The sequence below is a fragment of the Lolium rigidum genome, chromosome 1, assembly GCF_022539505.1.
Source record: "Lolium rigidum isolate FL_2022 chromosome 1, APGP_CSIRO_Lrig_0.1, whole genome shotgun sequence".
NCBI classification, from domain to species: domain Eukaryota; kingdom Viridiplantae; phylum Streptophyta; class Magnoliopsida; order Poales; family Poaceae; genus Lolium; species Lolium rigidum.
This window is the reverse complement of record NC_061508.1, coordinates 46,343,781-46,487,959: the sequence shown is the minus strand read 5'-3', so window position 1 is coordinate 46,487,959 and position 144,179 is coordinate 46,343,781. Positions and strand designations below refer to the sequence as shown.

General features: G+C 41.5%; 1 protein-coding gene across 1 annotated transcript; it reads right to left on the bottom strand.

The window, feature by feature from the left end:
• Positions 1-96,004: 96,004 nt before the first annotated feature.
• LOC124707516 (benzyl alcohol O-benzoyltransferase-like) lies at positions 96,005-97,676 on the bottom strand. Its single transcript, XM_047239177.1, has 2 exons — positions 97,050-97,676; positions 96,005-96,889 (listed from the first exon to the last, which is right to left on the bottom strand). Exons 1-2 carry the CDS (start codon positions 97,674-97,676, stop codon positions 96,005-96,007), a joined length of 1,512 nt encoding a protein of 503 aa, XP_047095133.1.
• Positions 97,677-144,179: the final 46,503 nt, after the last annotated feature.

Here is a 144,179-nt window from a genome sequence, read left to right as displayed (position 1 = left end):
TGGCTATGAGGTTAGCCATGCTTTCTGCAACGACTTGCAAAGTTATAGGCCGGAACCATCATATGATCACATATATAGATATTAATTAAGGATAGTGCAGAAAATTGAAATTGGAGTTACATATATAGTTATTAATTAAGGATCGATAATGTAGTGCTGAAAGCAGATAGTGCAGTTACATGCATACATAGATCTTATTTAACCCTAATACATCGATCACTACTAGAACCTCTCAACGGCGCCGATCGGGTGCTGAATCGCGCCGGCTGAACACCCAAAGCCACGGAACAGTAACAGGGTCATAGCTAATGTGAGATCCCTGCATAACTGACCATCCGGTCTTATACATGGTGTCTAACGCATACATGTAACGGCAAACGTGCTCGTCCTCCTCTATAATGCGCTGAGCTACCACCTCCTGCGGGGCTGGCTCCCTCTGAAACGACCGTGGCCCATGCGACCTCCACCAGAGAATATCCGGGTCGACGACGGGACTCGCATTCTGCACCAAGGTGCGCGCCCCGGAAGATAACACCTCCCAGTGCCACGCCGGCGGAGCCCAGTCCCGGACCTCCCCCATCGACAGCATCTGCTCGAGAATGGACCCTCCATGATGCAGCGGCTGGCGCGGCATCGTTGCTACAAAACTAAATCGTATATCTACTAACATAAATAAACAAACATGATATTGTGCTAAATAAAATAACTATATATACATACTAATCCTAACATTATTTTTACTTAACCACTATTTCTAAAATTATTTCTAACTAACAAATTTCACTAACAATTCTAACTAACAATTTTCACTAACATTACTACAAATATATTATTTCTAACTAACAAATTATTTATAACTATTTCTAACTAATAAAATTTATCTAACAAATATTACTTTTTTCTAACATACAAAAATTTCTAACATACATTTTTCACTAACACTAACTATTTTTCTAACTATTTTGCACTACTACTAAATTCACTACACTAATCTAACAAAAAAATTCTAAATATTTTTCTACGAATTTACCAATACTACTAATTCACTACACTAATTAATCTAACAAAAAAATAAAAAAATTAAGGATGAACTTGGCCGGCCGGTCGGCCGGCCGGAGGAGGAGAGGGAGGGGCGCGCCTTACCGACGGAGGAGGCGTGGGGGCCGGGGCGTAGGCGGTGACGCACGCGGCGGCGGAGGCGACGTGCGCGTAGGCGGGCGGCGGCAGGACACGCACGGCGCGCGTGGCCGGGAGATGTGGCGGACGGAGAGGGGGTGGCGGTGGCGCACGGCGACGGCGAGCGGCGGGCGCGGCGCAGTTGGGCAGCATGGCGGCGTCATTTGATTCGTCTCCGCGGGATTGATCTTCGCGGAGACGAATCAGTAGCAGTTATAGGCCCCCCCTTTGGTCCCGGTTCGTGGCATGAATCGGGACAAAGGCCCCCCTTTGGTCCTGGTTTGTGCCACGAACCGGGACCAAAGGCCTATTTTGCTGTGTTTTTCGCTGCGCGCGCAAAATAGGACTTTAGTCCCAGTTCGTGGCACAAACCGGGTCCAAAGGCCAATTTTTTTAAAAAAAATTCGTTTCCAACTTATTTCAAATCAAAAAGGGCTATGATATATCAAAATGTTCAGAACAAAATCTCTATCTAATTAAAGTATAATTTCCGTATGAATTTGAATATAAATTGACATAACTTATGAATTTGAATATAAATTGACATAACTTATGAATTTGAATATAAATTGACATAACTTATGAATTTGAATTTGAAGCCATGTACTATCCACCGCTACCGCTGCCGCCATGCCACACGTGTCCCTTCCCCGTGCCACGTGTCGCCGCCGCTTCCACGTGCCTCGACCCGCCGCCGCCAGCGTGCGACGTGTAGACGCTGCTTCCACGTGCCATGCCTCGCCGCTTCCCCGCGCCACGGGTTGCCAAACTTGCTGTGTCGCTTCGCGTGCTATAAAGCGTCACGTGCGCGCGCAACCACACGTCGCCGTCGCCTCCGCTCATTCGTATCCGAGATGCCGCCGCGCCGTCGCGGCTCGTCCGGTTTCCGTGGCATCCGAGCGCGTTCGAACAGTAGGTTCTACGCCAAGATGTGCGCCGGTGGCTTCCGCCTCACCCCCGGCACGTACAACACGCCGGAGCTGGCGGCACGCGGTTATGACGCGGCCGCGTGGCGATTTCGGCGGCCACGGCGTGACATGAACTTCCCAGATGTCGAATCGCTAGAGGAGGCGGAGTTCCTGGCACCAACGCCGTGTCTCGTCGATGATGAGGACCGTCGCCGCCACCGCCAGGTGCAGCGCCGGATCGCCATCGCCGAGCACGACGAGGAGTTGATGCGCCAGTGGCGGGCGCAGTTCCTCAACAACGTCGACAACACCGACGCGTTCCTCGCTAACCTCAGGGCACAGCGCAAGTCCGACATGCGCCACCGTCGGGCCGTCGCCGAGTTCGAGCTCGACAACCCGAAAACAACTTGGGCCGACAACGACCCTCGGTGGGACGACATTTGGACCGAGACAACCTTCGACGACGAGTAGATCGACTGGACTAGTTGTTTATCTATTTTAATTGTATTTTCAATAAAGTCGTTGTCGATTGTTTTAGTTTAAATTTAGTTTATATACCCCTTTTATCCCAGAGCGGGTGGCTTCATCGTGGCTGACCCTGATGATGAGAAAGTTCCACGCCACGACGGCGCACGGGAGGAAAAGGGCAGGAAACAATGGGCGGGAATAAAAAAAATTATTATGATTGAACTGGAATTAAAGTATAGAGCTCAACTGAAAATTAAGATACATGGCCAGATTCGACTGTTGGAGTCATCCAGTCATACTCGTGCCTAGACCTATAGTAGTCGTCACTGTAGTCGTCGTAGTCGTCGACATTGTCGTCGCTGGCATCGGGGTCGCGGTAGTCGAACCTCGGCGGGTGAGCACGCGTGCGCTAGGACTAAGGGTAGCGCAGGTGGGGGCCACGGTAGGCCATGACACTCTGGAGAGTCCGTCCACGCCACGACAGCCGACGGCCGGCCTCGTTGAAGTTCGAACGAGGCGGGCCATCCTCCTCGTGCCTGGCAAGCGCACTCTCACGCCGATTGATGAAGAAGATTTCCCAAGTCGGGTTGTAGTCAGGATGCCACTGGGGATTCGTCCGCTGCTCTGGCGTGAGCTCGAAGTAGTAGTGGTTTGTGATGGCCATCTCGCGCGCCACACCTAGAGGGACAGGAGGGACCGGTACGCCTCCGGCGGTCAGCAACCAGCCGGTCGGGACGCGGTAGCCCAGCGGGCAGGGGTAGTTCGAGGTGCAAAGCGCCTCCGCCTCCCTGGGGTTAGAGATACGATGGAAGCCATGGGACAGAGTGATGAGGTTTGCAGCTATGTGTCTAGATGTGATATATAAATGGAGGCCAAGCCTACATATATATAGTGAAAAAATTGCGGGAAGACGGAGGCGTGAAGCGGTGGAAAGCGCGGGAAGAAAATAGGCGGGAATGCAGTGCCGCCGGAACTTTCATCCCGGGTGGGGGCTCAAACCGGGACAATAGATGGGAGGCTTAATATGGGGGAGGATTATTTGGTTTTTGCATTATCTGGGGGGGGGGGCTTACTTGGGGAGGATTAGTCGTAGAAAACATTAGTCCCGTCTGGTGGGTACAACCGGGACAAAAGATGTTTTTTTTGTCATCTAACAAAACCGACGGTGGGATAAGGACGTGTGGGTAACATTTAGTCCCAGCTGGCGGGTGCAACCGGGACTAAAGATGTCGGCAGGATAAGAACGCCTGGGTGTACGCACTGGTCGATGAGATAAAGCATGTAGCGCATGACGCCCTATCAAAGGAACAAGACAAAGTAGAAGCGGTGACGTGCCTATAAAAGGAGCATCGATACGCCTTGCCAAGCAAATCAACAAGCCAACCTAGCAGGTAGGGAGATTTTTATTCCCATGGATGAAGGAAAGGGTTGGGAAATCTCCCGTGGCGTAGCTTCTCGAAGATGTCGTTGGTGCACACGCCCTACGACATCTTCGGAAGTTGAGCCTCGGAATTTTTTTCCTGCAAGCCCGTGAACGACTACATCTCCTCTAACAGTGTTGGGGAAAGGGTTGGGAAATCTCCCGTGGCGCTACTTCTCGAAGATGTCATTGGTGCACACGCCCTACAGCATCTTCGGAAGTTGCACCTCGGAAATTTTTTCCTGCAAGCCCGTGAACGACTACATCTCCTCTAACAGTGTTGGGGAAAGGGTTGGTGAAAGTGCATGGAGCCCCCATGTGTGGTTTTGGTAATTAATGACAATCCCTATGGACTAATGTTTGCATTGAGTTATATTTGTAGGTGTTGTCCATAGGCAATGTTTGAACCATATGTTGGCTTCAAGGTTGCAATAAGAAGAAATTGATGAAGGATATCAAGTGTCAAGTATGTCTTGAAGATGAAGATGAAGTGAGCCCTCAAGTTACTTCAAGACATCTACATGATGAAGAAATGAAGTGCAAGTTTAAGATGAGCCAACTCGAAGAGATCATATGCTTGAAGCTTGTCATGAAGAAATGAAGTGCAAGTTCAAGATGAGCCAACTCGAAGAGATCATATGCTTGAAGCTTACCATGAAGAAATGAAGTGCAAGTTCAAGGTGAGCCATCTCAAAGAGATCATTTGCTTGAAGCATGCTCTCCATATGGTGTTCATGGATATGTGAAGATGCGCCGAAGAAGAAGCTCTCCCATGATGGATTATGGGGAACAATCCACAAGACTTCGTCAAGCAAACACAATCAAGAAAGGCGTTCCATCTTGTTGCGGTCAAGATCGTTATCATCGAGCTCAAGTGGAATGCGCAAGTATAAGGTTTGCTCTTGATAGGGTTTCTTTCTTACCGGTCTCATAGTGTAGTTGGAGACCGGTTTATAGTTTAGTTGCCGTACTATCAAGAGGGCTCTCGAGTGAGTAACTCGATCGTATCGTTCGGAGAGAGCTCAAACCTTTGCATCCTTGCATGATATTTCTTGGTTTTATTTGGATCTTATCCATGTTATGTTTTAGAGCTTTTGCTTATTCTCATGACAAGCTCTAGTTCATCGAAAATGGTTTTTGCATGGGCAACTTGTTGCATTTTCAAGGTTGGAGGTTTTCATCGGTATGTCTTTTTTAGGTAGGTAAAACCTTTCATCATTTGTTTCTATCCTACATTGTTGGATTATGATGGTTCCCTGCATGCTCTTGTAGAGCTTGTCCCTAGCTTTAAAACAAGCCCAAGATCATCAAAATTGGAGTCCGGATGCTAAAGTTATGCCCGTTTCAGTTTGATGTTTCTGCCAGTTTTCAGGGGGGCGGATATTCCGGCCCAAGTTTGGGGCGGATAATCCCCCCCCCCCCCCCGAAAAATCCGGCCAAATATCCGGTCAAATATCCGGCCCCCATCCAGGGGCATGTTTTTTCTGGTCCTTTGCCGTTTTTCGAGGGCCGGATATTTTGCAAATATCCGGCCCGGAAAATTCGGCCTGAGCATTCCCAAACGGTCATATTTTGATGGGAGGGGTATTTAAGCCCCCCTTCTTCCTCCTTGGGCTGTTGCTTCTCTCACTCTCTCTCCTCCATTGTTGAACTAGAGAAGCTTGCTCTATCTCTCAATCCCTCCATGATTCTTGCCCCCATTTGAGGGAAAAGAGAGAGGAGATCTAGATCTACATTTCTACCAATCAAATCCATCTCTTTGTGAGTGGAATCCTCTAGATCTTGATCTTGGTGTTCTTTGTCAATTCCTTTGTTCTTCCTCTCGTATTCCCCAATAGATTTTGTAGCTTTGTTGGAATTTGAGAGAGAAGGACTTGAGCATCTTTGTGGTGTTCTTGCCATTGCATTTGGTGCATCGGTTTGAGTTCTCCACGGTGATTTGTGGTGGTGAAAGCAAGAAGGTTATTACTCTTTGGTTCTTGGAACCCTAGACGGATTCTAGACCTTTGTGGTGATTTGTTGGGAGCCTCCAATTAAGTTGTGGATGTGTGCCCCAACCTTTGTGTAAGGCCCGGTTTCCGCCTCGAAGGAAATCCCTTAGTGGAACCGTGACCTAGGCCTTTGTGGCGAGGGTCACCGGAGATTTAGGTGAGGCGCCTTCGTGGCGCTCGGTGTGTGGTGTGAGTACCGCATCTTGGGGTGAGGCCTTTGTGGCGTTGGTGTGCATCGAGCAACCACACCTCAAGGTGAGCCTCTTGTGGCATTCAGGAGCACTAAGCCACCGCACCTCTCCACCGGAGATTAGCACTCGCAAGAGTGTGAACTTCGGGATAAATCATCGTCTCCCGCGTGCCTCGGTTATCTCTATACCCGAGCTCTTTACTTATGCACTTTACCTTGTGATAGCCATTGTGCTTGAAGTTATATATATCTTGCTATCACATACTTGCTTGTATTGCTTAGCATAAGTTGTTGGTGCACATAGGTGAACCATTGCTTAGAATAAGTTGTTGGTGCACACAGGTGAACCATAGTATATAGGCTTTGGGCTTGACAAAGTAAACGCTAGTTTTATTCCGCATTTGTTAAGCCCATCTCGTTAAACCGCCTATTCACCCCCCCCCTTCTAGGCGACATCCGTGTCCTTTCAATTGGTATCAGAGCAAGGTCTCTCATTCTTAGGCTTCACCGCCTTGAGAGTAAAGATGTCGGTTAGGGGATTAGCGCACAATAACTTGTTTATATTTGATGGCACAAATTATGATCTATGGAAAATTTATGTGCTTAATATTTTGCGGGGTATGTCCCCGGACATGGAGCGATTTCTTGACATGGGTTTTTCTTCTCCTAAGGATCCTCAAAATTTATCTCTTGAGGAGGAGAAAAACTCTTGCCTCGATGCTCTTGCTTCTCATGTGTTTTCCATTGTTGTGAGCAATTTAGTTACTTCTTCAATCATGCCTTTTGGGAGCGCTCATGAATTATGGACAAAGCTTCAAGATAAATATGATGTGTCCAAGATTATTAAGGATGATTGTATTGCTTCCACTTCCGGCCGTGATGAGTCCTCATCTTCATCCACTTCACCAATGTGTGGCAATACACAAGGTAATGATATGGTGAGTGGTGATGAAAATTGCAATGTTGATATTGACCTTACTATTGATGATTCTTCATCTCTATCTCATTGCAATGCTTCATCTATGGACATAAACACATATAGCACTATAAATCATCTACATGCTTGTGTTGATAGTCCTTGCATATCATGTGTAAGTTTGTTGAATAAATCTCAAGATGATATGCTTTCTTTGTCTTGTGGCCATGATAAAAATGCTTCTATTTCCTCTAGTTGTTATGTGACTAACAATGAAGAGGAAACCAAAAATTCTATTGTTCAAGAGAAGATCTTGAAAGGAGCCTCAAGTAACTCCTCATCTTTATCTCACGATCCTCATATATGCCTTATGGCCAAGGGTTCCACGGTACCTCCTACCATGGAACCTAATATTTCTCGTGGTGATAAGGATGAGGATGAATATGAAGAAGATGATTGGGTTGTCTCTCTACGCGATAACGGTAAGAGTGTTTTCAAGGTTCTTTACAAAGATAAAATTGCTAGCTCTCACTTCTTTGAAATCTTGACTACCGCTATTGAGAGCCAAAAACTTATTTGGATGCATGAGAACACCATTGATAAAAAGGGTGCTCTTGAACGAGAGTATGCCAATGATGTAGCATCATTAAAGAATGAACTTGAAGAAGAACAAACCACCAAGGAAACTCTTGAGGAGACCTTTGATCTAGAATTTTCTAGAGAAAAGGAAAACCATGATAGAGCTCTTGAAATGGCAAATGAACTAAAGCTAAAAAATGATAAGCTTGTGTTTGTTAATGCTAAACTCCTTGAGGATTTTGAGCAACTCAAAAAGGGCTCAAGGGTCATTGAGAGTGCGCTCACCAAACTCACCGAGTTGCATGAGCAACTCCAAGCTTCTTATTTAAAAGAGCATGCTATGTTACCCACTCTTCTTGATATGTCTTGTGATGATGCTTGTGCTACTAACTCTACTTCTTGTGAAGCATCTATCTTGAAGGAGAATGTTGAGCTAAGGGCTCAACTTGAATTGCTAACTTGCAATTATGGGAAATTGGAAGAAAATCATGGAAAGCTTTCTAGCTCCCATGATGATCTTCTAGCCTCTCATGATAGGCTAAAGTTAGCTCATGAGGCTATCATATCAAAGGCAACACCTTGTGAGCCTCATGTGAATACTAGCACTACTACCCAAAATTCTATATTGCCATGTGCTAGTCCTAGTAATTCATCCACTCATAGTATTGCTAAATCTTGTGATGAATTATCTTCCTTGCCTTGTTGCTCTAACAATAATGGTTCTACTTCCTCTAATACTTGTGTTGTTACTAACCATGTAGAGGAAATCAAAGAGCTCAAGGCCCAAGTCACTTCTTTGAAGAACGATTTGGTAAAGGGTCATGAAGGGAAATGCAAACTTGACACGATGTTGAGTATGCAACAATCCCCCAATGACAAGCATGGACTTGGATTCAAATCCAACAACAAGAACAAGTCCAAGAACAACAACAAGAAGAAGGGCCAAGTACAAGTCAAAGACCCGGCCAAGATTGTTTGCTTCAAGTGCAATATTGAAGGGCACCATGTTAGATCTTGCCCTTTGAAGAAGAAGCAAAAAGGGAAGAGGCCTCAAACTCGAACTCATATTCAACCTCAAGTTGAAGAAATGCCACTTCCCAAGAAGAAACAAGCCAATGCTCCCATTGTGGAGAAATGTAGTGAGAATAAGGAGAAGAAAAGAACTTGCTACATATGCCGTGAGAAGGGCCACATCTCCTCCTTGTGCACTATTGGTACCTCATCCAACTCTATCACCATTGATGATGTTTATTCTCTTCGTAAGGATGAGGGTGGCAATGTGTTTGCCAAATATGTTGGTGCTCAAAGTGGTGTCAAGAAAATAACCATTTGGGTTTCCAAGCCTATTGTGACTAACCTCTTAGGACCCAACTTAGTTGGGGACCAACAATCCAAAATTAGATCAATAGGTGCTTGTTGGAGGGCATTGGAGACTTGGCTACATCATGAAGAATTAAGGGATCTTCATCATTTATATTATCTTAAGCCAAGTCTTTTGGTTATCTTGCTTCTATCATGTATTCAATGTTCCTCCTTGCGGTAACATGTTCTCAACTCACTTATATTGAAAGTTACTCGCCCCTTTGCGTGTGTTAGTTTTGTTCCTAGCATGTGTTTGTATATGTTGTGCTTCCTACTTGCTTTTCTTGAGAAATCAAGTCTATGTATGTTGGTTTGCACACCGTGTACTTGTGTTTGTGTTGGAGCCTCTTTGCATCTTGTTGTATCTTATATGGCTCTTATGAGAGATTAATGGACTATCCCGTTTTGGGGGAGTGATATTCCTTTGGGAATTTCATGATCCTAACAATGTGTGTACATGAGGAATATCACTTAGAATTGATATTGCAAGATTATCTAGTCTCTATGTGGTATGTCATCTTCATGAGAAATTCAAATTCCAATGTCCATTAATATCTCTAGTTGGATCTTATTTGCCTCTTGTGAAAATAAATTCTTTATCACATTATGGGGGAGTAATAAGCTTTGTGCATATTACAAGCCTAGGAAATGTGAACATTTGAGGTTGTGTCACATAGAATTGATATTGTAAATTATCTCTCATATGTGGCATGTTTTCTCAAACAAGTTCCAATTTGCTTAAATGGCTTCATTGCTAATATCTTTGTGGATCTTATTTGTGAAAGTTTTTCTTGGCATGGTTTTTCACAATGTGTCCCTCAATACATTTTTGGAAAACCATATGCTTCAAATCATACTATTAATTTCTTTGCATGTTGGTATGAATACTATTAATTGTTTTGCATGTTGGTATGAATACTATTAATTGCTTTGCATGTTGGTATGGATACTATTAATTGCTTTGCATGTTGGTATGACTAATTGAAGCTATCAAGAAACTCTCTTTGCATGATGGTTAACTCTTATCTTTTACCATATGCTTTATTTGGTGTAAATATGATCTTACATATACTTACAAACTACCACCGGGAAATATTTCCTAATACCTCTTGTCCTAGGACAATTGGCAATCTATTATGAGGTAGAAATTTATTGATCATATTTACATTGGCTCTTGTGTTTAAATTGTCTTATTTATTGCCATGAATGTGTTGTGCTTTGACTCCGATGTGTCTTCCTTGCATCTTATGGATCTAATTTGTCTATTCAAACTTTCTTAGCATTTTAGTAGATATAGGTAGCGTGATGATCCTAGTTTTGTGCATTTTGTATTCATATGCAAAATCCTAGATAATGCACTAATCTTGGGGGAGCTCTCCTATATTTGTTAGAATGCTTAACATCTCTTGATCATTATAAAAAATTTGGTTTTGGGAGACATAATTTTTTTTGGTACTTTATGCCATCATAAAAAGTTTCGAGGGTTTGGTTTATTTGTTGGAACCTTGCTCTCTTAGAAGTTGGTTATCTCATTCATTTGTATTTAGGTTTAATTAGCTTCTTATAATGAGATAAGTCTTTGGGGTCAATCTTGTGTTGATTTGATTCTTTGATATAATTTGGACAACCATTGTCTCTTGATTTATTTGGTGTTTTTGATGACCCACAAGTATAGGGGATCGCAACAGTCTTCGAGGGAAGTAAAACCCAAATTTATTGATTCGACACAAGGGGAAGAAAAGAATACTTATAAGCCTTAACAACTGAGTTGTCAATTCAGCTGCACCTGGAAAAGCACTAGTAACAGGGGTGATGTGAAAGCAGCAGTAATATGGGAGCAATAGTAACAGTAACAAAGTAGCAGTAGCAGTAACACAGAGGAGATGGCACCAGAAAATAGTTGATACTACTTCCAATGACATATAGAACCGATTGAGTATTTGATGATGAAAGATGGACCGGGGTTCCCAGCTATCTACACTAGTGGTAACTCTCCAATAACAAGTGTTGGGTGAACAAATTACAATTGGGCAATTGATAGGATTGAAATAGCATTAAGACAGAACATCAAGATTATTAATCATGTAGGCATGTTTTCCATATATAGTCATACGTGCTCGCAATGAGAAACTTGTATAACATCTTTTGTCCTACCAGCCGGTGGCAGCCGGGCCTCTAGGGAATCTACCGGAAATTAAGGTACTCCTTTTAATAGAGCACCGGAGCAAAGCATTAACACTCCGTGAAAACATGTGATCCTCATACCTAAGCCTTCCCCTCCAGTTATCCCAGTTGCTGTCACTCTGGGGCCTCGCGTTCCGGACATAGACATGTGCAAACAACTTGTAGATACAATCTAAGTAATAAGTATAGAGCTTAAATCTAAGATCATGCCACTCGGGCCCTAGTGACAAGCATTAAACACAACAAGATTGCAGCAACAATAACTTCACAAACTTATATAGATAGACTAATCATAATGTAACAATCCATCGGATCCCAACAAACACAACACCGATTTTTTAAGAGGTACTTCCTTTGCTCAAATCAGAAAACTTAAAACTAATGAAAGTTTCGTACATATCTAAGGAACATGCATAAAAATTGGCAGATTTTTCTGAGTTTCCTGCAGATTTTTCTGAGGAACATGCATAAAAATTGGCAGATTTTTCTGAACATGCATAAAAATTGAAGCAACACAAAGGATGATTAAGTTTCAGCAATTGCTTTCAACTTTCAACATGCATATCTCATGGATAATTGTCGACACAAAGTAATATAATAAGTGCAATAAGTTAGCATGTAAGAATCAATGCACAGTTGACACAAGTGTTTGCTTCTAAGATAGAAAGAAGTAGGTAAACTGACTCAACATAAAGTAAAAGATAGGCCCTTCGCAGAGGGAAGCAGGGATTAAATCATGTGCTAGAGCTTTTCAAGTTTTGAAATCATATAGAGAGCATAAAAGTAAAGTTTTGAGAGGTGTTTGTTGTTGTCAACGAATGGTAGTGGGTACTCTAACTACCTTATCAACTAGACTTTCAAGAGCGGCTCCGATGAAGGACGTTATCTCTACCAGCAAGGTAGATCACCCCTCTTCTCTTTTGTTTACACATGTATTTTAGTTTCATTATTGATGACACTCCTCCCAACCTTTTGCTTACACAAGCCATGGCTAACCGAATCCTCGGGTGCCTTCCAACATTCACATACCATGGAGGAGTGTCTATTTGCAAACTTAAGTTGCTTACTGATAGATCAGGGCAAAACATGTGAAGAGAATTATTAATGAAAGTTAATTAATTGGGGCTGGGAACCCCGTTGCCAGATCTTTTTGCACAATTAATGGATAAGCGGATGAGCCACTAGTCCATTGGTGAGAGTCTGTCAGAAGTAAATGACAAGATCGAAAGATAAAACACCACATACTTCCTCATGAGCTATAAAACATTGACACAAATAAGAGATAATAGCTTTTGAATTGTTTAAAGGTAGCACATGAAGTATTTACTTGGAATGGCAGGAAATACCACATAGTAGGTAGATATGGTGGACACAAATGGCATAGGTTTTGGCTCAAGGTTTTGGATGCACGAGAAGCATTCCCTCTCAGTACAAGGCTTTGGCTGGCAAGGTTGTTTGAAGCAAACACGAGTATAAACCGGTACAGCAAAACTTACATAAGAACGTATTGAAAGCATTATAAGACTCTACACTGTCTTCCTTTGTTGCTCAAATACTTTTACCAGAAAATATCTAGACCTTAGAGAGACCAATCATGCAAACCAAATTTCAACAAGCTCTGCGGTAGTTCTCCACTAATAGGTTTAAACTACATGGTGCATGAGCTTAAACATGATCTACTTGAAAGCTCAAAACAATTGCCAAGTATCAATTTATTCTAGACAATATGAAGCATTTTCTGTTTCCAACCAAATATCAATAAGTGCAATGGTTTTCAACTCCGCCATGAACATTAAAATAAAGTTAAGAACACCAGTGTTCATATGAAAAAGCGGAGCGTGTCTCTCACCCACACAAGGATTTCTAGGATCCGAATTTATTCAAACACAAACAAAAATAAAAGCACACAGACGCTCCAAGCAAAGCACATATGATGTGACTGAATAAAAATATAGTTTCACTAGAAGTGACATGATAAGTTGTTGATGAAGAAGGGGATGCCTTGGGCATCCCCAAGCTTAGACGCTTGAGTCTTCTTGAAATATGCAGGGATGAACCACGGGGGCATCCCCAAGCTTAGACTTTTCACTCTTCTTGATCGTATATCATCCTCCTCTCTTGACCCTTGAAAACTTTTGCCACACCAAACTTCTCATAAACTTCATTAGAGGGGTTAGTACTCAAAAAACTTTAATCCACTTTGGTCCTGTAGTGACACATTGCAAGAACTCAATAAAACATTAGCTACAGCTCTCCACGTCTAGAAAGCCTTACTTAAAGTCCACAAGAGACAATGCAAAAAACAGAGATAGAATCTGCCAAAACAGAACAGCCAGTAAAGACGAATTTTTAAGAGGTACTTCCTTTGCTCAAATCAGAAAACTTAACACTAATGAAAGTTTCGTACATATCTGAGGAACATGCATAAAAATTGGCAGATTTTTCTGAGTTTCCTGCAGAGAGACCTACTCAAATTCGTGACAGATAGAAATCTGTTTCTGCGCAGAAATCCAAATCTAGCATCAACCTTCTATTAGAGACTTTACTTGGCACAACAATGCAATAAAATAAAGATAAGGAGAGGTTGCTACAGTAGTAACAACTTCCAAGACAAAACAAAACTCAACAAAGTGACAAGCATAGGAAGATAAAATAAAAGTAACTTCAAAAGTTTCAGCATATAGAGAGGTGTTTTAGTACCATGCAAATTTCCACAACCATATTTTCCTCTCTCATAATAATTTTCAGTAGAATCATGAATAAACTCAACAATATAACTATCACATACAGCATGCTTTTCATGATCTACAAACACATAATTTTTATCAAGCTCAAAAATAATGGGATAAAAACTTTCAAACCCACTTTTATCAATAACATAACAAGATGATTGATCAATCTCAAGAGATATGGACTCATAGATAAAGTCAGGACCTCTCCAATACCATTTTCATTAATAGTACAATTAATATTATCAAGTAACATAGGACCATCATCTAGTGCTTGATCATAAACATTTGCTAAGCAAAACTCTTTAGTACCATGCATTTTGACATCAGGCACAAACAAAGCATTATCATAAGATTTATCAAAATAGCATGGATTATCATGAATAACAGTAGCATAATTATTCTTACAAGTTTTACTCATAGGAAATATTTCAAGAGAATCCACAGGAACATAACATTCATCCTCCTTTGGTAAGCATGGAGTACAATCAAATAGTGTAAGAGATAAAGAGTTACTCTCATTAGAAGGTTCGCATGGGTAGCTAATCCATTCTTCCTCCTTTTGTTCATCACTCTCCTCCTCTTTTTCATCCAATGAGCTTTCAGGTTCATCAATTTCCTCCTCTTTTTCATCCAATGAGCTTTCAGGTTCATCAATTTCTTCTTTTACAGGTTCCTGCAATATGTGAGTGCATTCTTGTGCATTAATGAGTCTCTCTTTATAATCAATGATATAAGGATTATCACTGTAACTTTCTATGCAAAAATTAAGGATAGAAGAGACATAATCTTTAAGGTCCTTACAAGCAACACAAGTTTCATAATTTTTAGACATGAAGGATTCTATTTCAGAAGCTCCCATAAATAAGACAAACTGTTCTACTTCTTCGAACCCAAGATGAATATAGTTATTCCAGTTATAGTTCATAATTAAAACTTCCTCACTAAAGCCACATTGAAATTTAAGATGTTTAGTATCCTGTTTAGAGCAACAGTTTATATCATGGCGTTTAAGCAAGATTGTAGCAATTATATTCAATTTTTCTATCACAACACTCATAACTTTACCCGTTCTTGATTCTCTATAATTCATATATATTTCAATAAGTTCCAAATAGGTTGTGGGTTCTTCCATAGCAACAGTTTTTAATTTTTCGATTTTCCAAATTTTTATGGATTTTCGGGTATATAAGAAAAATAAAACAAGACGAAAATAAACTAGACAAAAGTAAACTAAGCAAAATAATACTAGACAGAAATAAACTAAGCACAAATAAACTAGACAAAAGTAAACTAAGCAAAACAAAATAAAATAAAAACAGAGAGAGAGAGAGGTAGAGTGTACTCCCCAGGTGAACTTATGAGTAGAGCTATGCCTCCCCGGCAACGGCGCCAGAAAATATTCTTGATGACCCACAAGTATAGGGGATCGCAACAGTCTTCGAGGGAAGTAAAACCCAAATTTATTGATTCGACACAAGGGGAAGCAAAGAATATTTATAAGCCTTAACAACTGAGTTGTTAATTCAGCTGCACCTGGAAAAGCACTAGTAACAGGGGTGATGTGAAAGCAGCAGTAATATGGGAGCAATAGTAACAGTAACAAAGTAGCAGTAGCAGTAACACAGAGGAGATGGCACCAGAAAATAGTTGATACTACTTCCAATGACATATAGAACCGAGTGAGTATTTGATGATGAAAGATGGACCAGGGTTACCAACTATCTACACAAGTGGTAACTCTCCAATAACAAGTGTTGGGTGAACAAATTACTGTTGGGCAATTGATAGGATTGAAATAGCATTAAGACAGAACATCAAGATTATTAATCATGTAGGCATGTTTTCCATATATAGTCATACATGCTCGCAATGAGAAACTTGTATAACATCTTTTGTCCTACCAGCCGGTGGAAGCCGGGCCTCTAGGGAATCTACTGGAAATTAAGGTACTCCTTTTAATATAGCACCGGAGCAAAGCATTAACACTCCGTAAAAACATGTGATCCTCATACCTAAGCCTTCCCCTCCAGTTATCCCGATTCTTTGTCACTCCGGGGCCTCGGGTTCCGGACATAGACATGTGCAAACAACTTGTAGATACAATCTAAGCAATAAGTATAGAGCTTAAATCTAAGATCATGCCACTCGGGCCCTAGTGACAAGCATTAAACACAACAAGATTGCAGCAACAATAACTTCACAAACTTATATAGATAGACTAATCATAATGTAACAATCCATCGGATCCCAACAAACACAACACCGATTACATCAGATGGATCTCAATCATGTAAGGCAGCTCATGAGATCATTGTATTGAAGTACATGGGGGAGAGAATACCAACTAGCTACAACTAGAACCCGTAGTCCATGGGGGGACTACTCACGGAGCATGATGGAGGCGGTGGCGTCGATGGAGATGGCTTCTAGGGGCCCCGCCCCATAGGGCGGCGCGCCCTCCTCCTAGGCCGCGCCGCCAGGTGGTGTGGGGGCCTGGGCCTCCTCTCCGGCTCCCCTTCGGTGTTCTGGTCCGTCTCGGTGAAATAAGATGTTTGGCTTTTGTTTCGTCGAATTCCGAGAATATTGCCCGAACAGCCTTTCTGGAACCAAAAACAGCAGAAAACAGGAACTGGCACTTCGGCATCTTGTTAATAGGTTAGTCCGGGAAAATGCATAAAATCATTATAAAGTGTGAGCAAAACATGTAGGTATTGTCATAAAACTAGCATGGAACATCAGAAATTATAGATACGTTGGAGACGTATCAGTTTTGTCCAAATTGTATCTTCCTTTGGTTCTTGAAAGTATTGTGCATGCATATTTAATATATGTATATCTTATGGCATGTGTTACTTTATTTAATCCAATATATAGGGTAAACTCCATCAAATCCTAATTTGGCTAAGATGTGCATGAAATTCAATTTCATATCTATATGCACATAGTATTGTGGAGTTTGTCCTATATGTTGTAGTGTGTCTAACTATTTTGGACCCAATTAGTTTGGGGACCTTTTTGTGCTTACCTTTGTGTTAGGTACAATGGATATGCATTGGATGCTTGTCTCACTCTTGGGGAGAAGTGGTGACTCAGTGGTAACTTGAGGCAAGCTAGGATGGTCAATGAACACATATCTACTACATCCTCACCAATGCTATCTCGGTAACAAGTATCTTCTCATGCATATTTTTCTAGCATCCAACCACGTGGTTGCATCTTGGCATGAATCTCTTGATTTGCAAATGTTGTGCTTCTTGCTAAAGTCTTAACGATACCTCTTTATTGCGAATGTGAGTAATTTGAGATGAGTATATATGTTGGGAAGTATATAAAATCATGCTCATGATTCACCCATCCCATCTATGCCTATCTAGCAATTTTATTGCATATCAATTCCTCAAGCCTCTCACATGTGCAATATCGATGAAAGTGCAAATTGAGTTATTTCTTTTAGTATCCTCGTTTGTGATACTTGTTGCCTTTCTCAATGCATCCCAACTATCTTCTATCCCTTGTTGATATTTGTGATGTATTTTAGATGTTTGTGGTTGAAGTTCATGAATGTACAATAAGATAAAATTGAGCCTTTGGCCATGCTATTAAGCAAAAATTCTTATTGGTATATTGCATGACTTCCTCTTGGATATCATGCTTTATTTCTTATGTATCTATTTTGTGTGTGCATGTTTCTTTGTGGATAAATATCTTTGTGATATTGCTCACTTAGAGAAACTTATACACATAAGAGATGATACATCTCCTTTTGATATCTTATTTATTTTTTGCGTGTTGATTGGTCATGCTAAGCAATATAATTCATTGAAGACTATGATGATGATTTTTGCTCATCCTTTTGATAGTCTTATAATATGCTTTATCATGCCTTTCACATATCCTCTTGGTTGAGCCTTTTATTATGGTGCCTGCTACTTGTTGCTCAACCATTTGTTTGTTGCAAGTGTTAAGCTTAATTTTCTATCTTTGATCTATTGCAAATGTTTGTGTTTTAAATGGTAATGAGGGAGTAAGGATTCCATGTTATGCATATTGTATTCAAATGCAACATTTTAATTTATGCATGTACCTTGGGGAGCTTCCTCATTCTAGTTAAGGCACTATTTTGTAGTGATCATTAGAGTTTGATTCACTTGGTATCTTTTGTTTTGAATGATATTATGGGAGTGATGATTCCATGTTTGTGCACTTTATTCTCCAATGCAATTTGTCTAGTTTTGTGCACAAACCTTGGGGAGCTTCCTCATATTATTTAGAGCAATCTTATTGATCTTATCATAATATCTATCTTTCTTTTGGTATCTTGTTTGTGGTTCATTTGGTTGCTTGCTTCATTTGTTGAAGCTTCTTGACTTTGTTATCTTTTTGCAATCTTTGATCCTATCTATGGTGTGATTCCTTCCGAATATTCGTTATTGGATATGTGCATTTGATTCCACTCAAATTATGAGAAATGCACACGCTATGGAGGAACTATAACCATATTGGCCTTCTAAATTTTTCACCCATTTCGGCAATTGGTGCCAATGGGGGAGAAGTTTGGAGGGTTTAAGGGAATTTGGTTATGTCTTTGCTTTGTGCTTAAGCATGTGCATTTATTGCATTGCATCTTGTTGCTTTGCATAGTTGAATATTTAGAGGAAACTCCACTAGGCTTTGAATGCCAATATATGCAATGAAAGTCAACATCATTCACACATTGATACGTCTCCAACGTATCTATAATTTCTGATGTTCCATGCTTGTTTTATGACAACACCTACATGTTTTGTTCACACTTTATATCGTTTTGATGCATTTTCCGGAACTAACCTATTGACGAGATGCCGAAGTGTCAGTTCCTGTTTTCTGCTGTTTTTGGTTTCAGAAATCCTAGTAAGAAAATATTCTCGGAATTGGACGAAATCAACGCCCAGCATCTTAGAATCACACGAAGCTTCCAGAACACCCGAGAGCCACCAGAGGAGGGCCCTGTGGGCCCTAGATGATAGGCCGGCGCGGCCCAGGGGGGGCCCTATTGTCTGGTCGCCTCGTCAGCCCTCCGACTCCGCCTCTTCGCATATTTAAGGGTCCCTGACCTAAACCTCGATACGAATAAGCCACGGTACGAGAAAAGTTCCAGAGCCGCCGCCATCGTGAAGCTAAGATGCGGGGACGAGAGTCTCGTTCCGGCACGCCGCCGGGACGGGGAAGTGCCCCGGAAGGCTTCTCCATCGACACCACCGCCATCTTCATCACCGCTGTTGTCTCCCATGAGGAGGGAGTAGTTCTCCATCGAGGCTAAGGGCTGTACCGGTAGCTATGTGGTTAATCTCTCTCCTATGTACTTCAATACAATGATCTCATGAGCTGCTTTACATGATTGAGATCCATATGATGAGATTTGTATTGCTACTAGTCTATGTGCTACTCATGTGATGTTATTAAAGTAGTCTATTCCTCCTGCATGGTGTAATGGTGACAGTGTGTGCATCGTGTGGTTCTTGTCGTAGATTATGATCATAATCTCTTGTAGGTTATGGAGTTGATTATCACTATGATAGTATTGATGTGATCTATTCCCCCTTTCATAGTGTAATGGTGACAGTGTGTATGCTATGTTAGTACTCGGTTTATTTTGCAAAGATCTATTATGCTCTAAGGTTATTTAAATGTGAACATCGAATGTTGTGGAGCTTGTTAACTCCGGCATTGAGGTGCTCTTGTAGCCCTACATAATGAATGGTGTTTGTCATCCAACAAAAGAGTGTATGTAGCACAAATGAGAAGAAGTTATTTATTATGCGATCAATGTTGAGAGTGTCCACTAGTGAAAGTATGATCCCTAGACCTTGTTTCCAATACTGCAAACACCGCTTATTTACTGTTCTGTTGCATGTTTACTCGCTGCCATATTTTATTCAGATTGCTATTACCACTCATATACATCCATATTACTTGTATTTCACTATCTCTTCGCCGAACTAGTGCACCTATACATCTGACAAGTGTATTAGGTGTGTTGGGGACACAAGAGACTTCTTGTATCGTGATTGCAGGGTTGCTTGGAGGCCCAACACTGTCTACAGGAAAAGAAGCGTGAGTAGACATCAAGCTATTTTCTGGCGCCGTTGCCGGGCAGGAAAGGTAAAAGGCACTCATACTCCGGTCCCAGGTAACTAAGTTATTTTTTGTTGCCGTTGTAAGTGCTCGAAGCTATTTCCTTTAGATCCTGCAATTGCATCTTTTGGTTTCTTGTTTACACTAGTTAGGCATAATGGAAAGCAACAGTGAGCTTTTTATTATATTTCCTGAGTTAAGACATGGATTGTTTGCTACGAAAATTTAAAAACCTATGGAATCTTATTTGCATTCTAGTAGTAATGATATTAGTATGAACGCTTTGAACACCATTGTTACTAATGATATGGAAAATTCTAAGCTTGGGGAAGCTGGTTTTGATGAGCATGACATTTTTAGTCCCCCAAGCATTGAGGAGAAAATTTTCTTTGATGATACTTTGCCTCCTATTTATGATGATTATAATGATAGTGGTCTTTTGGTGCCGCCTACTATGGAGAGTAAATTTTGTTATGATTATACTATGCCTCCTACACTTGATGAAAATAATAATGATAGCTACTTTGTTGAATTTGCTCCCACTACAACTAATAAAATTGATTATGCTTATGTGGAGAGTAATAATTTTATGCATGTGGCTCATGACAAGAATGTTTTATGTGATAGTTATATTGTTGAGTTTGTTCATGATGCTACTGAAAGTTATTATGAGAGAGGGAAACATGGTTATATGCATCTTAATAATATTAAGTTTCCCCTCTTTATGTTGAGAATCTTGAAAATGCGCTTGTGTTGCCTTCCTATGCTTGCCACTTTGTTCTTCATGAATTTATTTGTGTACAAGATTCCTTTTCATAGGAAGTGGGTTAGGCTTAAATGTGCTTTGAATTTGCTTCTTGATGTTCTCTTTTGCTTCAAATCTTATTTCTTGCGAGAGTACCATTAAAATTGCTGAGCCCATCTTAATGGCTATAAAGAAAGAACTTCTTGGGAGATAACCCATGTGTTTATTTTGCTACTGTTTTGTTGAGTCTTGGAAGTTGTTTACTACTGTAGCAACCTCTCCTTATCATGTTTTTGTGCCAAGTAAAATCTCTATGGTAAAGTTGATACTAGATTTGGATTACTGCGCAGAAACAGATTTGCTGTCTGTCACGAATTTGCGCAGAAGTCTCTGTAGGTAACTCAGAAAAATCTGCAAATTTACGTGTGTGATCCTCAGATATATACGCAACTTTCATTAGTTTTGAGTTTTTCCATTTGAGCAAGTTAAATGCCCCTGCCAAATTCGTCTTTACGGACTGTTCTGTTTTTGACAGATTCTGCCTTTTATTTCGCATTGCCGCTTTTGCTATGTTGAATGAGTTTCTTTGTTCCATTAACTTTCAGAAGCTTTGTGCAATGTTCAGAAGTGTTAAGAATGATTGTGTCGCCTCTGAACATGTGAATTTTTATTATGCACTAACCCTCTAATGAGTTTGCTTGAAGTTTGGTGTGGAGGAAGTTTTCAAGGGTCAATAGGAGAGGATGATATACTATGATCAAGAAGAGTGAAAAGTCTAAGCTTGGGGATGCCCCGGTGGTTCATCCCTGCATATTTTAAGAAGACTCAAGCATCTAAGCTTGGGGATGCCCAAGGCATCCCCTTCTTCATCGACAACTTATCAGGTCACTTCTAGTGAAACTATATTTTTATTCCGTCACATCTTATGTACTTTACTTGGAGCGTCTGTGTGCTTTTATTTTCGTTTTGTTATTTTCATTCTCTGAATAAATACATGCTCATGTGGGAGAGAGACACACTCCGCTTTTTCATATGGAACACTTGTGTTCTTAGTTGTGCTTTTAATGTTCAAGGGCGAAAGTTGATCGCTTCACTTGTTGCTATTTGGTTGGAATTAGAAAATGCTTCATATGGTCTTGAATAATTTGATACTTGGCAATTGTTTTGAGCTCTCATAGATCATGTTTAAGCTCTTGCATCATGTAGTTTAAATCTAGTAGTGAAGAACTACTATAGAGCTTGTTGAAATTTGGTTTGCATGATTGGTTTCTCTAAGGTCTAGATATTTTCTAGTAAAGTGTTTGAGCAACAAGCAAGACAGTGTAGAGTTTTATAATGCTTGCAATATGTTCTTATGTAAGTTTTGCTGTACCGGCTCATACTTGTGTTTGCTTCAAACAACCTTGCTAGCCAAAGCCTTGTACTGAGAGGAAATGCTTCTCGTGCATCCAAACACCTTGAGCCAAAACCCATGCCATTTGTGTCCACCATATCTACCTACTATGTGGTATTTCCTGCCATTCCAAGTAAATACTTCATGTGCTACCTTTAAACAATTCAAAAGCTATTATCTCTTATTTGTGTCAATGTTTTATAGCTCATGAGGAAGTATGTGGCGTTTTATCTTTCGATCTTGTCATTTACTTTTGACAGACTTTCACAATGGACTAGTGGCTCATCCGCTTATCCAATAATTTTGCAAAAAGAGTTGGCAATGGGGTTCCCAACCCCAATTAATTAACTTGCATTAATAATTCTCTTCACATGTTTTGCTCTTATCTATCAGTAAGCAACTTAAATTTGCAAATAGACACTCCTCCATGGTATGTGAATGTTGGAAGGCACCCGAGGATTCGGTTAGCCATGGCTTGTGCAAGCAAAGGTTGGGGGGAGTGTCATCTAATAAATAAAACTAAAGTACATGTGTAAACAAAAGAGAAGAGGGATGATCTACCTTGCTGGTAGAGATAACGTCCTTCATGGGAGCCGCTCTTGAAAGTCTGGTTGATAAGGTAGTTAGAGTACCCATTACCATTCGTTGACAACAACAAACACCTCTCAAAATTTTACTTTTATGCTCTCTATATGATTTCAAAACTTGAAAAGCTCTAGCACATTATTTAATCCCTGCCTCCCTCTGCGAAGGGCCTATCTTTTACTTTATGTTGAGTCAGTTTACCTACTTCCTTCCATCTTAGAAGCAAACACTTGTGTCAACTGTGCATTGATTCTTACATACTTGCTTATTTGCATTCATCATATTACTATGTGTTGACAATTATCCATGAGATATGCATGTTGAAAGTTGAAAGCAACTGCTGAAACTTATATCTTCCTTTGTGTTGCTTCGATGCCTTTACTTTGAATTTATTGCTTTATGAGTTAACTCTTATGCAAGACTTTTTGATGCGTGTCTTGAAAGTACTATCCATGAAAAGTTTTGCTATATGATATCTATTTGTTAGCAAACTATAGATCGTTGCTTTGAATCACTTCATTCATGTCATATGCTTTACAATAATGTTGATCAAGATTATGATGGTAGCATGTCACTTCAGAAATTATTTGTGTTATCGTTTACCTACTCGAGGGCAAGTAGGAACTAAGCTTGGGGATGCTGATACGTCTCCAACGTATCTATAATTTCCGATGTTCCATGCTTGTTTTATGACAATACCTACATGTTTTGTTCACACTTTATATCGTTTTGATGCATTTTCCGAAACTAACCTATTGACGAGATGCCGAAGTGCCAGTTCCTGTTTTCTGCTGTTTTTGGTTTCAGAAATCCTAGTAAGGAAATATTCTCGGAATTGGACGAAATCAATGCCCAACATCTTAGAATCACACGAAGCTTCCAGAACACACGAGAGCCACCAAAGGAGGGCCCTGTGGGCCCCAGATGATAGGCCGGCGCGGCCCAGGGGGGGGGCGCGCCCCCTGTTGTCTGGTCGCCTCGTCAGCCCTCCGACTCCGCCTCTTCGCCTATTTAAGGGTCCCTGACCTAAACCTCGATACGAATAAGCCACGGTACGAGAAAAGTTCCAGAGCCGCCGCCATCGCGAAGCCAAGATCCGGGGACAGGAGTCTCCGTTCCGGCACGCCGCCGGGACGGGAAGTGCCCCGGAAGGCTTCTCCATCGACACCACCGCCATCTTCATCACCGCTGTTGTCTCCCATGAGGAGGGAGTAGTTCTCCATCGAGGCTAAGGGCTGTACCGGTAGCTATGTGGTTAATCTCTCTCCTATGTACTTCAATACAATGATCTCATGAGCTGCTTTCCATGATTGAGATCCATATGATGAGCTTTGTATCGCTACTAGTCTATGTGCTACTCATGTGATGTTATTAAAGTAGTCTATTCCTCCTGCATGGTGTAATGGTGACAGTGTGTGCATCGTGTGGTTCTTATCGTAGATTATGATCATAATCTCTTGTAGGTTATGGAGTTGATTATCACTATGATAGTATTGATGTGATCTATTCCCCCTTTCATAGTGTAATGGTGACAGTGTGTATGCTATGTTAGTACTCGGTTTATTTTGCAAAGATCTATTATGCTCTAAGGTTATTTAAATATGAACATCGAATGTTGTGGAGCTTGTTCACTCCGGCATTGAGGTGATCTTGTAGTCCTACACAATGAATGGTTTTTGTCATCCAACAAAAGAGTGTATGTAGCACAAATGAGAAGAAGTTATTTATTATGCGATCAATGTTGAGAGTGTCCACTAGTGAAAGTATGATCCCTAGGCCTTGTTTCCAATACTGCAAACACCGCTTATTTATCGTTACGTTACATGTTTACTCGCTGCCATATTTTATTCAGATTGCTATTACCACTCATATACATCCATATTACTTGTATTTCACTATCTCTTCGCCGAACTAGTGCACCTATACATCCGACAAGTGTATTAGGTGTGTTGGGGACACAAGAGACTTCTTGTATCGTGATTGCGGGGTTGCTTGAGAGGGATATCTTTGACCTCTTCCTCCCCGAGTTCGATAAACCTTGGGTGATCCACTTAAGGGAAAACTTGCTGCTGTTCTACAAACCTCTGCTCTTGGAGGCCCAACACTGTCTACAGGAAAAGAAGCGTGAGTAGACATCACACATGCATATATTATGGGGGAGTTTTCTCTATATATTCAACTTGTTTGTTACTTAAATTCCTTACATAAACCCTCTCAAAGAGATTGTCATCAGTTACCAAAATGGGGGAGATTGAAAGTGCATGGAGCCCCCATGTGTGGTTTTGGTAATTAATGACAATCCCTATGGACTAATGTTTGCATTGAGTTATATTTGTAGGTGTTGTCCATAGGCAATGTTTGAACCATATGTTGGCTTCAAGGTTGCAATAAGAAGAAATTGATGAAGGATATCAAGTGTCAAGTATGTCTTGAAGATGAAGATGAAGTGAGCCCTCAAGTTACTTCAAGACATCTACATGATGAAGAAATGAAGTGCAAGTTCACGATGAGCCAACTCGGAGAGATCATATGCTTGAAGCTTGCCATGACGAAATGAAGTGCAAGTTCAAGATGAGCCAACTCGAAGAGATCATATGCTTGAAGCTTGCCATGAAGAAATGAAGTGCAAGTTCAAGGTGAGCCATCTCAAAGAGATCATTTGCTTGAAGCATGCTCTCCATATGGTGTTCATGGATATGTGAAGATGCGCCGAAGAAGAAGCTCTCCCATGATGGATTATGGGGGAGCAATCCACAAGACTTCGTCAAGCTAGCACAATAAAGAAAGGCGTTCCATCTTGTTGCGGTCAAGATCGTTATCATCGAGCTCAAGTGGAATGCGCAAGTATAAGGTTTGCTCTTGATAGGGTTTCTTTCTTACCGGTCTCATAGTGTAGTTGGAGACCGGTTTATAGTTTAGTTTCCGTACTATCAAGAGGGCTCTCGAGTGAGTAACTCAATCGTATCGTTCGGAGAGAGCTCAAACCTTTGCATCCTTGCATGATCTTTCTTGGTTTTATTTGGATCTTATCCATGTTATGTTTTAGAGCTTTTGCTTATTCTCATGACAAGCTCTAGTTCATCGAAAATGGTTTTTGCATGGGCAACTTGTTGCATTTTCAAGGTTGGAGGTTTTCACCGGTATGTCTTTTTTAGGTAGGTCAAACCTTTCATCATTTGTTTCTATCCTACATTGTTGGATTATGATGGTTCCCTGCATGCTCTTTTAGAGCTTGTTCCTAGCTTTAAAACAAGCCCAAGATCATCAAAATCGGAGTCCGGATGCTAAAGTTATGCCCGTTTCAGTTTGATGTTTCTGCCGGTTTTCAGGGGGGCGGATATTCCGGCCCAAGTTTGGGGCGGATAATCCGCACCCCCCCCCCCCCCCCGAAAAATCCGGTCAAATATCCGGCCCCCATCCAGGGGCATGTTTTTTCTGGTCCTTTGCCGTTTTTCGGGGCCCAAATATTTTGCAAATATCCGGCCCGGAAAATCCGGCCTGAGCATTCCCAAACGGTCATATTTCGATGGGAGGGGGTATTTAAGCCCCCCTTCTTCCTCCTTGGGCTGTTGCTTCTCTCACTCTCTCTCTCCTCCATTGTTGAACTAGAGAAGCTTGCTCTATCTCTCAATCCCTCCATGATTCTTGCCCCCATTTGAGGGAAAAGAGAGAGGAGATCTAGATCTACATTTCTACCAATCAAATCCATCTCTTTGTGAGTGGAATCCTCTAGATCTTGATCTTGGTGGTTGATACGTCTCCAACGTATCGATAATTTCTTATGTTCCATGCCACTTTATTGATGATACCTACATGTTTTATGCACATTATATGTCATATTTATGCATTTTCTGGAACTAACCTATTAACAAGATGCCGAAGAGCCGATTCTTTGTTTCTAGCTGTTTTTGGTTTCAGAAATCCTAGTGAGGAAGCCACGATACGGAAAACCTTCCAGAGCCGCCACCATCGCGAAGCCAAGATCTGGAGGACAGGAGTCTCTGTTCCGGCACCCTGCCGGACGGGGAAGTGCCCCCGGAAGGCTTCTCCATCGACACCGCTGCCATCTCCACCGCCATCTTCATCACCGCTGCTTGCTCCCATGAGGAGGGAGTAGTTCTCCATCGAGGCTCGGGGCTGTACCGGTAGCTATGTGGTTCATCTCTCTCCTATGTACTTCAATACAATAATCTCATGAGCTGCCTTACATGATTGAGATTCATATGATGATGCTTGTAATCTAGATGTCATTATGCTAGTCAAGTGAGTTTTACTTATGTGATCTCCGGAGACTCCTTGTCCCACGTGTGTAAAGGTGACAGTGTGTGCACCGTGTGGGTCTCTTAGGCTATATTTCACAGAATACTTATTCACTGTTATGAATGGCATAGTGAGGTGCTTATTTATATCTCTTTATGATTGCAATGTATTTTGTATCACAATTTATCTATGTGCTACTCTAGCAATGTTATTAAAGTAGTTTTATTCCTCCCGCACGATGTAATGGTGACGAGTGTGTGCATCCGTGTTAGTACTTGGTTTATGCTATGATCATGATCTCTTGTAGATTCCGAAGTTAACTATTGCTATGATAGTATTGATATGTATTATTCCTCCTACATAAGCGTGAAGGTGACAGTGTGCATGCTATGTTAGTACTTGGTTTAGTCGTGTCGATCTTTCATGCACTCTAAGGTTATTTAAATATGAACATTTAATTGTGGAGCTTGTTAACTCCGGCATTGAGGGTTCGTGTAATCCTACGCAATGTGTTCATCATCCAACAAGAGAGTGTAGAGTATGCATTTATCTATTCCGTTATGTGATCAATGTTGAGAGTGTCCACTAGTGAAAGTCTAATCCCTAGGCCTTGTTCCTAAATATCGCTATCGCTGCTTATTCTTGTTTCTATCGTGTTACTACTGCTGCGTTACTACGCATGTTTACTTCCCGCAATATTACTACCATCAGCGCACGCCGACAAGCACTTTTACGGCGCCGTACTACTGCTCATATTCATTCATACCACTTGTATTTCACTATCTCTTCGCCGAACTAGTGCACCTATTAGGTGTGTTGGGGACACAAGAGACTTCTTGCTTTGTGGTTGCGGGGTTGCATGAGAGGGATATCTTTGACCTCTTCCTCCCCGAGTTCGATAAACCTTGGGTAATCCACTTAAGGGAAACTTGTCTGCTGTTCTACAAACCTCTGCTCTTGGAGGCCCAACACTGTCTACAAGAATAGAAGCACCCGTAGACATCAAGCACTTTTACGGCGCCGTTGTCGGGGAGGAAAGGTAAAAGGCACTCATACTCCGGTTCCGGTAACGTGATACTTTTCCGGCACCATTGTGTGTATGCTCGAAGCTATTTCCTTTAGACTACGCAATTGCGACATTTGGTTTCTTGTTTACACTAGTTAGGCATAATGGACAACAATGACCTTTTTATTCTATTTCCCGATTTAAGACATGGATGCTTTGATGCGAAAATTAAAAAAACCATGGAACATATTAATATGAATGCTTTGAACACCATTGTTGTTAATGATATGGAAAATTCTAAGCTTGGGGAAGCTGGTTTTGATGAGCATGATATTTTTAGTCCCCCAAGCATTGAGGAGAAAATTTACTTTGATGATACTTTGCCTCCCATTTATGATGATTATAATGATAGTAGTCTTTTGTTACCACCTGTTATGGAGGATAAATTTGATTATGATTACAATATACCTCCTATATTTGATAGCTACTTTGTTGAATTTGCTCCCACTACAATTAATAAGAATGACTATGCTTATGTTGGGAGAAGTAATTATTTTATGCATGAGACTCATGATAAGAATGCTTTAAGTGATAGTTATATTGTTGAGTTTGCTCATGATGCTACTGAAAGTTATTATGAGAGAGGAAAATATGGTTGTAGAAATTTTCATGTTACTAAAACACCTCTCTATGTGCTGAAATTTTTGAAGCTACACTTGTTTTATCTTACTATGCTTGTTACTTTGCTCTTCATGAACTTGTTTATTTACAAGATTTCTATGCATAGGAAGCATGTTAGACTTAAATGTGTTTTGAATTTGCCTCTTGATGCTCTCTTTTGCTTCAACTTCTATTTCTTGCGAGTGCATCATTAAAACTGCTGAGCCCATCTTAATGGCTATAAAGAAAGAACTTCTTGGGAGATAACCCATGTGTGTTTTTTACTACAGTACTTTGTTTTATATTTGTGTTTTGGAAGTTGTTTACTACTGTAGCAACCTCTCCTTATCATGTTTTTGTTCCAAGTAAAGTTTCTATGTCAAAGTTGATGTTATATTTGGGATCGCTGCGCAGAAACAGCATTGCTGTCTGTCACGAATCTGGGCATAGGCCTCTGTAGAAAATTCGAAAAAATCTGCCAATTTACGAGCGTGATCCTCAGATATGTACGCAACTTTCATTAGTTTTGAGTTTTTCCATTTGAGCAAGTCTGGTGCCAGCTTTAAATTCGTCTTTACGGACTGTTCTGTTTTTGACAGATTCTGCCTTTTATTTCGCATTGCCTCTTTTGCTATGTTGGATGAATTTCTTTGATCCATTAATGTCCAGTAGCTTTATGCAATGTCCAGAAGTGTAAAGAATGATTGTGTCACCTCTGAATATGTGAATTATTAATTGTGCACTAACCCTCTAATGAGTTTGCTTGAAGTTTGGTGTGAAGGAAGTTTTCAAGGGTCAAGAGAGGAGTATGATATACTATGATCAAGAGGAGTGAAAGGTCTAAGCTTGGGGATGCCCCCGTGGTTCATCCCTGCATATGTTAAGAAGACTCAAGCGTCTAAGCTTGGGGATGCCCAAGGCATCCCCTTCTTCATCGACAAAGTATCAGGTTCCTTCTCTCGAAACTATATTTTTATTCAATCACATCTTCTGTTCTTTACTTGGAGCGTCGGTTTGTTTTTGTTTTTGTTTTTGTTTGAATAAAATGGATCCTAGCATTCACTTTGTGGGAGAGAGACACGCTCCGCTGTTGCATATGGACAAATATGTCCTTAGGCTTTACTCATAATGTTCAAGGCGAAGTTTCTTCTTCGTTAAACTGTTACATGGTTGGAATTGGAAAATGCTACATGTAGTAATTCTAAAATGTCTTGGATAATGGGATACTTGGCAATTGTTGTGCTCATGTTTAAGCTCTTGCATCATATGCTTTGCACCCATTAATGAAGAAATACATAGAGCTTGCTAAAATTTGATTTGCATATTTGGTCTCTCTAAGGTCTAGATAATATCTAGTATTGAGTTTTGAACAACAAGGAAGACGGTGTAGAGTCTTATAATGTTTACAATATGTCTTTTATGTGAGTTTTGCTGCACCGGTTCATCCTTGAGTTTGCTTCAAATAAACCTTGCTAGCCTAAACCTTGTATCGAGAGGGAATACTTCTCATGCATCCAAAATCCTTGAGCCAACCACTATGCCATTTGTGTCCACCATACCTACCTACTACATGGTATTTCTCCGCCATTCCAAAGTAAATTGCTTGAGTGCTACCTTTAAACAATTCAAAAGTTATTACCTCTTATTTGTGTCAATGTTTTATAGCTCATGAGGAAGTATGTGGTGTTTTATCTTTCGATGTGGTCATTTACTTTTGACAGACTTTCACAATGGACTAGTGGCTTCATCCGCTTATCCAATAATTTTGCAAAAAGAGCTGGCAATGAGGTTCCAAGCCTCAATTAATTAACTTGCATTAATAATTCTCTTCACATGTTTTGCTCTGATCTATCAGTAAGCAACTTAAATTTGCAAATAGACACTCCTCCATGGTATGTGAATGTTGGAAGGCACCCGAGGATTCGGTTAGCCATGGCTTGTGAAAGAAAAGGTTGGGGGAGTGTCATCTAATAAATAAAACTAAAGTACATGTGTAAACAAAAGAGAAGAGGGATGATCTACCTTGTCTGGTAGAGATAACGTCCTTCATGGGAGCCGCTCTTGAAAGTCTGGTTGATGAGGTAGTTAGAGTGCCCACTACCATTCGTTGACAACAACAAACACCTCTCAAAACTTTACTTTTATGCTCTCTTTATGTTTTTAAAATAAAAGCTCTAGCACAAATACATCAATCGATGCTTTCCTCTTTGAAGGACCTTTCTTTTACTTTTATTGTTGAGTCAGTTTACCTATTTCCCTCCACCTTAAGAAGCAAACACTTGTGTGAACTGTGCATTGATTCCTACATACTTGCATATTGCACTTGTTATATTACTTTATGTTGACAATATCCATGAGATATACATGTTATAAGTTGAAAGCAACCGCTGAAACTTAATCTTCCTATGTGTTGCTTCAACACCTTTACTTTGATTTATTGCTTTATGAGTTAACTCTTATGCAAGACTTATTGATGCTTGTCTTGAAGTACTATTCATCAAAAGTCTTTGCTATATGATTCACTTGTTTACTCATGTCATTACCTTTGTTTTGATCGCTGCATTCATTACATATGTTTACAAATAGTATGATCAAGATTATGATGGCATGTCACTTCGAAATTATCTTTGTTATCGTTTTACCTGCTCGGGACGAGCGAGAACTAAGCTTGGGGATGCTGATACGTCTCCAACGTATCGATAATTTCTTATGTTCCATGCCACTTTATTGATGATACCTACATGTTTTATGCACATTATATGTCATATTTATGCATTTTTTGGAACTAACCTATTAACAAGATGCCGAAGAGCCAGTTGCTGTTTTCTGCTGTTTTTGGTTTCAGAAATCCTAGTGAGGAAGCCACGATACGGAAAACCTTCCAGAGCCGCCGCCATCGCGAAGCCAAGATCTGGGGGACAGGAGTCTCTGTTCCGGCACCCTGCCGGACGGGGAAGTGCCCCCGGAAGGCTTCTCCATCGACACCGCTGCCATCTCCACCGCCATCTTCATCACCGCTGCTGCTCCCATGAGGAGGGAGTAGTTCTCCATCGAGGCTCGGGGCTGTACCGGTAGCTATGTGGTTCATCTCTCTCCTATGTACTTCAATACAATAATCTCATGAGCTGCCTTACATGATTGAGATTCATATGATGATGCTTGTAATCTAGATGTCATTATGCTAGTCAAGTGAGTTTTACTTATGTGATCTCCGGAGACTCCTTGTCCCACGTGTGTAAAGGTGACAGTGTGTGCACCGTGTGGGTCTCTTAGGCTATATTTCACAGAATACTTATTCACTGTTATGAATGGCATAGTGAGGTGCTTATTTATATCTCTTTATGATTGCAATGTATTTTGTATCACAATTTATCTATGTGCTACTCTAGCAATGTTATTAAAGTAGTTTTATTCCTCCTGCACGATGTAATGGTGACAGTGTGTGCATCCGTGTTAGTACTTGGTTTATGCTATGATCATGATCTCTTGTAGATTCCGAAGTTAACTATTGCTATGATAGTATTGATATGTATTATTCCTCCTACATAAGCGTGAAGGTGACAGTGTGCATGCTATGTTAGTACTTGGTTTAGTCGTGTCAACCTTTCATGCACTCTAAGGTTATTTAAATATGAACATTTAATTGTGGAGCTTGTTAACTCCGGCATTGAGGGTTCGTGTAATCCTACGCAATGTGTTCATCATCCAACAAGAGAGTGTAGAGTATGCATTTATCTATTCCGTTATGTGATCAATGTTGAGAGTGTCCACTAGTGAAAGTCTAATCCCTAGGCCTTGTTCCTAAATACTGCTATCGCTGCTTGTTACTTGTTTTACTGCGTTACTACTCGCTGCGTTACTACTCGCATGTTTACTTCCCGCAATATTACTACCATCAAGCTGCACGCCGACAAGCACTTTTCCGGCGCCGTACTACTGCTCATATTCATTCATACCACTTGTATTTCACTATCTCTTCGCCGAACTAGTGCACCTATTAGGTGTGTTGGGGACACAAGAGACTTCTTGCTTTGTGGTTGCAGGGTTGCATGAGAGGGATATCTTTGACCTCTTCCTCCCTGAGTTCGATAAACCTTGGTAATCCACTTAAGGGAAACTTGCTGCTGTTCTACAAACCTCTGCTCTTGGAGGCCCAACACTGTCTACAAGAATAGAAGGACCCGTAGACATCAGTGTTCTTTGTGAATTCCTTTGTTCTTCCTCTCTTATTCCCCAATAGCTTTTGTAGCTTTGTTGGAATTTGAGAGAGAAGGACTTGAGCATATTTGTGGTGTTCTTGCCATTGCATTTGGTGCATCGGTTTGAGTTCTCCACGGTGATTCGTGGTGGTGAAAGCAAGAAGGTTATTACTCTTGGGTTCTTGGAACCCTAGACGGATTCTAGACCTTTGTGGTGATTTGTTGGGAGCCTCCAATTAAGTTGTGGATGTGTGCCCCAACCTTTGTGTAAGGCCCGGTTTCCGCCTCGAAGGAAATCCCTTAGTGGAACCGTGACCTAGGCCTTTGTGGCGACACCGGAGATTTAGGTGAGGCGCCTTCGTGGAGCTCGGTGTGTGGTGTGAGTACAACATCTTGGGGTGAGGCCTTTGTGGCGTTGGTGTGCATCGAGCAACCACACCTCAAGGTGAGCCTCTTGTGGCGTTCGGGAGCACTAAGCCACCGCACCTCTCCACCAGAGATTAGCACTCGCAAGAGTGTGAACTTCGGGATAAATCATCGTCTCCCGCGTGCCTCGGTTATCTCTATACCCGAGCTCTTTACTTATGCACTTTACCTTGTGATAGCCATGCATCGTGCTTGAAGTTATATATATCTTGCTATCACATACTTGCTTGTATTGCTTAGCATAAGTTGTTGGTGCACATAGGTGAACCATTGCTTAGAATAAGTTGTTGGTGCACATAGGTGAACCATAGTATATATGCTTTGGGCTTGACAAAGTAAATGCTAGTTTTATTCCGCATTTGTTAAGCCCATCTCGTAAAAGTTTTAAACCGCCTATTCACCCCCCCTCTAGGCGACATCCGTGTCCTTTCAGTTGGGAAATTTCCCGTGGCACAACTTCTCGAAGATGTCGTTGGTGCACACGCCCTACGGCATCTTCTGAAGTTGCGCCTCGGAAATTTTTCCTGCAAGCCCGTTAACGACTACATATCCTCTATATATATGGTACAAAAAGCCAACCATCTCCACTTTTAATATCTTACATACAGTTATGATTACAGAAAAAATGGGAAATTGATTGCCATGTTGAGATACTCATTTGTGCTATGAACATTCTTCAATTAACTTGATGATGGAGCATCTTCATCATTTAATCTTCTTCGGCCGTAACCATGGAGCATCTTCATCATTTAACTTGATGCTTGGGTCAATGTTCACTGTGAAGGGTGGAATTTCATTAAACTTATTATAATCTTCTGACATGTCTGTATTGTCCTCCACTCCCACGATGTTTCTTTTTCCAGAAAGAACTATGTGGCGCTTTGGCTGATCGTATGATGTATTCGTTTCCTTATGTTTCTTTTTTCTTAGTTTGGTAGACATATCCTTCACATAGAAAACCTGGGCCACATCCTTGGCTAGGACGAATGGTTCGTCTCTATACCCAAGATTATTGAGATCCACTGTTGTCATTCCATACAACTTGTCTACCTGAACCCCGCCTCCTGTTTTCTTGACCCATTTGCACCTAAACAAATGGACCTTAAAAGAAGGTCCATAGTCAAGTTCCCATATATCCTCTATGTAACCATAATATGTGTCATTTGGGCCATTTTTGTTTATTGCATCAAAGAGGACACCACTGTTTTGGTTGGTGCTCTTTTTATCTTGGGCGGTCGTGTAAAATGTATTCCCCTTCATCTCGTACCCTTGGAAAGTCAATACAGTCGAAGATGGTGTCTAGGCCAACAAGTACAGCTGATCTTCAATAGTGTTGTTATTCATGAGATGTTATTGCAACCAACCGCCGAATGTCGACATGTGTTCACGTCTAATCCAATCGTCCGACTGCCTCGGGTTCTGGGAGCGTACAAAATTCTTGTGTACATTGATATACGGAGCTACCAAGGTGGAACTTTGTAGAACTGTGTAGTGTGCTTGAGTGAAATAAATCCCGTCCCTACATATCATTGATATCCTTCCTAGCGTGCCTTTTCCACTCAGTCTCCCCTCATGCCGCGATTCAGGAACACCAATCTTCTTAAGGTTAGGAATAAAGTCAACACAGAACTCAATGACCTCCTCTATTCCATAACCCTTGGAGATGCTTCCTTCTGGCCTAGCACGGTTATGAACATATTTCTTTAAGACTCCCATGAACCTCTCGAAGGAGAACATATTGTGTACAAACACAGGACCGAGAATGGAAATCTCATCGACCAGGTGAACGAGGAGATGCGTCATAATATTGAAGAAGGATGGTGGGAACACCAGCTCAAAACTAACAAGACATTAGACCACATCATTCTGCAACCTCGGTAGTTTTTCTGGATTTATTACCTTATGAGAAATTGCATTGAGGAATACACATAGCTTCACAATGGGCAGTCGAACATTTTCCGGCAGAAGCCCCCTTAATGCAATCGGAAGCAACTGCGTCATTATCACGAGGCAGTCATGAGACTTCAGGTTCTGGAATTTTTCCTCTGCCATATTTATTATTCCCTTTATGTTGGAGGAGAAGCCAGACGGGACCTTGATGCTGCTCAGACATTCAAAAAGGATTTCCTTCTCTGCTTTTGTAAGAGCGTAGCTGGAGTAATGACGTCCTTTATCTGTCTCATGCAGTTTGTCGGGGTCTTTCATACGTTGCTGGTCCTCCTGTGCTTCTGGTGTATCTTTTGTCTTCCCGTACACGTCCAGGAAGCCTAGCAGGTTCAGGCAAATATTCTTCGTCACGTGCATCACATCGATTGAAGAGCGGACCTCTAAGACTTTCCAATAGGGTAGATCCAAAAATATTGATTTCTTCTTCCACATGGCCACGTGTCCGGCAGCGTCATTCAGAACAGACCGTCCGCCAGGACCCTTTCCAAATATTACTTCTAGATCCTTGACCATACCAAATATATCAGCACCATTATGGTCGGCAGGTGATACGTCCATTTTGCATCACTATTTTATATCATAAATTGCTGTTATTCATTGATATATTTCATATTTAGAGATGATACTTATGTTATTTCACCTATTTTGCATGTTTCATGATTATTGGAGAATTATTCACCGGAGTCAGGATTCTGCTGGAAAAAGCGCCGCCAGGACACCATATTTCTGAAGATCAACAATTGACGGAAATTATACAGAACATCTTATTTTTCCAGAAGACGAAGCCAACCAAAAGGAGGGACCGAGGAGGGCCGCCATGGGCCCCCCATAGGCCGGCGCGGGCCCAGGCCTGGCCGCGCCGCCTTGTGGGGAGGGGGCCCATAGCCCCATTTGGCCGCCTCTCCTTCGCGTACTTCTTTGTCCCGAAAACCTAAGGCACTGGGGGATAAGCCAGAGTAGACACAGCCGCCTCTGCGGGGCGGAGAGACACCAGAGAGAAAAGAGCTCTCCGGCGGGCAGGAATCTGCCGGGGAAATTCCCTCCCGGAGGGGGAAATCGTCGCCATCGCCACCGTCATCGAGCTGGACATCATTGGGATCATCATCATCATCTCCATCATCTACACCGCCATCTCCACCGCTGCATCTCGTCACCGCTGTAACATCTAGGGTTGAACACTAGTAGGAAAAGCCTCATTAGTGGCGCACCAAAAATGGATTTTGTGGCGCATGGGGGGTGCGCCACAGAAATTTCGCCACAAAAATAAGGTTTCTGTGGCGCACCGACCCATGCGCCACAGAATTAAGGTTTTTGTGGCGCACGGGTGCTTGGGTGCGCCACAGAAAAGGGTGCGCCACAGAATTGATTTTCAGTGCGCCACAGAACTTGCTTGTATTATACACGATTTTGTGCTGCCTGCTATACACATGCAGTTTATAGACAGCAATATACAGGTTATATACAACAACATATAGAAATATGCAGATATAAAATAAATAGCATGTACATTGCACATATATAATGTAGACATCATCATCACAGTACTTAGAGCCCGATCGAGATACATATATAGTGGCAAGTGTCAAATGTTTTGCATACAACTCTTAATTCATACAAAATTCACAATTTCGAGATACAAAGTAGTCTTCATCTGGTTCCTCCTTTGCTCCCTCCTCTCTACCCACCAGGCTCGCTTGCATCGGGGTCTTCATCTGGTTCCTACTATGATTAAAATGGAAGAAAGTGAGACCAACAAGTCTGATGCACAAGAGAAATGGAATAAATGCCTCATACATTGTTGGTCAACACAAATATTAACATTTAGGGATGGCGTAAGTGAGACCAAGTCCGATGCACAAGAGATTGATATTTGTGCTATCTTACCAGAGCTCACTTACGCCACCCCAGAGTGTGTATCGGTGACCAAACATTTTAATCATCGGCATTTTGAAAATACCAAAGCAAATGGAATGACAAAATGGAATAAGTGCCTCATACATTGTTGGTCAACACAAATATTAGCATTTCGGGATGGCGTAAGTGAGACCAAGTCCGATGCACAAGAGATTGATATTTGTGCTATCTTACCAGGCTCACTTACGCCACCCCAGAGTGTACGGTGACCAAACATTTTAATCATCGACATTTTGAAAATACCAAAGCAAATGGAATGACAAAATGGAATAAGTTCCTCATACATTGTTGGTCAACACAAATACTATGGTCAGAAACCATAGTTGCAGTATACGCCGCAATATACTTTGCAGAAGGGCCCCCTTTCCCCGGCCGCCGTTCCGTGAACGGGTCCTTGACGAGACAACAACGCCGATTTGCCTCTCCGGCGCAGAAGCACGGCAGTCCCAGCCGCCTCTCTTGTGGCCGTGTGTCCCGCGTCCTGCACTGTTCGCCTTCTTGCCCGGTGAACCAATAGACTGATCGTTGGAATAAGGAAACCGATGACGGCCGGTCGCAAGATTAGATTGCGATCGGCCGTTATCGGCTTCCTTATTCCAACGATCGATCTATTGTTGACCGGGCAAGAAGGCGAAGAGTGCAGGGCGCAGAGACGCGGCCACAAGAGAGGCGGCCGGGACTCGCGTGGTTCTACGCCGGAGAGGCAGGTCGGCGTTGTTGTCTCGTCAAAGACTCGTTCACGGAACGGCGGCCGGGGAAAGGGGGCCCGTCTACAAAGTATATTGCGGCGTATAGGTGACCAAACATTCTAATCATCGGCACTAAAATGGAAGAAAGAGCCAAGTGGTATCTCAACTAGATATCATATGCCTCATACTTTGTTGGTCGAAAGAAATATTAACATTCAGGGGTGGGGTCAGCGAGGCCAGGTAGGATGCACAAGAGATTGATATTTGTGCCATCGCACCAGGCTCAGTGGCCCCACCCCAGAGTGTACAAGTGACCAAACAATTTAATCATCGGCACTAAAATGGAAGAAAGGCCAATGCAATTAAGAAATAGCTAGTATGAACTAAATGGAATGCCTCATACTTTGTTGGTCGGAACAAATATTAACATCCAGGGATGGAGTAAGTGAGGCCAGGTAGGATGCACAAGATATTGATATTTGTGCCATCACACCAGGCTCACTTGCTCCACCCCCGAGTGTACGAGTGATCGACCAACCATCTAATCATCGGCAAGTACAAAAACACCACCAAACCGGCAACCATGGTGACATAAGTCAAGATGCTCAAACACACATAGCATGCATGGAGCAGATGCTCCAAAGGGATTATTCATCACTTGGTATATAGACCAAGTGATGCTGGCAAAAGAGAGGCCAATCAAGAACCAGTAAATCCAAAAGTGATAGATATGCCTAAACAAGCAACAACACATAGCATATCCCAGCTAACAAGATGAGACAAGTCTTGGTAGCCAACTTAATCACCTAGCACCACCTAGCCTTTTCAAACCATCAGAAACAGTCCTTTTTCTTCAAAGGATACCACAGTAGCATTCATTTACATGATCCCCTACTGTGGATATCTCTATTTTCATCAAAGCCAACAAGAAATAGAAATTTATCATTACTCAGTTGAGTTCAAAACACCACCAAACCAGCAACCATGGTGACATAAGTCAAGATGCTCAAACACACATAGCATGCATGGAGGAGAGGCTCCAAAGGGATTATTCATCACTTGGTATATAGACCAAGTGATGCTGGCAAAAGAGAGGCCAATCAAGAACCAGTAAATCCAGTAAGTGATAGATATGCCTAAACAAGCAACAACACATAGCATATCCCAGCTAACCAGATGAGACAAGTCTTGGTAGCCAACTTAATCACCTAGCACCACCTAGCCTTTTAAAACCAACAGAAACAGTCATTTTTCTTCAAAGGATACCACAGTGGCATTCATTTACATGATCCCTTACTGTGGATATCTCTATTTTCATCAAAGCCAACAAGAAATAGTAATTTATCATTACTCAGTTGAGTTCAAAACACATTTTAGTATCTGTTCTTATCCAAGTTTTTGCCTCAGCCTTTGCATCATTGGCTGAGCCAAGACAACAAGCATCTGGCCAGGGAGCATTCATTCTTTTTAGGGAACTATATGAACTATATGCACATGATCTAGTAAGCATCCCCACTAATCAGAGCATTATAAGCATAGTAGCATAACATAAGCTCACAAGAATCCGTCAAGTAAATCTTCACAAGGATACCACAGTAGCATAGTAGCATACCATAAGCTCACAAGAATCCATCATTTTCTTCACAAGGATACCACAGTAGCATACCATAGTAGCATTTCATGCATTTAAATGAACCAGTAGCATCACAACCAACCAAATGTCCAACTAGCAAGCTATACCAAGTGAGCAAGTCTTCATTACCTTGTACAGGTTCAGACATGGATATATTTCCAACAAAGGATGGAAATCAAATTAACATCATTGAATTAAATTGAATCATTACCATCACATGGTTCATCAATAACAAGTGGCGAGTAAACCTCCACAAAGGAATCATTATTGCATAAGCGAGTTCATCCAATTATCTCGGCAACAACAATCATACCGAGGATGCTATGGAAGCATCAAGGCACATCACTAAAACCCTCCAGCATGCTACAGAGACATAGCAATAGCATAGGACATTAAGTAAAAGGAATGAGCAATGAGCCAGTAAGTAAATCACTAGCACATGAGATCATTTGACCATTTAGAGCATGCACACACAAGTAATAGCAACAATAGTTCACCAGGGGTGGAGGAGCCAGCAACAATAGTTCACCAGCACATGAGATCATTTGACCATTTAGAGCCAGCAACAATAGCACATCAACAACAACAGCAGCCAGTGGCACAGCAACAACAACAGCAGCACAACTAGAGCAGCACAACTAGAGAAGCACACGAGCATTTCCTCGAGCACCTTGTGCTCGCGCGGGAGAGGAATTAAGAGGGAGGGGAGGGGAGGGTAGAGAGATCACTGACGACAGGGGTGGAGGAGGAGGTTGAAGATGACGGCAGGGGTGGAGGAGGAGGAGGAGGACGCGGCGGCTCCTCCACCTTGACGACGCGACGGCCGCGGCGGCCACTCCTTGCGGCGGCCCCTCCTCGCCGTAGCGGCAGCTTGTGCTTCAGGTGGCAGGGATGGGAGGAGCGTGGTGGCATGCGGCCTTCGCGGAGGAAGGCAACGGCGACGACCATGGCGGCGCGCGGTGAGGAGAGGGGAGAGGGGAGAGGCGGTACGGATCAGAGGTAAACAGGCGTGGGCGGGGGAGGGCACGGGATGATATAAGTTCCCTTAGTTCTGTGGCGCACCAGAACAAGTGCACCACAGAATCAACTACTTCTGTGGCGCACCGAAGCCATGTGCGCCACAGAAATACCTACACTAATAATTGGTGGTGACAGGGTGTGGGCCCCACTAAATTTTTGTGGCGCACGGTTCCCTGATGCGCCACAAAATTAAGCTATTTCTGTGGCGCAGCTTGCCTGGTGCGCCACAAAATAACTTTCTGTGGCGCATTTTTAATGGTGCGCCACAGAACTAAGCTCCACCTATAAGGGTTTTCCTACTAGTGGAATCTTGATTGTTTGATAGGGGAAACTTTCCCGGTGTCGATTAATACTTGTTATTGATGCTATTGAGTGAAACCATTGAACCAAGGTTTATGTTCAGATTGTTATTCATCATCATATCACCTCTGGTTATGTTCCATATGATGTCTCGTGAGTAGTTCGTTTAGTTCTTGAGGACATGGGTGAAGTCTAAATGTTAGTAGTGAACTATGTTGAGTAATATTTAATGGTTTGTTATTTAAGTTGTGGTGTTATTATTCTAGTGGTGTCATGTGAACGTCGACTACATGACACTTCACCTTTATGGGCCTAGGGGAGTGCATCTTGTATTCGTTTGCTAATTGTGGGGTTGCCGGAGTGACAGCAACCTGAACCCCCGTTAGTATATCGATGCAGGAGGGATAGCAGGATCTTAGAGTTTAAGGCTATGGTTAGATTTATCTTAATTACTTTCTTGTATTTGCGGATGCTTGCAAGGGGTATAATCACAAGTATGTATTAGTCCTAGGAAGGGCGGTGCATTAGCATAAGTTAACCCACACAACACTTATCAAAACAATGAAGATTAATCAACTATATGAAGCGAAAGCACTAGACTAAAATCCCCGTGTGTCCTCAAGAACATTTGGTCATTATAAGTAAACAAACCGGCTTGTCCTTTGTGCTAAAAAGGATTGGGCCACTCGCTGCAATTATTACTCTCGCATTTTATTTACTTGTACTTTATTTATCTGCTATATCAAAACCCCCGAAAACTTGTACTGTGAGCATTTACGGTGAATCCTTCATCGAAACTGCTTGTCAACACCTTCTTGCTCCTCGTTCGGTTCGACACTCTTATTTATCGAAAGTACTACGATACACCCCCTATACTTGTGGGTCATCAAGACTATTTTCTGGCGCCGTTGCCGGGGAGTGAAGCGCTATTGGTAAGTGGAATTGGTAAAGAAAATTTTACTGTACGTGCTGATTTTGTTTCTGCCTGCTGCTATAAGTCATTATGGAGAGATCCTCCCTTGAATTTCTATTTGGGAAATCTACTACTACTGCAACGGTAGTGGATGAGGCGCCAGGTGAGGAAGTAATACCATATAAAATACCTATGAAAATTATTGAACGTGTTGTGGATAACCGCTATGAAGGGGATGGAACTGTTCATCCTGGAGATCATTTACTGTTTTTACATGAATTATGCGGGTTATTCAAGTGTGCAGGTATTTCAATGGATGAAGTTAGGAAGAAATTATTTGTTATGTTGTTGTCTGGTAAAGCGGTGCATTGGTATAAACTGCTGAAGGATGGGCGTTCTCTTGATTGGAAGGATATTGTGCCTCTATTTTATTCTAAATTCTATCCTCCAAGTGAAATTCACAAAGACCGAAACCGTATTTATAATTTCTGGCCTCATGATGGAGAGAGTATTTCCCAAGCGTGGGGGAGATTGAAGTCTTTAATGCTCAAATTCCCCATTCATGAGCTTCCTAGTAATATTATCATTGATAATTTCTATGCGAGACTTTCTTTTCAAGATAAAACCTTGCTGGATACTGCTTGTTCTGGATCATTCACACGCAATAAAGAAGAGTTTAAATGGGACCTTCTTGATCGAATCCAAGAAAATACTGAAGGATGGGAGAATGACAAAGGTAGAGTGTCAGGTATAAATTATGATTATGAATGCATTGAAACTTTTATGGATACTGATGAATATCGTAATATAAGTGCTACATATGGTCTTGACTCTCAAGTTGTTGCAAATATTTATAAAGCCTTTGCCTCTCATTTTGAATTGCCTAGGAAGAATTTTGATAAGTATCATGAACCTTATAAAGATAAAGCTGATTCACCTAAAGGTAAATGTATTGAAATTAAAACTGTTGATCATGTTCTTCCTGAAGCTTATATTGAAAAAACTCCTTTCCCTGCTAAAATGAAAGAGTATTCTGTTATAACTAGTGTAGTTAATAAAAGTGCAAAGAAACCCATAGAACCTGAAGAACAAATAAAGGTTGAACCTGCTGTTGCAATAGTTAAAGATCTTGTGACTGAAAATGTGGAAGATGGTCATATTATTTTCTGTGAAGATGCTTCTAATATTGTTTCGCATCCTAATAAGCCTAGGAAAGCCAGTGTTCATGTGCTCTCTGTTCGAATTGGTGATCATTGCTATTATGGTTTATGCGATATTGGTGCAAGTATTAGTGCCATTCCTTATGAGCTCTACACGGAAATCATGCATGAAATTGGTTCTTGTGAACTTGAAGATATTGATGTGGTTATTTGGCTAGCTAATAGAGAAACTATCTCTCCCATTGGTATTGTTCGAGATGTTGAAGTTCTATGTGGTAAGATTAAATATCCTGCTGACTTTTTGGTACTTGGTTCTGCTGCTAGTAAGTCTTGTCCTATTATTTTTGGTAGACCTTTTCTGAATACTTGTGGAGCTATTATAGATTGCAAGAAAGAGAAAATTGTTACTAAATTTGTTGGTGAATCTTATGAGTTTAACTTCTCTAAATTTGCCAAAACTCCTTATAAAGCTGATTTGCCTAATGATGATTTTAGAGTTGAACAGTGTGCATCTATTGCTCTTGCTCCTAATAATCCTTTGTAGCAACATTTGGAAGATAGTGAGAGTGAAGTCTTTAGGGAAGAAAGGGATGAGCTTGACGAAATTTTCCTTCGTCAACCTATTCTTAAACATGACTTACCTGTTGAAGATCTAGGTGTAACACCACCACCAAAGGAAGATCTTGTATTTGATTTGAAACCATTACCTGATAATCTTAAGTATGCTTATATTGATGATAAGAAAACATATCATGTTATTATTAGTGCTAAGCTTTCAGATATTGAGGAAGAAAGGTTATTGGAAATATTGAAGAAACACCGAGGATCTATTGGCTACACTCTTGATGACTTGAAGGGGATTTCTCCCGCTATTTGCCAACATGCCATCAATATAGAAGATGATGCAAAACCTGTTGTTGAACATCAGCGTCGTCTAATTCCCAAGATGAAGGATGTGGTAAGAAATGAGGTATTAGAACTTCTTGAAGTAGGTATTATATATCCTATTGCTGATAGTAGATGGGTTAGTCCTGTGCATAGTGTTCCTAAGAAAGGAGGAATCAATGTTGTACCTAATGATAATGATGAGCACATTCCTCAAAGAGTAGTTGTAGGGTATAGGATGTGCATTGATTTTCGAAAAGTTAATAAAATTACTAAGAAAGATCATTACCCTTTACCTTTTATTGATCAAATGTTAGAAAGGTTGTCTAAAAATACTCATTTCTGCTTTCTTGATGGATATTCTGGGTTTTCACAAATTGCTGTTAGAGCTAAAGATCAAGAGAAAACCACTTTCACTTGTCCCTATGGAACTTATGCTTATAGGCATATGCCTTTTGGTTTATGTAATGCTCCGGCTACTTTCCAAAGATGCATGTCTGCTATTTTTCATGGCTTTTGTGAAAAGATTGTTGAGGTATTCATGGATGATTTTTCTGTCTATGAGAATTCTTTTGATAATTGCTTGCGAAACCTTGATAAAGTTTTGCAGAGATGTGAAGAAACTAACCTTGTTCTTAATTGGGATAAATGCCACTTTATGGTTAATGAAGGAATTGTATTGGGACATAAAATTTCTGAGAGGGGTATTGAAGTTGATAGAGCTAAAGTTGAAGCAATTGAGAAGATTCCCTATCCTAGGGATGTTAAAGGTATTCGTAGTATTCTTGGTCATGCTGGTTTTTATAGGAGATTTATTAAAGATTTCTCTAAAATTTCAAAGCCTCTTACTAATCTTCTTCAAAAAGATGTACCTTTTGTTTTTGATGATGATTGTAAGGAAGCCTTTGAAACTCTAAAGAAAGCCTTAACAAGCTGCTCCTGTAGTTGAACCTCCGATTGGAATTTGCCTTTTGAAATTATGTGTGATGCTAGTGATTTTGCTGTAGGTGCTGTTCTTGGACAGCGAGTAGATAAAAAATTGAATGTTATTCATTATGCTAGTAAAGCTCTAGATGCTGCTCAAAGAAACTATGCTACAACTGAGAAAGAGTTATTAGCCGTAGTTTTTGCATGTGACAAGTTTAGATCCTATATTGTTGATTCAAAAGTCACAGTTCATACTGATCATGTTGCAATTAGGTACCTTATGGAAAAGAAAGATGCTAAGCCAAGGCTTATTAGATGGGTGCTTCTTTTGCAAGAATTTGATTTACATATTGTAGATAGGAAAGGTGTTGATAATCCTGTTGCTGATAATTTGTCTAGATTGGAAAATATTGCTTATGATCTTGTTCCTGTTAATGATAGCTTTCCAAATGAACAATTGGTTGTAATAAAGGTGAGCTCGCGAGATAGTCCTTGGTATGCTGATTATGCTAACTTTATTGTTTCGAAGTACTTGCCTCCGACCTTTTCAGCTCAGCAAAGGAGGAAATTCTTTTATGACTTGAGACATTATTTTTGGGATGACCCAAACTTATATAAAGAAGGAGTGGATGGTATTATGCGAAGATGTGTCCCAGAATATGAACAACAAGAGATATTGAGTAAGTGTCATGGTAGTGTTTATGGAGGACATCACGCCGGAGATAGAACCGCACAAAAGGTTCTACAATCAGGTTTTTATTGGCCAACACTTTTTAAAGATGCAAGGAAGTTTATCTTATCTTGTGATGAATGTCAAAGAGTTGGTAATATCTCTAGACGCAATGAAATGCCTATGAATTATACTCTTGTTATTGAACCATTTGATTCTTGGGGATTTGACTTCATGGGTCCTTTCCCTTCTTCAGAAGGTAACACTCATATACTTGTCACTGTTGATTATGTTACTAAATGGGTAGAAGCCATACCAACAAAAAGTGCTGATGGTGAGACCTCTTTAAAAATGCTTTTAGATGTTATTTTTCCTAGATTTGGAGTACCTAGATATATTATGACTGATGGAGGTTCTCATTTTATTCATGGTGGTTTTAGAAAAACTCTTGCCAAATATGGTATTAATCATAGAATTGCTTCAGACTTATCATCCTCAAACTAGTGGGCAAGTAGAATTATCAAATAGAGAAATTAAATCTATCTTGGGAAAGAACTGTTAATAAATCTAGAAAGAATTGGGCTAGTAAGTTAAAGGAAGCATTGTGGGCTTATAGAACTGCTTATAAAAATCCTATGGGAATGTCTCCTTATAAAATGGTTTATGGAAAAGCTTGTCATTTACCTTTAGAATTAGAGCACAAAGCTTATTGGGCTGTAAGAGAACTTAATAAAGATTTTAAACTTGCCGGTAAGAAGAGGTTGCTACAATTGAGTTCTTTAGATGAATGGAGAAGTGAATCTTATGAAAATGCTAAACTTTTTAAGGAGAAAGTTAAGAAGTGGCATGATAGAAGAATTATTAAAAGAGAATTTAATGTTGGAGATAAAGTCCTATTGTATCGGTCTCGTCTCAGATTTTTTGCAGGGAAATTACTCTCAAAATGGGAAGGACCATATGTTATTGAGGAGGTGTATCGTTTAGGGGCAATTAAAATTAGTTCTCTGCAAGGTAATGCCACACAAGTAGTGAATGGACAAAGACTCAAGCATTATTTTTCTGGAGATTCTTATAATGAAGATATTGATGTTATTCAAGTGATGACTCCGGAAGCTTTCATCAAAGACCAAATTGACTGTTCTGCAGAGTTCGACTTTGAATTGGTAACAGTTTTAATAATAAAAAGTCCGCGTTTAACTTTCCGAACAATATTTCTACTGTTTATGGAAAATATGAAAAATTACGAGATCGAAACGGAGTGGAGGCGACGCACGAGGGCGTGCCCCCATAGGCCGGCGCGGGCCCCACCCTGGTCGTGCCGCCCTATGGGGACAGCCCCTCGGCGTCCCGTTTCCACTCGTTTTCGGCCTAGAACCTTCCTTTTGTCATAAAAATATTTGCTATATAATCCCCCGGATCCCCAGAGGTCCGTATATCGTTTTCTCGTCGCGTTTTGTTTCGAGCTGTTTTACGCAGGATCTGTTTTTGATCTAGAAGCACCATGGTCTCCAACAACAAAGACAAGGGGCCTTGGGAGGAAGAGATGGATGAAGGTGTCAATAAGGAAGTGAAGAAGATAGCATCGGCACAAAAGAGAGCGGGAAGCTGTGGAGAGTAAGCCAATCTTGGTGGGATCGGTTAACACTGGACGTTCTTTTTCTCATAACTTGCAGGGACTTCTTCCGCCTGCTCTTAGCCTCAACTCTTTCCCTTGTGTGGAGGAAGCAATACGGGTTACCGATGAGTTTTGTGATCAGTACCGTGCTCTAAGAAGGGAAGTGGAGATACTTCGAGAGGAGAACAAGCGACTTCGCAGAATCGTTGGAATATTACTCGATTCCCATCACAAGGCCGCCACCGCCACATTTTGATAACAACGAATCTCTTCGAGTTTTAGTGCAGAACTGCCAAACTGAGAAGCTGAAGCTGAAGGAGATCTTTAAGAAGCGCGGGAACGGGCCATCACCACCGAAGGAGTAATTCATCATCGGTATTGGCATCCCCTTGGTTTGTTCCAAGCTTGGGGGAGTGCCGCGGTATCACATCATCACTATCTTTATCTTTTTACTATCAAGTAGTGTCATATCATGAGTAGGGAAGTTATCATATAAGATGGTTTGCAGTGTGGAAGTATCTCTCTCTTAGTTAGTTATCTATGCATCTGTTGGTGTGAGTTATCGCTATGGAATATTAATGAGAAGTCTTATCATTTACTTTTTGCACACCTTATTTTAGTTTGCAATTTCTGTTATATTATTACTCTTGACATTAGTATTGATATCACTTTGGTAGCATCAAGTAAATCTATTTGGTTTTGGCAAACTTAGCATTGGTCAATAGCAACAACACCTTGATGTTTAAACAGAAAAGGGAAATACATGTAGATATATTACTTTATTATCTTTCTGCTAATGAGTTTAGTATTCTGAAGTTAAAATTGCTTGTGCTTACGAGAAGGATGCATGATTGTTTCTATCACATGTATATTTGTTTGTTTCCCTCAACTCTTATGCTTGCTACCCAACCTTGCTAGCCAAAGACATGGATTGAGAGGGAATGCCTCTCATACATCCATAACCTTAGACCAAACCCATGCCATTTGTGTCCACCATAACTACCTACTATGTGGTATTTTGCGCCACTCCAAGTAAATACTTCATGTGCTACCTTTAAATAATTCAAACTATATTACTCCTTATTTGTGTCAATGTTTTATAGCTCATGAGGAATATGTGATGTTTTATCTTTCAATCTTGCTGGGCGGACTTTCACCGATGGACTAGCGGCACATCCGCTTATCCAATAATTTTGCAAAAAGAGCTGGCAACGGGGTTCCCATCCCCAATTAATAACTTTTATTAATAATTCTCTTCACATGTTTTGCCCTGATTTATCAGTAAGCAACTTAATTTTGCAATAGACACTCCTCCATGGTATGAGAAATGTTGGAAGGCACCCGAGGATTCAGTTAGCCATGGCTTGAGAAAGCAAAGGTTGGGGGAGTGTCATCCATAATAAAACTAAAATATATGTGTAAACAAAAGAGAAGGGGGATGATCTACCTTGCTGGTAGAGATGACGTCCTTCATGGGAGCCACTCTTGGAAGGTCTGTTTGGCAAGGGGGTTAGAGTGCCCACTACCATTCGTTGACAACAACAAACACCACTCAAAATCTTACTTTTATGCTCTTTATATGATTTCAAAACTTGAAAAGCTCTAACACATGATTTAATCCCTGCTTCCCTCTGCGAAGGGCCTATCTTTTACTTTTATGTTGAGTCAGTAAACCTATTTCCCTCTATCTCAAGCAAACAATTGAGTTGTTGTGATCCAACCATTTATGCTATGATCTAGTTAACCATGTCTTTTATGCTTTCTTGTTTAGTACAAATTTTATCTGAATGAATATGACTTTGGAAGCTATCAATGATTATGAGGAGATTGTTATGATTAAGGATGAAAGCCCTGTCATATGAATTCTAATATAAAGGCTTTGCTTAGAAGATAAGTACAATCTGTTAATAGTTCTCTGACCAAGAACAAAGTTTGCCATAACCGTTTATGATTTCCTATGCACCTCTACTTGTGATTTCTCTTTACTTATTTCAAGTTGAGTTATATGAGGAGAATGTTTACTAGAATGTCTTGTGTGAATCAATATGATGCTTCTTGTCCGTATTTTATTTATCGACTCTTCACTCCACAAACATGTGGTCTTGTTTATTGAGCTCAGTTTCGCTTGGGGACAAGCGAAGTCTAAGCTTGGGGGGAGTTGATACGTCTATTTTGCATCACTATTTTATATCATAAATTGCTGTTATTCATTGATATATTTCATATTTAGAGATGATACTTATGTTATTTCACCTATTTTGCATGTTTCATGATTATTGGAGAATTATTCACCGGAGTCAGGATTCTGCTGGAAAAAGCGCCGTCAGGACACCATATTTCTGAAGATCAACAATTGACGGAAATTATACAGAACATCTTATTTTTCCAGAAGACGAAGCCAGCCAAAAGGAGGGACCGAGGAGGGCCGCCATGGGCCCCCCATAGGCCGGCGCGGGCCCAGGCCTGGCCGCGCCGCCTTGTGGGGAGGGGGCCCACAGCCCCCTTTGGCCGCCTCTCCTTCGCGTACTTCTTCGTCCCGAAAACCTAAGGCACTGGGGGATAAGCCAGAGTAGACACAGCCGCCTCTGCGGGGCGGAGAGACACCAGAGAGAAAAGAGCTCTCCGGCGGGCAGGAATCCGCCGGGGAAATTCCCTCCCGGAGGGGGAAATCGTCGCCATCGCCACCGTCATCGAGCTGGACATCATTGGGATCATCATCATCTCCACAATCTACACCGCCATCTCCACCGCTGCATCTCGTCACCGCTGTAACATCTAGGGTTGAATCTTGATTGTTTGATAGGGGAAACTTTCCCGGTGTCGATTAATACTTGTTATTGATGCTATTGAGTGAAACCATTGAACCAAGGTTTATGTTCAGATTGTTATTCATCATCATATCACCTCTGATTATGTTCCATATGATGTCTCGTGAGTAGTTCGTTTAGTTCTTGAGGACATGGGTGAAGTCTAAATGTTAGTAGTGAACTATGTTGAGTAATATTTAATGGTTTGATATTTAAGTTGTGGTGTTATTCTTCTAGTGGTGTCATGTGAACGTCGACTACATGACACTTCACCTTTATGGGCCTAGGGGAGTGCATCTTTTTTTCGTTTGCTAATTGTGGGGTTGCCGCAGTGACGGCAACCTGAACCCCCGTTAGTATATCGATGCGGGGAGGGATAGCGAGGATCTTAGAGTTTAAGGACTGTGGTTAGATTTATCTTAATTACTTTCTTGTATTTGCGGATGCTTGGAAGGGGTGTAATCACAAGTATGTATTAGTCCTAGGAAGGGCGGTGCATTAGCATAGGTTCACCCACACAACACTTATCAAAACAATGAAGATTAATCAACTATATGAAGCGAAAGCACTAGACTAAAATCCCCGTGTGTCCTCAAGAACGTTTGGTCATTATAAGTAAACAAACCGGCTTGTCCTTTGTGCTAAAAAGGATTGGGCCACTCGCTGCAATTATTACTCTCGCATTTTATTTACTTGTACTTTATTTATCTGCTATATCAAAACCCCCTGAAAACTTGTCTGTGAGCATTTACAGTGAATCCTTCATCGAAACTGCTTGTCAACACCTTCTGCTCCTCGTTCGGTTCGACACTCTTATTTATCAAAAGTACTACGATACACCCCCTATACTTGTGGGTCATCAGCAGGCTTCTTCCGGTGATCTGCCTCCCCATTGTAATGCTTGCCTTTCTTTCTTACGGGATGGGTATGCCTAAGAAATCGACGATGCCCCAGGTACACAACCTTCTTACATTTATCCAAATAATCACCTTCGAGCACATGTAAACAGTGCATGCATGCATTGTATCCCTTGTTTGACTGTCCTGAAATGTTACCAAGAGCAGGCCAACCATTGATGGTTACGAAAAGCAACGCTCGTAGGTCAAATTCTTCATGCTTGTGCTCGTCCCACACAGGTACACCTGCTATGGACCACAGCTATAGAAGTTCTTCGACTAATGGCTTCAGGTACACATCAATGTCGTTGCTGGGTTGCTTCGGGCCTTGTATGAGCACTGGCATCATAATGAACTTGCGCGTCATGCACAACCAAGGAGGAAGGTTATATATACAAAGAGTCACAGGCCAGGTGCTATGGCTGCAGCTCTGCTCTCCAAAAGGATACATCCATCTGTACTTAGACCAAACCTTAAGTTCTTTTCATCCTCTGCAAAGTATGAGAACTCTCTATCAATTTTTCTCCACTGAGACCCATCAACAGGGTGTCTCAACATCTCATCTTTCTTTCTTACGGTCTTCTTTGTGCCATCGCAACAACCTAGCGTCCTCTTTATTTCTGAACAAGCGTTTCAACCATGGTATTATAGGAGCATACCACATAACCTTGGCAGGAACCCTCTTCCTGGGGCGCTCGCCCTCAACATCACACGGGTCATCTCCTCTGATCTTATACCACAATGTAGTGCACACCGGGCATGCATCCAAATTCTCGTACTCATCGCAGTAGAGGATGCAGTCATTAATGCATGCATGTATCTTTTGCACATCTAATCCTAGAGGGCAGACAACCTTCTTCGCTTCGTACGTACTGGCGGGCGATTCGTTACCCCTTGGAAACTTCCTCTTAGTTATTGCCAGCAACTTTCCAAATCCTGAGTCAGTGACACCGTTCTCTGCCTTCCATTGCAACAATTCCAGTGTGGTACTTAGCTTTTTATGGCCATCTTCGCAAGTTGGGTATAAAAATTTGTTGTGATCCTCTATCATCTGGTCGAAGGCCAGCCTTTCCTTTTTAGTTTCACATGTTATCCGTGCATCAGCAATGGCCTGACCAAGATCATAATCAGCAGGCTCATCTGGTGCCTCTTGATCTTCTGCTTCATTGTCTTCATTGTCTGCAGTATCACCGTATTCAGGGAACATGGGATAACTGTCATCATCCTCTTCCTCTTCTTCATTGCCTTCCATCATAACCCCTCTTTCTCCGTGCTTGGTCCAACAATAGTAACTGGGCATGAAACCGGATCGCAGCAGGTGGCCGTGAATGGTACTTGAATGAGCGTAATTTACGATATTCTTACAGTCAACACATGGACAATACATAAAGCCACCATGTTTGTTTGCCTCACCCACGGCGATAAAATTACTCATACCCGAAGTGAACTTGTCAAAGCGTCGGTCAATGTACATCCATTGCCGATTCATCTGCATGATATAATTAAGCTTATCAAAAAACATTACAGAAAATCACGATTAGTGAAACGATATATATATACACATGCATTTTATCAATGACAGATGAAAGGATAAAGTTTTTAACCTCAATCGAGAAGAAAAAGACAGTTAAGTGCGGCTTGTTTTGTGTGGACTCAAGTGGCAAAACCTCTTAGGCATTTCATCGAACACCTATTGTGCATGTGAAGCGAGCAAAACAACATACACCCCTTCTTGTGGTTTGAAGTAGAAAAATAGCTAAGTGTGGCTCACCTTGGGCAGGGACAAGTTTATATAGGCAGATACGGACTTTATCCCGGTTGGTAAGCCAAACCGGGTCCAAAGGGTGAGCCTTTGGTCCCGGTTTGTAATAAAAACCGGGACTAAAGACGTACGAGCCCTGATACAGCCTAGCGCGCCCTGCCGGTGGGCCTTTAGTCCCGATTTGTATCACAAACCGGGACCAGAGGTCCTAAACGGACCGGGACCAATGGGTGGGATCGGCCTGCACGGAACGAACCGGAACCAGTGCCCCTCATTGAACCGGTTTGGTTCAAAACCGGGACTGTTGCTTCTAGAGGCTTGGGACGAAAGACCTGTTCTACACTAGTGTCAGCAGCGGCGCCACTGCATGGATTGGCATCTTGGAGCGTCAACTGGAGTTCAGCTCACCCTCGTGAAGACTGAAGAGAAACTGCTCGGCATTACCAACTCTTTCGCAATGGAAGAGCAGTGATTTTGTGACTATACCCTATGTTGTGGAGACCAGCTGTCGTCGGTTCAGTTTGTGCGTGTTGTATCCGAAAATACGGTTGGAACCCGGGTTTAATGGAAGGAGAGCTGCCGTGCGTTCCAAAATCCGTATTTTTGGATCTCTAAAAATTGCAAATAATTTTTTTTGCATGTAGATGATGCGCTTATGTATGTACGTGTCAATTTTTAAATCCAAATTGGGAAGTATGTAGATTAGACAAAAATCATGAGTTTCAGTCTAAACAAAACTCCCTTTTCTCGAAGTTTTTGTAAACTATATAACTTAGTGATCGGTCAAATTTAATCGGTTACGTTGATCCTAGGTCCAAAAAGCATTCTACGTGTTGCATCAGCAATACCAACGGTACTGTAGTCTAGGATTCAGAAATTACAGAAATTAAGGTCCTGGCATGGCGTAGAAAATGCCAGAATGGACCACCTGATTGAATTTCTGCTAAATCATAAATCATTTATTTTCAGTTTCTTATCTATCTACGTGTTGCCTTACAATTTTCTACAATTTCGGGCACTTATGTAGACCTACGGCTGACACTCATCCCCATGTATATAAGATAGCGATAAAAAAGTGTACCATCATTTTATTACATATACAAACTATATAAAATGATTCAATTTTAAGTCATTGAGATTTCGGGAGAATTTTGGACACCAAAGAATTAACAAAAACTTACTCCCTCTATATAGATACAACATGAAAACATATTTTTTTGATGTATCTAATGAGTTCGATTTGACAAGGAAGTAGTTGATAATCGTTTTGAGAAGTTGGTCAAAATTTACAGAATTGTCTAAGATTCTGTGGCGCACCAGCGCACATGCGCCACAGAATTTGGCGCCAGATTTTGTGGCGCATCTGCGTCCGTGCACCACAGAATGTTAACAAGTTTTTATGGTGCACTACCAGTGCATGCGTCACAGAATTTTAATTTTTGGATTTTCGAAATTTTTCCATTTCTGCAGTGTATACTGGTATTTGACAGGAAATATACAGGTATATACAGGAAATACATAGGACATTCCAGAAATACTCACAAATGACACACAAATGACATGATACACACAAATCTTCATCATTACATCATTTAGATTCAAATTATTACACAAGTACAAATGTGTTCATTCGTCGCATACACATGCATGTGTTCATCGTCGCATACACATGCATCGTCACCGGCCACCTAGACTAAACTAAAGTAGAGTACAACCGCGGTGGCGGTGAGTAAGGGGGGGACCAAGAACTTCAGCCGGTTCTTCTTCTTCCCCACGTGTGCCCTCCACTGTGCTACCGCCTCCTCTCTAGTCGCGTATCCCTTTTAGCTGTTCCCGCTGAACTTGTGCACCTGTTCGAGACAGTCCTGTCATTCCTCGTAGACACCTGGAACCTGACCCTTGTACACAACGTACGTCAGCATCTCTATTGACAAGGCATATTAGTATATCATATTAGTACATCATGCATATATATATGTTGATTAATATTAGAGCAAATCATATAGTAAAGTTGAACACGGCAACAATAAGTTTGCGAGGTGCACACACAAGACGACATCCATCGATACACATAAACCGATGAACATAGTACTTAGAGTTTAATTACGACCCACACAAAAGACGACGTCCATCGATATATACAAACTAACCGATGAAGATAGCAAGTACTTAAAGTTTATGATCCACACACACTAAGTCAAGGCTCGCAGGCTCCGGGAACAGCTTGTACAGATCTTTCGTATTCCACGTCCTCTTGTCACCCTGCGCTTTGAGGCGTTGTTCGATGTCTCTCTTGCATAACTCTCTACCCTGGTATAAGAGCCCTCCCCCTGTGCTGACGTCTTCAAGGATGATATATGATAACTTGACCTGGATAGCATGGAAGTCTTCTCTAAGGTCATCATCGTCGATCCGCGCCAATTTTTCGGCCCATCCTCGGAGAGCAGATGGCAGCAAACAGTTCTGGCTATCCCGGACAAACCCTTTTAGGTGATGCATGACATAGAAGGCCTCCAGAGTGCTGTTTTCCGGCTACTTGACACAGGGGAACTCGAACACGTGCCTGAACTTGTGTTTTCCATCATCCCTGAAAAATTCCGCCTTTTCTTTGAAGGCGCCTCCCTTTTTGAAGTAGTCCTCGAGAGCATCATCTAGCACACCCCTTATTCTGGCGTAGTTCTTCTTTTTCGCACTCCCCGAGTCAAAATAGGTGGCAAGAGAATACTTCGGGGCGATGGAGATGAGTATGCAGTATGTGTCTCTGCGCAACACAAATTTGGAACAAGATCGATGTTGGAAAAGAGCAATGGGAAAGAAATTTATTACAGGGCTAGCGGATGTAACCTTACTCGGGCAAGTAAGCCAAAAGGATGTTGTCCTTCCTCTTGTTGTCCAAGAAGCACTTCTGTAGGTACAACGAAGCCCGGACCCGCACCGCTGATAAGGCCAACTGTCTTTCACGCATGTAGTAGGGATCCGCTATCGCGACGTCCGGGGTACTCTCTCTCTTGATCTTCATCGCCAGATTGAGCGCGAATAGGTGGACCAAGTTATAGTCCAGCCTTCTAGAGTGGAATAGCTTGAAGACGTCCTCGTACATTATAAAGAATATATCCGCAGGGGCATCAGTGACAAAGCCCACATCTCTTGGCACCCTGACCGTGAAGACCGGGTAATTTGGATCTTTGTCCTTAAGAAGGAAACTCTCTAGGTGAAGGATAATGTCCTGCAGACGCAACATAGCTCCGGAAGCGAGGTAGCGCAGCTCCGGACCCATTATTGGTTTGCCAGCTTCATGCATTCTGGTCAAGCCATCCTCGCTAGGAGGTACAATGGAGTCCCGATGTCGGATCGTCGGAGGTGGCTGGCTCGCAGACTTCTCCTGTTTGTTCTTACTAGGTCTTTTACGGGGCTTCTTCGGAGCAACGGCCCCTGACGCTTCAAACTGCTCGTTGACCTTCTTCATTAGCGTATTAGGGCTGAAGATGTTTGCGGCGGATGGCTCTTGTGTATCGGCGGCCGGAGGCATCTCTTCAGAGAAGCCGCAGAACATCAGGCGCTGTTTGGTTGCCTTGGGCAGGCCAGCTTGTTCGTCGCGAGCGTGGAATGGTTCTTCATCCGCGCCCGCCATGTACAAATCGTCTATGTCAGCGCCGGTGTTGAGGTAGGCATCGACGTCGACCATCCCATCATCATTGATGTCATCTTCCTAGGGTGGTGGGATGGGCGATAGCGGTGCAGCGGCCTTGCCTTTAGGCTCTGCCGGTGGCGGTTGAGGTGTAGACGCTCCCAGTAGTTTCTTGTGGCGGCTTGTTGTGGCGGCGACGACGGGAGGAGCTGCCCTCCGAGGAGGCGGCTGGACGATCGGCGGACGGACGATCAAGGAGGCGCTGGTGGAGCGACCCCCAAGGCGGATTTGGGTCTTTGGCCATAACATGGTATAGCCATGGCAGTTCTCGAGTGTCAGGCGCTCGTCGGCTCCCTCGGGTTGTATTGGGGGGGGTCCATTTCTTCGCACCCCGGCAACACACGACCCAAAGTGACCTTCAGGACGTTAGCGTTCATAGCCACGGTGTGCAACGTGGTGCTCTTCGGTTGTATGATCATGCCCGTGGCAACATCCTTCAACACGTCGCCGGGCGCACAATGAAGGAGAACACAAGGACTGTTCTGAGTAATGTTAAACATCATTAATTAGATCGCCGGGTATCAAAATGCATGAAGGAGATGGCATGGAATAACTAATTAGTTAACTACCTTGGTGATGGCGTTGAGTTGTGCTAATGTCGAGATAGGGGCGGCCGGCCGATCAATCTTCTGCGTCTGGGGTGCATTATGAAGCACCACCGCCGCCGGCTGCGCCTTGGTAGCCTCGACAGGAGCAGGGGCATCGGTTCATCCAACTCCATCGGCTGCCCCGCGGCGATGGTGGGCGGTGGGGTAACCAGATCCGGAGATGGCGACACGTTGAAGATCGAGTTGCTGCCCCCGGCGCTAGGCACTTGTATCGGCCCCATCTAACCGGCCGCATTCCATACAGCTATCCCCTCGAGGACCTGAGGGGGTAGGAAATCGCGGAGCTTCTTCTCGAACAGCTTGTCCACCTCTTCTTTATCCATCGAGTTTGCCTGTTTTGCCTCCAGCATGGAGACCTTCTGCCTCAGCTCTTCCACCTTGGCTTTATCCTCTGGTGACATCGCGCTCCTCCTCTCCCTTCTCTTCTTGTTGTTGTCCTCTTTGTAGTACTCGCAAAACTTCATGCTTGTTCTTCTCGAACAGCTTGACCACCTCTTCTTTATCCATCGAGTTTGCCTGTTTTGCCTCCAGCATGGAGACCTTCTGCCTCAGCTCTTCCACCTCGGCTTTATCCTCTGATGACATCGCGCTCCTCCTCTCCCTTCTCTTCTTGTTGTTGTCCTCTTTGTAGTACTCGCGAAACTTCATGCTTGTACCAAAGCCGCGGACACGGCCAGCCGACATCGGCGGCTCGGACAATGGCCTCCTCTTGTAGGCATTCAACGCCCTATTGAAAGGCGTGTCCCACGGCTCCGTCGAGCCCTGGGACGACAATTCGTCCTCGGGGCGATCGGCAGCCGCCAACTACTTGTTCTGCAGACAAGGATAGGGTGAACACATTTATGGCATTGCCTTCACCTCATATATGTAATGTGTGCAGCAATGGACCGCGTGAGTAAATTCCCTTACCAGCTTTTCCTCAAACTTCTTCACTTCTTTATCTTCGGTAACGAATTCCATGGTATTCATGTCCAGAGTGTAGCGGGCCCGGACAAAGTACCTCACCTACAAGTTGGTCATTTTCAACCATGGGTTCGGTTTCCCAGCACGTGCAAGGTCTTCGTCCTCCTTTTCCCAAATGGAAATCTTTCCTCTATAACCGCCGCTTCCAAAGTGGTGTGCTCCTAAGTTGAGCTCATGCATTTGCCTACCCCACTCCTTCCATGCTTTCGCATCATCGCTTTCCACCTGCTCCTTGAATATCTTGAACTCTGCTTCATCGAGCATCGGCTCACCCTTCTTAATACTCTCCTAGCTTTTACCTTTGTCGATCTTGGCCTTCACCCGGCTTTTCCAGCTGCTCAGGGCGTTGCTCATGTTTGTGATGGCCAATATATTCACCGGGTTGGATGTTGACAAGGTATTGTATGGCGCCGGGAACGTGTACCGTCGGTGAAGCTTCCGAAGGCAGAGCTCAACCAAATTCTCATTGCCTTCACCACGGAGTTTCACCGTGTTGATTGACATGCTTTCCCGGACAATGCACCCGAGTTGCATGTCGTACCCAGCGGCAACATCCTCAGGCTCCTGTGGCTGCCCACTTTCGGAGACCAATATGATCTCGCTGGTGGTGTTGGCGAGCACCGTCGGCTTCCGATCCTTCCGCGGCTTCTTCTTCTTCTTAGCAGCCGGTTTGCTGCTGCCGTCTTCCTCCCCGACGTCGGCACACTCGGTGGAGTCACCCCCCGTGTGGTCGCCGCCGTCGGTGGTGGTGGGTTCATACACCTCCTCCTCTCCGGCTTCAGTCATCTGCCGGTCAGCCCCGACTTCCTCCGCCGCCAAGTCCACCTCCTCCTCCTCTTGTCGATGGGAGGGGCCGACTTCCCAGAACGCGATGTTCGCCGCTCTGGCTTCCTCTTCGAGGCTCATGGCGGCCTTAGAAGTGCCGGCCACGTTGTCGTTGGCCGACATGTTTGCACTTTCTATAAAGGGGAAGAAATCTAATAGTACAATTGTCGGCCGGAAAATTCGGCATGACCTTTGCTAATTTTTGGACATAGGAGCCCCATTTCTCAACCGAAACGGAAGTGAATCAACGTTTCGGGAGATATGGGCCGCTCATTTGAAATCCCTGCAACATTTCACATAATAAAATGCCAGCAGCTAGCACAACAACATCATACACACATCATATGCTCCAGCAGTACACACACAGCAGCACCATATGCTCCAGTACACACACAGCAGCACCATATGCTCTAGTATTACCAACAAGTATACATGTACAATATTTGCTCTAGTATACCAACAAGCAAACTATAATTCATGCTCCAGTATTGATAAATGAATATAATTCATGCTCCAGTATTGATAAATGAATATAATTCATGCTCCAGTACATTTGCTCCAGTATACCAACAGAAAATGGATTTACCAACAGTATACCAACAGGAAATGCTCCAGTACATTTGCTCCACTACTGCCAATATAACCAACAGGAAATGGATTTACCTAGCTAGCTACTGCATGCCACTACTGCCACTACTGCCTGCTTGCTTCAAGAACTAGATAGGAGTGACACTAAACCAACAGTATGCAACAGAATTAATTATGTGACTTCATTTTGTACAGTTGGAACTTTCCAACTAATGCAGGAGCATTCTTTCATGGAGCATTTCTACTGAATTATAGCTAATTATGCGAACTTCCAAATTTTAGTTTACCCATGTTAAATAAAGGAACTTGGGTTCCATGGTGGACTAAAACAGAAGTAAAATTCCTTTGCAGTATAAAAAATTAACACCAAACAGAACATCTTTTGCTAATCAGTTGTTATCATTTTTTTATGATGCAGTGCCTATTCGACAGAGATACATACAAAGATAATTTCACTAATTAACACTCAAACGAAAATAAAACAAGCTAGCTACTGCCACTTCTGTAGAGAATCAATATATATATATAACCAGTATACCAAAGCAGGGTATCAACAGCTTCTTCTGTAAATAATGGCTATTTTCTTGAATGTTGTGAAAACCACATTTACTGTAGCATATCAAATATCAGATATCAACTGTAGCATATCAAATATCAGATATCAACTATAGCATATCAAAAATGAGCCACATTCTTTTGTCGAGGTGAACTATGATCACATCCAGTTCTTTCACAAATTACAACACATATTTCTCTATATTTAAAACCACAGGTTTTCCTTCATTTCATAGTCCATTAATTGATTGAGATTTAGTAGACCATGCAAATAAATAAAAAACTATGGAATAATCCAAGACACAGCACCAACTGCTGCAGAGATGCACATCATGCATAATTTCATTTGACAGTTAAAATTTAGAGTTAAAATTGTTTGAAGCACCATCATATGCAACACCACGGCAAGCAACACAACAAGCAACAAATTTATCCCTCTAGTCCTCTACCTAGCCAACTTATCCCTTCTAGCCCTGGCTAGTTGGTGATTACACACAAGGCGCTGGTCTACCAGTTGATTATTGTGCCATGGTAGACATAATCTTCCAAGTGATCACCCCTGACATTTAGCCGGTAGGGGATCTTCCTTCTTACTTTCGAATAAGTAGTAGGCTTGTCGAAGTACTTGTCAAATTCCTCTTCGATCTTCAGATCGCCGTTCTTGTCGATGTCTTGCTTGTCAGCGTCTCCTTCCATTCCGATGATGCTCCTCTTGCCCCTCCTCACAACCACACGGCTGGGCTTTGACGGGTCGGTAATAAAGAAGCATTGGTCAACTTGGCTAGCGAGCACCCACGACTCATTTTTCGTGGAGGGGGTCTTCGATTTGGCATCGGGTATAACCATGGTGGTTAAATACAGTCCATATTTTTAGACGCTCTTGGCCCATCTCACACGGAACATCGGCATCGTCTCTCCAACGTAGTCGAGTTCCCAATTCTCCTCAATCCTTCCGTAGAATCTTTCCTTGACATCAGTCTTGTCATCGGTGTAGGATAGCATAGTTACTCCTGAGTTTTGATATTGGCTATTGATGCGCGTAGATGTACACGTCCGTTGGGAACCCCAAGAGGAAGGTGTGATGCGCACAGCAGCAAGTTTTCCCTCAGAAAGAAACCAAGGTTATCAAACCAGTAGGAGCCAAGAAGCACATGAAGGTTGTTGGTGGAGGAGTGTAGTGCGTCGCAACACCAGTGAAACCGGCGCCAACGTGAAACCTGCACAACACAATCAAGATACTTTGCCCCAACGTAACAGTGAGGTTGTCAATCTCACCGGCTTGCTGAAAACAAAGGATTAAACGTATCGAGTGGAAGATGATGTTTGTTTGCAAAGAACAGTAAGAACAATGATTGCAGTAGATTGTATTCAGATGTAAAAGAATGGACCGGGGTCCACAGTCCACTAGTGGTGTCTCTCCAATAAAATAACTAACATGCTGGGTGAACAAATTACAGGTGGGCAATTGACAAATCAAGATTCAATACATATCAATGATGATTACTATGTGATTTAATCAGGGCATTACGACAAAGTACATAGACCGCTATCCAGCATGCATCTATTCCTAAATAATCCACCTTCGGGTTAGCATCCGCACCCCCTCCAGTATTAAGTTGTAAACAACAGATAATTGCATTAAGTATGGTGTGTAATGTAATCAACACAAATATCCTTAGACAAAGCATCGATGTTTTATCCCTAGTAGCAAACGCCCATCCACAACCTTAGAACCTACTGTCACGATCCCAGATTCAATGGAGGCATGAACCCACTATCGAGCATAAATACTCCCTCTTGGAGTTACAAGTATCAACTTGGCCAGAGCCTCTACTAGCAACGGAGAGCATGCAAGAACATAAACAACACATATATGATAGATTGATAATCAACTTAACATAGTATTCTAGATTCATCGGATCCCACCAAACACAACATGTAGCATTACAAATAGATGATCTTGATCATGTTAGGCAGCTCACAAGATCTAAAGAATGATAGCACAAGCGGAGAAGACAACCATCTAGCTACTGCTATGGACCCATAGTCCAAGGATGAACTACTCACGCATCAATCCGGAGGCGGGCATGATGATGTAGAGCCCCTCCGGTGATGATTCCCCTCTCCGGCAGGGTGCCGGAGGCGATCTCCTGAATCCCCCGAGATGGGATTGGCGGCGGCGGCGTCTCTGGAAGGTTTTCCGTATTGTGGCTCTCGGTACAGGGGTATTCGCGACGAAGGCTTTAAGTAGGCGGAATGGCGGAGTCGGAGGGGTCACAGGGGGCCCCCACACTAGGGTCGCGCGGCCCCCCTCAGGCCGCGCCGCCCTAGCGTGGCGGCACCCCGTGGCCCCACTTCCTTTCCCCCTCGGTCTTCTGGAAGCTTCGTGTAAAAATAGGACCGTGGGCGTTGATTTCGTCCAATTCCGAGAATATTTCCTTACTAGGATTTCTGAAACCAAAAACAGCAGAAAACAGCAACTGGCGCTTCGGCATCTTGTTAATAGGTTAGTGATGGCGTGTAACTCACACGTTCGTTGGGAACCCCAAGAGGAAGGTATGATGCGCACAGTAGCAAGTTTTCCCTCAGAAAGAAACCAAGGTTTAATCGAACCAGGAGGAGCCAAGAAGCACGTTGAAGGTTGATGGTCGCGAAATGTGATGCGGCGCAACACCAGGGATTCCGGCGCCAACTAGGAACCTGCACAACACAACCAAAGTACTTTGCCCCAACGAAACAGGTGAGGTTGTCAATCTCACCGGCTTGCTCGTAACAAAGGATTAAACGTATCGAGTGGAAGATGTTTGCAAAGAAAACAGTAGAAACAAGTAGATTGTATGCTATGGAAAGAATAGGACCGGGGTCCACAGTTCACTAGAGGTGTCTCTCCCATAAGATAAAGCATGTTGGGTGAACAAATTACAGTCGGGCAATTGACAAATAGAGAAAGGCATAATAATGCATATACATGACATGGTAAATATAGTGAGATTTAATTGGGCATTACGACAAAGAACATAGACCGCCATCCAACTGCATCTATGCCTAAAAAGTCCACCTTCAGGTTATCGTCCGAACCCCTCCGGTATTAAGTTGCAAAGCAACAGACAATTGCATTAAGTATGGTGCGTAATGTAATCAACAACTACATCCTTAGACATAGCATCAATGTTTTATCCCTAGTGGCAACAAGCACATCCACAACCTTAGAACTTTCTCGTCACTCGTCCCGCATTCAATGGAGGCATGAACCCACTATCGAGCATAATTACTCCCTCTTGGAGTTAAGAGTAAAAACTTGGCCAGAGCCTCTACTAATAACGGAGAGCATGCAAGATCATAAACAACACATGAACAATAGATTGATAATCACCATAATCATAGTACTCTCTATCCATCGGATCCCGACAAACACAACATATAGAATTACATATAGATGATCTTGATCATGTTAGGCAGCTCACAAGATCTAACAATGAAGCACAACAAGGAGAAGACGACCATCTAGCTACTGCTATGGACCCATGGTCCAGGGGTGAACTACTCACTCATCACTCCGGAGGCGATCATGGCGATGAAGAGTCCTCCGGGAGATGAATCCCCTCTCCGGCAGGGTGCCGGAGGCGATCTCCAGAATCCCCCGAGATGGGATTCGCGGCGGCGGCGTCTCTGTAAGGTTTTCCGTATCGTGGCTCTCGGTACTGGGGGTTTCGCGACGGAAGCTTTAAGTAGGCGGAGGGTCAACGCGAGGGGCCACACGAGGGGCCCAGGGGGCAGGGCCGCGCGGCCAAGCCCTAGGCCGCGCCGGCCACCCCCCTGGCTGCCTCGTGGCCCCACTTCGTTAGGTCTTCGGTCTTCTGGAAGCTTCGTGCAAAAATAGGACCCCGGGCGAAAGTTTCGTCCAATTCCGAGAATATTTCTTTACTAGGATTTCGAAACCAAAAACAGCAGAAAACAGACAAGCGGCTCTTCGGCATCTTGTTAATAGGTTAGTTCCGGAAAATGCATAAATATGACATATAATGTGCATAAAACATGTAGGTATCATCAATAAAGTAGCATGGAACATAAGAAATTATCGATACGTTGGAGACGTATCGGCATCCCCAAGCTTAGTTCTCGCTCGTCCCGAGCAGGTAAAACGATAACAAAGATAATTTCTGAAGTGACATGCCATCATAATCTTGATCATACTATTTGTAAACATATGTAATGAATGCAGCGATCAAAGCAAAGGTAATGACATGAGTAAACAACTGAATCATATAGCAAAGACTTTTCATGAATAGTACTTCAAGACAAGCATCAATAAGTCTTGCATAAGAGTTAACTCATAAAGCAATAAATCAAAGTAAAGGTGTTGAAACAACACATAAGAAGATTAAGTTTCAGCGGTGGCTTTCAACTTATAACATGTATATCTCATGGATATTGTCAACATAAAGTAATATAACAAGTGCAATATGCAAGTATGTAGGAATCAATGCACAGTTCACACAAGTGTTTGCTTCTTAAGGTGGAAGGAGATAGGTAAACGGACTCAACAATAAAAGTAAAAGAATGGTCCTTCGCAGAGGAAAGCATCGATTGCTGTATTTGTGCTAGAGCTTTTATTTTGAAAACATGAAACAATTTTGTCAACGGTAGTAATAAAGCATATGAGTTATGAAAATTATATCTTACAAGTTGCAAGCCTCACGCATAGTATACTAATAGTGCCCGCACCTTGTCCTACTTAACTTGGACTACCGGATCTTTGCATGCCATGTTTCAACCAAGTGTCACAAAGGGGTACCTCCATGCCGCCTCGTACAAAGGTCCAAGGAGAATGCTCGCATTTCGGATTTCTCGCTTTTGATTATTCTCAACTTAGACATCCATACCGGGACAACATGGACAACGGATAATGGACTCCTCTTTAATGCATAAGCATGTAGCAAAGTTATTATTCTCATATGAGATTGAGGATATATGTCCAAAACTGAAACTTCCACCATGGTTCATGGCTTTAGTTAGCGGCCCAATGTTCTTCTCTAACAATTTTGCATGCTCCAACCACTAAAATGATAGACCTTCGAGACAAGACGGACATGCATAGCAACTCACATGATATTCAACAATAGTTGATGGCGTTCCCGAAGCATGGTTATCGCACAACGAGCAACTTAATAAAATATAAAGTGCATAAGTACATATTCAATACTACGATAGTTTTTAAGGCTATTTTGTCCCATGAGCTATATATTGCAAAGGTGAATGATGGAATTTTAAAGGTAGCACTCAAGCAATTTACTTTGGAATGGCGGGTAAATACCATGTAGTAGGTAGGTATGGTGGACACAAATGGCATAGTGGTTGGCTCAAGGATTTTGGATGCATGAGAAGTATTCCCTCTCGATACAAGGTTTAGGCTAGCAAGGTTATTTGAAGCAAACTCAAGGATGAACAAGTGCAGCAAGACTCACATAAAAGACATATTGTAAACATTATAAGACTCTACACCGTCTTCCTTGTTGTTCAAAACTCAATACTAGATATTATCTAGACCTTAGAGAAACCAAATATGCAAATCAAATTTTAGCAAGCTCTATGTATTTCTTCATTAATGGGTGCAAAGCATATGATGCAAGAGCTTAAACATGAGCACAACAATTGCCAAGTATCACATTATCCAAGACATTTTTAGAATTACTACATGTAGCATTTTCCAATTCCAACCATATAACAAATTAACGAAGAAGAAACTTCGCCTTGAACATTATGAGTAAAGCCTAAGGACACATGTGTCCATATGCAACAGCGGAGCGTGTCTCTCTCCCACAAAGTGAATGCTAGGATCCATCTTATTCAAACAAAAACAAAAACGAAAACAAACCGACGCTCCAAGTAAAGAACACCAGATGTGACTGAATAAAAATATAGTTTCAGGGGAGGAACCTGATGATGTTGTCGATGAAGAAGGGGATGCCTTGGGCATCCCCAAGCTTAGACGCTTGAGTCTTCTTAAAATATGCAGGGATGAACCACGGGGGCATCCCCAAGCTTAGAGCTTTCACTCCTCTTGATCATAGTATATCATTCTCCTCTCTTGACCCTTGAAAACTTCCTTCACACCAAACTTCAAGCAAACTCATTAGAGGGTTAGTGCATCATTAATAATTCACACATTCAGAGGTGAAACAATCATTATTTTCACTTCTGGACATTGCATAATGCTACTGGACATTAATGGATCAAAGAAATAAATCCAACATAGCAAAAGAGGCAATGCGAAATAAAAGGCAGAATCTGTCAAAAACAGAACAGTCCGTAAAGACGAATTTATAAATGGCACCAGACTTGCTCAAATGGAAAAACTCAAAACTAATGAAAGTTGCGTATATATCTGAGGATCACGCTCGTAAATTGGCAGATTTTTTCGAATTTTCTACAGAGAATTATGCCCAGATTCGTGACAGACAGCAATGCTGTTTCTGCGCAGCGATCCCAAATATAATACCAACTTTGACATAGAAACTTTACTTGGCACAAAAACATGATAAGGAGAGGTTGCTACAGTAGTAAACAACTTCCAAGACTCAATAAAACAAAAAATTGCTGTAGGTAAAAACATGGGTTGTCTCCCATAAGCGCTTTTCTTTAACGCCTTTCAGCTAGGCGCAGAAAGTGCAAATCAAGTATTGTCGAGAGATGAAGCATCAACATCATAGCTTGTTCTAATAATAGAATCAAAAGGCAACTTCATTCTCTTTCTAGGGAAGTGTTCCATACCTTTCTTGAGAGGAAATTGATATTTAATATTACCTTCCCTCATATCAATAATAGCACCAACAGTTCGAAGAAAAGGTCTTCCCAACACAATAGGACAAGATGCATTGCATTCAATATCCAAGACAACAAAATCAACGGGGACAAGGTTATTGTTAACCGTAATATGCACATTATCAATCCTCCCCAAAGGTTTCTTTTTAACATTATCGGCGAGATTAACATCCAAATAACAATTCTTCAATGGTGGCAAGTCAAGCATATCATAAATCTTTTTAGGCATAACGAAATACTTGCACCAAGATCACATAAGGCATTACATTCAAAGTCATTGAATTTCATTTTAATGATGGGCTCCCAACCATCTTCTAACTTTCTAGGAATAGAAGTTTCAAGTTTTAGTTTCTCTTCTCTAGCTTTTATGAGAGCATTTGTAATATGTTTTGTAAAGGCTAAATTTATAGCACTAGCATTAGGACTTTTAGCAAGTTTTTGCAAGAACTTTATAACTTCAGAGATGTGGCAATCATCAAAATCTAAATCATTATGAGCTACAGCAATGGGATCATTGTTCCCAAGGTTGGAAAAAATTTCAGCAGTTTTATCACAAGCAGCTTTAAGTAGTTTTAGCAATTTCAGGCAGTTTTGTACGCTTTGCACTAGGAGTAGAAACATTGCCAACACCAATTATTTTACCATTGATAGTAGGAGGTGCAGCAACATGTGAAGAATTAGCATTACTAGTGGTGGTAATAGTCCAAACTTTAGCTACATTATTCTCTTTAGCTAGTTTTTCATTTTCTTCTCTATCCCACCTAGCACGCAACTCAGCCATTAATCTTATATTCTCATTAATTCTAACTTGGATGGCATTTGCTGTAGTAGTAATCTTATTATCAAGATCATTATTAGGCATAACTTTCAACTTTAAAAGATTAACATCAGAGGCAAGCCTATCAACTCTAGAGGCGATAGTATCAATTTTATCAAGCTTTTCCTCAACAGATTTGTTAAAAGCAGTTTGTGTACTAATAAATTCTTTAAGCATGGCTTCAAGACCAGAGGGTACACTTCTATTATTGTTGTAAGAATTCCCATAAGAATTACCATAACCATTACCATTAGCAGAAGGATATGGCCTATAGTTATTACCAGAGTTGTTCCTATAAGCATTGTTGTTGAAATTATTATTTTTAATGAAATTCACATCAACATTTTCTTCTTGAGCAACCAATGAAGCTAAAGGAACATTATTTGGATCAACATTAGATCTACCATTCACAAGCATAGACATAATCACATCAATCTTATCACTCAAGGAAGAGGTTTCTTCAACGGAATTTACCTTCTTACCTTGTGGAGCTCTTTCCGTGTGCCATTCAGAGTAATTTATCATCATATCATCAAGAAGTTTTGTAGCCGCCCCAATGTGATGGACATAAAGGTACCTCCAGCAGCTGAATCCAATAAATTCCGCGAAGAAAAATTTAGTCCTGCATAGAAGGTTTGGATGATCATCCAAGTAGTCGATCCATGGGTTGGGCAATTCTTTACCAGAGTTTTCATTCTCTCCCATGCTTGAGCAACATGTTCAGTATCAAATTGTTTAAAATTCATTATGCTACTTCTCAAAGAAATAATTTTAGCGGGAGGATAATATCTACCAATAAAAGCATCCTTGCATTTAGTCCATGAATCAATACTATTCTTAGGCAAAGATAGCAACCAATCTTTAGCTCTTCCTCTTAATGAGAAAGGAAACACTTTCAATTTAATAATATCACCATCTACATCTTTATACTTTTGCATTTCACAAAGTTCAACAAAATTATTGAGATGGGCAGCAGCATCATCAGAACTAGCACCAGAAAATTGATCTCTCATAACAAGATTTAGTAAAGCAGGTTTAATTTCAAAGAATTCTGCTGTAGTAGCAGGTGGAGCAATAGGTGTGCATAGGAAATCATTATTATTTGCATTTGTGAAGTCACACAATTTAGTATTTTCATGGTTGGCCATTTTAGCAACAGTAAATAAAGCAAACTAGATAAAGTAAATGCGAGTAACTAATTTTTTTGTGTTTTCGATATAGAGAGCAAGACAGTAAATAAAGTAAAACTAGCAACTAATTTTTTTGTGTTTTGATTTAGTGCAGCAAACAAAGTAGTAAATAAAATAAAGCAAGACAAAAACAAAGTAAAGAGATTGAGAAGTGGAGACTCCCCTTGCAGCGTGTCTTGATCTCCCCAGCAACGGCGCCGTAAAAAGAGCTTGATGGCGTGTAACTCACACGTTCGTTGGGAACCCCAAGAGGAAGGTATGATGCGCACAGTAGCAAGTTTTCCCTCAGAAAGAAACCAAGGTTTAATCGAACCAGGAGGAGCCAAGAAGCACGTTGAAGGTTGATGGTCGCGAAATGTGATGCGGCGCAACACCAGGGATTCCGGCGCCAACTAGGAACCTGCACAACACAACCAAAGTACTTTGCCCCAACGAAACAGTGAGGTTGTCAATCTCACCGGCTTGCTGTAACAAAGGATTAAACGTATCGAGTGGAAGATGTTTGCAAAGAAAACGAGTAAAACAAGTAGATTGTATGCTATGGAAAGAATAGGACCGGGGTCCACAGTTCACTAGAGGTGTCTCTCCCATAAGATAAAGCATGTTGGGTGAACAAATTACGGTCGGGCAATTGACAAATAGAGAAAGGCATAATAATGCATATACATGACATGGTAAATATAGTGAGATTTAATTGGGCATTACGACAAAGAACATAGACCGCCATCCAACTGCATCTATGCCTAAAAAGTCCACCTTCAGGTTATCGTCCGAACCCCTCCAGTATTAAGTTGCAAAGCAACAGACAATTGCATTAAGTATGGTGCGTAATGTAATCAACAACTACATCCTTAGACATAGCATCAATGTTTTATCCCTAGTGGCAACAGCACATCCACAACCTTAGAACTTTCTGTCACTGTCCCAGATTCAATGGAGGCATGAACCCACTATCGAGCATAATTACTCCCTCTTGGAGTTAAGAGTAAAAACTTGGCCAGAGCCTCTACTAATAACGGAGAGCATGCAAGATCATAAACAACACATGAACAATAGATTGATAATCACCATAATCATAGTACTCTCTATCCATCGGATCCCGACAAACACAACATATAGAATTACATATAGATGATCTTGATCATGTTAGGCAGCTCACAAGATCTAACAATGAAGCACAACAAGGAGAAGACGACCATCTAGCTACTGCTATGGACCCATGGTCCAGGGGTGAACTACTCACTCATCACTCCGGAGGCGATCATGGCGATGAAGAGTCCTCCGGGAGATGAATCCCTCTCCGGCGAGGTGCCGGAGGCGATCTCCAGAATCCCCCGAGATGGGATTCGCGGCGGCGGCGTCTCAGTAAGGTTTTCCGTATCGTGGCTCTCGGTACTGGGGGTTTCGCGACGGAAGCTTTAAGTAGGCGGAGGGTCAACGCGAGGGGCCACACGAGGGGCCCAGGGGCAGGGCCGCGCGGCCAAGCCCTAGGCCGCGCCGGCCACCCCCCGGCTGCCTCGTGGCCCCACTTCGTTAGGTCTTCGGTCTTCCGGAAGCTTCGTGCAAAAATAGGACCCCGGGCGAAAGTTTCGTCCAATTCCGAGAATATTTCTTTACTAGGATTTCTGAAACCAAAAACAAGCAGAACAAAGCAACTGGCTCTTCGGCATCTTGTTAATAGGTTAGTTCCAGAAAATGCATAAATATGACATATAATGTGCATAAAACATGTAGGTATCATCAATAAAGTAGCATGGAACATAAGAAATTATCGATACGTTGGAGACGTATCAGTTAGTGCCGGAAAATGTATAATAATGATGTAAAGTATGTATAAAACATTCAAGTATTGTCATAAAAGTAGCATGGAACATAAGAAATTATAGATACGTTTGAGACGTATCAGCATCCCCAAGCTTAGTTCCTACTCGCCCTCGAGTAGGTAAACGATAACACAAATAATTTCTAAAGTGACATGCTACCAACATAACCTTGATCAACATTATTGTAAAGCGTATGAGATGAATGGAGTGATCTGAAACAAAAGATTGCTAACAAAGATAATGACTAAACAAATGAATCATATAGCAAAACTTTTCATGAATAGTACTTTCAAGACAAGTATCAACAAGACTTGCATAAGAGCTAACTCATAAGCAATAAATTCAAAGTAGAATGCATTGAAGCAACACAAAGGATGATGAAGTTTCAGCAATTGCTTTCAACTTGTAACATGTATATCTCATGAATATTTGTCAACATAGAGTAATATAACAAGTGTAATAAGTAAACATGTAAGAATCAATGCACACAGTTAACACAAGTGTTTGCTTCTAAGATAGAAAGAAGTAGGTAAACTGACTCAACATAAACTAAAAGAATGGCCCTTCGCAGAGGGAAGCATGAATTACTATTTTTTGTGCTAGAGCTTTTATTTTGAAAACATAGAAACAATTTTGTCAACGGTAGTAATAATTCATATGTGCTATGCATAATACTTCCTACAAGTTGCAAGTCTCATGCATAGAGTACTAATAGTGCTCGCACCTTGTCCTAATCAGCTCGGATAACACGGATTATCATTGCATGACATACGTTTCAACCAAGTGTCACAAAGGGGTACCTCTATGCCGCCTGTACAAAGGTCTAACGAGAAAGCACGCATTGGATTTCTCGCTTTTGATTATCCTCAACTTAGACATCCATACCGGGACAACATAGATAGATAATGGACTCCTCTTTTAATGCTTAAGCATTCAACAACAAATAGTATTCTCATAAGAGATTGAGGTTGTATGTCCAAACTGAAACTTCCACCATGATACATGGCTTTAGTTGGTTGCCCAATGTTCTTCTCTAACATATGCATACTCAAACCATTTGATCATGAAATCGCACTTACTTCAGACAAGACGAACATGCATAGCATCTCACATGATATCCAACAAAGATAAAAAGTTGATGGCATCCCCGGAAACATGGTTACCGCTCAACAAGCAACTTATAAGAATTAAGACACATAACTACATATTCATCACCACAATAGTTTTTAAGCTATTTGTCCCATGAGCTATATATTGCAAAGATAAAGGAATGAAATTTTAAAGGTAGCACACAAGTAATTTACTTTGGAATGGCAGAAAAATACCACATAGTAGGTAGATATGGTGGACACAAATGGCATGGGTTTTGGCTCAAGGTGTTTGGATGCACGAGAAGCATTTCCTCTCAGTACAAGGTTTGGGCTAGCAAGGTTGTTTGAAGCAAACACAAGTATGAACATGTACAGCAAAACTTACACAAGAACATATTGCAAGCATTATAAGACTCTACATTGTCTTTCTTGTTGTTCAAACACTTCACCAAAAAATATCTAGACTTAGAGAGACCAATCATGCAAACCAAATTAAACAAGCTCTATGGTAGTTCTCCATTAATAGATTAAACTACATGATGCAAGAGCTTAAACATGATCTATGAGAGCTCAAACAATTGCCAAGTTATTCCAAACCATATGCAGCATTTTCCGATTCCAACCAAATAGCAATTTAACGAAGCAATTTCAGCCTTCGCCATGAACATTAAAGCACAATTAAGAACACAAGTGTTCCATATGAAAAAGCGGAGCGTAATATCTCCAATATAAGGATGATGGGATCCAACTTTATTCAAACCAAAACGAAAATAAAAGCAAACCGACGCTCCAAGTAAAGAACATAAGATGTGACGGAATAAAAATATAGTTTCACTAGAAGTGACATGATAATGTTGTCGATGAAGAAGGGGATGCCTTGGGCATCCCCAAGCTTAGATGCTTGAGTCTTCTTAAAATATGCAGGGATGAACCACCGGGGCATCCCCAAGCTTAGACCTTTCACTCTTCTTGATCATAGTATATCATCCTCTTCTCTTGACCCTTGAAAACTTCCTCCACACCAAACTTCAAGAAAACTCATTAGAGGGTTAGTGCATAATTAAAAATTCACATATTCAGAGGTGACACAATCATTCTTAACACTTCTGGATATTGCACAAAGCTTCTGAAAGTTAATGGAACAAAGAAACTCATTCAACATAGCAAAAGCGGCAACGCGAAATAAAAGGCAGAATCTGTCAAAAACAGAACAGTCCGTAAAGACGAATTTTGCAGGGGCACTTAACTTGCTCAAACGTAAAAACTCAAAACTAATGAAAGTTGCGTACATATCTGAGGATCACTCACGTAAATTTTCAGATTTTTTTGACTCTTCTAAAAAGAGATCTGTGCGAATTCGTGACAGACAGCAATGCTGTTTCTGCGCAGCAATCCAAATCTAGCATCAACTTTAACATAGAGACTTTACTTGGCACAAAAACATGATAAGGAGAGGTTGCTACAGTAGTAAACAACTTCCAAGACTCAACAATATAGTAAATAAAATAAAACTTGGGTTATCTCCCAAGAAGTGCTTTTCTTTAACGCCTTTCAGCTAGGCGCAGAAAGTGCAAATCAAGTAACATCAAGAGAAGAAGCATCAACATCGTAATTTTTCTTACAAGCACAACTTGTTGCAGAGGGTACCTTAGATGCTCCATTATCTAACTTTTGTATGGTGGTGCTAGGGGTTTTATCAATTTTAGGCCTATAATAATTCTTTGGTTTAGGCACCTTAGAGGCATACATGAATTTTTGCTCTTTACCCACATAAGCTTTCTCCTTAAACTTAAGAGAAGAAAAAGTTGAACCCAAGGTTCCCATAGCTTTTTCAAGTTCACTAATCCTATTAGTTTGATTATCATGGACAACACAAGTTTCTAGGACACCAATTCTTTCATCAATCCTTCCTAGGGATTGATCAAGTTTATCAGTATTATCAAGTAGCATTCCCAATTTAGTTTCAACACTTGGAAATTTTTTCTCTACGGTTTCCAATTTTTTCATAACATCCTCAAGAGAGATTTCAATTTTAACTTCATTAACAGGTGGTATTCCAACTAGACTCTCAATGATGCAGCTAGCTTCTAAAGCAGGAGTACCTAGGAAATTACCTCCCGAAAGAGTATCAAGAACATACCTATTCCAACTAGATAAGCCAACATAAAAGTTCCTAAGAAGGATAATAGTGGAGTGTTTCTTAATGCACCTATGATGAGCATTACTAATTCTGTACCAAGCATCTTTAAAACTTTCTCCACCTTGTTGCTTAAAAGAACGAACTTCAACTTCAGGATTACTCATTTTAGCAGTAATAAAAGTAAACTAAGCAAGTAGAATAAAGACAAGTAACTAATTTTTTTTGTGTTTTTAATATAGAGCTAGTAAATAAAACAGAAAGTAAAGTAACTAATTTTTTTGTGTCTTTAGATATGAAGCAAACAAGATAGTAAATAAAATAAAGTAAAGCAAGACAAAAACAAAGTAAAGAGATTGGATGTGGAGACTCCCCTTGCAGCGTGTCTTGATCTCCCCGGCAACGGCGCCAGAAAAAGAGCTGCTAGCATGTAGTTGACGTGGGAGTTAGAAATCTCTGGGGTGCAACTTTCTTCAGGTCCCCGGCAACGGCGCCAGAAAAAGAGCTTGATGCGCGTAGATGTACACGTCCGTTGGGAACCCCAAGAGGAAGGTGTGATGCGCACAGCAGCAAGTTTTCCCTCAGAAAGAAACCAAGGCTATCGAACCGGTAGGAGCCAAGAAGCACGTGAAGGTTGTTGGTGGAGGAGTGTAGTGCGGCGCAACACCGGTGAAACCGGCGCCAACGTGGAACCCGCACAACACAATCAAGATACTTTGCCCCAACGTAACAGTGAGGTTGTCAATCTCACCGGCTTGCTGAAAACAAAGGATTAAACGTATCGAGTGGAAGATGGTGTTTGTTTGCAAAGAACAGTAAGAACAATGATTGCAGTAGATTGTATTCAGATGTAAAAGAATGGACCGGGGTCCACAGTTCACTAGTGGTGTCTCTACAATAAAATAACTAACATGCTGGGTGAACAAATTACAGGTGGGCAATTGACAAATCAAGATTCAATACATATCAATGATGATTACTATGTGATTTAATCAGGGCATTACGACAAAGTACATAGACCGCTATCTAGCATGCATCTATGCCTAAATAATCCACCTTCGGGTTAGCATCCGCACCCCTCCAGATATTAAGTTGTAAACAACAGATAATTGCATTAAGTATGGTGCGTAATGTAATCAACACAAATATCCTTAGACAAAGCATCGATGTTTTATCCCTAGTAGCAACAAGCACATCCACAACCTTAGAACCTACTCGTCACGATCCCGGATTCAATGGAGGCATGAACCCACTATCGAGCATAAATACTCCCTCTTGGAGTTACAAGTATCAACTTGGCCGAGCCTCTACTAGCAACGGAGAGCATGCAAGAACATAAACAACACATATATGATAGATTGATAATCAACTTAACATAGTATTCTAGATTCATCGGATCCCACCAAACACAACATGTAGCATTACAAATAGATGATCTTGATCATGTTAGGCAGCTCACAAGATCTAAACAATGATAGCACAAGCGGAGAAGACAACCATCTAGCTACTGCTATGGACCCATAGTCCAAGGATGAACTACTCACGCATCAATCCGGAGGCGGGCATGATGATGTAGAGCCCCTCCGGTGATGATTCCCCTCTCCGGCGAGGTGCCGGAGGCGATCTCCTGAATCCCCCGAGATGGGATTGGCGGCGGCGTCGTCTCTGGAAGGTTTTCCGTATCGTGGCTCTCGGTACAGGGGTATTCGCGACGAAGGCTTTAAGTAGGCGGAAGGGCTGAGTCGGAGGGGTCACGGGGGGCCCACACACTAGGGCCGCGCCGCCCTAGCGTGGCGGCGCCCCGTGGCCCCACTTCCTTTCCCCCTCGGTCTTCTGGAAGCTTCGTGTAAAAATAGGACCCTGGGCGTTGATTTCGTTCAATTCCGAGAATATTTCCTTACTAGGATTTCTGAAACCAAAAATAGCAGAAAACAGCAACTGGCGCTTCGGCATCTTGTTAATAGGTTAGTGCCGGAAAATGTATAATAATGATGTAAAGTATGTATAAAACATTCAAGTATTGTCATAAAAGTAGCATGGAACATAAGAAATTATAGATATGTTTGAGACGTATCAGCTATTCTTGTCCTTCTCCTCGGTGTAGAATCTATAGCCGTTGATGTCGTACGACTGATAGGTCCTTACGTTGTGTCCGGGTCCCTTTGACGGGAGAATATGAGTTTCTGCTCTTCAGTAGAAGGCGTCGGCGTGGGACTTTCCAGTAGCCTTTTCTCGAACCACCCCGTGAAGCTGGAGTTGTGCTCTTTCGTAACGTCCCCCGTTTTCCTCGGTCGGCCTAGGTCGATGGACTTCTGCTCGATTAAGCTTTTGTGCTTATCCACCCAAGGGCTGACCAATTCTATGTGTTGTAGCGCGACTCGGTGTGCCCTGTCAAAGTCGGCGTGTCGACCAGCGATGCCGACATGCATTGCGCGGTAGCCCTCGTGGTGACCAAACCCTGCTAGCCTGCCGACGCGCTTCCTGGTGGGCAGACCGACATCCTCGTTCTCCGTGCTTAGGTAGTTTGGCAGAAGGAGATGCACTCGTAGGTGAGAAAGCCCTTGGCTATGCTTCCATCTGGACAGGCCCTGTTGCGAACGAATCCTTTGATGACACTGTTCCACCTTTCGAATGGCATCATGTTATGCAGGAATGTCGGCCCGAGGTGGATGATGTAATCCACTACATGGACAAGCAGATGCACCATGATGTCGAAGAACGCGGGCGGGAAGTAAATCTCGAGCTCGCATAGTATCTCGACGATCTCTTCTTGTAGCATGTTGAGCTGCTTAACGCCGATGGACTTCCTAGAGATGACGTCGAAGAAGTTGCAGAGGCCAAACAGCGTCTCGCGGATGTGGTCGTCCATTATCCCTCGCATCGCAACAGGAAGTATCTGCGTCATCAGCACGTGACAGTCGTGAGACTTCATCCCGCTAAACCTCTTCTTCCCTACGTCCAGATATCTGCTTATCTTCCCAGAGTAACCGTGAGGAACTTTGACTCCTAGGAGGCACTCAAAAACCTCTCGAGCTCCTCCGCGCTCAGAGTGAAGCAGGCAGGTTTAAGAACGACCACCTCATTCTTCTTAGCCCTTTTGTGGCGACCCTGAGTCGTTTCCGTCTGTTCATCATCATCATCACTATCAGTGGGGTACTGAAGTTCTTTCTTGAGGCCAAGAAATTTCAGGTAGGTTCTTGCTTTCGGGCCATCCTTCGTCCTCTCCGGCATGTTCATCAGAGTGCCAAGTAGGCTCTCGGTAATGTTTTTCGTGATGTGCATGACATCGAGGCTATGGGGCATGTGGAGGATCTTCCAGTACGGCAGGTCCCAGAAAACGGACCTCACTTTCCATACGCCTAGCAGCGGCGATTCCCTCGACCGCTTCTTTCCCGATGCGGGGCACTCTTCCCAATTTTCCAAAAGCTCGGATATTTCTTCGCCGCTCCTCGGCCATGGGGCTCTTCCGAGCTCCTCTTCGCCATTGAACAGATCCTTGCGTTTTCTCCACGGGTGATCGAAGAGAAGCCACATTCGTGTCCCTTGGAACATAGTTTTAGAAGACCCGGGAACCTTCAGCAGCTGCAGATGCGGGGTCTTATCCATGCACTTGACACATGCCTTGAATCCGTGGTTCACCTGGCATGATACATATGTGTAACCAGGATAGTCCTGCACTGTAGTTATTAATGCGGCTCTGAGAGGGAAATAATCTCTTTTGTACGCGTCCCAAGTACTACGGGCCGGCCTCTGCACAGCGTGGCTAACTCCTCTTTCAAAAGACCGAGATACAGATGCATGTCCACACCCAATTGTTTCGGCCCCTGAATAAGAATACTCATGTGTACGTACCGATGCTTTGTGCACAGCCAAGGGGGAGGTTGTATGGCCATACAAACACGGGCCAGGTGCTATGCGTGCTACTCTGGTTTCTAAACGGATTGAGTCCGTCGGTGCTCATGCCCAGACGAACGTTCCTCGGTTCGCTCCTGAACTCATCTGCGAACTCAATGTCCAACGCATTCCACTGGCTAGCGTCTGCAGGGTGTGTCAGGATCTTGCCCTTCTACGAATCAACTGTGGGCTTCTCCCTTTCCGCGTGCCATTGCATGAGCTTTGCTTCCTTAGGATCTACAAAATACCGCTGCAGACGGGGAGTGATAGGAAAGTACCAGACAACTTTCCGAGGAACTTTCTTGTTCCCTCTCTTGTACCGTCCTTGGCCACACACCGGACATGTGGTTCTGTCCTTGTACTCATCCCGAAAAAGTGCATAATCATTGATGCATGCGTGGTACTTTACGTGCGGTAGGTCGAGTGGGAAAACTATTTTCTTGGCCTCGTCGATACTGGTTGGCAATGTGTTGTCCTTGGGAAGACGAGCATGCCAGGATTTCATGTTATCGCTGAAGCTGTTGTCGGTCCATTTGTGTTCCGCCTTCATCTCCAGACACTCGAGTGTTACACTCAAGCGTGTATCCTCGGGCCGGCACCCTGGATACAATGGAGTCATCCCGTCTACCTCCATTTGCGCCAGCTTGGCTTCAGGTTTGGGGTTGCCCGTGTCCTTCAGGAGCAGCTCTTGAACATGAGGGTCCCGCAAGGCCGACGTTAGCGGCGTCTGCATGCTCTCGGCTTCTCCACCACCATATGCTCCGGCATCATCATCTCCTTCATCGGCATCTCCTTCCTCATGATGAACACCATGTTCGGGAGACTCTTCGTCTTCTCGCCCGATGTCGGCCTCTTCTTCATGACCAACATTTGTCGCTGGCTCCTCATTGAAGCCGAGCATGAAACCATGCCTGAGCAGGTGTTCCTCCAGTTGTCCAGAATCAGGGTCGATCCACTGCCGGAGTCCGCATTTTCGACATGGACATCTTATCAGGGTCATGTTGTTCCTAACCATGTCGGCTTTCGCGTTCACCTTGTATCTAACCACTTGGCCTTCCCTCATATGGACGACCATGGTTGACTGCGCGTCATACATAGAGCAAAACAGAGTTAATTAGAACCACACATACCATGCACAAACACACATGCATGCATGATCGCCGGAAAATTTCGGCATGACCTATCCTAAAAGTAGGACATATGGCTAGTGCAAAAATTTGCCGAAATGGAAATGAATCAACATTTCGGCAAACATCCATGCACCACACGCCGGCACAAACCAACAACACCAACAACACAAATAAGCTTCTTCGCAAGGAAACATTCAACCACAACACAAAGCTCAACACATATAAACATCATCATCTCGCCACCACAAACCGTCCGGGAGCGCGATAATCTTCACCTACAAAACATCCATACACACAAAATATGCATCCAATAGTACTCAACCTCTCACAAATCTACCAATCATGGTGGAGCAAGAGGATGGGGTGGTGGAGAGAAAACAATAGACCATGCAAGAGGGAAAGAGAATTTTGGTTTTTAGTATCCCTCTACAAGTTGGAGTGGCTTTCCCTTACAAATATGCCCACAAAATAGGCTTAGAGCTATCAACAATGGAGTAAAGTATGACCAAAATGGAGTGGAAGAGAGGAGCAACACGAGCTGGTTGGAGTAGACAAGAATGGAAAGGGTGGTGGGTGGAAGAGAAGAGGGAAAAACCTAGATCTACTGTGCACATTCTGTGGCGCACATGGAAGAGAAGAGGGAAAAAGCCTAGAAGTTTAGATTTCTGTGGCGCACATTGCTCCATGCGCCACAGAATATCCTTCGCCCATGTGCAGTTGTGGACCCCACGTGGGCCCCACTAACTTTCTGTGGCGCACCGGCCATAGTGTGCCACAGAATGTCCACTTTTTGTGGCGCATGCGCTGATGGTGCGCCATAGAAGTTGCTCAATTTTTGTGGCGCATGAGGTTTGGTGCGCCACAGAAATTAATTTGTGGCGCATGGTAAATTTGGTGCGCCACAGTTGTTGTTTCTACCTATAATGGTTTTCCTACTAGTGATTTCACAAAAACAAAAGCTTATATTATGAAATGGAAGGATGGTTTATATGGCTTTTGTGTATTTTTCTATCCCGTTGTAACGCACGGGCATTTTGTCCTAAAAAATATTACCGTGCATCGCTATAGTTAATAATGGAAGTAACTTTTTTTATCAAATATATCTAAACAATATGAATTCAATTAATGGTCGTAATCCTATTGAGCGATGGCAAAATAAGATTAGACATTTGAGGCGTTTCCTTAAAGGTTGGGCTAAAAGTATGAGTGGAAATTACAGAAAAGAGAAAGAAAGATTAATTGCTGTTATAGACAGGTTGGATTTAAAGGTTGAAACCATTCCCCTATCCCAAGCCGAAAGAGATACTTTGAAAAATGCAAATGAAAAAATTACTAAGTTAAGGAGAGATGAAGAGACAAAGTGGGCTCAGAGGGCCAAAGTCAAACATATACAACAAGGGGGGAGTAATACTAAATATTTCCACTTGATTGCAAATGGTAAAAAAAGGAAAAAGAAAATCTACCAACTTGAACAAGATGAAGGAACTATTATTGGGGATGAAAATCTAAAAGTATATATTTCGGAATTTTATAAAAAACTTTTCGGGGAACCAATTCCATCCAATGTTGATCTAATTGAAGACAACAATCAGGATATACCTAAGCTCAATTTGGTGGAAAATAATCTTCTTACTTCTCCTTTTACTGAAAAGGAGGTGCATGAAGCTATTTCTCAAATGGAGCATAATAAGGCTCCTGGCCCGGATGGGTTCCCTGCTGAGTTCTATCAAAAAATTTGGGAAGTAATTAAAGAAGATCTAATGGCGCTTTTTAGTCAGTTGCATAATGGGGAATTGTCTCTATTTAAACTAAATTATGGCATCATTACGTTGCTACCGAAAAAGGAAAATGTAGTTCAGATCCAACAATATAGTCCTATCTGTTTGCTTAATGTAAGTTTCAAGGTTTTTACTAAAGTTGGTACTAATCGTGTGACGGGAATCGCGTCCAAAGTAATAAGACCTACGCAAACGGCGTTTATGCCAGGTAGACACATTTTGGAAGGAGTGGTTATCTTCCATGAAACTATTCACGAAATGCATACTAAGAAAATGGATGGGGTTTTATTTAAAATTGATTTCGAGAAAGCCTATGACAAGGTCAAATGGTCATTTTTACAACAAACGTTGAGAATGAAAGGTTTTGCGCCAGAATGGTGTCGGTTCATCAAAGACTTTGTCCAAGATGGTAGCGTCGCGGTCAATGTCAATGATGATATCGGACATTATTTTCAAACAAGAAAGGGATTGAGACAGGGTGATCCTTTATCACCTATTCTTTTCAACATTGTTGTAGATATGTTGGCTATTTTGATTGAGCGAGCTAAGGCAGATGGCCAAGTAGGAGGCCTAATTCCTCACCTTGTTGATGGGGGTATTTCCATACTACAGTATGCGGACGATACGATTTTGTTTATGGAGCATGACGTACAGAAGGCGCTAAATATGAAACTTATTCTTTGCATATTTGAACAATTATCGGGTTTGAAAATAAATTTTCATAAGAGTGAATTATTTTGCTTCGGAAAAGCCAAGGAAGAGGAACATCAATATAAACATATTTTTGGATGTGAAATGGGCTCTTTACCTTTTAAATATTTAGGAGTTCCCATTCATTACAAAACACTTCGAAATTCAGATTGGTATCCGGTAGAAACTCGATTTGAGGGCAAATTGGGTTGCTGGAAAGGCAAGCTCCTATCTTATGGAGATAGACTTGTGTTAATCAATTCTGTGTTGACAAGCTTACCAATGTTTATGTTGTCTTTCCTTCAAATTCCGAAAGGGGTTCTAAAGAGACTCGATTTCTATCGATCTAGATTTTTTTGGCAAGGGGATGAGGAAAAACGAAAATATAGATTAACAAAATGGAATATTATATGTAGACCAAAAGATCAAGGTGTTCTTGGTATTGAGGTACTGGAATTAAAAAATAAATGCCTTCTAAGTAAATGGCTGTTTAAATTGTTGAATGAAGAAGGAGTTTGGCAGGAGCTATTACATAATAAATATCTATCCCAAAAAACACTCTCTCAAGTTCAAGTTAAACCATCAGATTCTCCTTTCTGGAAGGGGCTACTGCAAGTGAAAGATGATTTCTTTGCACGTGGACACTTTAAGGTATGTGATGGTTCAACGGTTAGATTTTGGGAGGATGTTTGGTTGGGGGATAAAACGTTGGCACAACAATATCCATCTCTATATCATATAGGGCAGCATAGAAATGTCTTGGTTGCCGATGTGTTAACCCATGTACCTCTAAATATCCAATTTCGAAGGGGTTTGCATGGGAATAAATGGATGGATTGGTTGAACTTATGTCGACGCCTCATGAATGTTACTCTCCAGGATCAAACGGATAGCTTTGTTTGGAACCTAACAACCACAAGACTTTTTACTGTCAAATCTATTTATGAAGACTTGATGAATGATCATACCCCCTTCTTGCGGAAATATTTATGGAAGCTTAAAATCCCCCGAAAGATAATTTTTTTATGTGGTTCCTTAATAATAAGGTGTTGCTAACTAAAGATAATCTTGCGAAAAGGAATTGGAAGGGATGCGAAGTGTTGTTTTTGTGGGGCTGAAGAATCTATTGAACACTTATTCATATCATGCCCGTTTGCACAATTAGTTTGGCGGATGGTGTTTTTTGCGTTTGACCTCCCACCTCCATCTAACATTACTAATATGTTTGGTAATTGGTTAAATGGTGTAGACAAAAAAGCAAAGGATCGAATACGCATTGGTGTGTCCGCTCTATGCTGGTCAATATGGAGGTGTCGCAATAATATCGTGTTTAATAATTCAACTACTTTCAACATTATGCAGGTTATCCATATGATGGCCCACTGGGTGCAAATGTGGGCATTACTACTACCTCAAGACCAGCGGGCGTTTATGGATACTGGATGCAACCATCTACAGACGGTCGCTCAGGCTATCTTGTCCCAGGCTGGCTGGTGTCACACTAGTCGACTACAGGATGCTTAGTTTGCTAGTTTCGATGTTCTCATGTTCGATTTATGTATTGATCATGAGTGATACCTGAATTGTGTTACGCTTAATCTTGTAAGACTGTTGCAACTATTAATAAAGGCCGTGTGCATCACCACGATGCAGAGGCTGGGGTTTTTATCCCCTTTTCGAGAAAAAAAACTAAATTCAAAATACTATGTCATGACTAAGCTCTTGAAGATGCGAGAGCAGCTACAGACTACGTTCGGAAAAGAAAAGATAATGACTAATCTTATAAACTGATATTTGGTTCATGACTACACGACAGACATAATGACTACATGTCATCTTCTGGAATAAATCACTTGCCAGATCATTATTTCCATTCTTTGCAAAGAGAAACAAAGATCCACATATGATATATTGTACGTTTATACTGAAGCGAAAAAGAAATATCAATGTGAACAAACATGAATACTTCACGTAAGAAAACAGCTCCCATATCGTTAACGCGTGGCTTAATTAGAAATACTTTACTAGATAATTTGTGGGCTAGCTGAAGGTTACTATGTATTTTTGTCTATGATGATCTAGCTTGCTCTGTATAATGAAAGGCATGCCCCGATTGCCTATCTTAGAAGAGCTCTAAGCTCCCAGGGTTGCCAGACCTTACGAGCGACCGGCGGGTCGCTCTCATGGGGCCCACTGCAGGTGAGTTGTCGGTGGAATCGAGCGCCTCTGGTTGGCGGTTCCGTCTTCCGTGTTCTCTTCTTCCCGTTCGCTTGCCTCACCGCCTAGCGTTCCCCCGCCGCTCCCCTTGCCCCGCCTCCATCGTGTCCGTCTGCCCCCATCCACCCACTGCCCCCATAAAAAAGATCCAGTGGCATCCCTCTCTTCTCCATTGTTCCCAGATCCGCGCATTGCCCCCATCCCCTCTAGGCGGTCTCAAGTGGCACTATTGATCTGCTCCGGCGTCTTCGAGTGGTACCATCATACAGAGGAGTGCTATGGCGATCTCGAGCGCGTCTAGTACGAGGAGGATCTGCTCTGGCGAGGGGCGATAAGCAACCACTCTAGGGCCTGAGGAACAAGGACAAGGAGGGGACACCTTCTACGTCAGTGATCTTGTTGTGTGATCTTGTTGTGTGGCGGCTCCTTATTCTGCTTGATGACAGGATGTGTACCCACCCACGGCAACCTGCAATCATATGGTGATTTCCTCTCTTTCTCTCTCTCGTGCCCCTTGGGTTCCTCTCTTTTTTTACTATCTAATTTGTATGATCAGATTTGTATGTGTTGATTTTGATGACATTAAACTCAAGGTTGACCAGATTGGTAGGATTAAAATACAAGCTAAGAAAAATTTGTTCGATGAAATTCCTTGCCCTGTTTTCTGGCTGATATGGAGAATTCATTTATGATTCTTGCTCTACACATGACTTCTGGTTGCGTGGCTACTAATCAGCAACTCTGTTTCCTGCTAGCCGGTGGCCTTTGTGCACCCTTGTGTGATGCATCTGCAAATGGTTTAGAGTAACTAATCTTGCAGTATATAACATTGTTAAAATCAAGTTTAACTCAGCTTATTCAGCATACTTCACATATCTAGGTTAATATATCCTGCACACCTCCTAGAAACGGAAAAAGAAACTTATTTGAGCGCAATTATGCCGTATATAACAAAGAGAACATACATATGTTGTGATGGTACTTGCATAAGCTCATTTATTATGGTTCATTCAGTTTCATTGCATATGAACCAATTTGTGTGTGCAGCCATGTAGGTATCTGTCAAGTAAGCCAACATTGGAACAACTCAACAATCACCAAGAAGGTGATACGAATTACCAGTTCAACCTCATATCTGATTGGTCATATTTTTAGTTTTGCATAAGAACTTCTGGATCGTGAATATGTCGCTGATGTAAATCTCCATAGGCCTGCCACAATGCTTTCACATCCTTTGTAGTTGTTTCTGCCACTTCTGACTTGATGTAGTCTCATAGATGTGCGATGCTGCAAGCTTCCTTTTCACCAGGATATTCAAGTAGTAATTAACATTGACAACTTATACATGCTTATGTGCGCACATAACCTGATGGTTGCCTCCGCAGCACTCTCCACTGAGGCATACTATCCGGGCATATGTTTTCTTCTCAGCATGGTGACATTGTGTATGACGACCTGCAAGGCATCAACTGACGTGGGATATAAAGAATCTGTGTGGCCTACAAACCAAGGTTCCTGCTTCAAATCTCTATAAGTATTACCTTCACATGATTGGAATCAAGAACATATGAGAAAAACTGTACTTAACAATTGTTCACACTGGGGAGAATATCTGATATCGGTCCTCGATCGTACGCATATTAATATTTGTAATTAGTTTCCATGGTCCTAAATGGTTGTAAAAAAATTGGACAGTTGTTTCTTCGATGTGGAATGACTTTGTTAACTGCATTTTTAGTGTTTTGAGCATTTTGTGTGCTACATAAAAAACCATGCTTTGAGTATAGGGCCATTAATTAAAGGCAAGGGCCTTCTTGGTTCATGTAGTTCATGTAGGTTCTTTTTGCGGGAAGATCATATTTTCTGCTAGACTAATATTCAAATAAGGAAACTGACAATGATGGACCCTCGTGGGAATCTTTTGCTTCCTTGCCTTGCCGACTCGGGGGAATTGCTGGCCAGAAGAGCGTGTAAAAGGCGACAAGTGAGCTTGTGGTATAGTGGCAAAGGGAAAAGGCAGCGGATGAGAGATGATTTGGTGTCAGGGAAGAGATCGAGTTGTCGTATCACCGGATCCGAGGTCCGAGCCTATGCAGGCATCGCCTCCCTATCTAGGGGTTGAGCTCCAGATCCAGCCAATTCTCTCCCATGTCGTCGTCTTTGCAATAAAGGTATTCCATCTTTATCCTTTCCTCGTGCCTTGATGTCTACGGGAGCTTCTATTCTTGTAGACAGTGTTGGGCCTCCAAGAGCAGAGGTTTGTAGAACAGCAGCAAGTTTCCCTTAAATGGATTACCCAAGGTTTATCGAACTCAGGGAGGAAGAGGTCAAAGATATCCCTCTCATGCAACCCTGCAACCACAAAGCAAGAAGTCTCTTGTGTCCCCAACACACCTAATAGGTGCACTAGTTCGGCGAAGAGATAGTGAAATACAAGTGGTATGAATGAATATGAGCAGTAGTACGGCGCCAGAAAATAGCTTACTGGCGTGCAGTTGATGGTAGTAATATTGTAGGAAGCAAACAAGCAGTAGTAACGCAGCAGTAGTAACTCAGTAAAACAGTAAACAAGCAGCGATAGCAGTATTTAGGAACAAGGCCTAGGGATTAGACTTTCACTAGTGGACACTCTCAACTTTGATCACATAACAGAATAGATAAATGCATACTCTACACTCTCTTGTTGGATGATGAACACATTGCGTAGGATTACACGAACCCTCAATGCCGGAGTTAACAAGCTCCACAATTCAATGTTCATATTTAAATAACCTTAGAGTGCATGAAAGATCGACACGACTAAACCAAGTACTAACATAGCATGCACACTGTCACCTTCACGCCAGGTAGGAGGAATAGATCATATCAATACCATCATAGCAATAGTTAACTTCATAATCTACAAGAGATCATAATCATAGCCTACGCCAAGTACTAACACGGATGCACACACTCGTCACCATTACACCGTGCAGGAGGAATAAAACTACTTTAATAACATCACTAGAGTAGCACATAGATAAATTGTGATACAAAACACATTGCAATCATAAAGAGATATAAATAAGCACTTCACTATGCCATTCATAACAGTGAATAAGTATTCTGTGAAATATAACCTAAGAGACCCACACGGTGCACACACTGTCACCTTTACACACGTGGGACAAGGAGTCTCCGGAGATCACATAAGTAAAACCCACTTGACTAGCATAATGACATCTAGATTACAAGCATCATCATATGAATCTCAATCATGTAAGGCAGCTCATGAGATTATTGTATTGAAGTACATAGGAGAGAGATGAACCACATAGCTACCGATACAGCCCCGAGCCTCGATGGAAAACTACTCCCTCCTCATGGGAGCAGCAGCGGTGATGAAGATGGCGGTGGAGATGGCAGCGGTGTCGATGGAGAAGCCTTCCGGGGGCACTTCCCCGTCCCGGCGGCGTGCCGGGACAGAGACTCCTGTCCCCCAGATCTTGGCTTCGCGATGGCGGCGGCTCTGGAAGGTTTCGCGTACCGTGGCTTATTCCGTCGTGTTTTAGGTCAGGGACCTTTATATAGGCGAAGAGGCGGAGTCGGAAGGGTTACGGGGCGACGACACCATAAGGCGGCGCGGCCAGGGCCTGGGCCGCGCCGGCCTATCATCTGGGGCCTGTGTGGCCCCCCTCTGGCGACTCTCGGGTGTTCTGGATGCTTCCGGGCAAAATAGGAACCTGGGCGTTGATTTCGTCCAATTCCGAGAATATTTCGTTACTAGGATTTCTAAACCAAAAACAGCGAAAAACAGAGACCGGCACTTCGGCATCTTGTTAATTGGTTAGTTCCAGAAAATGCACAAATATGACATATAATGTGTATAAAACATGTAGGTATCATCAATAAAGTAGCATGGAACATAAGAAATTATCGATACATCGGAGAAGTATCAGCATCCCCAAGCTTAGTTCTGCTTGTCCCGAGCAGGTAAAACGATAACAAAGATAATTTCTGAAGTGACATGCCATCATAACCTTGATCATACTATTTGTAAACATATGTAATGAATGCAGCGATCAAAACAATGGTAATGACATGAGTAAACAAGTGAATCATAAAGCAAAGACTTTTCATGAATAGTACTTCAAGACAAGCATCAATAAGTCTTGCATAAGAGTTGACTCATAAAGCAATAATTCAAAGTAAAGGTGTTGAAGCAACACAAAGGAAGATTAAGTTTCAGTGGTTGCTTTCAACTTATAACATGTATATCTCATGGATATTTTCAATGTAAAGTAATATAACAAGTGCAATATGCAAGTATGTAGGAATCAATGCACAGTTCACACAAGTGTTTGCTTCTTAAGGTGGAGGGAGATAGGTAAACTGACTCAACAATAAAAGTAAAAGAATGGTCCTTCAAAGAGGAAAGCATCGATTGCTGTATTTGTGCTAGAGCTTTTATTTTGAAAACATGAAACAATTTTGTCAACGGTAGTAATAAAGCATATGAGTTATGTAAATTATATCTTACAAGTTGCAAGCCTCATGCATAGTATACTAATAGTGCCCGCACCTTGTCCTACTTAGCTTGGACTACCGGATCTTCGCAATGCCATGTTTCAACCAAGTGTCACAAAGGGGTACCTCCATGCCGCCTGTACAAAGGTCTAAGGAGAAAGCTCGCATTTTGGATTTCTCGCTTTTGATTATTCTCAACTTAGACATCCGTACCGGGACAACATGGACAACAGATAATGGACTCCTCTTAAATGCATAAGCATGTAACAATAATTATTATTCTCATATGAGATTGAGGATATATGTCCAAACTGAAACTTCCACCATGATTCATGGCTTTAGTTAGCGGCCCAATGTTCTTCTCTAACAATTTGCATGCTCCAATCATTAAGGTGGTAGATCCTTCAGACAAGACGGACATGCATAGCAACTCACATGATATTCAACAAAGAATAGTTGATGGCGTTCCCCAGAAACATGGTTATCGCACAACAAGCAACTTAACAAGAGATAAAGTGCATAAGTACATATTCAATACTACGATAGTTTTTAAGGCTATTTTGTCCCATGAGCTATATATTGCAAAGGTAAATGATGGAATTTTAAAGGTAGCACTCAAGAAATTTACTTTGGAATGGCGGAGAAATACCATGTAGTAGGTAGATATGGTGGACACAAATGGCATAGTGGTTGGCTCAAGGATTTTGGATGCATGAGAAGTATTCCCTCTCGATACAAGGTTTAGGCTAGCAAGGTTATTTGAAGCAAACTCAAGGATGAACTGGTGCAGCAAAACTCACATAAAAGACATATTGTAAACATTATAAGACTCTACACCGTCTTCCTTGTTGTTCAAAACTCAATACTAGATATTATCTAGACCTTAGAGAGACCAAATATGCAAATCAAATTTTACAAGCTCTATATATTTCTTCATTAATGGGTGCAAAGTATATGATGCAAGAGCTTAAACATGAGCACAACAATTGCAAAGTATCACATTATCCAAGACATTTTACCAATTACTACATGTAGCATTTTTCCAATTCCAACCATACAACAATTTAACGAAGAGGAAACTTCGCCATGAATATTATGAGCTAAGAACACATGTGTTCATACGAACCAGCGGAGCGTGTCTCTCTCCCACACAAGGATGAACTTATTCAGAGAACTAAGATAACAAAACAAAAACAAAAATAAAAGCACACACAGACGCTCCAAGTAAAGTACATAAGATGTGACTGAATAAAAATATAGTTTCAAGAGAAGGAACCTGATACTTTGTCGATGAAGAAGGGGATGCCTTGGGCATCCCCAAGCTTAGACGCTTGAGTCTTCTTAAAATATGCAGGGATGAACCATGGGGGCATCCCCAAGCTTAGAGCTTTCACTCCTCTTGATCATAGTATATCATACTCCTCTCTTGACCCTTGAAAACTTCCTTCACACCAAACTTCAAGCAAACTCATTAGAGGGTTAGTGCATAATCAAAAATTCACATGTTCAGAGGTGACACAATCATTCTTAACACTTCTGGACATTGCACATAACTTCTGAAAGTTAATGGAACAAAGAAACTCATTCAATTTAACAAAAGCGGCAATGCGAAATAAAATACAGAATCTGTCAAAAACAGAACAGTCCGTAAAGACGAATTTTAAAATGGCACCAGACTTGCTCAAACGGAAAAACTCAAAACTAATGAAAGTTGCGTACATATCTGAGGATCACGCTCGTAAATTGGCAGATTTTTTCGAATTTCCTACAGAGACTTAGGCCCAGATTCGTGACAGACAGAAATGCTGTTTCTGCGCAGCGATCCCAAATATAACATCAACTTTAACATAGAAACTTTACTTGGCACAAAAACATGATAAGGAGAGGTTGCTACAGTAGTAAACAACTTCCAAGACTCAAATATAAAACAAAGTACTGTAGCAAAATAAACACATGGGTTGTCTCCCAAGAAGTTCTTTCTTTATAGCCATTAAGATGGGCTCAGCAGTTTTAATGATGCACTCGCAAGAAATAGAAGTTGAAGCAAAAGAGAGCATCAAGAGGCAAATTCAAAACACATTTAAGTCTAACATGCTTCCTATGCATAGGAATCTTGTAAATAAACAAGTTCATGAAGAGCAAAGTAACAAGCATAGGAAGACAAAACAAGTGTAGCTTCAAAAATTTCAGCACATAGAGAGGTGTTTTAGTAACATGAAAATTTTTACAACCATATTTTCCTCTCTCATAATAACTTTCAGTAGCAACATGATCAAACTCAACAATATAACTATCACATAAAGCATTCTTATCATGAGTCTCATGCATAAAATAATTACTACTCCCAACATAAGCATAATCAATTTTATTAGTTGTAGTGGGAGCAAATTCAACAAAGTAGCTATCATTATTATTCTCATCATCAAATATAGGAGGCAAAGTATCATCAAAGTAAATTTTCTCCTCAATGCTTGGGGGACTAAAAATATCATGCTCATCAAAGCCAGCTTCCCCAAGCTTAGAATTTTCCATAGCATTAGCAACAATAGTGTTCAAAGCATTCATATTAATATGTTCCATGGGTTTTTTAATTTTCGCATCAAACCATCCATGTCTTTAATCAGGAAATAGAATAAAAAGGTCATTGTTGTCCATTATGCCTAACTAGTGTAAACAAGAAACTAAATGTCGCAATTGCAGAGTCTAAAGGAAATAGCTTCGAGTACTTACAACGGCGCCGAAAAATAGCTTAGTAGCCGAGATCCGGAGTGTGAGTACCTTTTACCTTTCCTCCCCGGCAACGGCGCCAGAAAAGTGCTTGATGTCTACGGGAGCTTCTATTCTTGTAGACAGTGTTGGGCCTCCAAGAGCAGAGGTTTGTAGAACAGCAGCAAGTTTCCCTTAAGTGGATTACCCAAGGTTTATCGAACTCGGGGAGGAAGAGGTCAAAGATATCCCTCTCATGCAACCCTGCAACCACAAAGCAAGAAGTCTCTTGTGTCCCCAACACACCTAATAGGTGCACTAGTTCGGCGAAGAGATAGTGAAATACAAGTGGTATGAATGAATATGAGCAGTAGTACGGCGCCAGAAAATAGCTTACTGGCGTGCGGTTGATGGTAGTAATATTGTAGGAAGCAAACAAGCGATAGTAACGCAGCAGTAGTAACTCGGTAAAACAGTAAACAAGCAGCGATAGCGATATTTAGGAACAAGGCCTAGGGATTAGACTTTCACTAGTGGACACTCTCAACTTTGATCACATAACAGAATAGATAAATGCATACTCTACACTCTCTTGTTGGATGATGAACACATTGCGTAGGATTACACGAACCCTCAATGCCGGAGTTAACAAGCTCCACAATTCAATGTTCATATTTAAATAACCTTAGAGTGCATGAAAGATCGACACGACTAAACCAAGTACTAACATAGCATGCACACTGTCACCTTCACGCCAGGTAGGAGGAATAGATCATATCAATACCATCATAGCAATAGTTAACTTCATAATCTACAAGAGATCATAATCATAGCCTACGCCAAGTACTAACACGGATGCACACACTGTCACCATTACACCGTGCAAGGAGGAATAAAACTACTTTAATAACATCACTAGAGTAGCACATAGATAAATTGTGATACAAAACACATTGCAATCATAAAGAGATATAAATAAGCACTTCACTATGCCATTCATAACAGTGAATAAGTATTCTGTGAAATATAGCCTAAGAGACCCACACGGTGCACACACTCGTCACCTTTACACACGTGGGACAAGGAGTCTCCGGAGATCACATAAGTAAAACCCACTTGACTAGCATAATGACATCTAGATTACAAGCATCATTATATGAATCTCAATCATGTAAGGCAGCTCATGAGATTATTGTATTGAAGTACATAGGAGAGAGATGAACCACATAGCTACCGGTACAGCCCCGAGCCTCGATGGAAAACTACTCCCTCCTCATGGGAGCAGCAGCGGTGATGAAGATGGCGGTGGAGATGGCAGCGGTGTCGATGGAGAAGCCTTCCGGGGCACTTCCCCGTCCCGGCGGCGTGCCGGGACGGAGACTCCTGTCCCCAGATCTTGGCTTCGCGATGGCGGCGGTTCCGGAAGGTTTCGCGTACCGTGGCTTATTCCGTCGTGTTTTAGGTCAGGGACCTTTATATAGGCGAAGAGGCGGAGTCGGAAGGGTTACGGGCGACGACACCATAAGGCGGCGCGGCCAGGGCCTGGGCCGCGCCGGCCTATCATCTGGGGCCTGTGTGGCCCCCCTCTGGCGACTCTCGGGTGTTCTGGATGCTTCCGGGCAAAATAGGAACCTGGACGTTGATTTCGTCTAATTCCGAGAATATTTCGTTACTAGGATTTCTGAAACCAAAAACAGCAGAAAACAGGAACTGGCACTTCGGCATCTTGTTAATAGGTTAGTTCCAGAAAATGCACAAATATGACATATAATGTGTATAAAACATGTAGGTATCATCAATAAAGTAGCATGAAACATAAGAAATTATCGATACGTCGGAGACGTATCATGCCTCTTTGCATCTCGCTTTTCCACTCCCATCATCCAATCTTTCAATTTATCTCCACCAGATGTGGAATTCATCTGGCCTAAATAATGCTTGCAGTGTGTTGCCACTTCAAAGATTTGCATATATGGATTAAATTTCTGAATGTTCGCATTTTAGCTTTCCAAGCATACATCTTGAACAAAAAAAACACATGTATCCCCGAGATTTTGCCTGGTTTGTTGTTGGATTATACATGATTAATATCAACTTTATAGTTCAGCGCTTGCTTAGCTCTGGAATACAAATTCGTTCAAGTGTTGTAATCTTTAATCTGAAGCTAAACATCATTGGCTTTGGATTTTGATTGATCTAGACTTGAGAGTAAAAGTAAGTTAATTATGTACTGACTAACCTACTTGGATAAGGATGTCCTATCTTATTTGAACTATCGAAGAATACATGAATCTTATTATTGAATTTCTTTTGCATGTTGTACCTGCAGACAATGTTTCTTCTCGGCATGTTCTACCTGCAGATAAGGAGGAGCCAGGGGATGCGCATGCAGTAAGTAAGGTCGGTCCTGCACCTCTCCGACCGAGCACACAGTAAGGCCATTGAAGATGTCGGTACAGTTTTCTGTTTATATGTTTAACGCCTCTTTTTTATGTGGAAAATGACAACTCAAGAAAGCTCCTTAGAGTACCTTTTGTATCTTTAACCATTTTATCAAGACAACGTTTCGTATCTTTCACCAATCTCATGTCTATTTTTGTGAAATATGACAACTCAAGAAAGCTCCCTGAAGTACCGTTTATATCTTTATCCCATGTCTCTAGATACTATTTCATAGGTTTCATCAATTTCATGTATATATTCTTTGTGGAAAATGACTACTTAAGAGAACTCCATGGAGTACCTTTTGTATCCCAAAATGTGTATCAAGATATTGTTTATTCTGGTTGCACGAGTACATCTTAAACAATCCAAGTAACTAAACCAAAAGGAATGCAATTCTGCTGACAACTGAAGTGACATGGGCAGTAATTTAGGATAATTGTTTCCAAGGATGAACAAACAAGAGGAAATAAATGAAAAATAACCTGTATCACCTTTTTGTGATTACAATTCAAATTTCTTCTTTCACACTGTTTGCTGAAGTTTTTTTTAGTTCCATACCTGCAGAACTATGAGATATATTTCTAATTTTGCAACAATCCTGCTTTTTTTCTGCATCAATGTTAGCATATGGAAGAATTTGGTAAAGGTGTACCTGAAGCTTAACCTTACAGAGGGAAGCAAAGTAAATAACTACTCTATACAAGAACTTTTTGGAGTAAAGCTAGAAACTGTTTTGATCTTCGCCGGGTCTATGTAGAACTGTAGTTTTATTTAGGTTTGTAGTCTTACGCTGGTAACGCCAACTGCTACACTTATTGCCCTTTGGGCTTTAGAATTGAAAGCTACCATAGCACCTTTTATTTACATAAAACTGAGGTTCGACATAATTTTGGGTAAGAATATTTCCTTTTGATTTTCCTATGAGAACTTTTGAGTGTTTGTGGAGATGCCCGGTTGTTTCAACATTTTCCGTAGTTCTATTCTACGCTACGTGTTCAGAACTTTTAAGTGTTTGTTTAGCGTTAGCTTATTGCCCTGTTGAATCCCCATAAGGGATTTTGGAAGTCACAACGCAAAGAGAGTAAACGGCGCGGTAGCGCGCGCAGGGTCCTTCTAGTTTTACTCATCAGCCGATATTTTAGTTTGTGCTATCATACGTCCTCGTTCCTGGATTCACTACCAGAAAAATGATCTATGCTATGCGTTGCACCTTTGTCGTGCGGTGCTGCACGGCAAAGAACCCTTTACCGTGTAAAAAGGGAGACAAGTACATGGCAAAGAAGACAACCACGGCAAAACAAAAAAGGTCACACGACAAAGAAAAATCACACGGCAAAAGCCTAAAAATAACGCACAAATATTGGAAATATTGCATTAGGTAATCTGAATTAATAATTTCCTCCAAGCAGTCACAGTGGGAATACAAAAAATAGACAACCTGGCTAAAATTTGGTGCCTACTTGTCCAACACATCAAGAAAGAAAATACTTGATCCCATGCGAGGTAAAGATCATCAAGTAACACTAAAAGAAAACTTAGATTGGAAAAAGACCTAAAATAAACAACCCGATTAAAATTTGGTGCCTACTTTTCCAACACATTAAGAAAGAAAATACTTGAGCCCGTGCGAGGTAAAATCAGCAAGTAAAACTAAAAGAAAACGTAGACTGCAAGAAGACCTAAGCACATCTAGCTAAGCATAAGAGCAAGGTGGCTACCACTTCAGTATAAATCCAACATCAGATCCTAAAGCTTACTCACGGTAGAGGAGGATAATCCAGCAGTAAATGTACCACCCGAGGTAGCTCTTAGGCAACAATTTTCAGTAAGATGACAACCTGCAAAAAGAAGGAAGAACAGAGGAACCATATCAAGCAAAATTCTAGAGAAGCAAATTCCGCAAGGCACAGGAAAGTAAAAAATGCAAAGGTGCACCAGAAAGGGAGAAACCGGATATAAATCAGTGGACAGAAGCATAGTATAATAACACAAATCAAGCATGAATAAATCGCAACCATCACATGTCATACAATATTTGAAGCACAATTCAAGAAATAAGTCTAGCACGTTGTGCATGTACCTGGTGTGGTGGTGTCAGGCTGCATCAACGTTGTCACTTCAGCCTTTTACCCCCCACTAACATGGTTATACTACTTTCCAAGCTACTGAAGGAAGAAGGGGATTGTCAGCCAATGCACACACACATAAAAACATAGAGAGGGAAACAGACATGTAGATCAACAGGGATGTTGAGATTCATCCCCAAGCACCTGATCTCATGATGGTGGCAGCATACAGGTTGTGAGGCGGCAGATAAGGCCAAAATCAACACAAGTCCTATGAACTAGGAGTCTAGGACGGAGGGAGTATTGTAAGAACATACAACTTGGTGATATTGTCATAAATATGTTCTCCACAACTTATAGGAAGAAGTCGAAGAAGCATTATCTTTTTCATTTCTTTTGAGGACAAAAATATACAAGTACCTTTCTGAAACTCATCAAGCAGAAAAAGGCATCATCACACACTTGCTTACATATGCTCCATACTATCATTGCTATTGAGGCATTGGCTAAATTGATACCTCACCAAGTGGAAGTGATATTAGGGAAAGACTTGGGAGCCATTTTCGTCTGCCAACCCATTGGACGGGGAAGTAGGAGGACGTTATAAGCGCGTGGTTCATGTGGAAGTGCTATTAGGAAAAGACTCGGAGCCATTTTTAGCTGTCCATGCGTCGCACGGGGAAGCATGCGGACGCTATGTATAAGAGTGTTTTCCACGTGGAAGTGGAGCCATTTTCGTCTGTCCAGGCGACTTAGAGCCATTTTTGTTTACCCACGCGTCGCACGGGAAGCAGGTGGATGCTATGTGTGAGAGGTGGATGCTATGAATGAGAGATTTTCCTTTATTCAACATCGAAAACCAAATGTTAACACAAGAATCAAAACCCACGATCTAATCGTGCCATCCCACGGTCGCGAACATGGGCTTTGTCGTTGCGCGTCTACCATGATGACGCACACAGGCTCCAAAAGTTAAGAAAACGGAAGGAATGAAATACGAAATACAATCCTAGCTAAGATAACTGGGGCTTCACAGGGTTTAACAGCTTCTCCACCTCAGTGGCAAACCGATCCATTGCCATCCGCGGCAGCACGACCGGCACGACAACTGCGTCCTCCCCATCGCGATCCTTACTGGTGATGAAGCTACTCACACCAAAGGCAGTGTCGGCTGGGCCAGCGTAAACGGGCTCGCCCCACCCGAAGTCCACACGGACGAACCCAAGATGACGGGCGTCAGATAGCACGAACATGCTTGCTGGACACAAGAACCGTCTGCCGAGCAGCACCATCTCATCGATAATGGAACGAGCGTATTCGGAGGTCACCGCGACCTTCGCCCGCCGCACCAGCGCCACGACATCGCCCAGCGAGCCGCCAAGTAGCACTGCCGGGTTGACCAACACCATGGAGGGAACACACGCGTTGCCGTAGTACCCCGCGGGCAGGTTCGTCCCAGCAACACCCCTAATGTTAACGACGATCATTAGCGGCCGTGCATTCCCTCCTGGGGTAAGCTCGAGCGCTGCAGCGCGAGCACGCCCGAGGAACGCGGCGAGGGCCTCGAAGGTGGTGGCGGTGTCGCGGAGGAGTGGAGGAAGGCTTTTCTTGATGGCGTCGAGGTCTGATGCCCCGAAAGTGAAAGAACGTATGACCATATCGCCGGCCGGCGGAGGCTGCTGAAGTAGTAGGTCGAACTCGCGGTGCGTAAAGGAAGGCATAGGCGGGTCGCGAGCATTGAGGAGCTCCCGGGACCAGACAGGTGCGATGGTCGGGGACGGGAGGCCACGGGCGAGCTCGGCGATGGCGTTCATGAACTGGGCAATGCCGATTCCGTCACAGATGACGTGGTTGAAGCGGAGAGCGAATACGAAGCTGCCGCACAGCAGACGCGTTACCTGGTCATCTCGTAGCCAATATTCGGTTAGATTATGGACCCATGGAATACTGCAATATTTATTTCAGTTTGCTTAATAACTTCAATTGTTATTTCATGATATTTTATAGAAACTTCCCAATTGTCCCCACTAAATTTGAAATACTGTACTAATGTTTTACCTGGATATGCAGCAAGGGACAGTCAATCATGCCGCTGGATCCCTCCACGTCGAAGAGCAGCTGGTCCCAGCAAGGGAACGGCGGCCTGAGCCCGACAGCCTCCAGCTCTACCAACCGCACGTCAGCGTCGGCCTCCACGAAGAGAACCCCCTCGCCGATGCAGTCGACCACCAGCTTCTGACCCTCAACCTCCCTGAGCCGACCGGCCAACGGGTAGTAGTGCACCAGCGCCTCGCCGAGCGCACGTCGGATGAGGCCGGCCGGGTCGACGTCGTTCTGTCCCCCACGGTAAAAGAGCGCCAAGGACACGTGCGTGCGCAAGTCCTCCTGGTTGTCAATATCCGACAGACGCTTGGTCTCCCGGGGCGTATGGGCAGCCGGGCGGATAAGCTCCGGATCACGCCGGCGCACGGCGTAGGCCAGCGTCGGCGTGTATACCCGCTCCTTCGCGTGCTTCAGCATATCCACCGTCGGAGTTAGCATGTGAGTTGACGAGGACGGCATGGGTTTACCCATGGAGATCGTTGCTCCTTCATGCTCCTTCATGCTGTAATTTCTGTGCAGGATGCTGGGCAGAGCCCGGGCAGCTGCCCTCGTTCGCCAGACTCTAGCCCCGTAGCTGAGCATAGCTACGATGGTCTCGGAGCAAGTCGGAAGCAACAACTACTACAGTATTAACATTGTGGGCTTCCACAGTTCTGCACGTGTATTTATAGTACAGCAATGTGAGATTGTAAGCGGGCAGCCAGCTGGAAATACTTCCAAAAATTTCCGAGGTTATATTCATATGCTTTGGACAAAGATATGACAGTAGCAAAATTTGCTGCGACTGATCTCCGTTCGGGTTTTGCTCTCCCATTTTCGGTTGAGGCATTTGAGGAATATCAAGAGGTTTTGGAAATCATCGGTGAGACCCAGCTAACGCCTACAAGAAAGGATAGCCGATCCTTTATTTGGGGAAACAAATACACATCCTCTCGATTCATTTGTATCTGAACAACTTCCTAAGGATGGTGCTCTAAATGCCATTTGAAATTCAAAGGCCATGCCCAAGCTGAAGGTTTTTTCCTGGTTGTTTATGGTCGATCGACTAAATACAAGGGATTTAATGGTTCGGAAGCACTGGCATCTCGACTCTGGCTCTGATTGTGTGTTATGCCAAACGGCAACTCTAGAATCTAGAGATCATTTGTTCTTCAGTTGCGTTTTTGCTGCTCAATGTTGGCTCAGTTTGAACATTCAATGGGATTTGTCCCTGACACTTTCGGAGAGATTTTTGGCAGCACGCTCGACCTTTGCTGGTCCATGCTTCATGGAGGTGGTTGCCTGCTCAGCTTGGAACATCTGGAAGATTAGAAATGATATGATATTCATAGTAATCCCTGCATCTCTTGCTCGCTGGAGAATAAGCTTCCAAGGAGCTATGATGCTGCATAGATATAAAGTGAAAACAACTCAAGTCCAACCTCTTATTGACTGGGTGTTGGCTCTCTCTTTATAATTTTTTCCTTATAATGTTGTTAATCCACTTCTATCCTCCTTGATGTAATTTCTGAGACTTTGTTCTACTTTCTTTTTATATATATGAAAATTACACCGTAGGGGCTTCCCCTACGGTAAAGGTGTCAAAAAAATGTATCGACGCATAACAAATGCGATCAACTAGCACACCTACTAAAAAGAGGAAGTCCGGTAGTCTGCCGTTTGTTGTCTGGACAACACAGTCCTAATGTTGTACGTTCAGTTAGGGAAATCCACTTTGGCTCGTAGGAGCATATGAACCCATTGTGTGAATATACATTTTGAAGTGTCAAAAAATTCTAAAATAAATTTTTGCATGTACATCTAGACATTTTATGTTCGTATACAAGTTTTCAGAAGAAAAAAATATTTTATATGACTCCTGTAAAAAAGACAATTTTTTATGCTCCAACACGACTACGTACAATACATTTTTTTGTCTTTTTTTGTACATGCCACATAAAATATTGTTTTTCTACGAAAACTTGTGTATGCACATAGAATGTCACGATGTACACCAAAAAAATTATGTTAGAATTTTTTATCATTCTTAAAATTATTTTTTAATTATTTTATATAATGGGAGCAAATCCTCCTATGAGCCAAAATGCCTCCTCCGTTCAGTTATGCCAACTCTATTTACTTAGCCCCATCTATTCTATATTAAAGAAAAAAAATGACACGCTGTCTATCTTATAGATAGGAGCTACATATCTGTCCCGACGGAAAAAGAATACACGAGCTATCTCAGTTTTAAATAAAGATTAGTTCAATGGAGATAACGTGTGTAGTTATTTCTTTGAATTGTGTATAGGAGACTAGCTATGCATGTCCGGTGAAAATAAAAATAAAAATATATACGCCTACACATATTTTTCAGGTTACCACACCGAGAAAAATACTGCCCAATAAAAATGCAAGTATTTATATAATTTTCTCAAATTTAAAGAATTTTGACAAATTTTGAACGAATTTGAAAATATGGTGCATATAGACACTATTTTTACCATACTAAAAGCAATATACAGATGTCTAATAAATCCACCACGTTAAGCCACACAATATTGATTATTTTGATGGTTAGATCTAAAACTTACGGCTGTGTTTTAGCTAGAGATTAATAGTTATGTAATATTATAATCGTGTTTGAGACGTCCGTGTAACATGTGAAATATAAGATGTGAACTTTATTAAGTATATACTTAATGCCAGAGATTTTGAATATCTATCTATATGTGGAATATGTATCAGCGCATAAAACGGGGTCAACTAGCACACCTGCCGAAAAGAAGAAGTCTGGTAGCCTGCCGTCCGTTATCTAGACAGCACAAAGAAGTCCTGATGTGGTTCTGTTAGGCCAACTCTATTTATTACTTAGCTCCATCCGTTGTACTACATTAAAGGAAAGAAAAAACCTACACGCTACCTACTACACATCCGTTCGGATAGATAAGAAAATACACGAGCTATCTCCTTCTAAAATAAAGATTAGTTCAATGGAGATAACGCGTGTAGTTATTTTCTTTGAATTGTGTATAGGAGACTAGCTATGCATATCCGATAAAAATAGAAATAAATATATATACGCCTACACATGGTTTTCCACTTATCACTGAGAAAAAATACCGCCAAACGAAAATACAGGTATTTACATAATTTTCTCAAATTTATATCTTTTGACAAATTTTGAACGAATTTGATAATATGTTTGATAAATCTCGAGTGGTATTTTCGACGGTACTTTTGGTACATGTACTTAAATCTCATAAACACAGACACTATTTCTACATACTAAAAGCAATATACGGATGTCTAATAAATTCTAATAAAGCCATCACAAAGTAAAAACAAAAATAAAGTCACGTTAAGCCACACAATCCTAATTATTTTGATGGTTAGATCTAAAACTTACGATTGTGATTTAGCTAGGGATTAATAGTTACTTAATATTATAGTCGTGTTTGACACGTCCGTATAACATGTGACATATATCATGTGAACTTTATTAAGTACATATATTAATGGTCGGAACACGGTCAACTAGCACACCTACAGGAAAGAAGAAGTAAGGTAGCATGTAGTCCATTGTCTAGACATTATAAAGAAGTCCTGATGTTGTACGTTAAGTTAGGCCAACTCTATTTATTATTTAGCTCCATCTGCTGTACAATAAAGGAAAGAAAAAAGAGCTACACGCTACCTATCTATAAAGTATATAGGATAAATTGTCGATCTAGGGATATGGGGAAGATTAGTAAACTGAGGCGGATGGAGTAGGAGCTACATATCCGTTCTGATGGAAAAATAAATACACGAGCTATCCCAGTTTTAAATAAAGATTATTTTATGGAGATAACACGTGTAGTTTTTTTCTTTGAATTGTGTATAGGAGGTTAGCTATGCATGTCTGGTAAAAATAAAAATAAATAAATATATATATATATATATATACACGCTTACACATGGTTTTTCTGTTACCACCGAGAAAAAATACTGCCAAACGAAAATACATGTATTTACATAATTTTCTCAAATTTAAAGAATTTTGAAATTTTTTGAAGGAAATTGAAATATGTTTAATAAATCTCGAGTGGTATTTTCGACAGTACTTTTAGTACACGTACAAATATTATAACACATACACTATTTCTACTGTACCAAAAGCAATATAGGGATGTCTAATAAAGCACCATGTTAAGCCACACAATCTTAATTATTTTGATGGTTACATCTAAAACTTACGGCTATGATTTAGCTATAGATCAATAATTATGTAACATTATAGTCGTGTTTGACACGTCCGTATAACATGTGCGGGTATTTACATAATTTTCTCAAATTTATATCTTTTGACAAATTTTGAACGAATTTGATAATATGTTTGATAAATCTCGAGTGGTATTTTCGACGGTACTTTTGGTACATGTACTCAAATCTTATAAACACAGACACTATTTCTACATACTAAAAGCAATATACGGATGTCTAATAAATTCTAATAAAGCCATCACAAAGTAAAAATAAAAATAAAGTCACGTTAAGCCACACAATCCTAATTATTTTGATGGTTAGATCTAAAACTTGCGATTGTGATTTAGCTAGGGATTAATAGTTACTTAATATTATAGTCGTGTTTGACACGTCCGTATAACCAGGGGCGGAGCTGGACTGAAAAATTCCCTGATGCACGTCCAAGCTTGCAACCTTGCTAGCTGAATTTTTTCCCTCCATGATGCACTTTTCTCACCATAACCTGATGCACTTAGCCTTATAAATCTCACAAGTAGTACTAAAATTTTCTTTTACCCTGATGCATGTGCATCAGGGTCAGCCTATGTAGATCCGCCCCTGCGTATAACATGTGACATATATCATGTGAACTTTATTAAGTACATATATTAATGGTCGGAACGCGGTCAACTAGCACACCTACAGGAAAGAAGAAGTAAGGTAGCATGTAGTCCATTGTCTAGACATCATAAAGAAGTCCTGATGTTGTACCTTAAGTTAGGCCAACTCTATTTATTATTTAGCTCCATCTGCTGTACAATAAAGGAAAGAAAAAAGAGCTACACGCTACCTATCTATGAAGTATATAGGATAAATTGGGGATCTAGGGATATGGGGAAGATTAGTAAACTGAGGCGGAGGGAGTAGGAGCTACATATCTGTTCTGATGGAAAAATAAATACACGAGCTATCCCAGTTTTAAATAAAGATTATTTTATGGAGATAACACGTGTAGTTTTTTTCTTTGAATTGTGTATAGGAGGTTAGCTATGCATGTCTGGTAAAAATAAAAATAAATAAATATATATATATACACGCTTACACATGGTTTTTCTGTTACCACCGAGAAAAAATACTGACAAACGAAAATACATGTATTTACATAATTTTCTCAAATTTAAATAATTTTGACAAATTTTGAAGGAAATTGAAATATGTTTAATAAATCTCGAGTGGTATTTTCGACAGTACTTTTAGTACACGTACAAATATTATAAGACATACACTATTTCTACTGTACCAAAAGCAATATAGGGATGTCTAATAAAGCACAATGTTAAGCCACACAATCTTAATTATTTTGATGGTTACATCTAAAACTTACGGCTATGATTTAGCTATAGATCAATAATTATGTAACATTATAGTCGTGTTTGACACGTCCGTATAACATGTGTGGTATAACCGTGAACTTTGTTTAGTATATATATTAGGGCATGTACAATGATAGAGGAGGCATGCATTTTCTTAGCTTTCCATGTCATCTAGAAAAGCCATAGAGATAAGTCATATAATGCATTATTTCTTATTGTCACCCATAGCAATTAATAATAAATAATTAATTTTTAGTAAGAAATTAATTTGCTAAGGGAAGACATATCATACAACGCATAAAATAGCCTTCTTTTATTTTATAAGAGATGATCTCTTATGCTGGTCATAGTGGTAAGTATCATCTGGTTGTATCATGCATATGATACTACTACGTGATGTTATCTCTATAGTGGGTAGTATCATGGAATAGTATCATAGTCATGCTGTATTTTTTAAAAAATCTTAATGCAAATTTGTGTACAAGATTTGTTTAGCATTAACTTTTCTCGTTGTTTGCGCTATGATACGGTATCTACATGTATTACTCTAATCTCTTCTCTCCTCCTTAATTAGTTGCCACATCAGCATTTTTGTGGAACCAATGTGCATGATACTAGCTATGATACTAGCACTATGGCTAGCCTTAACTAAGCGAATACAACCTTCTCTTTCTTATTTCTCTCTCCTCCATCTAAGCAAAATCCTACGTAGCTAGGCTAAGCGAAGACTGATGTCATCACATTATACATACCCTTAGTGGTGGAGATTTAGAATGTCTATCTATATATGGAATATGTATCGGTGCATAATAAACACAATCAACTAGCACACCTACCGAAAAGAAGAAGTCCCCTTGCCTGCCGTCCGTTGTCTGGACAGCTCAAAGAAGTCATGATGTTGTACATTGTGTTAGGCCAACTCTATCTTTTACTTAGCTCGATCTGTTGTACGTTAAAGGAAAGATAAAACTACACGCTACATATCTATAAGACATGAGTTACATATCTCTTCGGATGGGAAAAAAATAGATGAGCTATCTCCGTTTTAAATAAAGGTTATTTTCCTTGAATTGTGTATAGGAGACTAGCTATGCATGTTCGGTAAAAATAAATATATATGCGCCTACGTACACATGGTTTTCCTTTTACCACCTAGAAATAATACTGCCAAACGAAAATACAGGTATTTACATAATTTTCTCAAAATTAAAGAATTTTGACAAATTTTGAATGAATTTGAAAATATGTTTGATAAATCTCTAGAGGTATTTTCGACGGTACTTTTGGTACATGTACTCAAATATTATAACATAGACACTACTTCTACCATCTCTGGTTGCAGAAATGCTATTTTTAAGGAGAAATGCTATTTTTAACGAAGCATCAGCACTGGGTTTTTTTCGAACGGTACTTCCAGTATCTCGCCGGAAATCTCGAGTGGTATTTTGGATGGTATTTCTAGTACATGTACTCACATATTATAATATTGACACTATTTCTACCATCTCTGGTTGCAGAAATGCAATTTTTAAGGAAGCATCAACACACGTCTTTTCGGATGGTAGTTCCTCTATCCCGCCGGAAACTTGTTTTTTCCAGCTACCACTGAGAAAAAATTCTGCCAGATGAAATTTACCTGTATTTACATTATACAAATTTAAAGAATTGATATAAATTTTAAACGAATTTTAAATTGGTTTGATAACTCTCTAGATGGGAGCCGCAATGGGATAGTAAAATATTATTTCGAGAGGTGATGCAACAAATTGGTGAAAGATTGAAATATTGAATCTGCAAGTTAATGCATGTATTTTTATTAACTAAATATGTTACAAGAATTATGTGCCATCCAAGTTGGTCTAGTCTCTAATACATGACGCGATAAATATGTGTGAGAAAGTACAACACCTAGAAGAGGGTAGCAGGAAAATGTAAAACTAAAATGACCCTACCTATGTTTCGAGATAGAAGACAGTATCAAATATGTGGCATGATATTTTTTATGACCTCTTTGGATTAGATGATTGAGAAATGTACGACCTAGAGAAATACAATACCCAGACAACTTTGTGAGTTCAAAATAGAGGGTTCTAAAACACTGGAAAATAACATGAATAGTCATTTGAATGTAACACAAGAAAACTTCTTTGATCCTACGTGATTTAGACTTAAAAAAGGGTTAGGTCGGTCTTTCTAATTCCCATAGAACAGAGCCACAGGAATCTGAACCATAAGAACTTTGGTGGCATAATCCTATGAAATTCCTACAATCCGAAAATATCCTTAGACGTGTCATAATAACAACTCGTCACGAAATATAGTGCTATCAAATATTTCGCACCATGTGATATTTTACCTCACATGATGTTTGCTATATATATAATCGTATGATTAAGAATTTAATGTTTTATATATATGTTACATGATAACTTTTTTATTTTTTTATTTTATCGAAATGGGGATTAAAACCCCGGCTTCTGCATCATAATGATACACACGGCATTTTATTAAGAAGTTACGAGTACAGAGTTTAAACCATCTCACACATCGCCCATAATTGATACAAGAATCAACCAGCGAAAGAAACAAAACATAGTACGACTACACATTAACGTAGCCGCCTATTATGTCGCCAGCTAGCCTGGCACAAGATATCCTGAGCGACCATCTGAAGCAGTGTGCATCCAGAAGGCATAGCATCTCGCTGACCCTCCGGTGACAGCAGAGTCCACAGCTGAATCCAATGTGACACCATATGGATAACCTGCAAAAAGTGAAAAGATTGTTTTTTATCGGGCATATGTCAAATCTGGCAACTTCTAACCGCCAGATTTTGTTGTTCATGTATATTTGATGGAGGGTGATGATTAACACAGAAAGGCAAACCAAGTGCTTGTTTTCATCGACAGTAGTTTTAGGCGGGAACATTGTGGATGTGGGTTGAAATCTTTAAAACAGATGTATTATAGTAGTAGAGATAAGATAAAAAATTACGCATTCTGAACCGTTGGATTTTACAATATGTCGTAAATGACAAATTCAAAAAAAAAACACATGTCAAAGTTGCTAGGGCCCACCACCTAACAATCACTAGCAATTTTCTAGTGTACCGCGTTGGTGCGCTCGGGAGAGTACGTTTTTCTCCTGATTAGCATCCTTAAATAAAGATACTACCTGGCAAAATTATTAAACACGAGCAGGGGCGAAGCCAGGAAAAATGGTCGACGGGGTCAAGATAAATAAGCAACACCAATGTTCTAAGAAAATGTAGTATTTCGGGGTCTTCTCCCTTTACAAAGAAATGTCGTACTAATGTATTATGTTTATCTTATATAGCTCAAATACATAGCTCGTATTAACTAACATGCCTATGAACTATCTTTTAATTTTCTCACATAAATAATAAAATCATGCAGAGTACTTGATAGTGCCTAGTAAAAAAATAATGCTTTTGACCTCGGGAAAACTTGTTTACAAAATTATTTACCTTATCCTCTACATTAGACTTAAAATATGTTTTGCTCTAAGAGGTAAATGATGCATTGACATAGGATTATCATGATTGTCATCATTTGATGTGGTCTATGATGAGTTTATTCCAAATTGAAAAAATGGACATTGTGTGCTTTCTTTTAGAGACTAAATCAGTCTGAAATATGGAAACTGAATGAAGACGAGTGAGCCTTTTCTGAAGCGATTGATCAATTGATTGATGGACCTGCCTATGCAGCGGCGCCGCACAATTGTCTTCGCGTGCGGCGGCCCGCTCAATCGCTGCCTCCCGTCCGTTGTTGGCAAAAGGCAGAGCCTCCCACGTGCGGTGGCCCATCTTTATTCTTGTTAAACCACATGGATAAGCCCATGGCCTAATACTACATGCAACTCGATATCTGTTCGCCGGCACATGTTGCGGCGAAACCTATTCCCCACTCATAGCGGGAGCTATTCTTTGCTCCGCTCAGATCGCGGTAGGCTGGGCCGGCCCATTAGCGAGGGCATGAGTTTTCCTTCGATTTTCTTTCGTTTTTTTTTGTTCAACTGGGTTTTTCCACTCCAGTTCCTGGTTTTGTCCAACGTTTTTTTTAACTTTTTAAATTCTGAACTTTTATAATTTGAAATTTTTTATATTTGATTTTGTTTCGAATTTGAACAATTTTTAACTTTGAACATTTTTTATTTTGAACAATTTTAAGCTGATTTTTTTAGTTTTAACTATTTTCATATTTGATATTTTTGAAGTTTGAACAATTTTGAAATTTGAACATTTACAAAATTTAACAATTTTCACATTTGAACAATTTTTTATTTTGAACATTTTTTAGATCTAAACAATTTTCATGTTTGAACATTTTTCGAATTTAAACTTTTCAAAATCTTAACATTTTTTTTCAAATGTTAATCAATTTTCGAATTTAAACATTTCTTCAAAATTCGAATATTTTTCAAGAATAAACCTCTAGACCGACAATGTACAGTAGAGGAGTATGTAAACTGGTGCACGTACCTAATATGGGCCGGGCCCATCTTACTCCAGACCATTTGATTCCCTGAGCTGAACCGTTTCCGATCGCCGCTTAAGGCAATGATTAGGCGTGCCCACATGTTGCTGCGACGGTCAGCATGATTTGCCACCGTTTCCACATGGGCTGGACGTAAGGTGTACTAGTTTGGAAAAAACTCGGAATTACCTTAATTGCCATATTAATTAGGCATAATTGACAGGTTCATTGGAACTAATTAATTACGTAGGCACTAACTGCTCGGTTAATTAGTTTTAGTTGCCCGATTAAATTGTTTATACTTGCCATATTAATCAGGTAATAATGCAAATTGCCATGTAACTGATTCTAAATGCCAGATTGATTTTGCCTAATTACCAAATTAATTATGCCTAATTTTCCATTCTAATTACTCGTGCATGCATTCTCTGTCCTTGTGTCCTTTTCCCCAACGCCATGGGAGAGACATGGATGAAGATTTCGGTCCAAGATCCCTCACACGGCGGCCTCCCGGGATGCGTTCTCGAACGGCGGCGGCCTCCCGAAGCTGCGTGCTCGCGTGGCGACACTATCCCCCGCTGCTTGCTCTTACGGCGGCGGCCTCCTCCATTCGGCCCTCTCCGGCGAGGCCCCTGCTGTGTGCTCGTGTGGCGGCAGCCTCCGCCCCTATCCGGCGAGACACTCCAGCCACCGGAGCTCGGTGCCATGTGCTAGCCTCATGGAGAGAGATTGTGTGGTTGAGGAGATAAGGAAGTGGGAATCGAGAGGAGAAGATGCGGGAGTGTCGCCGTTGCTATAGGGGCGCGATTACGTTTCACTAAACCGTGAGGATCCGCCGCACCGCGAGCGAACCGTGCGGCGCCACTCGGTAGCTTTTCCCTTGATTGATATGGAGATTGACTGAGCGATGGTAAGATGGGTATAAGACTGCTCATAGTGGGAGTAACTTAGCTAATAACATCACACAACCCAAGACATTTAGGTGACATGGCATGGCAATGAATGAAGAAAGAGAGTGATGTGGTAACTAGCTATGTTAGAGCAATTCCAATAGTGTAGCCAGTTGCTGGCTATAAGCCAAGTGCCATGTCATCTATAGCTAACTTAGAGCTAACATATACAATAGTGAGCTACAAAAGTGTAGTACTTTTACAATACATGGCCCACTTTTTAGTCTCACATAGTGCCTAGGAGCACGTGCTAGAGCTGGCTACAAGATAAGAGCCCACCCCTCTTCTCTCTCATAATCTCTCTCCTCCAACTAAGCAAGTTTATAATATTTTATCTCTTATAGCTAGCTGAGTGTACCTTATTGTACTTGCTCTTACCATAACATCACACACCCCAAGACAAGTTGAGTCTACACCATAGTAAATGGCACAATGCATGAAACCACATATTAGTTACTACCCACTATGGAGGTAGTAACTTAGACTAGTAACATATGTCATGTTACTAGTCTAAGTTACTCCCCACTATGACTAGCCTAATGGGCCTCAACTAGGCTGAGCTTTTAGCACGTGAATATAAGTTGATATGACAGGGTCAATTTCTTTTTTCACATGGGTATTTTATGTACTGGGCTATAGTTTGCAAGGGATTGGCCAAGAGTCACCGGGGTCAATTGACCCCAAACGAACACTGTAGCTCCACCCGTGAACACGAGGACTGTGTTGGTTGGTAACACTTATTTTCCGTTTTCGTCTAACATGGACGATCTGAACACGAGGGGCGTGTTTGGCTTTTTTTTGCATAAGAAAAACCACTGTTCAATTAATAGTTAGTTGAATTTACCACACAGTAATAGTAATAAATAGATCCTTAGACCACTTAACGCTTACTACAAGAAGTGGAGAGGGGCGTGTTTCATTCGTAACACTTATTTTCCGGTTTGATATGTCATGGCTCGGCTGAATTTGTGTTGGTTTGGCCAAGTCTTGAGCCACGTTGTCCATTCTATTTGGTTGCCCGTATGGCATGATAGTGGTTGTTTCATACCCATGCCTGGTTGTCTGCAGAGGAGACTAAATGATAGGATGCAACGACGCAATGTTTGGTTCCTTGTACCCTCTGGGTCACAAAGGCTAACCTTACCAACAAAATAAATCCATATATTTAACATGTAGCAATGTATCAGAAAATTAAATTCTTGACGACATCATTGTCACGTCCTTTTCTTCTTTTCCTTGTGGTACATATGTTTGCGCGCAATGTCTTAGACACTCCATTTCTGTGCTCTCCAAGCATCGTGATCATGTTCTTCAATACCATGAACTTTCTTATGCCATCAATCGTCACATCAGCCTCATCCAACACATGCCCATCAAGAATAAATTCTAAGATCGAGTTATAAATAAGGCAATATGTAAGAACAAGCTTAGCTTGGATTGGAAAATGGTAGAATAGCTTGTATCAAGGATCTTAATCTATTCTTCAATGTATCAAATGCCCTCTAAAATCTAACTCTAAGGTTAGAGTGTCTAAAAATAAAAATAAAGTTCTTTGTTTGTCGTGGGAAAGTTCCATGTGATGAAATCCTTAAGATGGTAACTGGATGTAGCTTAGGCGGAGGGGACGACGGCCGTCTAGGTGGCGCAGAAGACGCGGGTTAGGATGGGGTTTCGAGGCGCCACTCGATGTGGGGGTTGGGGCTGAGAAGTGAGATTGCAGAGGAGCCGCGAGGACAGGCGGCGCTGAGGCCCTCGGGCTTGTCTCCACTGGTGATGCGGAAAGGCGCCTCCTCCCCAGATAAGTAAGCCTTGCTCTTCCCGTGTTTATTTTTTGGTCGCTTCATGTCCGCTGCTGAATTGTTGATGTACGTACATGGAGAGCAAGCAAGTGCGAGGGGGTAGGGAGGCCTATGGGGCTATCCACGAACCCATGTGGCGCGCGGGGTGGGTAAGCAAAGCGATGTACTGCCTCCTCTCTATGTACTGTTGTGCTCGTACAGATTGTACTTCACGCGGTGAGGGAAAGAAAAATGCGGGCCAAACTTGCTACTCGCCAGGCTCTCTTCTCCCCAAACCCTCTCCTTTCCCGTCCCGCTCTTCCTTGCGCCGGCGGCAGCAACAGAGGTACCTGTGCTGAGCAGGCAGCCGGGGCACGTTGGTCAACTGCGACCTCGCTCACGCACCAGGCCACGCTACATCTGCAACTCCATATATTTAACATGTAGCAATGTATCAGAAAATTAAATTCTTGACGACATCATCGTCACGTCCTTTTCTTCTTTTCCTTGTGGTACATATGTTTGCGCGCAATGTCTTAGACACTCCATTTTTGTGCTCTCCAAGCATCGTGATCATGTTCTTCAATACCATGAACTTTCTTATGCCATCAATCGTCACATCAGCCTCATCCAACACATGCCCATCAAGAATAAAAGATCGAGTTATGAATAAGGCAATATGTAAGAACAAGCTTAGCTTGGATTGGAAAATGGTAGAATAGCTTGTATCAAGGATCTTAATCTATTCTTCAATGTATCAAATGCCCTCTAAAATCTAACTCTAAGGTTAGAGTGTCTAAAAATAAAAATAAAGTTCTTTGTTTGTTGTGGGAAAGTTCCATGTGATGAAATCCTTAAGATGGTAACTGGATGTAGCTTAGGCGGAGGGGACGACGGCCGTCTAGGTGGCGCGGAAGACGCGGCGTCAGGATGGGGTTTCGAGGCGCCACTCGATGTGGGGGTTGGGGCTGAGAAGTGAGATTGCAGAGGAGCCGCGAGGACAGGCGGCGCTGGGGCCCTCGGGCTGGTCTCCACTGGTGATGCGGAAAGGCGCCTCCTCCCCAGATAAGTAAGCCTTGCTCTTCCCGTGTTTATTTTTTGGTCGCTTCATGTCCGCTGTTGAATTGTTGATGTACGTACATGGAGAGCAAGCAAGTGCGAGGGGGTAGGGAGGCCTATGGGGCTATCCACGAACCCATATGGCGCGCGGGGTGGGTAAGCAAAGCGATGTACTGCCTCCTCTCTATGTACTGTTGTGCTCGTACAGATTGTACTTCACGCGGTGAGGGAAAGAAAAATGGGGGCCAAACTTGCTACTCGCCAGGCTCTCTTCTCCCCAAACCTTCTCCTTTCCCGTCCCGCTCTTCCTTGCGCCGGCGGCAGCAGCAGAGGTACCTGTGCTGAGCAGGCAGCCGGGGCACGTTGGTCAACTGCGACCTCGCTCACGCACCAGGCCACGCTACATCTGCAACTCAATATATTTAACATGTAGCAATGTATCAGAAAATTAAATTCTTGACGACATCATCGTCACGTCCTTTTCTTCTTTTCCTTGTGGTACATATGTTTGCACGCAATGTCTTAGACACTCCATTTTTGTGCTCTCCAAGCATCGTGATCATGTTCTTCAATACCATGAACTTTCTTATGCCATCAATCGTCACATCAGCCTCATCCAACACATGCCCATCAAGAATAAATTCTAAGATCGAGTTATGAATAAGGCAATATGTAAGAACAAGCTTAGCTTGGATTGGAAAATGGTAGAATAGCTTGTATCAAGGATCTTAATCTATTCTTCAATGTATCAAATGCCCTCTAAAATCTAACTCTAAGGTTAGAGTGTCTAAAAATAAAAATAAAGTTCTTTGTTTGTCGTGGGAAAGTTCCATGTGATGAAATCCTTAAGATGGTAACTGGATGTAGCTTAGGCGGAGGGGACGACGGCCGTCTAGGTGGCGCGGAAGACGCGGGGTCAGGATGGGGTTTCGAGGCGCCACTCGATGTGGGGGTTGGGGCTGAGAAGTGAGATTGCAGAGGAGCCGCGAGGACAGGCGGCGCTGGGGCCCTCGGGCTGGTCTCCACTGGTGATGCGGAAAGGCGCCTCCTCCCCAGATAAGTAAGCCTTGCTCTTCCCGTGTTTATTTTTTGGTCGCTTCATGTCCGCTGCTGAATTGTTGATGTACGTACATGGAGAGCAAGCAAGTGCGAGGGGGTAGGGAGGCCTATGGGGCTATCCACGAACCCATATGGCGCGCGGGGTGGGTAAGCAAAGCGATGTACTGCCTCCTCTCTATGTACTGTTGTGCTCGTACAGATTGTACTTCACGCGGTGAGGAAAAGAAAAATGCGGGCCAAACTTGCTACTCGCCAGGCTCTCTTCTCCCCAAACCCACTCCTTTTCCGACCCGCTCTTCCTTGCGCCGGCGGCAGCAACAGAGGTACCTGTGCTGAGCAGGCAGCCGAGACACGTTGGTCAACTGCGACCTCGCTCACGCACCAGGCCACGCTACATCTGCAACTCCTACTCCCCCCCCCCCCCCGCTCCAATCACTACATCCTCTCCTCTCCCTCGTTTCGGCCATCTCTGGGAGCAGGGGTGTCTAGCATCTAGATTTGGACAGGCGGGCAGCAAGCGCCAACCTTGGGGCGGACGGGCGGAGAGATGGGGCGGCAACCTGGAGCTATGGGCGGAGCCAGGGCCCGGCGAGCCTGGGCAGCTGCCCGGGCTCCGATCTGCGTTGCCGCTTGGTATTGATATTTTCGCTAGACAAGCAGTGTACTCGCGCAACGTTGTTTGCCCGGGCAAGTCTCTAGAATGAATAGCTCAGCGCCAGCAGTGGGATTCGTTTCGGAGGTTCCGGTTGGACGGGATGGGCTGCGCACGCGTTTTCTTCTTTTTTTTTGCGTAGACTGTGCACCTGTTTGTGTAGCTTAAGATCGTTCAAACAGTCAAACTTCTACCCTACGGACTACAATACATCGAACAAGCACGCCGAGGCATCCCTGAACTAATCAATGTTGTTGTACAATTTTTTTGCTGTAATCTTGTAAGTGTTGTATATTTTTTTAGGAGACCCAGTTCATATTAATTAAATTTTCTCTGAAATGTTAAACTATGGAATTGCCTAATCGTCATTTTCCAACCAAGATCTAAATATTCTTTTGATCCTTTTCTTGGCTAATCATCAGATCAAGAATCAATCTTTAGGATCGTCGATCGAGAAGTATGAAACTTTCTAGATGTAGATGACGTTCAAGTTTCACATATATTTATGAAAACATATAAAAAATTATGTAGCATAACGACAAAAACTTCGAAACAAAATGTAATCACAATTTATTCAAATATTTGACAACAGTTTTTAAAACCTTATACTTTTAGCTTGTGGTTCGCCAGGCTCAAAAATATTCCTGGCTCCTCCGCCACTGCCTGGAGCCATGGATGACGGCAGTCTTGTCGAGGCTGATGCATCGGGAGATCGGCTAAAGGTAACCAACTAGCTGCATCCTGTCCCTCTCTCGCTCTCTCTCTCCCTGCGCTTTCCTTTCTCGCTTGTAGAAGCCGGCCTTTTTTTTCAAGAGAAATTAACCATGGAGAATTTGGTGACTGCTAGGACGTAGAGCACCAAGCGGCAGCAATTTGGTTTGGGATTTTGGGAAAGGAAGTGCTCTGCACCTTGGTGAATTAACGGCACCAGCTCGTACTGCTCATAACATACAGGTTAGCCAACTAACTTATTTTCTTAATAAGATGTCTAAGAATTTTGTCTGAACAAATAGAAGCATATACTGTATTAGACTTGCTTTTTTACTCTCTCAAATTTCTCGTGAATAAAAGATTTGGCTTACAATTATCGTATGTATCTATTTTATTCTATAACATTAGCTAATTATTCTCTAATATCAGCAAATAACAATATAACGTACTATTTTATAAACTACCAATCTTACAGTTAGATTGTTCTATGAAAAGGGCATTTTTGGTCCTGCTTTTGTATGCGGTCCGGTTGGCTGGAAAAACACAACAGGCTGTTAGCACGATGACCGTTCCAGGTCCTTCTTTACCAGCTTGTGGATTAGTTCATTCATGTTTGTTATCTATAAAATAAATTAACTCGGGCTTCTGTAGTTTGGCTTGGATGGAGCCATGCTTCTGAGAACGATGTGTTGAACGAAACATGATTTTTTTTCTTCGGCCAGAATCAGCCACGATGGTCTCACACTCTCACTAAGCCATAAGACTGATTCTTCTATTATTGTGCAAGGAGCGGGAGTTCCAACTCTTCCATGGAGTGGATCACATGTCTCCTACTTTTGTATAGTTTTTCTTTGGTTTCTTTTTCCTTGGTTAAAGTTACATCCCGAACCAACTTATAGCTCAATTTCTTATTATCTTTCTGAATTCATTATAAGTTTCACAGCATAATCTATATTTACAGATTCTCCAAATGGACGTGCAAGGCAACCGAGATGAGAAGAGACCTGCTAATTTGCGCATAAGAGAGCATCTCTGTGGCTTGACTATGATGTCTGCATTATGGGGATATCCGGGTTTCCTCTTCATGTGTTATTCAAAAGTTGAGTTGAGTGCAGTGTACCATTCAATTGTTGCTATGTGTTTACTGTTTGTGAAGTGTATAAGTAGATTGTCTACCCCTTTCCATCAGTTCGGACTTTTGGTTCAAGTGGCTAGTGCATGAATCTTAACATGGTATCAGAGCCCCAGGTCTCGAGTTCAAATCCTAGCTTTCACATGGTTCTCGCAATTAAGCCTAAAAATTGTTGTTGCTCCGGTTTTCGCAATTAAGCCTAAAAATTGATGTTGCCCCCCTCTTTAGCCACCGCTGATGCCCTGTTTCGATGTGTTCTTCTTCTTTCACGTGTTGACTTTCTCTTCTCCCGTCACACGCGAGTGGGGGTGTTGTGAAGTGTATAAGTAGATTGTCTACCCCTTTCCATCAGTTCGGACTTTTGGTTCAAGTGGCTAGTGCATGAATCTTAACATTTACCATTATAATGTTGTAGTAGCTAAATGAATTTTACTTGGTGTGATGTGTTTACCAACTCATGGTATGCTTGGTAATTAGAGGAACTTCATCTTAGATTTGGTCAAAAGACAAGCAAGGCAATTGAGCTGCGGAGAGACCTGCTGATTTGGACTTGTGGGAGCGTGTCTCGGATGGCTTGACTATGATCTCCGTGTTATAGGGATATCTGAATTTCCGATTCATGTCTTATTCAAAGTCTAGCTGACCAAATTCTGCCATTGTACTGGTTCGTATGTGTTGACCATATCTGCAGTAGGTAAATGAGTTTTACTTGGCATACAAATTTCATCTTATGAGGGCCCATATTGCGTGTCAGTCAATTGCTTCAGCCTTTTTGTTTTGTGAAGTGCATCTGCTGAAAACATATGTTGCTTTATCCATCCAATTGCTCATATTCAGATATTCATATCCTTTTTAGCGTCGCTTGCGAGGCAGACTTCGTACGTGTCCTGCGTCACGAGGAAGAAAGAGAGGGCGCTGCGCGCTGGTATGTCTGGGGCTGCCCATTGTAGTCTTTATACAGGCTATGGGTTGGAGGAATTTTTCCTAAAGGGGCGATGTGGGACTAAAGAAAAGTAAAGGAGGCAGCGACGAGCGGAAGCTGGGTCGTGCGACCGCGGCGCGGGGAAGTCTGGAGCCGGATGGGGCGTTGGGCCTGGGCAGGGGGCGAGCTGGGCCAGGGTAGAGGCGGCCTGGCTGGTGGCCGGGTGGGCTGGGGCAGCTGGGGCTGGCGTGCGTGCTGGGCCGTTCGGCCGGGTGGGCCGTTCGGCCTAGCCGCTCCTTTTTCTCTTTTTTTATACCGAAGATGAAAATACATTTTTGGGGTTTCAAATAAAATCGGAAAAATGCAAATAAGGTATCGTAGGATTCGTTATGAAAAATGCGTCAATATGAGACTAAATTTGGAACAAAACATAAACTTTCTAAAACCAAAGACATACATATCTATGTGGCTATAGTACCTTTTTAGGTTTAATGTTTTCTCAAAATAATTTTTTTATAAGTTTCAAAACCTCCGGACAAAATAGAGTATTGTTGCCAAATATTTTGAAACTAGGGTTTATGAGAACTCTATTTTGGAAATTACTTTTAAATAACTTCAAAAGTTTTAATTCTTTGTGAGTTTTCAAACAAGTTCAAACAATCAAGCATTTAATTTATTTTTATTTTTCATTCCAAAATTTAGAAAATTTCGGGATGTGACAGACTACAACCCTTAAAAGAAATCTCGTCCTCGAGATTTGTGAAAAGTTAGAAAGTTTTGGGTTCTAGATGAGCATGGGTGCTACCACCCTTAAAAGAAACTTTTGTTAGGTAGTCTTAGGTTTTGGGTTTAGGCTAAGCTCATCTTGGATATGACTTGGCAACAGGTCATATTTGGAAACCATCTATGGCTTAGGGCTTCTGAGTTAATATCCAATTGGTGGTTGTTTATTCACATATAGTGAACAACATATCTCTCCAAGGTGAGTCGAATAGGTTTTCTTTATAGTACAGCTTCTAATCCAAATGGTTGGTTGAATTAATATTGATACTGATGGGTTACTCCTTGTGTCAATGAGATTACTTCAAGGCATCCTTCATTTTCTTACTTGTCGGTGTCATCGACGGTCTTCTTCTATTCTTCATCTAGTAGCTAGATCTTCAAACTAAACGCAGTCCTACGGTTGGCAGCACTTGCCTACTATAAGGGTATAATATTTCTCCACCCTAAGGTTTAGAATTATTCGCCGACATCTCTTTTGTAGGTATATCTCTCTAGATTCGCAAAGTTAATATTACGAAAGCGAATAATAAGAGTAGTAGGAATGGTGATCAATCCATCCTGCACCCAAATCATTACTCCGCATTTGATTTATTGAATCTCGTATTCTAACACTTGGTCAACCTCACAAGTTTGATAAAAAAAAAATCCATGGAGAATTTAATCAATGTTTCAATCCCCATTATTGAATTGTTTTGAAAACACCTCTATCGATCCTTAACTAGGGTTTTGCGTATCTCACACTCTACGCTTCATCATCTTGATAGGAAGCATCAAGGTTGGTTTCACTACTAGTGTCTTCATGGCGAGTTGCCGAGAAAACATTTTCGGGGTTGGGTATAGATGAGAATGGATAGAAAGATTCTAGAGAAGATTCTTACCCAAACACAACAGATCAAAGAAATTCAGCAAACAACAATCATTTAACAAGCATCAAGCAATATGTTTCAAACACAAACAAACTAGTATGGTCATACCTCAATTTGGTAAGATCAATACTTTGTTACTTTATCGTTGGTTCGCTTAAAGAAAATAATGGTGGTCTAGTCTATTTCTATATTGGATGCATCAAGATTCTATTCTACTCGTTCGGTGTATCTTTGTGTGTTGTGCAGTCTGCATCGAAGTCTTTGTTCAGGTCCTTCATTTGTCTTCCATGAAACTCTTCTCGTTGAGTCAAAGAACATCACATGAATCATCACTCTTCGGCCTTTAGGGACATGGTCATCATCAGTCCTTGTTGATAGTTTTGATAAGGTGGTGATCTACAGTGAGAGGAATTTTTTTTTGAAGATGAAGTAGATGAGAATATAAGAGGTTCAAAATCCAAACATATTTTTAATTGAAATAGGATTAGACAATATTTTCATCCTACGGTCTTCCTATTTCTAATCCAAACCTAGAGCCTCGATCCTACAGGCAACACTATGCTCTGATACCGTTATGTAGCACCCTACCTTTTAATAAAGGTAAGATACCTATGTATAGTGTTATTCCCGGGATCACTAATAGCACACACATTACAAAATATAGTAATCATTGCAATAGATCAAATTACTACATCGTTGATCCAATGGGTAAAGTAAAACCTTACAAATTGCATAGTCACGTGGACTAGCTCAGTACATTGTTCAGAACAAACACAGCGGAAATGTAAATCATCAATGAGCCTTCATCATCTCCATGTGCCACAGGCAGTCATGTTGGAATGTAGACTCGAGATCCTACCACGTACTTCTCCTCAGAAAATCCTGCACGTTTGAATATGCAACCCCACGAATGGAGGTCAGTACAATGGTGTACTGGCAAATGACACTTATATGGTGGCAGTTTTAGGCATGACTATCTACATGATATTTGGCTAGTGGAGTTTAGGCACAATTTGCATAAAGCCAATTTTATCCTATATTTTGTTTAAAACAAAACATTTTGAAATCCTTGAATGACATTATGAAATCACACCATGGTTAAATCCTCCATGGGTTTTAGAATAATCACATGGTTACATCTCCCATGAGTTTTCAAAGGTTGATACAAATTGTAAATACATTCAGAAAAGGTGATGAGATTTTTCCGTCATTCCCTGCCTAGAAAGCTCAAATTGTCCATAACCGGGGACACGGCTAAGATCTTAGGTTTAACTCTCGAGAGGTTGTGCACTTTCACCTTACGACCCATCCTTCCCAAGAGAAGAATGAGACAAGATCTTTCAGAAGAAGAATTCAACCATACAAACTAGACTCGTTCCCATTTGGCCGTCGCCTCCACCCACTGTCTAGCCACAAGTTGAACCCCAACAACTTACTTAATCCCGGCAGAGCCCATAATACCATAAGGCTGCACTGGAAGCTAATTAAAACATGGACGACATAGTAATCTCTTTAATCCTGGGTGGCCAACCACTCTACAGCATGCACACTCTCAGGGATTCACCACTTTAGCCCACTAGGGGCGTGGACCTGAGCAGCCGCCCACCAATCAACCAATCCACCCAGGTGTTTCATTAAGGTTGTTAATTTTAAATTTTTAAACACTCACAACCAATAATGAAACAGCAATTGGCATTTGATGTTGGAAAGCAAAATTAAAACATCCTAGCAATGGGTTCAGGAATAGCTACACACTACTAGGGTTTGCTAAGCATAGCATAATATTTTACTTTTGAAAACAAAATCCTACCGTGCATACTAGTTTCAAAACACTAATGCATAAACAAAATAAGTAGGACTTGAGTGTCACTTGCCTTTTTGGTAATTGAAGATCGTTCACTTCTCTCAACAAAACACGTCGCTCTTCACACGAACTATAAGATAAATATAGCACAAAATAAACACACCATTCAACAACAACAACAACAAAATCAAACAAGACAACAACGGAAATCGCTCTATGGTACTAAGGTGTGGCATGAGGTTTGGCTTGCAAGATATGGCGGTGAGAGTTTGGATGGCAAGTTGCATCATTAGAAAGAATTGGATAATTCAAGATGTAATTGAAGAATATTTATGCTTACAAAAGCATGAAAGGAAATTGGAACGGTTTATGTGAACTGAATCAGGTAAGTGACAAATAGTGCAACAACAATACTACTGAATAAGTGTGACAACAATTACTCAATAGTATAAATTACACATAGGCTTGGGTATGGACCAATGACATATGAAAGTACTCAATTTACTCATTTGTAAGTTGAATAGTTTTAAACTAATTCAAAAGGGGTGAATGAAAATAATTTGGATAGACACGATATTGGTTCAAGGTAAAGTGTCTAGTGGTATTGGTGTGTGGATGCGATCATAAGTTTCACCTTCACAAAACAATCATGTTGAGAAAGGCTTATAAAAATCGATAATGGATATATACTCAAATTCTCATATTTGATTTTTGAATATTTGCAAAGTGATTCAAATATTTTGGACGGTGGTGCTATTGGATGGAGTACTGCATAACAAGACTTATGCAATTAACATAGTGTGACAACACTTATCAGAGTACCACAAGGTCACACATAGCATTGGATATGAACTGATGATATATTGAACTACTCAAGTAACTCATTTGAAAGTTTGAATAGTTCGAATTAAGTGGAAAGGTTGAATGGCATGAGGTTGTATAGACATGAACAATATCGGAATTTGGTTCGCGGAACCTAATGGATAACAAAGGTTCATCTCATGTGATACGTGGTAGAGTATCTCCACCCTACTAAAGCAAGGTAAAAATCTAAACTAGGACATGTCAAACTTTACTCAAATAACTCAATTGTTATTTGAATAATATGAACTAGACAACCAGGGGTAAGCTAGACATTATCTGCGAACATGATTAAGGATTACAACTGGTCCTGAAAGATGGGTATGATCATTAGGATCATTTTGGCTAAAGGAACTATGTCGAAGCCAGTCATAGGACTGCACTTTTCGCGAAAAGTCATTAGAAGAAGTTTTCCGGATGGAAGACCTTTCTACACGGAAGTTGTAGAGAATTCTATTACAAGCGTATCGCCAAAAGAATCTCTCGAAAAAAGTTTGTAGAATTTGTTTCATAGACGATGTTGCGGAACAAAGGGGTACCACGAAAATAAAGTGGGTGAAACTTCCACGCAACATGTCTAGCATGATCTACGTGATTTGCTGATTCCAACGGTATAGGGTTTGTCAAAATCCGACGGATAGAACTTAAGATATGAATTTTAAAAAACTGGACAGAGGTGGTTATAGTTCTAATGGTGTACGAAAAGTTGTCCGAACAAGTTGGTCGGATGGAAAAACTTTCCGAATCTAGTTACAAACTTAATGGAAGAACCCCTGTTCTAAACGGAGGTGTAGATCTAGAAAAATAAAATTGAGAAATTACTTACAATAATCTACGTAAAAAGAGCGGAAAAAGAATTATTACCGGATAAGGGATGCGTCGTCGAGTCGCAGCGTTTCGCCAAATAGCGTTGCGGATATTGCATCGCGAACAGCAGCGTCACCAAGGGAGAATAGCAGCGTCACTTGCGAGGCAGACTTCGTACGTGTGCTGCGTCGCGAGGAAGAAAGAGAGGGCGCTGCCCGCTGGTATGTCTGGGGCTGCCCATTGTAGTCTTTATATAGGCTATGGGTTGGAGGAGGTGGCAATTTGGCTCATAGGAGCAAATGCTCTCATTATATAAAATAATTAAAAAACAATTTTAAAAATGTTAAAAAATTCTGATATAAATTTGTTGGTGTACATCTTGACATTCTATGTTAGTGCACAAATTTTCGTGGAGAAACAACATTTTATATGGCGTGTACAAAAAAGACAAAAAAATATCCTGTACGTAGTCGTGTTATAGCATCAAAACTTGTCTTTTTTACAGGAGCCACAATTATTTTTAGTTTTTTTGAAAACTTGTGTACCAATATAAAATGTCTAGATGTACATGTAAAAATTTAGTTTAGAATTTTTGACACTTTGAAATGTGGATTCACATAATGGGAGCATATGCTCCTATGAGCTAAAGTGCATTTCCCATGGGTTGGAGGAATTTTTCCTAAAGAAGCGATGTGGGACTGAAGAAAAGAAACGGAGGCAACGACGAGCGGAAGCTGGGTCGTGCGAACGTGGCGCGGGGAGGCGTTGGGCCTGGGCAGGGGCGAGCTGGGCCGGGGTAGAGGCGGCCTGGCTGGTGGCCGGGTGGGCTAGGGGCAGGGGCAGCTGGGGCTGGCGTGCGTGCTGGGCCGCTCGGCCGGGTGGGCCGTTCGGCCTGGCCGCTCCTTTTTCTCTTTTTTTTAATACCGAAAATGAAAATATATTTTGGGGTTTCAAATAAAATCGGAAAAATGCAAATAAGGTACCATATGATTCGTTATGAAAAATGCGTCAACATGAGGCTAAATTTGGAACAAAACATAACTTTATAAAACCAAAATTTGACATGCATGTCTATGTGGCTATAGTGCCTTTTTAGGTTTAATGTTTTCTCAAAATAAATTTTTTATAAGTTTCAAAACCTCCGGACAAAATAGAGTATTGTTGCCAAATATTTTGAAAATAGGGTTTATGAGAACTCTGTTTTGGAAATTACTTTTAAATAACTTCAAAAGTTTTAATTCTTTGTGAGTTTTCAAACAAGTTCAAACAATCAAGCATTTAATTTATTTTTATTTTTCATTCCGAAATTTAGAAAATTTCGGGATGTGACACAAGGGGGTTCCCCTTTTTGGAAAAGCCTGCACAAGATAAAGCATTTGTTTAAAGTTGGAGCTAAACATGAGTACGAGATGGAGTTAGAACCAACTTCTGGAAGGACTGGTGGTGTGGGAGGGGTCCCCTCCTAGAGTCCTTCCCTTTGTTGTTTGCGGTCTGCGATAGCCAAGACATCTCGGTGGAAGAGGCGCTACAGAATAACTCCTTGCAGGTTCGCTTCCGACGATCGCTCGATCAAGACGGCATGCGACAGTGGGGTGAGCTCGAAGCACTGATGACACAGGTGATGCTTTCATCAGGGCAAGACAAGGTGTCTTGGCACCTGGAACAATCGGGTTGCTATTCTGTCAAATCTATGTATGCCAAGCTTTCGCAAGGCACGGCGGTAGCTCATCATAGGGATATGTGGGAAGTCAAAGTCCCGCTAAAAATCAAAATTTGCTCCTGGCAGCTAGCTCTCGACAAACTACCCTCGCCACAGCAAATCTTGACTAGACATGGGCCCTCAAATGGGCTCTGTGCACTTTGTGGCGCCCCGGAAAATGCCAGCCATATTTTCTTCTCCTGCTCTTTAGCCTCGTTCGCTTGGTCGGTCACGCACCAAATGCTAGGGTGCAATTGGTGTCCCGCCAATTTTGCGCAATTTCACGCCATTTTGTCTAGTTTCTCGGGGTGCTCATGAAAGTTATTGTGGGTGTTGTTCTTAGCTCAATCTTGGGACCTGTGGAACACGCGAAACAAACTTGCGATCGAAAATAAAACTATTTATAACCTAGCTGACATTATTTACAAAGTTATCATATTTCTGCAGCTGTGGAGTGATGACCCACAAGTATAGGGGGTGTATCGTAGTACTTTCAATAAATAAGAGTGTCGAACCCAACGAGGAGCAGAAGGTGTTGACAAGCAGTTTCGATGAAGGATTCACTGTAAATGCTCACAGACAAGTTTTCGGGGGTTTTGATATAGCGAGATAAATAAAGTACAAGTAAATAAAATGCGAGAGAAATAATTGCAGCGAGTGGCCCAATCCTTTTTAGCACAAAGGACAAGCCGGTTTGTTTACTTATAATGACCAAACGTTCTTGAGGACACACGGGGATTTTAGTCTAGTGCTTTCGCTTCATACAGTTGATTAATCTTCATTGTTTTGATAAGTGTTGTGTGGATGAACCTATGCTAATGCACCGCCCTTCCTAGGACTAATACATACTTGTGATTATACCCCTTGCAAGCATCCGCAAATACAAGAAAGTAATTCAGATAAATCTAACCACAACCTTAAACTCTGAGATCCTGCTATCCCTCCTGCACCGATATACTAACGGGGGTTTAGGTTGCTGTCACTCCGGCAACCCCACAATAAGCAAATGAATACAAGATGTACTCCCCTAGGCCCATAAAGGTGAAGTATCATGTAGTCAACGTTCACATGACACCACTAGAAGAATAACACCACAACTTAAATATCATAACATTGAATATTACTCAACCATAATTCACTACTAACATTTAGACTTCACCCATGTCCTCAAGAACTAAACGAACTACTCACGAGACATCATATGGAACATGATCAGAGGTGATATGATGATGAATAACAATCTGAACATAAACCTTGGTTCAATGGTTTCACTCAATAGCATCAATAACAAGTAGAAATCAATACCGGAAGAGTTTCCCCTATCAAACAATCAAGATCCAACCCTAATTGTTACAGCGGTGACGAGATGCAGCGGTGGAGATGGCGGTGATGATGATGAAGATGATGGTGATGATGATGGAGATGATGTCCAGCTCGATGACGATGGCGATGGCGTCGATTTCCCCCTCCGGGAGGGAATTTCCCCGGCGGATTCCTGCCCGCCGAAGAGCTCTTTTCTCTCTGGTGTCTCTCCGCCCCGCAGAGGCGGCTCTGTCAATTCTCCGTAACTCCCTGTGCCTTAGGTTTTCGGGGCGAAGAAGTACGCGAAGGAGAGGCAGCCAGAGGGGGCTGTGGGCCCCCTCCCCACAAGGCGGCGCGGCCAGGCCAGGGCTCGCGCCGGCCTATGGGGGGCCCATGGTGGCCCCTCTCGGCCCCTCCTTTTGGCTCCCTTCGTCTTCTGGAAAAATAGGATTTTTCGTATAATTTCCGTCAATTGTTGATCTTCCGAAATATGGTGTCCTGACGGTGCTTTTTCCAGCAGAATCCTGACTCCGGTGAATAATTCTCCAATGACCATGAAACATGCAAAATAGGTGAAATAACATAAGTATCATCCCTAAATATGAAATATATCAATGAATAACAGCAAATTATGATATAAAATAGTGATGCAAAATGGACGTATCAACTCCCCCCAAGCTTAGACTTTGCTTGTCCCCAAGCGAAACTGAGCTCAATAAACAAGACCACATGTTTATGGAGTGAAGAGTCGATAAATAAAATACGGACAAGAAGCATCATATTGATTCACACAAGGTATTCTAGTAAACATTCTCTTCATATAACTCAACTTGAAATAAGTAAAGAGAAGTCACAAATAGAGGTGCATAGGAAATCATAAACGGTTATGGCAAACTTTGTTCTTGGTCAGAGAACTACTAACAGATTGTACTTATCTTCTAAGCAAAGCTTTCATATTAGAATTTATATAGCAGGGCTTTCATCTTCAATCATAACAATTCCCTCATAATCATTGATAACTTTCAAAGTCATATTCATTCAGATAAAATTTGTACTAAACAAGAAAGCATAAAAGACATGATTAACTAGATCATAGCATAAATGGTTGGTTCACAACAACTCAATTGCTTGCTTAAGATAGAAGGACATAGGTTTACTGACTCAACATAAAAGTAAAAGATAGGCCCTTCGCAGAGGGAAGCAGGAATTAAATCATGTGCTAGAGCTTTTCAAGTTTTGAAATCATATAAAGAGCATAAAAGTAAGATTTTGAGCGGTGTTTGTTGTTGTCAACGAATGGTAGTGGGCACTCTAACCCCCTTGCCAAACAGACCTTCCAAGAGCAGCTCCCATGAAGGACGTTATCTCTACCCGCAAGGTAGATCATCCCCCTTCTCTTTGTTTACACATGTATTTTAGTTTTATTATGGATGACACTCCCTGATGCGCGTAAATGTACACGTCCGTTGGGAACCCCAAGAGGAAGGTATGATGCGCACAGCAGCAAGTTTTTCCCTCAGAAAGAAACCAAGGTTATCGAACCAGTAGGAGCCAAGAAGCACGTGAAGGTTGTTGGTGGAGGAATGTAGTGCGGCGCAACACCAGTGAAACCGGCGCCAACGTGGAACCTGCACAACACAATCAAAGTACTTTGTCCCAACGTAACGATGAGGTTGTCAATCTCACCGGCTTGCTGAAAACAAAGGATTAAGCGTATCGAGTGGAAGATGGTGTTTGTTTGCAAAGAACGATAAAAGCGATAGAATGTATTCAGATGTAAAAGAATGGACCGGGGTCCACAGTTCACTAGAGGTGTCTCTCCAATAAGATAACTAACATGCTGGGTGAACAAATTACAGGCAAGCAATTGACAAATAAAGATTCAATACATATCAACGATGATACTATGTGATTTAATCAGGGTATTACGACAAAGTACATAGACCGCTATCCAGCATGCATCTATGCCTAAATAATCCACCTCCGAGTTATCATCCGAACCCCTTCCGGTATTAAGTTGTAAACAACGAGATAATTGCATTAAGTATGGTGCGTAATGTAATCAACACAAATATCCTTAGACAAAGCATCGATGTTTTATCCCTAGTAGCAACGACACATCCACAACCTTAGAACTTTCCGTCACTCGTCCTGCATTAAATGGAGGCATGAACCCACTATCGAGCATAAATACTCCCTCTTGGAGTTACAAGTATCAACTTGGCCGAGCCTCTACTAGCAATGGAGAGCATGCAAGAACATAAACAACACATATATGATAGATTGATAATCAACTTAACATAATATTCTATATTCATCGGATCTCGCCAAACACAACATGTAGCATTACAAATAGATGATCTTGATCATGTTAGGCAGCTCACAAGATCTAATACAATGATAGCACAAGCGGAGAAGACAACCATCTAGCTACCGCTATGGACCCATAGTCCAAGGATGAACTACTCACACATCAATCCGGAGGCGGGCATGATGATGTAGAGCCCCTCCGGTGATGATTCCCCTCTCCGGCGGGGTGCCGGAGGCGATCTCCTGAATCCCCGAGATGGGATTCGCGACGGCGGCGTCTCTGGAAGGTTTTCCGTATCGTGGCTCTCGGTACCGGGGGTTTCGCGACGGAGGCTTTAAGTAGGCGGAAGGGTAGGTCAAGGGGCGACGCGAGGTGGCGACACAACAGGCCGGCGCGGCCCAGGCCCAGGCCGCGCCGCCCTAGCGTGTCTTCGCCTCGTGGCCCCACTTCGTTTCCTCTTCGGACTTCTGGAAGCTTCGTGCAAAAATAGGCCCCTGGACGTTGATTTCGTCCAATTCCGAGAATATTTCCTTACTAGGATTTCTGAAACCAAAAACAGCAGAAACAAAGCAATCGGCACTTCGGCATCTTGTTAATAGGTTAGTGCCGGAAAATGTATAATAATGCTGTAAAGTGTGTATAAAACATTCAAGTATTGTAATAAAAGTAGCATGGAACATAAGAAATTATAGATACGTTTGCGACGTATCAAGCATCCCCAAGCTTAGTTCCTACTCGTCCTCGAGTAGGTAAACGATAACACAAATAATTTCTGAAGTGACATGCTACCAACATAATCTTGATCAACATTATTGTAAAGCATATGAGATGAATGGAGTGATCTGAACAAAAGATTGCTAACAAAGATAATGACTAAGCAAATGAATCATATAGCAAAACTTTTCATGAATAGTACTTTCAAGACAAGTATCAATAAGACTTGCATAAGAGCTAACTCATAAGCAATAAATTCAAAGTAGAATGCATTGAAGCAACAAAAAGGATGATTAAGTTTCAGCGAATGCTTTCAACTTGTAACATGTATATCTCATGGATATTTGTCAACATAGAGTAATATAACAGGTGCAATAAGTAAACATGTAAGAATCAATGCACACAGTTAACACAAGTGTTTGCTTCTAAGATAGAAAGAAATGGGTAAACTGACTCAACAATAAAGTAAAAGATTGGTCCTTCGCAGAGGGAAGCATGGATTACTATTTTTGTGCTAGAGTTTTTGTTTTGAAAACATAGAAACAATTTTGTAAACGGTAGTAATAATTCATATGTGCTATGCATAATACTTCCTACAAGTTGCATGTCTCATGCATAGAGTACTAATAGTGCTCGCACCTTGTCCTACTTAGCTCGGAAACATGGATTCTCATCGCATAACATATGCTTCAACCAAGTGTCACAAAGGGGTACCTCTATGCCGCCTGTACAAGTGTCTAAGGAGAAAGCACGCATTGGATTTCTCGCTTTTGATTATTCTCAACTTAGACATCCATACCGGGACAACATAGACAACGAGATAATGGACTCCTCTTTTTAATGCTTAAGCATTCAACAACGAGTTAATATTCTCATAAGAGATTGAGGTTTTATGTCCAAGCCGAAACTTCCACCATGATACATGGCTTTAGTTAGCGGCCCAATGTTCTTCTCTAACATATGCATACTCAAACCATTTGATCGTGAAGTCCACTTACTTCGGACAAGACGAACATGCATAGCATCTCACATGATATCCAACAAAGGTAAAGTTGATGGCGTCCCCAGAAAACATGGTTACCGCTCAACAAGCAACTTATAAAAATTAAGACACATAACTACATATTCATCACCACAATAGTTTTTAAGCTATTTGTCCCATGAGCTATATATTTTAAAGGTAGAGGAATGAAATTTTAAAGGTAGCACTCAAGTAATTTACTTTGGAATGGCAGAAAAATACCACATAGTAGGTAGATATGGTGGACACAAATGGCATGGAGTTTGGCTCAAGGTGTTTGGATGCACGAGAAGCATTTCCTCTCGGTACAAGGTTTGGGCTAGCAAGGTTGTTTGAAGCAAACACAAGTATGAACAGGTACAACAAAACTCACACAAGAACATATTGCAAGTATTATAAGGCTCTACACTTGTCTTCCTTGTTGTTCAAACACTTTACCCGAAAATATCTAGACTTAGAGAGAACAATCATGCAAACCAAATTAAACAAGCTCTATAGTAGTTCTTCATTAATAGATTAAACTACATGATGCAAGAGCTTAAACATGATCTGTGAGAGCTCAAACAATTGCCGAATTGCCAAACCATATGCAGCACTTTCCAATTCCAACCAAATAGCAATTTAACGAAGCAATTTAGACTTTGCCATGAACATTAAAGCACAATTAAGAACACAAGTGTTCCATATGAAAAAGCGGAGCGTAATATCTCCAATATAAGAATGGCGGGATCCAACTTTATTTAAAACAAAAATAAAAACAAACCGACGCTCCAAGTAAAGAACATAAGAATGTGACAGAATAAAAATATAGTTTCACTAGAAGTGACCTGATAATGTTGTCGATGAAGAAGGGGATGCCTTGGGCATCCCCAAGCTTAGATGCTTGAGTCTTCTTAAAATATGCAGGGATGAACCACCGGGGCATCCCCAAGCTTAGACCTTTCACTCTTCTTGATCATAGTATATCATCCTCTTCTCTTGACCCTTGAAAACTTCCTTCACACAAACTTCAAGCAAACTCATTAGAGGGTTAGTGCATAACCACAAATTCACATATTCAGAGGTGACACAATCATTCTTAACACTTCTGGACATTGCACAAAGCTTCTGAAAGTTAATGGAACAAAGAAACTCATTCAACATAGCAAAAGCGGCAATAAAAGACAGAATCTGTCAAAAACAGAACAGTCTGTAAAGATCCATCTGGAAGGGGCACTTAACTTGTCCAAATGGAAAAACTCAAAACTAATGAAAGTTGCGTACATATCTGAGGATCAAGCTCGTAAATTTGCAGATTTTTTTTATTTTTTTACAGAGACTTATGCCAGAATTCGTGACAGACAGCAATGCTGTTTCTGCGCAGCGATCCCAAATATAGTATCAACTTTAGCATAGAAACTTTACTTGGCACAAAAACATGATAAGGAGAGGTTGCTACAGTAGTAAACAACTTCCAAGACTCAACAATACAGTAAATAAAATGAAACATGGGTTATCTCCCAAGAAGTGCTTTTCTTTAACGCTTTCAGCTAGGCGCAGAAAGTGCAAATCAAGTATTTTCAAGAGATGAAGCAAAAGAGAGCATCAAGAAGCAAATCCAAAACACATTTAAGCCTAACCCACTTCCTATGAAAAGGAATCTTGTACACAAATAAATTCATGAAGAACAAAGTGACAATCATAGGAAGACAAAACACGAGTAACTTCAGGATTCTCAACATAAAGAGGGGAAACTTAATATTATTAAGATGCATATAGCCATGTTTCCCTCTCTCATAATAACTTTCAGTAGCATCATGAACAAACTCAACAATATAAATATCACATACAACATTCTTGTCATGAGCTACATGCATAAAATTATTACTCTCCACATAAGCATAATCAATTTTATTAGTTGTAGTGGGAGCAAATTCAATAAAATAGCTATCATTATTATTCTCATCACCATAATCATCATACATAGGAGGCATATTGTAATCATAATTAACTTTCTCCTCAATAGTAGGTGGACTGAAAATATCATATTCATTATTGCAAGCATCATATATAGGAGGTAAAGTACCATCAAAATAAATTTTCTCCTCCATGCTTGGGGGACTAAAAATATCACAACCCGCTTCCCCAAGCTTAAATTCTTCCGTAGCATTAACAATAATAGTGTTCAAAGAGTTCATACTAATAACATTGCCATTAGCATGCATATAAAGCTCCATAGGTTTTTTAATTTACTCTTCAAACACCTCATGTCCTAATTCAAGATAAAGTTCATAAAGATCTCTAATTTTTTTGTTGTTTTCCATTAAGCCTAACTAGTGAAAATAAAAAACAAGTACAGGACTAGACATGATAAAAAAATAAATTAAATGCAAGTAACTAATTTTTTTGTGTTTTGATATAGAGCTAGTAAATAAGATATAAAGTAAAGTAAAGCTAGCAACTAATTTTTTTGTGTTTTGTTTAAGTGCAGCAAACAAAGTAGTAAATAAAATAAAGCAAGACAAAAACAAAGTAAAGAGATTGGAAGTGGAGACTCCCCTTGCAGCGTGTCTTGATCTCCCCGGCAACAGCGCCAGAAAAACAGTCCTTGATGCGCGTAAATGTACACGTCCGTTGGGAACCCCAAGAGGAAGGTATGATGCGCACAGCAGCAAGTTTTTCCCTCAGAAGGAAACCAAGGTTATCGAACCAGTAGGAGCCAAGAAGCACGTGAAGGTTGTTGGTGGAGGAATGTAGTGCGGCGCAACACCAGTGAAACCGGCGCCAACGTGGAACCTGCACAACACAATCAAAGTACTTTGTCCCAACGTAACGGTGAGGTTGTCAATCTCACCGGCTTGCTGAAAACAAAGGATTAAGCGTATCGAGTGGAAGATGGTGTTTGTTTGCAAAGAACAAGTAAAAGCGATAGAATGTATTCAGATGTAAAAGAATGGACCGGGGTCCACAGTTCACTAGAGGTGTCTCTCCAATAAGATAACTAACATGCTGGGTGAACAAATTACAGGCAAGCAATTGACAAATAAAGATTCAATACATATCAACGATGATTACTATGTGATTTAATCAGGGTATTACGACAAAGTACATAGACCGCTATCCAGCATGCATCTATGCCTAAATAATCCACCTCCAGGTTATCATCCGAACCCCTTCCGGTATTAAGTTGTAAACAACAAATAATTGCATTAAGTATGGTGCGTAATGTAATCAACACAAATATCCTTAGCCAAAGCATCGATGTTTTATCCCTAGTAGCAACAGCACATCCACAACCTTAGAACTTTCTATCACTGTCCCGCAGTTAAATGGAGGCATGAACCCACTATCGAGCATAAATACTCCCTCTTGGAGTTACAAGTATCAACTTGGCCGAGCCTCTACTAGCAACGGAGAGCATGCAAGAACATAAACAACACATATATGATAGATTGATAATCAACTTAACATAATATTCTATATTCATCGGATCTCGCCAAACACAACATGTAGCATTACAAATAGATGATCTTGATCATGTTAGGCAGCTCACAAGATCTAATACAATGATAGCACAAGCGGAGAAGACAACCATCTAGCTACTTGCTATGGACCCATAGTCCAAGGATGAACTACTCACGCATCAATCCGGAGGCGGGCATGATGATGTAGAGCCCCTCCGGTGATGATTCCCCTCTCCGGCAGGGTGCCGGAGGCGATCTCCTGAATCCCCCGAGATGGGATTCGCGACGGCGGCGTCTCTGGAAGGTTTTCCGTATCGTGGCTCTCGGTACAGGGGGTTTCGCGACGGAGGCTTTAAGTAGGCGGAAGGGTAGGTCAAGGGGCGACGCGAGGTGGCGACACAACAGGCCGGCGCAGCCCAGGCCCAGGCCGCGCCGCCCTAGCGTGTCGTCGCCTCGTGGCCCCACTTCGTTTCCTCTTCGGACTTCTGGAAGCTTCGTGCAAAAATAGGCCCCTGGGCGTTGATTTCGTCCAATTCCGAGAATATTTCCTTACTAGGATTTCGAAACCAAAAACAGCGAAAACGACAGAATCGGCACTTCGGCATCTTGTTAATAGGTTAGTGCCGGAAAATGTATAATAATGATGTAAAGTGTGTATAAAACATTCAAGTATTGTAATAAAAGTAGCATGGAACATAAGAAATTATAGATACGTTTGCGACGTATCACTCCCTCCAACCTTTGCTTTCACAAGCCATGGCTAACCGAATCATCGGGTGCCTTCCAACATTCACATACCATGGAAGAGTGTCTATTGCAAAATTAAGTTGCTTACTAATAAATCAGGGCAAAACATGTGAAGAGAATTATTAATGAAAGTTATTAATTGGGGCTGGGAACCCCGTTGCCAGCTCTTATTGCAAAATTATTGGATAAGCGGATGTGCCACTAGTCCATTGGTGAAAATCCGCCCAACAAGATTGAAAGATAAAACACCACATACTTCCTCATGATTTATAAAACATTGACACAAATAAGGAGTAATATAGTTTGAATTATTTAAAGGTAGCACATGAAGTATTTACTTGGAGTGGCGCAAAATACCACATAGTAGGTAGATATGGTGGACACAAATGGCATGGGTTTGGTCTAAGGTTATGGATGCATGAGAAGCATTCCCTCTCGATACAGGTCTTTGGCTAGCAAGGTTTGGTAGCAAGCATAAAGGTTGAGGGAAACAAACAAATATACATGTGATAGAAACAATCATGCATCTTTCTCATAAGCACAAGCAATTTTAACTTCAGAATACTAAACTCGTTAGCAGAAAGATAATAAAGCAATATATCTACATGTATTTCCCTTTTCTATTTAAACATCAAGATGTTGTTGCTATTGACCAATGCTAAGTTTGCCAAAACCAAATAGATTTACTTGATGCTCCCAAAGTGATATCAATACTAATGTCAAGGGTGATCATATAATAGAAATTGAAAACTAAAATAAGGTGTGCAAAAAGTAAATGATAAGACTTCTCATTAATCTATACCTAATAATAAAAACAAAAGAGTTTCTTGTTGGTCCACCTTTTCTTGCCCCTATTTTTCACTGGAAATTACGGCCTTGCCACCCCTTATGTAAAATACACGGTTCGTTCCGCTTCGCACTCTCTGCTTCCTCGTGCGATTGTCCCTTCCTCTCTCGATCCAATTGTAGTTGGCCACGTTGAACCCGTTCTGACATGAAAAAGAAAACTTGTCAAAAGCCGTACAGAAGCAGGAATCCATGTATATGAGTGTCTTTCCAAATCCAACAAATGATTCCTTTATAATCCTACTACCAGAAACAGCGATCATAGGAATTTCCGTCGTTTCGTCAGCCAGACAACCTCCGCCCTCCGGCCGTGAGATCGACCCGCTCGCCACAGCACATACTCCGGTCTGAGCAATTCCAAAATCGATTGAATCCGTCAATCGTTTTCTAGGGAGGCCAGCTCGGGAGAGGATTTTATAGAGGAACATGAGACCTCCCTCTCGACGAAAAGAGAGGCTGCGATCTACACATCAGGCCTCCAACCTCATGAGGCCCAGGTGCCCAGGACGTCACGCTCTTCAGCCAGCCCAAGGTCCCTGCGCGAGGTGGCGGTCGTTGGCTGCCGACGGCAAGCTTTGCGGTGAGAGCTGGTGCATGCCGGCGGTAAGGCACGACAGAGGCCGAGGCTCGGCCGGGCCAGGGCGCACGACCAGAGCGAGTGGGGGCGAGCTCTGAGCTGGGCAACGTATCTTGCTGGCGGCCGGGTTGTACTTGGCGGAGGCGCGGCCCTGTCCACTAGATGGCCGCGGGGCTTCCGGATGCCATGTCTAGGCGGAAGGTGACGACGACGAGGTCGTCCAGGAGCTCTGCCTCGCGTCGGCGTGCAGCCTGCCGGCGCGAAGTTGCGTCGGATATCCGGAATTCGGTGATGACGTACACAAGGGGCAGAGCTGTAGAGGGCTTGAGGTCCCCCGACCTTGCCATGTCACGTCCTCTCTCCACACGGCAGCGGCCGGATTCATCGAGGACGAGGCAGCGGCATCATCTGTCTGGTTTGCAGCCACGGGGAACGTGCAGGCCTCCTCCTCAACCGAGTCTTCTCTTGAGCCTGTCTTTTAAATATTTTTCTTTGAACCTAACATCTGGGTACTTCCTCTATGTACATTGATGCTGCAAGTTTATTTAGACGTTTTCTTGCAAATTTATTCAGACTTTCAATGATCTAGATCCGTACATGCATGGTACATTTTTTTTTAGATTTCTTCACACTGTGTTTCCCTATTTTTCTTGTAACCGGTGATACAAAAAAAATTGGGACTTATCTTATCACAATTAATCTTTATACAAAATGTTTCCTCCATTTTTTTGGTGATTAGAGATCGGATGTTTATGATGGAGAACTAATTTTGTACTATACATTTTCGTGCTCTGTAATATTTTAATGGGGAATCAAACACGAAGTTAAATCCAAGCATATATCAAGTTCATGCTCAACAATCTAACTCCATATCTGTATCTCTCATATGCTGATGATGCTAGAGAAGGTAGGAAAAACATATTGTTGTTTAGAACATATGTGTTATTAATTTCGTCCTAGGAATGGATGTATGGATGCCCAAAGTCAATTGGGAATTTGGGATGTATGTTCTAAAAAAATCTAAGTGGTTCAAATTAAACTCTAGGCAACACCCGTAAAAGATATATCTTTTGCATATTATAAATTTGAGATATGTAAAATATATGTTTGAAATATATATTAAGGTGTATATCTAAGAAGATAAGCAAACTATGGCGATCCGAGCGATGCAAGGTTATCATATGAGTGTTAATTAAATAATTATGTGGCATGCCCCTGTTTCGAAGCCCACACATCCAAGGTCTCTCAAAGGCGAGACACCATACGGATGACAGTGAGGCATGCCGTCAATTTTGTGGTCTACTTAACCATGTCGTACTTGATAGCAGATGAAAAATATGTAAGATAGCATGGCTATATTATTCTCCGATGTTCTTGAATATGTGTTGGCAATGTAGCAAAGAGGGGTTGAAATTGGTATTCGGAACAAAGTAGTCAATGTGAAGTCTACTTTTTTTGCATTGCTATTTTTCGTTCGATTAATAATCATGTTTTTCATAAATAGAAGAAAATGAGGCCGACTGTGTCACAAGGAAGAAGTGTCGTCACGAATGATTTGCTGTAATAGTTGAGTTTTTGTTTCTCCCGGTGCAATGCACGGGCAAATTTACTAGTATTCCATAACGATAACTCACACCAACGGATACATAGATAACCAACTAAGAGAGAGATACTTCCACACTGCAAACTATTCTATATGATAACTTCCCTACTCATGATATAACTCTACTTGATAGTAAAAGATGAAGATAGTGATGATGTGATACCGCGGCACTCCCCCAAGATTGGAACAAACCAAGGGGATGCCAATACCGATGATGAATTACTCCTTCGGTGGTGATGGTGGTAGATTCTTCTCGCGCTTCTTAAAGATCTCCTTCAGCTTCAGCTTCTCAGTTTGGCAGTTCTGCACTAAAACTCGAAGAGATTCATTGTTATCCGAATGTGGCGGTGGCGGCCTTGTGATGGGAATCGAGTAATATTCCAGCATTCTGCGAAGTCGCTGGTTCTCCTCCTGAAGTATCTCCACTTCCCTTCTTAGAGCACGATATTGATCACAAAACTCATCGGTAACCTGTATTGCTTCCTCCACACAAGGGAAAGAGTCGAGGCTAAGAGCAGGCGGAAGAAGTCCCTGCAAGTTATGAGAAAAAGAACGCCCAGTGTTAACCGATCCCACCAAGATTGGCTTACTTTCCGTAGCTTCCCGCTCTCTTTTTGTTGATGCTATCTTCTTCACTCCCTTATTGACCCCTTCATCCATCTCTTCCTCCCTAGGTTCCTTGTCTTTGTTGTTGGAGACCATGGTGCTTCTAGATCAAAGCAGATCCTGGCAGAAAACAGCTCGAAACAAAACACGACGAGAAAACGATATACGGACCTCCAGGGGTCCGGGGGATTATATAGCAAATATTTTTACAACAAAAGGAAGGTTCCAGGCCGAAAACGAGAGGAAACGGGACGCCGAGGGGCTGTCCCCATAGGGCGGCGCGGCCAGGGTGGGGCCCGCGCCGGCCTATGGTGACGGGCCCACGCGCGTCTCCTCCACTCCGTTTCGATCTCGTAATTTTTTATATTTTCCATAAACAACAGAAATATTGTTCGGAAAGTTAAACGCGGACTTTTTATTACTAAAACTGTTACCTATTCAAAGTCGGACTCTGCAGAACTGTCAATTTGATCTTTGATGAAAGCTTCCGGAGTCATCACTTGAATAACATCAATATCTTCATTATAAGAATCTCCAGAAATATAATGCTTGAGTCTTTGTCCATTCACTACTTGTGTGGCATTACCTTCCAAAGTGCAAATTTTAATTGCCCCTGAACGATATACCTCCTCAATAACATATGGTCCTTCCCATTTTGAGAGTAATTTCCCTGCAAAAAATCTGAGACGAGACCGATACAATAGGACTTTATCTCCAACATTAAATTCTCTTTTAATAATTCTTCTATCATGCCACTTCTTAACTTTCTCCTTAAAAATTTTAGCATTTTCATAAGCTTCACTTCTCCATTCATCTAAAGAACTCAATTGTAGCAACCTCTTCTTACCGGCAAGTTTAAAATCTTTATTAAGTTCTCTTACAGCCCAATAAGCTTTGTGCTCTAGTTCTAAAGGTAAATGACAAGTTTTTCCATAAACCATTTTATAAGGAGACATTCCCATAGGATTTTTATAAGCAGTTCTATAAGCCCACAGTGCTTCCTTTAACTAACTAGCCCAATTCTTTCTAGATTTATTAACAGTCTTTCCCAAGATAGCTTTAATTTCTCTATTTGATAATTCTACTTGCCCACTAGTTTGAGGATGATAAGCTGAAGCAATTCTATGATTAATACCATATTTGGCAAGAGTTTTTCTAAAACCACCATGAATAAAGTGAGAACCTCCATCAGTCATAATATATCTAGGTACTCCAAATCTAGGAAAGATAACATCTAAAAGCATTTTTAAAGAGGTCTCACCATTAGCACTTTTTGTAGGTATAGCTTCTACCCATTTAGTAACATAATCAACAGCGACAAGTATATGAGTGTTACCTTCTGAAGAAGGGAAAAGACCCATGAAGTCAAATCCCCAACAATCAAATGGTTCAATAACAAGAGTATAATTCATTGGCATTTCATTGCGTCTAGTGATATTACCAACTCTTTGACATTCATCACAAGATAAGATGAACTTCCTTGCATCTTTGAAAAGTGTTGGCCAATAAAAACCTGATTGTAAAACCTTTTGTGCGGTTCTATCTCCGGCGTGATGTCCTCCATAAACACTACCATGACACTTACTCAATATCTCTTGTTGTTCATATTAGGGGACACATCTTCGCATAATACCATCCACTCCTTCTTTATATAAGTGTGGGTCATCCCAAAAATAATGCCTCAAATCATAAAAGAATTTCCTCCTTTGTTGAGCTGAAAAGGTTGGAGGCAAGTACTTCGAAACAATAAAGTTAGCATAATCAGCATACCAAGGACTCTCTCGCGAGCTCACCTTTGTTGCAGCCAATTGTTCATTTGGAAAGCTATCATTAACAGGAACAGGATCATAAGCAATATTTTCCAATCTAGACAAATTATCAGCAACAGGATTATCAGCACCTTTCCTATCTACAATATGTAAATCAAATTCTTGCAAAAGAAGCACCCATCTAATAAGCCTTGGCTTGGCATTTTTCTTTTCCATAAGGTACCTAATTGCAGCATGATCAGTATGAACTGTAACTTTTGAATCAACAATATAGGGTCTAAACTTATCACATGCAAAAACTACGGCTAATAACTCTTTCTCAGTTGTAGCATAATTTCTTTGAGCAGCATCTAGAGTTTTACTAGCATAATGAATAACATTTAATTTTTTATCTACTCGCTGTCCAAGGACGAGCACCTACAGACAAAATCACTAGCATCACACATAATTTCAAAAGGCAAATTCCAATCGGGAGGTTCAACTACGGGAGCAGTTGTTAAGGCTTTCTTTAGAGTTTCAAAAGCTTCCTTACAATCATCATCAAAAACAAAAGGTACATCTTTTTGAAGAAGATTAGTAAGAGGCTTTGAAATTTTAGAGAAATCTTTAATAAATCTCCTATAAAAACCAACATGACCAAGAATACTACGAATACCTTTAACATCCCTAGGATAGGGCATCTTCTCAATTTCTTCAACTTTAGCTCTATCAACTTCAATACCTCTCTCAGAAATTTTATGTCCCAATACAATTCCTTCATTAACCATAAAGTGGCATTTCTTCCAATTAAGAACAAGGTTAGTTTCTTCACATCTCTGCAAAACTTTATCAAGATTTCGCAAGCAATTATCAAAAGAATTCCCATAGACAGAAAAATCATCCATAAATACCTCAACAATCTTTTCACAAAAGCCATGAAAGATAGCAGACATGCATCTTTGAAAAGTAGCAGGAGCATTACATAAACCAAAAGGCATACGCCTATAAGCATAAGTTCCATAGGGACAAGTGAAAGTGGTTTTCTCTTGATCTTTAGCTCTAACGACAATTTGTGAAAATCCAGAATATCCATCAAGAAAACAGAAATGAGTATTTTTAGACAACCTTTCTAACATTTGATCAATAAAAGGTAAAGGGTAATGATCTTTCTTAGTAACTTTATTAACTTTTCGAAAATCAACGCACATTCTATACCCTACAACTACTTTTTGAGGAATGAGCTCATCATTATCATTAGGAACAACAATTATTCCACCTTTCTTAGGAACACAATGCACAGGACTAACCCATCTACTATCAGCAATAGGATATATAATACCTGCTTCAAGAAGTTTTAATACCTCATTTCTTACCACATCCTTCATCTTGGGAATTAGACGACGCTGATGTTCAACAACGGGTTTTGCACCATCTTCTATATTAATAGCATGTTGGCAAATAGCGGGAGAAATCCCCTTCAAGTCATCAAGAGTGTAGCCAATAGCTCCTCGGTGTTTCTTCAATATTTCCAATAACCTTTCTTCCTCAATATCTGAAAGCTTAGCACTAATAATAACATGATATGTTTTCTTATCATCAATATAAGCATACTTAAGATTATCAGGTAATGGTTTCAAATCAAATACCGGATCTTCCTTTGGTGATGGTGTTTCACCTAAATCTTCAATAGGTAAGTCATGTTTAAGAATAGGTTGACGAAGGAAAATTTCATCAAGCTCATCCCTTTCTTCCCTAAAAACTTCACTCTCACTATTCTCCAAATGTTGCTGCAAAGGACTACTAGAAGCAAGAGCAATAGATGCACATTGTTCAACTCTAAAATCATCATTAGGCAAATCAGCTTTATAAGGAGTTTTGGCAAATTTAGAGAAATTAAACTCATAAGATTCACCAGCAAATTTAGTAACAATTTTCTCTTTCTTGCAATCTATAATAGCTCCACAAGTATTCAGAAAAGGTCTACCAAAAATAATAGGACAAGACTTACTAGCAGCGAGAACCAAGTACCAAAAAGTCAGCAGGATATTTAATCTTACCACATAGAACTTCAACATCTCGAACAATACCAATGGGAGAGATAGTTTCTCTATTAGCTAGCCGAATAACCACATCAATATCTTCAAGTTCATAAGAACCAATTTCATGCATGATTTCCGTGTAGAGCTCATAAGGAATGGCACTAATACTTGCACCAATATCACATAAACCATAATAGCAATGATCACCAATTCGAACGGAGAGCACAGGAACACTGGCTTTCCTATACTTATTAGGATGCGAAACAATATTAGAAGCATCTTCACAGAAAATAATATGACCATCTTCCACATTTTCAGGTAACAAGATCTTTAACTATTGCAACGAGCGAGTTCAACCTTTATTTGTTCTTCAGGTTCTATGGGTTTCTTTGCACTTTTATTAACTACACTAGTTATAACAGAATACTCCTTCATTTTAGCGGGGAAAGGAGTTTTTTCAATATAAGCTTCGGGAAGAACATGATCAACGAGTTTTAATTTCAATACATTTACCTTTAGGTGAATCAGTTTTATCTTTATAAGGTTCATGATACTTATCAAAATTCTTCCTAGGCAATTCAAAATGAGAAGCAAAGGCTTTATAAATATTTGCAATAACTTGAGAGTCAAGACCATATGTAGCACTTATATTACGATATTCATCAGTATCCATAAAAGTTTCAATGCATTCATAATCATAATTTATACATGACACTCTACCTTTGTCATTCTCCCATCCTTCAGTATTTTCTTGGATTCAATCAAGAAGGTCCCATTTAAACTCTTCTTTATTGCGCGTGAATGATCCAGAACAAGAAGTATCCAGCAAGATTTTATCTTGAAAAGACAGTCTTGCATAGAAATTATCAATGATAATATTACCAGGAAGCTCATGAATGGGGCATTTGAGCATTAAAGACTTCAATCTCCCCCACGCTTGGGCAATACTCTCTCCATCATGAGGCCAGAAATTATATATACGGTTGCGGTCTTTGTGAATTTCACTTGGAGGATAGAATTTGGAATAAAATAGAGGCACAATATCCTTCCAATCAAGAGAACGCCCATCCTTCGGCGAGTTTATACCAATGCGCCGCTTTACCGGATAGCGACATAACAAATAATTTCTTCCTAACTTCATCCATTGAAATACCTGCACACTTGAATAACCCGCATAATTCATGTAAAAACGAGTAAATGATCTCCAGGATGAACAGTTCCATCCCCTTCATAGCGGTTATCCACGACACGTTCAATAATTTTCATAGGTATTTTATATGGTATTACTTCCTCACCTGGCGCCTCATCCACTACCGTTGCAGTAGTAGTAGATTTCCCAAATAGAAATTCAAGGGAGGATCTCTCCATAATGACTTATAGCAGCAAGCAGAAACAAAATCAGCACGTACAGTAAAAGTTTCCTTACCAATTCCACTTACAAATACCGCTTCACTCCCCGGCAACGGCGCCAGAAAATAGTATTGATGACCCACAAGTATAGGGGGTGTATTGAGTACTTTCGATAAATAAGAGTGTCGAACCCAACGAGGAGCAGAAGGTGTTGACAAGCGATTTCGATGAAGGATTCACCGTAAATGCTCACGGACAAGTTTTCGGGGGGTTTTGATATAGCCAGATAAATAAAGTACAAGTAAATAAAATGCGAGAGAAATAATTGCAGCGAGTGGCCCAATCATTTTTAGCACAAAGGACAAGCCGGTTTGTTTACTTATAATGACCAAACGTTCTTGAGGACACACGGGGATTTTAGTCTAGTGCTTTCGCTTCATACAGTTGATTAATCTTCATTGTTTTGATAAGTGTTGTGTGGGTGAACCTATGCTAATGCACCGCCCTTCCTAGGACTAATACATACTTGTGATTATACCCCTTGCAAGCATCCGCAAATACAAGAAATTAATTAAGATAAATCTAACCACAGCCTTAAACTCTGAGATCCTGCTATCCCTCATGCACCGATAGACTAACGGGGGTTTAGGTTGTTGTCACTCCGGCAACCCCACAATTAGCAAACGAATACAAGATGTACTCCCCTAGGCCCATAAAGGTGAAGTATCATGTAGTCGACGTTCACATGACACCACTAGAAGAATAACACCACAACTTAAATATCATAACATTGAATATTACTCAACCATAATTCACTACTAACATTTAGACTTCACCCATGTCCTCAAGAACTAAACGAACTACTCACGAGACATCATATGGAACATGATCAGAGGTGATATGATGATGAATAACAATCTGAACATAAACCTTGGTTCAATGGTTTCACTCAATAGCATCAATAACAAGTAGAAATCAATACCGGAGAGTTTCCCCTATCAAACATAAGATCCAACCCTAATTGTTACAGCGGTGACGAGATGCAGCGGTGGAGATGGCGGTGATGATGATGAAGATGATGGTGATGATGATGATGGAGATGATGTCCAGCTCGATGACGATGGCGATAGCGTTGATTTCCCCCTCCGGGAGGGAATTTCCCCGGCGGATTCCTGCCCGCCGGAGAGCTCTTTTATCTCTGGTGTCTCTCCGCCCCGCAGAGGCGGCTCTGTCAATTCTCCGTAACTCCCTGTGCCTTAGGTTTTCGGGGCGAAGAAGTACGCGAAGGAGAGGCGGCCAGAGGGGGCTGTGGGCCCCCTCCCCACAAGGCGGCGCGGCCAGGCCAGGGCCCGCGCCGGCCTATGGGGGGCCCATGGTGGCCCCTCTCGGCCCCTCCTTTTGGCTCCCTTCGTCTTCTGGAAAAATAGGATTTTTCGTATAATTTCAATTGTTGATCTTCCAAAATATGGTGTCCTGACGGTGCTTTTTCCAGCAGAATCCTGACTCCGGTGAATAATTCTCCAATGACCATGAAACATGCAAAATAGGTGAAATAACATAAGTATCATCCCTAAATATGAAATATATCAATGAATAACAACAAATTATGATATAAAATAGTGATGCAAAATGGACGTATCATGGAGCCTAAAATTCAAGGCAAGAGAAAAGGAGGGGCTAAGCTGGATGGTACACGAGCGAAGGGAGCTGTACATGGTGCTGAAGCCGGTGGCGTCGTCTTGAAGTAGGCAGTGGCTGGGTGCTGGGGCTGAGTGCGCAGAGATATCGTCCTGGCCTTGTTACCTTTGCTTTTGTCTGCGTTTTTACCGTATGCTGTTGAACTTCCCTTATTCGGTTGATCGGCGAAGCTGTATGCCCAGCGTTATGTAATGTGACTTGAGATCGTGTGGCTTTATTAATTTAAAGTCGGTCAAAGTATTGCCTGTTATCTAAAAAATAAAACCATTGTGTTCTACTCGTGCAACCAACCTATACATAGACACGACTCTGATACCACTGTAGGGATTTGTAGCATAGAAACAAAAAAATTCCTACCGCAAGAATGAATAACAAGCCAAGATCTAATCTAGTAGATGGTAGTAAAGAAGTGAAGATCAACATACCCTCGAAGATCGCTTAGCGTTAACGAGATAAATCTCGTGGTGGGTGTAGTCGATCACTTGCCGCTTTCAAAAAGCGCGTAGAAGATCTTGACGGTGTCACAATCGGGCAGCACCTCCGCACTCGGTCACACGTACGGTGTTGATGACGACGTCCTTCTCCCTGTACCAATGGGAAGCGGATATAGTAGATCCTCCTCGGAATCCCGCCAGCACGCCGGCGTGGTGAAAGTGGTGGTGGAGATCTCCGGCAGCGCTTCGCCGTAAGCACCGCGGGAGAAATAGGAGGAGGGAGCAGCTAGGTTTGGGAGAGGGGGGCACTTGGGGCGCCGGCCTGGGAGCCCCTTGGTGGTGTGGCTGGATTGGTGGGTTCAGCCCCTCCCTCTCCTCCTCTATATATCGGTGGAAAACCTAGGGTTCCTCCAAAAACCACTTTGGAGTCCAACTCCCAAACTTACCAAAATTGGAAACCTAGATGGAAAGGGATTTCTCCCTTTCCTTCTTCTATGGCCGGCCAACAAGGTGGAGTCCACCATGGACTCCACCTTCCCACTTGGTGGGTTGGCTAGGGATGGTGGAGTCCCTCCGGGACTCTACCTGCCATAGTGATTTATTCTAGATGATTCTAGAATCTTCTACAACCTTCCATAAATGCACCGGACCATTTCCAAACTTGGAATGTGACTTTCTTTATATGAATCTTATTCTCCAGACCATTATGGAACTCCTCGTGATGTCCGGGATCCCATCCGAGACTCCGAACAATATTCGAACTCCATTCCATATTCCATATCTACTTAAAACGACATTGAACCTTAAGTGTGTTACCCTACGGTTCGCGAACTACGCGGACATGATCGAGACACTTCTCCGATCAATAACCAATAGTAGGACCTAGAATCCATAATGGCTCCCACATATTCAATGATGACTTCGTGATTGAAATAACCATTAACATATAATACCGATTCCCTTTGTCGCGTGATACTTTACTTATCCGAGGTTCGATCATCAGTATCTATATACCTAGTTCAACCTTGTTACCGACAAGTACTCTTTACTCATACCGTGAAATGACATTCCTTGTGACCTAGTCACATGCTTGCAAGCTAATTGGATGACATTCCACCGAGATGACATATAGTATATCTATTCGTCATTTGGATGGACAAATCTCACTCTTGATCCATGCGCTTCAACTCATACTTTCCAAATATTTAATGCCACCTTTATAACCACCCATTTACGAAGTAGTGTTTGATGTCATCAAATCATCCATCCGGTGTAGGTGATTAACATGATCTCATGGTAAAAAGATTAGGTTACTATGTATCTTAAAGCTTGTAGCAAAACGAACTTAATAACTGGATCATATGCTATGATTACAATGGTTGTGTGTGTCCATCACATCATTCTCCTAATGACAAGATCTTTTAATTAATAACATCCAATGTTCATGATCAGGAAACTATGATTATCTATTAATCAATAAGCTAG

Coding starts and splice junctions, on each gene's coding strand:
- LOC124707516 (XM_047239177.1), bottom strand. CDS start 97,676: ATGCTCAGCTACGGGGCTAGAGTCTGGCGAACGAGGGCAGCTGCCCGG. Junction 96,890..97,049: donor GTCCCTTGCTGCATATCCAG/GTAAAACATTAG, acceptor CGAGATGACCAG/GTAACGCGTCTGCTGTGCGG.